This window comes from Pygocentrus nattereri, chromosome 29 (genome assembly GCF_015220715.1).
Source record: "Pygocentrus nattereri isolate fPygNat1 chromosome 29, fPygNat1.pri, whole genome shotgun sequence".
NCBI classification, from domain to species: Eukaryota; Metazoa; Chordata; class Actinopteri; order Characiformes; family Serrasalmidae; genus Pygocentrus; species Pygocentrus nattereri.
Window position 1 is genome coordinate 2,081,531 of NC_051239.1, and position 128,257 is coordinate 2,209,787.

General features: G+C 43.2%; 4 protein-coding genes and 1 pseudogene across 4 annotated transcripts in view; all 5 read left to right on the plus strand.

Moving 5' to 3' along the window:
* The first annotated feature begins 10,282 nt into the window (after positions 1–10,282).
* Positions 10,283–40,384, plus strand: LOC108416167 (glutathione hydrolase 5 proenzyme-like). The gene is made up of 12 exons (XM_037536186.1): positions 10,283–10,590; positions 12,007–12,134; positions 14,188–14,283; positions 15,415–15,595; positions 16,777–16,937; positions 17,105–17,251; positions 18,422–18,555; positions 21,415–21,599; positions 24,286–24,377; positions 26,575–26,687; positions 35,892–36,002; positions 36,705–40,384. Exons 1-12 carry the CDS (start codon positions 10,415–10,417, stop codon positions 36,852–36,854), a joined length of 1,674 nt encoding a protein of 557 aa, XP_037392083.1. The 5' UTR covers positions 10,283–10,414; the 3' UTR covers positions 36,855–40,384.
* Positions 40,385–44,115: 3,731 nt separating this feature from the next.
* LOC108415142 lies at positions 44,116–64,574 on the plus strand (annotated as a pseudogene).
* A 6,009-nt stretch (positions 64,575–70,583) lies between these two features.
* Positions 70,584–89,185, plus strand: LOC108415141 (glutathione hydrolase 5 proenzyme-like). The gene is made up of 12 exons (XM_037535991.1): positions 70,584–70,753; positions 71,108–71,235; positions 72,430–72,536; positions 77,275–77,444; positions 78,661–78,821; positions 83,128–83,274; positions 83,990–84,099; positions 85,365–85,549; positions 87,732–87,823; positions 87,907–88,019; positions 88,613–88,720; positions 88,856–89,185. The coding sequence occupies exons 1-12, from the start codon at positions 70,584–70,586 to the stop codon at positions 88,994–88,996; spliced, it is 1,632 nt and encodes a 543-aa protein (XP_037391888.1). The 3' UTR covers positions 88,997–89,185.
* Positions 89,186–98,874: 9,689 nt separating this feature from the next.
* Positions 98,875–121,584, plus strand: LOC108414651 (glutathione hydrolase 5 proenzyme-like). Its single transcript, XM_037536115.1, has 12 exons — positions 98,875–99,025; positions 99,323–99,450; positions 99,689–99,775; positions 112,128–112,308; positions 113,263–113,423; positions 115,764–115,910; positions 116,024–116,154; positions 117,870–118,054; positions 119,332–119,423; positions 120,822–120,934; positions 121,133–121,243; positions 121,340–121,584. Exons 1-12 carry the CDS (start codon positions 98,886–98,888, stop codon positions 121,484–121,486), a joined length of 1,623 nt encoding a protein of 540 aa, XP_037392012.1. The 5' UTR covers positions 98,875–98,885; the 3' UTR covers positions 121,487–121,584.
* Positions 121,585–124,439: 2,855 nt separating this feature from the next.
* Positions 124,440–128,257, plus strand: part of LOC108414652 (glutathione hydrolase 5 proenzyme-like) — a 27,907-nt gene continuing 24,089 nt past the window's right edge. The window contains exons 1-4 of the mRNA XM_037535992.1: positions 124,440–124,519; positions 127,073–127,267; positions 127,419–127,555; positions 127,672–127,758. Of these exons, the coding sequence (XP_037391889.1) occupies positions 124,440–124,519; positions 127,073–127,267; positions 127,419–127,555; positions 127,672–127,758 (499 nt within the window). The remainder of the gene's footprint in view (positions 124,520–127,072; positions 127,268–127,418; positions 127,556–127,671; positions 127,759–128,257) is intronic.

Consider the following 128,257-nt stretch of genomic DNA (forward strand, 5'->3'; position numbering starts at 1 on the left):
CCAGAACGGAGAAACTTCAGTACAGATACACCAAAAATACTAAAGTACAGAAACTAATTACATTTACTCAGTTACTCAGATACTCAGATACTCAGTTACTCAGATACTCAGTTACTCAGTTACTCAGATACTCAGATACTCAGATACTCAGATACTCAGTTACTCAGTTACTCAGTTACTCAGATACTCAGTTACTCAGTTACTCAGTTACTGTCCACCACTGTTAGTGAATTGGTGAATAAGTAGATCATCAGCAGCTCAAACAAAAGTGAGACAATTCTGAGAGATAAAATCTACCACATTCGTAGTGAAACCGCTCAGAAGTGGCTCTGTAAGCCGTTTAGCTCGGCTCTTTCATCTGCAGGCCTCGTTCTCCTGGAAGAGTGACGTGGATGGCCATGTTATTAATGCTTATAACACGTTTTCAGTACTTATCAACATGGAATAATCTCCTTTGAAATGATGTGGTGCCAGTAAACGTTCACCATGGCCTGCTTTGCTCTGCCCACTGCTCACGACAGCCAAGTGTTACTTGACTGGACCGTGTGGCAAAAAGGGGAATTCCACCTAAATTGAAAAATTTCTACATAACTTAGCACTTGAGAGTCATTCAGAGTGGTTTGGTGTGAAATGGTTCATTATAGAGACCCCAACCAGCTTCAGTAAGGGCTTTCAGAAGGCCTCGGGGGGTCTCCACATCGCCACCTTAAGGACAGTTCCATTAGTGTATTAGCTGAGATGAAGGGTGTTGGATGAGTCCTTGGAGGCGTGAGGGACCGGGTGAGGGAGTATCGACGTCAGCAGCAGAACTGACCCAGAAATCACTGAAGCTTTCCCCTTTCAGACCTGAAAATACTGGGGGACACAGCTTTTACAGCTGCGAACTACTTTGACCCCTTAAAATCCAGGCTTATTGCACACTAAGGCTTATTGTACTACAGGGACTTCAATGCAAACTAGCTGAGCTATTGTTAGGTCGTAATATCTTCATTTACATGTAATAATATCTGTCTTTACAGGGCAGTTTTCATAGCGGTGGCAGTTGAAAGTGTTTTACAGACGGTCAATAATGTTTTACAGTCATAGGCTGTTATAGAAGTGTGTAATAAAGCATTAGCAGGCTGTGGCTTTTTAAAGGGGTTACAATGCTTAACATTTCAGCACCATAACATTTGACTTGCTGGGCTTTAAGCTATAAACGGCTCCATCTACGTCTACTATACACGACTGCCGAGGCGCCTCCATCACCTCCCCTCTGCCAGTCAAGGTGACCAGATTTCTGAAACAGAACCTTGTGGAACACCATAAATTACTTTAGCACGAACAGATGATTCACCCTTTACATTAACAAACTGATATCGATCGGTGAGGTAGGACCTGAACCAGGAAAGAGCTGTTCCTGTTACCCCTACAAGGTTTTCTAGTCTATCTAGTAGGATAGCGTGGTCTATTGTGTCGAATGCTGCACTAAGATCAAGGAGGACTAGCAGAGACACATTTCCTTGGTCCGTGAATAATAGAAGATCATTTATAATTTTTACTAATGCTGTTTCTGTACTATGATGTGGCCTAAAACCAGACTGAAATTTTTCGTGTAGATTATTCCTGTGCAAATAAGGGCTTAATTGTTTTGCTACCAGGATCTTAGATATGAAGGGGAGATTTGAGATGGGTCTATAATTTGATAGTTCACAGGGATCAAGGTTAGTTTTCTTAATCAGCGTCTAATTACTGCAAGTTTAAAAGTTTTTGGGATATATCCGAGGCTAAGAGAGGAGTTTATTACTGACAGAATAGGCTTAGTTATCTCTGGTAAGATTTCCTTGAGTAGACCTGTAGGGATCGGGTCCAGAATACAGGTCGATGGTTTTGCAGAAGAGACTATTTTGATTAGTTCATTTTCTTGGAGTAATGTAAACGATTCCAGCCTATCTGGACTCTAATATTCTCAGGGTCTAGACTGGAATTATAAGCCACCAGGTTTGTGGAGTTTAACTGTGTGTTCAGAATTGTCTGTCTAATTTTTTCAATTTTATCACTAAAGAAATTCAGAAAATCATTGCTGCTATAGGCTGATGGCATCTGGGGTTCAGTGACTGTTTTGTTCTCTGTCAGTTTAGAAATTGTGCTAAATAGTAATCTGGGATTGTTCTTATTGTTTTCTATGAGAGAGGAGAGATAGGCTGAACGTGCTGCAGTAAGAGCTCTTCTATAGTCTATAAGGCTCTCCTTCCAGGCGGACTGGAACACTTCTAATTTAGTCAGACGCCATTTTCGCTCTAGTTGTCTGGCCGTCTGTTTTAGAGTTCGAGTGTGATCATTAGACCACGGGGCGAGTTTTTTCTGCCGTACTATTTTGCTTTTTAATGGAGCTACACTGTCTAACGTAGATCGAAGAGTATCCTCTAAGAATTTGGTCATAGTATCTAACTCAGTAGGATCGGATGGACAGCTGACTGAAGTTGATAACTGCGGGAGGTTTCTGATAAAGCTGCCAGCTGTGGAGGAGGTTATAGTCCTCTTAACCTGATAGCATGGTGATGAGCGCATATTACCACTAAACTGGATTTTGTATGAGATTAAGTAATGGTCTGAGACGGCTGTGCTCTGGGGGAGAATGGCTAAGTTATCTATGTCCACACCAAAGGTCAGTATTAAGTCTAGAGTGTGGTTGAGGTGGTGTGTGGGCCCTTTTATAATTTGGGTGAATCCCATGGAGTCTATGATAGATATGAATGCCTTACTTAGTGTGTCGTGAGGGTTGTCGATGTGGATATTAAAATCTCAGACAATTAATATTTTATTTGAAAACGTTATTAGGCTTGATACGTTATTAGGCTTGACTAAACACTGCAGTGTTTTTCTGATTCCTGATCTGGAATAAAGCCCTCTGTTTACTGCTCTAATAAACCCGATTCACCCATCAGCTCATTGCCAGGCCCTGCATGAGCTTATAATGAAGGTGCTGGAGCAGAAAAATATTAAAACATGCAGAACAGGGGGCTCGCAGATGGAGAGACGAGCAGAGCCTAAAACCATCCTCCAGCATAAAGAACTGATACTGCAGTGAAATACTGACTGCAGCAGAGGGAAAAGTAAACAAGCAACAAACCACGCAGAGTAAACACTCCTGGAGTGCCGAGTTCCCCAATAAGACCACAGAACTTCTCAGTACATCCAGCATCTATCAGCACAGGAACTACGAGGCTGAAATTGGCCTCTTATTTCAGTTTTCCGTTCCACCTTAAACAGAGCAGCAGTTTAGCCCCACCCATTCAGCTACAGCAGTTTAGCCCCACCCATTCAGCTACAGCAACTTAACTCCACCCATTCAGCTACAGCGGTTTAGCCCCACCCATTCAGCTACAGCGGTTTAGCCCCACCCATTCAGCTACAGCAGTTTAGCTCCACCCATTCAACCTACAGCCGTTTCTGTGAGGAGCTTTTAGAGGTGGACATCTGGTTCCTATCACCACCACTGTGAGCAGTTCTGAGTCGGTAAGAACAGAACGTTTCACACCAAACAGCTCTGAATGCCTGTTTTTACATATTAACTACTTAAGATCATGTTCACATTAAGACCGTTCTAACTAATGTTAGCTGAGTGACATTAAACAAAAAAGAAAGAATGAAGAGCTATAATGCAAACGAGTAAAAGTAGATGACTTAGTCACTGGTACACCGTCTCAAAGGTAAAACTGCAGTTATTTAACACACACAAACCCATCTACACTGTTCTTAAGCACACAGGACTGAGTAAATGTGTGTATTGTATGTGTGTGTGTGTGTGTGTGTGTGTGTGTGTGTGGGCTGAAACATTAAACCAAGCAAGCAAGCAAGCAAAATTTATTTATATAGCGCTTTTTACAACAGGTGTTGTCACAAAGCAGCTTTACAGAACAATCAGCATTACAGAGAGAAGAGAAAAGAAGAAAGAAAATCCGGGTCCGAGCCCCCATGAGCGTCGCCAGCGGCAACGGTGGCAAGGAAAAACTCCCTAAGGAAGAAACCTTGAAAGGAACCAAGACTCAGAAGGGGAACCCATCCTCCTCTGGTCGACACCGGACAGCAAACATTATTAGTATGAAGTTTTATAGTAAAGTGGGAAAAGAAAGATCTGAGGGTGAGGACTGCACAGCGCTGTACAGCAAGAAGCTCAGTGGTGGTCAAACCGGTCCAGAAGGCTGGAGAGCAGCGGCACCAATCAAGGCAGTAGAGGCAGCAGCATCAGACGCACAGGATGGGCAGCTGATCAGCTCGGCAGAGAAAGGAGAAGAAAAAACAGAGTTAGTACTGTAAAGAGTGGCTGACCACAGATTACAGTAAAACAGAGCAGCAGAGACTCCAGCAGGTCTAGACCTGACAGGGAAGACTAGTCACCAAATGCTTGACTGTACAAATAAGTTTTTAGCCTAGACTTAAAGACTGAGGCTGAGTCTGAGTCCCGAACATTGGTAGGAAGATTATTCCAGAGCTGGGGGGCTTTGTATGAGAAGCTCTCCCCCCTGATGTAGCTTTATTTATTCTAGGTACCAGTAGTGAGCAGCACCTTGTGATCTAAGTAGGCGTGATGGTTCATAGTAGGAGAGAAGGTCACTCAGGTACTGAGGGGCGAGTCCGTTTAGAGCTTTATAAGTCAGTAATAGAATTTTATAATCAATGCGAAATTTAACTGGTAACCAGTGCAGGGCTGATAAAACTGGACTAATATGGTCAAACTTCCTAGTTCTTGTGAGACTCTGGCTGCAGCGTTCTGGACCAGCTGAAGCTTGTTAAGGCTTTTGCTGGGACGTCCAGACAGCAGGGCATTACAATAATCTAGCCTTGAAGTGATAAATGCATGAACTAGCTTTTCTGCATCCTGTAGAGATAATGAATTTCTTAATTTAGAGATATTGCGGAGATGCAGGAAGGCTGTTCTAGTGATATTAGATATATGTGTGTCGAAGGAGAGATCAGCGTCTATCACGACACCAAGATTTTTAACAGATGAGCTTGATGAAACTGAGAGATTGTTAAGGTTTAGTGTTGAGTTAGACAGTCTGTGTCTGGCTAATTTTGGACCAAGAAGCAGGACCTCTGTTTTATCTGAGTTAAGTAACAGAAAATTATTTGACATCCAATCTTTTATGTCTTTTATTCAGTCCTCAATCTTGCCAAGTTTAATTTTATCATCCGGTTTACTTGATATGTATAACTGGGTGTCATCTGCATAACAGTGGAAATTTGTGCCGTGTTTACTGATAATGGTGCCTAGTGGTAGCATATATATTGTAAATAATATAGGTCCTAAAACAGAACCTTGTGGAACACCATAAATTACTTTTGCACGAACAGATGATTCACCCTTTACATTAATGAACTGATAGCGATCAGTGAGGTAGGACCTGAACCAGGAAAGAGCTGTTCCTGTTACCCCTACAAGGTTTTCTAGTCTATCTAGTAGGATAGCGTGGTCTATTGTGTCGAATGCTGCACTAAGGTCAAGGAGGACTAACAACGACACATTTCCTTGGTCCGTGAATAATAGAAGATCGTTTATAATTTTTACTAATGCTGTTTCTGTACTATGATGTGGCCTAAAACCAGACTGAAATTTTTCATGTAGATTATTCCTGTGCAAATAAGGGCTTAATTGTTTTGCTACCAGGATCTTAGATATGAAGGGGAGATTTGAGATGGGTCTATAATTTGATAGTTCACAGGGATCAAGGTTAGTTTTCTTAATCAGCGTCTAATTACTGCAAGTTTAAAAGTTTTTGGGATATATCCGAGGCTAAGAGAGGAGTTTATTATTGACAGAATAGGCTTAGTTATTTCTGGTAAGATTTCCTTGAGTAGACCTGTAGGGATCGGGTCCAGAATACAGGTCGATGGTTTTGCAACCATCCCCTGATGTTATTCTGTGTTGATAGGGCTGCGTGCCTGAAGGCCCTGCAGACACTCAGGCTCTGAGTCTGTGGTCAGCGCTGTGTGTATGAGAGCAAACAACATGTAAAACAGCTCAAACTCCTCAGCTCTGTTTCCTCATTGCACATTTCCTCTGAGGTTAGCCTGTGCAGCAGTGTTTAGCCTGTGCAGCAGTGTTTAGCCTGTGCAGCAGTGTTTACCTGTGCAGCAGTGTTAATCCTGTGCAGCAGTGTTTCGCCTGTGCAGCAGTGTTAAGCCTGTACAGCAGTGTTTAGCCTGTGCAGCAGTGTTTACCTGTGCAGCAGTGTTAATCCTGTGCAGCAGTGTTTACCTGTGCAGCAGTGTTAAGCCTGTACAGCAGTGTTTAGCCTGTGCAGCAGTGTTAAGCCTGTGCAGCAGTGTTTAGCCTGTGCAGCAGTGTTTAGGCAGGCCAGCAGTGTTTAGGCTGTGCAGCAGTGTTTAGGCTGTCCAGCAGTGTTTAGGCTGTCCAGCAGTGTTTAGCATGCACAGTAGTGTTTAGGCTGTACAGCAGTGTTTAGGCTGTGCAGCAGTGTTTATCCTGTACAGCAGTGTTTAGGCTGTGCAGCAGTGTTTATCCTGTACAGCAGTGTTTAGGCTGTGCAGCAGTGTTTATCCTGTACAGCAGTGTTTAGGCTGTACAGCAGTGTTTATCCTGCACAGCAGTGTATAGGCTGTACAGCAGTGTTTAGGCTGTACAGCAGTGTTTATCCTGTACAGCAGTGTTTAGGCTGTGCAGCAGTGTTTATCCTGTACAGCAGTGTTTAGGCTGTACAGCAGTGTTTATCCTGCACAGCAGTGTATAGGCTGTACAGCAGTGTTTATCCTGCACAGCAGTGTTTAGGCTGTGCAGCAGTGTATAGGCTGTACAGCAGTGTTTAGCCTGTGCAGCAGTGTTTAGGCTGTGCAGCAGTGTTTAGGCTGTACAGCAGTGTTTAGGCTGTACAGCAGTGTTTATCCTGCACAGCAGTGTTTAGGCTGCGCAGCAGTGTTTAGCCTGTGCAGCAGTGTTTATGCTGTACAGCAGTGTTTAGCCTGTGCAGCAGTGTTTAGGCTGTGCAGCAGTGTTTAGCCTGTGCAGCAGTGTTTAGCCTGTACAGCAGTGTCTATCCTGTACAGCAGTGTTTAGCCTGTGCAGCAGTGTTTAGGCTGTACAGCAGTGTTTATCCTGCACAGCAATGTTTAGGCTGTGCAGCAGTGTTTATCCTGTACAGCAGTGTTTAGCCTGTGCAGCAGTGTTTAGGCTGTGCAGCAGTGTTTATCCTGTCTGGCATTGTTTAGCCTGCACAGTAGTGTTTAGGCTGTCCAGCAGTGTTTAGGCTGTCCAACAGTGTTTAGGCTGTGCAGCAGTGTTTAGGCTGTGCAGCAGTGTTTATCCTGTCTGGCATTGTTTAGCCTGCACAGCAGTGTTTAGGCTGTCCAGCAGTGTTTAGGCTGTGCAGCAGTGTTTAGGCTGTCCAGCAGTGTTTATTCTGTACAGCAGCGTTCAGCCTGTGCAGCAGTGTTTAGGCTGTGCAGCAGTGTTTAAGCTGTGCAGCAGTGTTTATCCTGTCTGGCATTGTTTAGCCTCACAGTAGTGTTTAGGCTGTACAGCAGTGTTTATTCTGTACAGCAGCGTTCAGCCTATGCAGCAGTGTTTAGGCTGTCCAGCAGTGTTTAGGCTGTGCAGCAGTGTTTAGGCTGTCCAGCAGTGTTTAGGCTGTGCAGCAGTGTTTAGGCTGTCCAGCAGTGTTTATCCTTTACAGCAGTGTTTATCCTGCACAGCAGTGTTTATCCTGTACAGTAGTGTTGAGGCTGTACAGCAGTGTTTAGGCTGTACAGCAGTGTTTATCCTGTACAGCAGTGTTTAGGCTGTGCAGCAGTGTTTATCCTGTACAGCAGTGTTTATCCTGTACTGCAGTATTTAGGCTGTACAGCAGTGTTTATCCTGTACAGCAGTGTTTATCCTGCACAGCAGTGTTTAGGCTGTACAGCAGTGTTTAGGCTGTCCAGCAGTGTTTATCCTGTACTGCAGTGTTTAGGCTGTACAGCAGTGTTTAGGCTGCACAGCAGTGTTTAGGCTGTCCAGCAGTGTTTATCCTGTACAGCAGTGTTTAGGCTGCACAGCAGTGTGTAAGCTGTACAGTAGTGTTTAGCCTGTGCAGCAGTGTTTATCCTGTGCAGCAGTGTTTAGGCTGTACAGCAGTGTTTAGGCTGTACAGCAGTGTTTATCCTGTACAGCAGTGTTTAGGCTGTCCAGCAGTGTTTAGGCTGCACAGCAGTGTTTAGGCTGTCCAGCAGTGTTTATCCTGTACAGCAGTGTTTAGGCTGCACAGCAGTGTGTAAGCTGTACAGTAGTGTTTAGCCTGTGCAGCAGTGTTTATCCTGTACAGCAGTGTTTAGGCTGCACAGCAGTGTGTAAGCTGTACAGCAGTGTTTATCCTGTACAGCAGTGTTTAGGCTGCACAGCAGTGTGTAAGCTGTACAGTAGTGTTTAGCCTGTGCAGCAGTGTTTAGGCTGTCCAGCAGTGTTTATCCTGTACAGCAGTGTTTAGGCTGCACAGCAGTGTGTAAGCTGTACAGTAGTGTTTAGCCTGTGCAGCAGTGTTTATCCTGTGCAGCAGTGTTTAGGCTGTACAGCAGTGTTTAGGCTGTACAGCAGTGTTTATCCTGTACAGCAGTGTTTAGGCTGTGCAGCAGTGTTTAGGCTGTGCAGCAGTGTTTATCCTGTGCAGCAGTGTTTATCCTGTGCAGCAGTGTTTAGGCTGTGCAGCAGTGTTTATCCTGTGCAGCAGTGGCGCAAAAAGGGGGTATGCAGCGTATGCGGCGCATATGGGCGCTGCACTAGAGCGGCGCCAAAACGATGCCGGAAAATTATTTCTAGTCTGCATTTTCTGTAAGAGCTGTTTGTTCAAGTCTGATAACACACATCAAAAAACAGCACAGCACTAATCAGGCGCCCATCCACTTCTCAAAGTGGTTGAAAGACAGCAGGTTGGTCAGTTTATACGCTTTATTCGCCTACGTCACCTTTGTTTACCAAAACGAGACTGTAGGGTACGAAAGTAGCGCTGGACCACTGGGCTCTAGCAAAGCTGCCTCACTGCTGCGTTCCCAAACGCACTTATTCAGAAATAAAGGAATCTAATAACCAAACCTTCCATAGTTTCCCCAAAGATCCCGAACTTCACCGGGAATAGATTCACACCATCAGAAGAGGTCGCCTGTTCAGTTTAAGATGTATGTTACTGTGCTAGCTAAGGCTAGCCATGTTAATATTACCCAGCCAGCCAGATGAATGATAGCAGTGAGGCAGCGAGCTAACACTAAAGCTAAACTTGGTTCTCCAGCTACGACCTGATTAACCCTGAACTGGTTATTTTCTCGGTTTAACTTCAAAACGAGTGACATTAGTCGAGCCACAGCTCTTTATAGTACCCTGTTTAGCTAGCTAACCTAGCCAGTCAACATGCTAGCTAATATGCTAACCGTGGCAGCCTGGTCTAAAGCTCAGCTCGCTGGTGGCACTAAATCAGCTTAAACTCAGCCTGTAACTGTTTTAGTTGAGTTTTCCTTTACATTTTTATTTATTTTGTCCTTTTATTTATTTAATTTTCTGTTTTACCTTTTTATCTATTTTATTCCATACTTTTCGCCTTGTACCTTTTTATTTCATTTATTTCTTCCTTTTATTCTGTTTTCTTTTTTACTGTTTATTTTATTTCCATAATTTACTTTTTTATATAAACTTGGTGTTTTAACCCTCTTTCTTTGTGCTTATATTTTATTATTCTAATTATTAATTAGATTAATTTTTTCAGTCACTTTAAGTTAAGGGGCGGGGTTTGTGGGGGGGCGCCGATAATATGTTTGCATCCACCTCAGAAAGTATGTAGTTGCACCCCTGCTGTGCAGCAGTGTTTATCCTGTACAGTAGTGTTTAACCTGTCCAGCAGTGTATAGCCACACACACACACACACACACACACACACACACACACACACACACACACACACACAATTCACTTGCGTTTATGTTAATTTATTCTAACAGCCCAAATTCAATAAAATAAGAAAAGTAGAAAGAAAAAAGAAAGGACAAAGGATAGAAGGACAGAAAGAAAACGGAAAGGAAGAAAGACATTGAAAAGACAGAAGAACAGAATGGAGGATGAAAAAGAAATGAAGAGGAAGAAGAAAGGAGAAAAAGTACACATAATAAAATATAAAGAAAGAAAGAAAGGAAGAAACAAAGGAGGGATTAAAAAGTATAAATAAATAAATAAATAAATACACAAAATCACATATTTATGGAAACATATTCATTATTTTCATGTTTCATCCAAAATATTCACGTTTACCGTCACCGGTCCGTTATTACTGTGGGCGTGGCCTTGCGCATCAACAGGCGTGACCTGAGTCCACAAGTGGGCGTGGCTTGTTTGCCGGATCCGCCGCTGTGTCTTCTCCCTCTGGAGTTCCAGGCCAGCGCGCGAGAGCTGCAGTCATGGCCCGGCGGAGGGAGCGGGTGTGCGCGTGCATGAGCCTCCTCATCCTCATCGTCGTCTTCATCATCATCATCGTCGCGTGCTCGTCGCGGCTCGTGGGCCAGGACTGCGAGGGGGGCTCGTTTAAGAAAGCTGCGGTGGCCGCGGACTCTGAGACGTGCTCGCAGGTCGGACGGTGAGTGAAAGAAAAGTCTCGGGAAGTTTGTTGTTCGAGGTCTGACGTGCGACCGGACTTCATCTCAAAGCGCCGAGCAGACCAGCGGCGTTCCGGCGTGTTCGCTTAACTCTGCTCGGCAAGTTGGAGCGCGGTGTTTAGTCGAACTCCCCGTTCCACCTTAAATGGTGCAGCAGTTACGCTCAGCCGCCCGAGACGCCAGAGTGAAACTGCAGCACCATTTAAGGTGGAACGGGGAGTTCGGCCGCGTGCTGTGTTCCTGAGCACTGTTCATCGTGACACGGCGAGAAAACCTGAAAGTGCAAGTAACCCGCAGCAGAGTGTTATCTAAAGTCTGTCTTTGTTGCTTTTACTGCAGGAACATCTCGTGATAACGTGATGCTAAAGCACAGTGACGTTTATCAGTCATCTGTTCCTGAAACTGGGTGTAAATAAATGCCCCAAAACCTACACACACCTGCGCACATTGACCAGTGAGCTCCACATTCGCCTTAAAAACGTCAACAAATGCCCATTTAGGCCCTGAAGCTGATGTTCTAACGGCCTTCCTGCGTTCATCACAGCCCACTTTGGGTTGTTGTTGTTGATGGAGCCACTATGTAGGTCTGTTATAATCCAGGCAGGCCAGGCCAGGTAACAGGTCAGGCACAGGAGATGATGAAGAGGTGAAACAGCAGGCCGCAGTTAAATCAACTCAAGTGTCTGCGTTGTAATTGGCTTGACACCAATCTCCAATCTCCCAGCACCACCTCGCCCCGGAGAGCGAAGCGCAGTTGGAGCGGGATATCAGCCCATCTCGGAGAGGAACGCCAGCCTGCTGCTATTTTGTCACTTCCAGAGAAGCAGGGAGATCAATGGACCAGCTAATGAGATCAGCCTGTGGTTGATATAGGCGCTTCCCAGTTATTTACGGAGCGTCCAGCTAATAGGTGTTAGTGGACATGCAATGAGGGCCCGTATCCTTCGGTTTTCACCTACTTTTTGCAGTTTTTGTCCAAACCCAGCCTGGATTCGCTTAAGATGACCATTCTCAATCCTTTACCTCTGAATTTGTGTTACCGTGCCTTTAAAATGTAAATAGGCTCAGTTCTGATTGGTTTGGTGCCTCGTTCAGAAAGCAGTGCTTATAAGCTGAGGGCTAATGGGCGAGACTGATAGTTGGACATATGCAAATGTGCTGGTTTCTGTGACATGACGGAAGCAGAGAATTCTGAGCAGGAAGCTTAGTGACCGTATATGGAGAGTGTGGTGCTTTTGGAGCTTTTCCCGTGTTTACATACAGCGCCAAGCTCTTACATTCAAAAAAATCCGCTTTCCCGTCAGACAGGCTCTTTACAGTGTTTACAGTGTTTACTGCTGTGTAAGTTTCATGGCTTCCCTCATCACAGCCTGCTTCTTCTGTCTTGTGCTCCTCAGAGACGTCCTGCAGGAGGGCGGCACGGCGGTAGATGGCGCAGTTGCGGCCCTCATATGCACGTCAGTAATAAACCCACAGAGCATGGGCATCGGTGGAGGAGTCATATTCACCGTGATGGAGACGAACGGTGGGTTTCTCAGTATTTCAGGGTCATGATGTTATTTTACAAGAAATATTCAGTAAATGTTATTTAAAGAAAGAATGAAAGAAAGGAAGGAAGAAAGAACGGAAGAAAGAATTTTGACTCACCTTTTGGTGGAGTGGTCCGCAGAGCCCTAACATGAAAAGCAAGCAGTAAAAAAGCTTGTTTAAAATGATTTGTTTTTGTGATGTCACAAAACCCAACTCACTGGGTCACTCCTGACTCAAGATTTTCAACAGAAAGTCTGAATTTGATTGTGAATAAAATATAAAAGTTACATGCGGTCAAATTTCAAATGGGCTGAGCGATTCAGGGAAAACATGCCATTCGATTTTTTTTGGACTAATATTGCAGCTGCATTTTAAAATTTGCGATTATTTTCTAGAAATTAAGTTTCAGACCTTTTTTTTTTTACTAAGAAGACCAGAATATCCACTTTTTTTTGGCTTGAATAGTGAATGTAGTGCACCAGACTGCCAGCAAGTTACGGTTGTGATGTCACAACACACAGAGGTTTGGTTGCCTCTGATTGGTCCAGCTTATCTGTTAGCTGGACCAATCAGAGGCAGTCTCATAGCTTGGTCCAGTCAATCTGTCTGTCTGTCTGTCTGTCTGTCTGTCTGTCTGTCTGTCTATATCAGTCTATCTATTTTTCCATCCATCCATCCATTTGACTTGAGGTCAAGTCATGGTTGTGATGTCACAACACACAGAGGTTTGGTTGCCTCTGATTGGTCCAGCTTATCTACACACAGTTCACAGGCTCTGTGTTATTACGTAATTTACCTGACTTAAAACCAGTGCTTTGGTACTGTGGCTATAACTAATAGAAAAACAATGAATATGAAATAACTAATATAGAAAAACCGCAGTGCTTGCGATTTGGATAAAAACCGATTCGTCTTTCAGTCCTATTTCAGACCATGGTTTGGTGCCATCTTCTCTCAGCCCCCTGAGGAAAGTGATCCAGAGCTGATCATCCCACATCAGTACCTGACCACACACAATCAAATCCTCACAGCAATGTTCCAGCATCTATAAGCCTTCCCAGAACAGTAGAGGCTGTTAGCGGTGTAAAGGGGTCAAACTCACCATAAACACCCTTCATTTCAGAAGAAGCACTGGAGCCCACAGATGTTTGTGTAGATGTGTAGCTGTCTCTCTCTCAGACTCACCTGTCTCCCTGACTTTATCACATCTTTATCAGTCTATCTATCTGTCCATCTATCTGTCTATCTGTCCATCTGTCTGTCTATAGCTGTCTCTCTCAGACTCACCTGTCTCCCTGACTTTATCACATCTTTATCTGTCTATCTGTCTGTCTATAGCCATCCCTCTCTCTGACTCACCTGTCTCCCTGACTTTATCACATCTTTATCTGTCTGTCTATCTGTCCATCTGTCTGTCTGTAGCCGTCTCTCTCTCAGACTCACCTGTCTCCCTGACTTTATCACATCTTTATCAGTCTATCTATCTGTCCATCTGTCTGTCTATAGCTGTCTCTCTCTCAGACTCACCTGTCTCCCTGACTTTATCACATCTTTATCTGTCTATCTATCTGTCCATCTGTCTGTCTATAGCCGTCTCTCTCTCAGACTCACCTGTCTCCCTGACTTTATCACATCTTTATCTGTCTATCTATCTGTCCATCTGTCTGTCTATAGCCGTCTCTCTCTCAGACTCACCTGTCTCCCTGACTTTATCACATCTTTATCAGTCTGTCTATCTGTCCATCTGTCTGTCTATAGCTGTCTCTCTCAGACTCACCTGTCTCCCTGACTTTATCACATCTTTATCTGTCTATCTGTCTGTCTATAGCCATCCCTCTCTCTGACTCACCTGTCTCCCTGACTTTATCACATCTTTATCTGTCTGTCTATCTGTCCATCTGTCTGTCTGTAGCCGTCTCTCTCTCAGACTCACCTGTCTCCCTGACTTTATCACATCTTTATCAGTCTATCTATCTGTCCATCTGTCTGTCTATAGCCGTCTCTCTCTCAGACTCACCTGTCTCCCTGACTTTATCACATCTTTCCAGGTAAAGTGAAGATCATCAATGCCAGAGAGACGGCTCCCAAGCTGGTCAAAGCGAACCTGCTCTCCGAGTGCTCCACTAACGTCCAGCAGGTCTCAGGTAGGGCAAGTCGCCACCGTGGGAAATGGGCCACACTACCCCGACTACATCAGAGGAATCTGGTCCCCACCGCTGATAGTGAGACGACCGTGACCCGTTACCTTGTTACTGACCTTGTTCCTGAGCTACAGGGCAGTGGTTGAGATCTTCCCTCTGAAATGAGCCCCTCTAATAAAAGAGCATCACTTCATTAACAGCTACTAGCGCCGCTCTGTGGGCGACACTGCCCGTCTGCAGGGACAGCAGAGGAGGGGAAACACCATTTAAGGTGGAACGGGAAAGTTATCTAGCCAAGACAGATAGATAAACAGACAGAAAGATATAGACAGACTTTCTTCATAACAAGCATAAAAATTGTTAGTCTGTCTGTCTGTCTCTGTCCATCTGTCTGTCTGTCTCTGTCCATCTATCTGTCTGTATGTCTATTTTTCTGTCTGTCTCTGTCCATCTGTCTTATCTGTCCATCTATCTGTATGTCTATTTCTCTGTCTGTCTGTCTGTCCATCTGTCTGTCTATCTGTCCATCTGTCTATCTATCTGTCCATCTATCTATCTTTCTGTCTATCTGTCCATCTTTCCATCTATCCATCTATCTGTCTGTCTGTCTGTCCATCTTTCCATCTAACTGTCCATCTGTCTGTCTGTCACTGTCTGTCTATCTGTCTGTCACTATGTCTATCTGTCTATCTATATCTGTCTGTCTATCCATCCACATCAACAGGGACAACCAAGTTGATAAAGGAAGGGCTTGTTTGGGACTTGTCCTCTCTAGAGACTGTCATACACACAGATCCCAGTACACATTCTTTCCCACATACTTTCAGTCTCCGCTGGTTTAGAGAGCACTGGAACGTTCCCTCAGTGCTCTGTCTGTGTTTCTGTCTAGTTCAGGTGGCGCTGGGAGCGTCAGACCCTGACGACTGGGCTGAGAAACACAAGCGACACGATAGCTCTGCTGCATTTACAGCACTGATAACAGGAGCACGACTTAAAGGGCCACTTACACTAAACCACAGACTTCTTTATTCATCAGAACAGAATTGAATCTGCCGTCTATGTTTAGTGTTTACCTGTTAATCCTGATCACATAATTACAGTAATGACAGACATGCTTTCTCTCTCTCTCTGTAGGTAGTCAGTGGATCGGCGTTCCCGGTGAAATCCGTGGTTATGAGCGTGTTCACAGGCTGTACGGTCGTCTGCCCTGGTCCCGTCTGTTCCAGCCCACCATCCGTCTGGCCAGAGAGGGGTTCAAAATGCCAAACATGCTCTCGCGCGTCATCTCGTACTTCAGCCAGACCCCTCTACTGAAGTAGGTGCCGATTTAAAATAACAGTGTTTATAATGTTAAACACTGAAACTAAACCTGATAGAAAATAAACTAAAGCTGTTACTTTTCGGAAAATAAAAACAAAACAAACCCTCAAAACCAACTGAAACTAAAGCTGAAAACTATAAATCACCCTGCATATGACGTTGGGATGGCAGTGAATTTATGAACACCTTGAATGTATGAACATCTTTTATTTTTGGGGTCAGTTAGATCGCAGCGATTTAAACCTCCAGGAAATATGAAAGTTCTGCTGGGAATCTCCTCACCCAGAAAAGGATGGCATGCCCACTCCAGGTGAGGGGAGAGGAGCTGCCCCAGGTGGAGGAGTTTAAGTATCTTGGGGTCTTGTTGACAAGTGATGGGAAGAGGGATGGTGGGATCGGCCGCAGTAGTAGTGAAGAGGAGCTGAGCCATAAGGCAAAGCTCTCTCTGTTTACTGGTTGGTCAACATCCCCACCCTCACCTGTGGTCATGAGCTGTGGGTGATGACCGAAAGAACGAGGTCATGGGTACATGCGGCGGAAGTGAGGGCGGGCTACACTCTCCTGACAGGGTGACGAGCTCGGTCATCCGGGAGGAGCTCGGAGTAGAGCCACTTGTCCACCCTGAGAGGAGCCAGTTGAAGTGGTTTGGGTGTCTGATCAGGACATCCCCTGAACACCACCTGGTGGGGGTTTAACAGGCATGGCCTGCTGGGACGAGACTCCGGGGTTGTCCTAGGACCTGTTGGAGGGATTACATCTCGGGGTCCCTGGGAATAAGCTGGAGGAAGTTGTGGGGAACAGGGTTGTCTGGGATTCTCTGTTACTATGACCCTACCTGACCCTCCACCCCCCATGTGGTGCGGTTCTGTTGGGGTGCTAAAGCAGAGGGAAGTTTTGTTTAAGATTATACAGTTGCAAGTTCGTGTTAATGTTCACCCAGTTCGCCATTAAATTAGGAAAAGTCGCTAAACATGAAGGAAAATGAGAGCTGAGTCGTGAAAACTGAATGGGGTCAGTTTGACCCCAAAGATGATAAAAGGGTTAAAAATGTTGTTTATTTTTCCTGTAGAGAAAACTGGCGTAAAGGTTTATCTGGGTACGTCACCAAAAGCAAACTCATGGACAGTCTCAGTCGGTCTGTTACACAGAATAAGTGCAGCTGTGTCTCTTCCTCAGGCAGCTGTTCGTGGACGCAGAGGGGAAGATGCTGAAGGAAGGAGACATTGTGAAGTTTGAGAAATTAGCAGACACCCTGGAGAAGATAGCAGAGCGTGGAGCCAATGAGTTCTACACAGGAGAAACAGCCAGAGACCTGATCAGTGACATAGAGGAAGCAGGTAATAAAGCATGATGCATCTCTGCATGACTTGTTTGCATACAGCCTACATGTGTCAATACAAAAGGGGACCTTTTGTGTTGAGTTTGCTGTGCCATCACAGTTTTGCTGTGTGTAATGTGGCGTATGGAAGTGTGTCTTACTTAATGAGTATGTTGTGTGTTTAAGGTGGAACTGTCACCATGGAGGACTTGAGATCGTTTGAAGTGTTTGAGTCTGAAGCCTGGAAGGTGCCTCTGGGCAATTACATTATGTACTTCCCCCCTCCACCTGCAGGAGGTGCAGCACTCAGCTTTATACTCAACGTCATGCAAGGTGAAGCAAATTTGTTGTTACAGTTTAAGGCTAACTCAGTCAACTTCAGCTCAGCCATTCATAAAATAGTTTTGCAACTTGGTCATTAGCAAGCCGCAACTTCTCAACTTGGCCATTTACAACTTTACAACTCTGCCTTTCCCAAGTCGCTAATTCAAACTTCAAGCTTGGTCTTTCCCAAGTCGCAACTTCAAGCTTGGCCTTTCCCGAGTCGCGACTTCAAGCTTGGCCTTTCCCGAGTCGCGACTTCAAGCTTGGCCTTTCCCGAGTCGCGACTTCAAGCTTGGCCTTTCCCGAGTCGCGACTTCAAGCTTGGCCTTTCCCGAGTCGCGACTTCAAGCTTGGCCTTTCCCGAGTCGCGACTTCAAGCTTGGCCTTTCCCGAGTCGCGACTTCAAGCTTGGCCTTTCCCGAGTCGCGACTTCAAGCTTGGCCTTTCCCGAGTCGCGACTTCAAGCTTGGCCTTTCCCGAGTCGCAACTTCAAGCTTGGCCTTTCCCGAGTCGCGACTTCAAGCTTGGCCTTTCCCGAGTCGCGACTTCAAGCTTGGCCTTTCCCGAGTCGCGACTTCAAGCTTCAAGCTCATTCACAACTCTTAACTTGGTTATTCACTAGTTGCAACTTTGCAGCTCATTTATTTACAACTCTCAACTTTGCAACAAAATCAGTGACAAGACACAACTGAACTCCACAAGTCATTCACAGCTTGCAACTTCACAGCCCGGTCATTTGCACCTTTACAACTTTACAACTCTGTCATTTGCGGGTTGGAACTTTGCAGCTCAGTCATTCATAACGTGCAACTTCACAACTCGATCATTCACAACTCGACCACTCACAATAGCAACTTCATAACTCAGTTATTCACAGGTTGCAACTTTGCATCTGCGTCATTCGCAACATGCAGCTTCACAGTTTGGTCATTCACAACTCTTAACTTTGCAATATGGTCATCCATAAGTTGCAACTTCTAAACTCTGTCAAACACAACCTGACTATTAGTGTTAATGCTGGTATTTTTGCAGATGTTTCCTGAGTGTTTCAGTTGCTTTTGCAATGTTCAGTCACGGATATAGAGTTAGTACTGATTTCTCTCTTATCTTCAGTGTGACACTCTTTGTCTTTTCATCCTGAAGCATCTCTGTAGTTCTGATGTTCTGTGTGCTCTCCAGGCTACATCCTAAAGCCAGCGTCTGTGCAGAAGAAAGAAGATCGTGAGCTGACCTACCAGCGCTACGTGGAGGCCTGTAAGTTCGCTAACGGGCTGAAGAGGTTCATGAGAGACCCCAGGTTCGGCTCTGACGCGGTAGGTCCTGCTGGACGAGCTGCCTGACCTGATTTGTTTACGGGAAAAACAACATGCTAATGCGTTTATATTTAAAACATGGAAAGGAGTCATGAAATTTATTTGACCTTGAGCCAAACTCACAACCTGGCAGCCCACAAAGAGACACTTCACATCATTTAACAAACTCACTCCATCGTTCAGAGTGGATCAGTTAAATTAGTGTAGCTTACTCATGAAGATCCACAAAAATAGGGCTTTGAATGTATTATTATTAATATTATTAATATTATTATTATTATTGTTGTTATTGTTGTTGTTGTTGTTGTTGTTGTTGTTAGATTTTAAATGTATAAATTCTTTGCGCATTAATGAAAAATATCATGTTATCAAGATTACAGCCAAAGATGAAAAGCAGTGCAGTTCTATCATTGTGTTTACACCAATCAGGCGTAACGTTCTGACCACCTCCTTGTTTCTACGCTCACTGTCCACTTTATCAGCTCCACTGACCGTATAGCTGCTCTCTGTAGTTCTACAGTTACAGACTGTAGTCCATCTGTTTCTCTGATACTCTGTTACCCTGTTCTTCAGTGGTCAGGACCCCCATGGACCCTCACAGAGCAGGTACTGTTTGGGTGGTGGATCACTCTCAACACTGCAGCAACACTGACATAGTGGTGTTGTGTTAGTGTGTGTTGTGCTGGTCTGAGTGGATCAGACACAGCAGTGCTGCTGGAATTTTTAAGTATATATATACCAAATCTAATCTTTCTATATTCAGCTCAGAAATCCAGTTCAAACCCTTCCTGAATCTGTAGAGCCGCCCAGAACGGAGAAACTTCAGTACAGATACACAAAAAAATACTTAAGTACAGAAACCAATTACATTTACTCAGATACTCAGTTACTGTCCACCACTGGTCAAGGCTAATATACAAAGGCATTCAAACTGCTGCACTTCAACAGAACCAGCTTAAAACCTCACATCACGCGTGTGAGAATAGACTTGTTACAGAACTGCATCACATTTCTTGAAGATATCGGCCCCAAACTGATTCCCACTAACACTAATGGTGGTGTGTTATGGCCGGTAATGATGTCATTATGGTGCAGCCTGATGCTCTCAAACCATCTGCCTGTGGTTTCTGGGCGAGTCAGAACCAGCATTAATGCTCTGAGTGAAGCACCTGGCATGAATGTGTGATGAAGACGGCTCTTCAGCTCCATCCTCTCCTCCAGCAGGGTCAGGCCCAGTGGAGAGAAAGTGGTAAAAAGAGCTGCTAATCATATGAATTATTTTAGACTCCCTGAAATAAACAGAGCAACTGTGGAAAGTGCAGATTCTAAGCTTTCCACCATATTAGTGTTTGTTAGTAGAAGAAAAGGTATTTCGTTATGATTCCAGTTGGAGGAGAAATGGTGGCTGTGTGAAGAAAGAAAAAGCCCTTTTAAATTTTTTTTCACATTTTGCCATTTTTTTTTTTTAGATTTTTAGATTTTTTGATGAAGCAGTTACACGACTGGCCAAGGCAATAATGACAAGTCAATACTTATGAAATTTTTCACACAATTAAAAATGATATAATAACCATACCTTGATGTTATGTAACAGTGGTGTAACCGTAGAAACGAGGAAAGTGTGTAAAGATGAAGAGATGTGCGGAGCAACCACCACGGAAACGACTAGATCATAACTCGGAATTTCTGAATCGTGATTTAATGTCAACAAACCACAATAAACGAAACGAAGCGGTTCTTTCTCAGGGGTGCTCAAACTTTTACAACAATTTTACAGAAATATTAACAGAGCTAGCTCACACTCATAACACAACACTCTAATAATTCATATTTGCTGTATTTAAAATCACATTTGGTTGAGTGTGTTTTGTACGGAGCCCCACAGGTGACGACCCGTATAAATAACAATAACGCGTGGCCATGACTTAGTAAAGCATGGGAACGAGATCCTAATGTGTGGCCACGACTTCGTAAAGTGTGGGAACGAGATCCTAATGTGTGGCCACAACTTAGTAAGCCATGGGAACGAGATCACGGCGTACTAAGTCGTGGCCACACATTAGGATCTCGTTCCCACACCATACTAACTTGTGGCCACGCATTAGGATCTTGTTCCCACGCATTAATAAGTCGTGGCCACACATTATTTTTATTTATACAAGAAGCCATCATCAGGGCTCCGTAGTTCTGTGAAGATTTTTTTGCAGTAAAAAATATTACTGCAGTACCACCACAGCCCACTGGGGGGGGTTCAGCTCACAGGGTTAGAACCGCTGCTGTACAGGTTTAAATCACACGTGTTGGTCGAGGAGCTGAATGATTGTTTCCAGGGTGTCGTATAAAAGCACTGAAAGGTTTGACTGATGTGTCTCAGGCTTGGTCCTGATTTGACTACAGCACTAGATTCTGAGTCATGCTGGTTTATGGTTGTAACCACTATGTGCTTTAAAAACAAGCGTCTTTTACGTTTCAGGCTCTTTCGTGAAGTTTAATGATGGTTTTTGTTTTGTTTGCACATTTTTGTTGCATCAGTTATATTTAATTATTACATTCTTTTAGAAATGGGTTCAGGTAGTGTTCTTTAACAGAGCATCTGTCACAGTTGGATGAAAGCCTAGTGGCTAATAAACACTGAAAACAATGTATCTTACTAATTAATTCGCAATTAAATGAGCTGAATAAACGTCCTTTATCACAGTGGTTTGCACAGTTACTCAGTGATGTGTTTGTTGGATCGAGCCCCTTTACTCAGTGTCATATTACAAAAAGCGCTTGAGGGTTTTGTCATTAAACTGCATTATTATCATTATTATTATTATTAATATTATTATTATCGTTATTATTATGTGTGTTGAACAGGAGGCGTTCAATATGACTCAGAAAGAGTTTGCTGACCACATTAGAAAGAAGATCACAGACGACAGAACCCACGACGCTCAGTACTACAACGTCACCCCAGGAGTGGACACTCCGGGCACCACGCATGTGTCCGTGCTGGACGAGCACGGCATGGCTGTGTCCGTCACCAGCACCATCAACCACATGTGAGCAGATCTCCTCTCGTGAGCTAGACGAGGGCCTGGCTTTGGTTTTAGACGTTGGGGAGAATGTTAGACAGGTGTCTAAAAAGGGGTGTAGCGTAACCATGGAAATGTAGCGTAGCTATGAAAAGGGGTGTAGCGTAACCATGGAAATGTAGCGTAGCTATGAAAAGGGGGGTAGCGTGACCATGGAAATGTAGCGTAGCTATGAAAAGGGGGGTAGCGTAACCATGGAAATGTAGCGTAGCTATGAAAAGGGGGGTAGCGTGACCATGGAAATGTAGCGTAGCTATGAAAAGGGGTGTAGCGTAACCATGGAAATGTAGCGTAGCTATGTAAAGGGGGGTAGCGTGACCATGGAAATGTAGCGTGGCTATGAAAAGGGGGGTAGCGTAACCATGGAAATGTAGCGTAGCTATGAATAGGGGGGTAGCGTGACCATGGAAATGTAGCGTAGCTATGTAAAGGGGGGTAGCGTGACCATGGAAATGTAGCGTAGCTATGAAAAGGGGGGTAGCGTGACCATGGAAATGTAGCGTAGCTATGAAAAGGGGGGTAGCGTGACCATGGAAATGTAGCGTAGCTATGAAAAGGGGGGTAGCGTGACCATGGAAATGTAGCGCAGCTATGTAAAGGGGTGTAGCGTAACCATGGAAATGTAGCTATGTAAAGGGGAGTAGCGTGACCATGGAAATGTAGCGCAGCTATGTAAAGGGGTGTAGCGTAACCATGGAAATGTAGCTATGTAAAGGGGAGTAGCGTGACCATGGAAATGTAGCGCAGCTATGTAAAGGGGTGTAGCGTAACCATGGAAATGTAGCGTAGCTATGTAAAGGGGTGTAGCGTAACCATGGAAATGTAGCGTAGCTATGAAAAGGGGGGTAGCGTAACCATGGAAATGTAGCGTAGCTATGAATAGGGGGGTAGCGTGACCATGGAAATGTAGCGTAGCTATGAATAGGGGGGTAGCGTGACCATGGAAATGTAGCGTAGCTATGAAAAGGGGTGAAGCGTAACCATGGAAATGTAGCGCAGCTATGTAAAGGGGTGTAGCGTAACCATGGAAATGTAGCGCAGCTATGTAAAGGGGTGTAGCGTAACCATGGAAATGTAGCTATGTAAAGGGGAGTAGCGTGACCATGGAAATGTAGCGCAGCTATGTAAAGGGGTGTAGCGTAACCATGGAAATGTAGCGTAGCTATGTAAAGGGGTGTAGCGTAACCATGGAAATGTAGCGTAGCTATGAAAAGGGGGGTAGCGTAACCATGGAAATGTAGCGTAGCTATGAAAAGTGGGGTAGCGTGACCATGGAAATGTAGCGTAGCTATGAAAAGGGGTGTAGCGTAACCATGGAAATGTAGCGTAGCTATGAAAAGGGGTGTAGCGTAACCATGGAAATGTAGCGCAGCTATGTAAAGGGGTGTAGCGTAACCATGGAAATGTAGCTATGTAAAGGGGAGTAGCGTGACCATGGAAATGTAGCGCAGCTATGTAAAGGGGTGTAGCGTGACCATGGAAATGTAGCGCAGCTATGTAAAGGGGTGTAGCGTGACCATGGAAATGTAGCGTAGCTATGAAAAGGGGTGTAGCGTAACCATGGAAATGTAGCGTAGCTATGAAAAGGGGGGTAGCGTGACCATGGAAATGTAGCATAGCTATGTAAAGGGGTGTAGCGTAGCTATGAAAAGGGGTGTAGCGTAACCATGGAAATGTAGCGTAGCTATGAAAAGGGGTGTAGCGTAACCATGGAAATGTAGCGCAGCTATGTAAAGGGGTGTAGCGGAACCATGGAAATGTAGCTATGTAAAGGGGAGTAGCGTGACCATGGATATGTAGCGCAGCTATGTAAAGGGGTGTAGCGTGACCATGGAAATGTAGCGTAGCTATGTAAAGGGGTGTAGCGTAACCATGGAAATGTAGCGTAGCTATGTAAAGGGGTGTAGCGTAACCATGGAAATGTAGCGCAGCTATGTAAAGGGGTGTAGCGTAACCATGGAAATGTAGCGCAGCTATGTAAAGGGGTGTAGCGTAACCATGGAAATGTAGCGTAGATATGTAAAGGGGTGTAGCGTAACCATGGAAATGTAGCGTAGCTATGTAAAGGGGTGTAGCGTAACCATGGAAATGTAGCGCAGCTATGTAAAGGGGTGTAGCGTAACCATGGAAATGTAGCGTAGCTATGTAAAGGGGTGTAGCGTAACCATGGAAATGTAGCGTAGCTATGTAAAGGGGTGTAGCGTAACCATGGAAATGTAGCGTAGCTATGAAAAGGGGTGTAGCGTAACCATGGAAATGTAGCGCAGCTATGTAAAGGGGTGTAGCGTAACCATGGAAATGTAGCGCAGCTATGTAAAGGGGTGTAGCGTAACCATGGAAATGTAGCGCAGCTATGTAAAGGGGTGTAGCGTAACCATGGAAATGTAGCGCAGCTATGTAAAGGGGTGTAGCGTAACCATGGAAATGTAACATTTAAAAATGTAAACGTGGAAATGGGTGCAGACCACAGTCCAGGCATCAGGGGTGTAGCTGTACTTCAGGTGGTCTTTCTGGATGAGCTGGACAGCGTGAGGAGATTTATCAGTAGCTGACTGTGAAAGTGGAGGGAGACAGAAACGGGACTTTAGATGGAGGTGAATCAGTTTCGTTCTTCTGCATGAGAGATCAGTGCTTTTACTCCCTCTCCTCGCAGATTCGGGTCCAAAGTTTACTCCCCCAGAACAGGCATCATCCTCAACAACGAGCTCTCAGACTTCTGTGGGAAAACCAACCACATTCACCCAGGTGAGCAGACCTACCTGTGTCCACAGACCTCTTTAGCAGCGTTCACCGGAAGCGCTGAAGGAATGGGCGCTGTCTTCAGAAACGTGTCTGTTTCTGGTTCGGCTGCGTTGGCTTTGTCGCATCACCGCTGAGGAGGTTATTAAATGAACCTGTTTTATGCTACGTAGGTAAAAATATTTGAGCACAAACTCACTGTGTAGTTATTTTTGCGCCCCTTGTGTGTCTGCTGTCCGTCCGTTAGACGCGTAACAGCATTTTAAACATCTTCAATCTGAGAGGAAGGAAAGAATTAAACAGCTGTTCATTGTTAGGAGTGATTTAAAGGGCCCTTACGGAAAAAACAATATTACTGAACAACGTTGTTTTAAAGGAGTTTGAAATAAAACGTAAAATGTTTTTACAAAATCAGTCCATGTTTGGAAACTAAGCTGCAAAAACAGCCCATTTTGAAGTCGCTGTATCTGTGATGTCATAACCACAACCAGCTAATTTGCATAGATCCATCTACTGTATTAAGTCTAGAGCACTTTAGTGACTGAAGTTAAAGAGCGTTTCTCTTTGAATGCTTTTTGAATAAGCCACAATACAGGGCAGCCAATCAGAACTGAGCTCTTTTACATATATCAGTCTTAAAGGAACAGTAACAAGCAGCAAACAAGGGAGCAAGTGGGCATGTGAGACTGAATTGGGACCATTTTTGGTACATAAACACAAACGAATGTTAGAATTTTAGGGGGCAAATAAAAGTAGAAGAATGTAGGATATGGGCTCTTTAAAGGGTTATTTTTAGGCTTTACTGTAAATGAATGACACTTGTGTATAAGCAGTGAAACCCCACTCCAGTTTTTTGTACTAAATCCTATAATATTTGAAGGTTCTGACTGCAGAGCTGCAAATTTACACCCGCAGCTTCAGGCCAGTGGAGCTCACGCGCAGTAGGACCGTGCGGCTGTGCGTGTGAACAGAGTCCTTCTAGGAAAGTCGATCCTTCACATTTCAGCCAGACGGTCTCCTCATTCATAGCCTCTCTGATGTAAACAGCGACTGTCTGCGCTGGTTGTGTGTGTCGTCATGTACATTACCATTCAGGAAGGGAGACAGACGCCAGTATACAAATCGACCATTAATAACCATTTAATCCATTAACAGAACACAATACAAAACCATCAGAAACCAAAAGAAACGCTTAATGGTTTCTTAGGGTTTTTTTCTCAGCAGGGAAACGTTCAAAGACTAAACTGCTCCAACACACCTGATTACACACACACACACACACACACACACACTTTCTAAGCCGCTTCTCCCTCAGGGTCGCCGGGGGGTGCTGGATCCTGATTACTCTGGTCTGCTAATTGCCAGGTTAAGTGTGTGTGTTTGAGCAGGGAGACCTCCAGTCTGTCCAGCTGTGCACCCCTGGCCTAAGCTTCACATTATACTCAGTGTAAGCCTGCTTAAGGTAAAGTTTTGTTCCTGTACAAGTTAAGTTCACATTTCCAGGCTGAAGTGGCACAAATCTGATCTGTTACCCTGACGTGACTCAGAGCTGGTGTTTTCAGGGCTGTGTGGACACAAATCTGATCTTTTCAAATCCGATCTGAGCCACTTTTATATGTGGTCCTAGATCGGATACGTATCCGATTCATGGCCATGCGACCTTAATGTTACACTCAGATCGGAATTTATGGGCTTTTTTCCCACTGCGTCTGCGCCATCATTCAGCGTTACCATGGCAACAGACGTTAAAGCCTGTAAACGGTGGAAAAGCAGCTTGTCTCGCCTTTTCCTCCTCCGTCTGGCTCTAATAACGAAGCTGAGAGCTGATCAGAGTTAATGATCTTCTCAGCGAAGCTCGTTCTGCTCGTTAGTTTGTGCTGATGATGCAGTGATTTCAGTCACGTGACGTCACTGAGTAGGAGGAGCTCATGAGGGTCAGTTCAGGAGCCGGTTCATCACATTAATGACAGATTTGAGTCACTTACTTAAATGAGTGTGAACCATCATTTATGATAAGCTGGAATGGAAAGGGCGGCTCTGCAGATTAAGGAACTGATTTCTGAGCTGGATCATCATAAAGATACAGACACGGATATAGAGACAGAGAATCTGGTGGTCTGGTGAGTTTGTGGAGCCCGGAGAGATTAACCAAACCAAAGTGTCCACTAAAGAGCTCTGTAACGCTGGTTGTATGTGTGTTTAGGTGAGCAGCCTCCATCCTCCATGGCTCCGGTCATTCTTCATTCCAAAACTGAGGAAAATACCATTATTATCGGAGGTTCGGGGGGGAGCATGATCACCACCGCGATGGCCATGGTGAGTTTGGACCAGAACTGGGGGCTGTTTAAAGGGTTAACTTTAATTTCAGTAACACAGTGAAGCTCAGTGATCAAACCATATGGAGCTGGATTAGATTAGTGATCAGTGACACAATCTGTGATTTTAATCCAGTATGAATCTGCAGTGAGTAGTTTTACAGTCTGACTGTAATAATTGTGGAGTGATTTTAATCCAGTATGAATCTGCAGTGTGTGTAGTTTTACAGTCTGACTGTAATAATTGTGGAGCGATTTTAATCCAGTATGAATCTGCAGTGTGTAGTTTTACAGTCTGACTGTAATAATTGTGGAGTGATTTTAATCCAGTATGAATCTGCAGTGTGTAGTTTTACAGTCTGACTGTAATAATTGTGGAGTGATTTTAATCCGGTATGAATCTGCAGTGTGTAGTTTTACAGTCTGACTGTAATAATATGGAGTGATTTTAATCCAGTATGAATCTGCAGTGTGTAGTTTTACAGTCTGACTGTAATAATTGTGGAGTGATTTTAATCCAGTATGAATCTGCAGTGTGTGTAGTTTTACAGTCTGACTGTAATAATTGTGGAGAGATTTTAATCCAGTATGAATCTGCAGCGTGTGCAGTTTTACAGTCTGACTAATAATTGTGGAGTGATTTTAATCCAGTATGAATCTGGAGCGTGTGTAGTTTTACAGTCTGACTGTAATAATTGTGGAGTGATTTTAATCCAGTATGAATCTGCAGTGTGTGTAGTTTTACAGTCTGACTGTAATAATTGTGGAGTGATTTTAATCCAGTATGAATCTGCAGTGTGTGTAGTTTTACAGTCTGACTGTAATCATTGTGGAGTGATTATAATCCAGTATGAATCTGCAGTGTGTAGTTTTACAGTCTGAGTGTAATAATTGTGGAGTGATTTTAATCCAGTATGAATCTGCAGTGTGTGTAGTTTTACAGTCTGACTGTAATAATTGTGGAGTGATTTTAATCCAGTATGAATCTGCAGTGTGTGTAGTTTTACAGTCTGACTGTAATAATTGTGGAGAGATTTTAATCCAGTATGAATCTGCAGCGTGTGTAGTTTTACAGTCTGACTGTAATAATTGTGGAGTGATTTTAATCCAGTATGAATCTGGAGCGTGTAGTTTTACAGTCTGACTGTAATCATTGTGGAGTGATTATAATCCAGTATGAATCTGCAGTGTGTAGTTTTACGGTCTGACTGTAATAATTGTGGAGTGATTTTAATCCAGTATGAATCTGCAGTGTGTGTAGTTTTACGGTCTGACTGTAATAATTGTGGAGTGATTTTAATCCAGTATGAATCTGCAGTGTGTAGTTTTACAGTCTGACTGTAATAATTGTGGAGTGATTTTAATCCAGTATGAATCTGCAGTGAGTAGTTTTACAGTCTGACTGTAATAATTGTGGAGTGATTTTAATCCAGTATGAATCTGCAGTGTGTAGTTTTACAGTCTGACTGTAATAATTGTGGAGTGATTTTAATCCAGTATGAATCTGCAGTGTGTAGTTTTACAGTCTGATTGTAATAATTGTGGAGTGATTTTAATCCAGTATGAATCTGCAGTGTGTAGTTTTACAGTCTGACTGTAATAATTGTGGAGTGATTTTAATCCAATATGAATCTGCAGTGTGTAGTTTTACAGTCTGACTGTAATAATTGTGGAGTGATTTTAATCCAGTATGAATCTGCAGTGTGTGTAGTTTTACAGTCTGACTGTAATAATTGTGGAGTGATTTTAATCCAGTATGAATCTGCAGTGTGTGTAGTTTTACAGTCTGACTGTAATAATTGTGGAGTGATTTTAATCCAGTATGAATCTGCAGTGTGTAGTTTTACGGTCTGACTGTAATAATTGTGGAGTGATTTTAATCCAGTATGAATCTGCAGTGTGTGTAGTTTTACAGTCTGACTGTAATAATTGTGGAGTGATTTTAATCCAGTATGAATCTGCAGTGTGTAGTTTTACAGTCTGACTGTAATAATTGTGGAGTGATTTTAATCCAGTATGAATCTGCAGTGTGTAGTTTTACAGTCTGACTGTAATAATTGTGGAGTGATTTTAATCCAGTATGAATCTGCAGTGTGTAGTTTTACAGTCTGACTGTAATAATTGTGGAGTGATTTTAATCCAGTATGAATCTGCAGTGTGTAGTTTTACAGTCTGACTGTAATAATTGTGGAGTGATTTTAATCCAGTATGAATCTGCAGTGTGTAGTTTTACAGTCTGACTGTAATAATTGTGGAGTGATTTTAATCCAGTATGAATCTGCAGTGTGTGTAGTTTTACAGTCTGACTGTAATAATTGTGGAGCGATTTTAATCCAGTATGAATCTGCAGTGTGTAGTTTTACAGTCTGACTGTAATAATTGTGGAGTGATTTTAATCCAGTATGAATCTGCAGTGTGTAGTTTTACAGTCTGACTGTAATAATTGTGGAGTGATTTTAATCCGGTATGAATCTGCAGTGTGTAGTTTTACAGTCTGACTGTAATAATATGGAGTGATTTTAATCCAGTATGAATCTGCAGTGTGTAGTTTTACAGTCTGACTGTAATAATTGTGGAGTGATTTTAATCCAGTATGAATCTGCAGTGTGTGTAGTTTTACAGTCTGACTGTAATAATTGTGGAGAGATTTTAATCCAGTATGAATCTGCAGTGTGTGTAGTTTTACAGTCTGACTGTAATCATTGTGGAGTGATTATAATCCAGTATGAATCTGCAGTGTGTAGTTTTACAGTCTGAGTGTAATAATTGTGGAGTGATTTTAATCCAGTATGAATCTGCAGTGTGTGTAGTTTTACAGTCTGACTGTAATAATTGTGGAGTGATTTTAATCCAGTATGAATCTGCAGTGTGTGTAGTTTTACAGTCTGACTGTAATAATTGTGGAGAGATTTTAATCCAGTATGAATCTGCAGCGTGTGTAGTTTTACAGTCTGACTGTAATAATTGTGGAGTGATTTTAATCCAGTATGAATCTGGAGCGTGTAGTTTTACAGTCTGACTGTAATCATTGTGGAGTGATTATAATCCAGTATGAATCTGCAGTGTGTAGTTTTACAGTCTGACTGTAATAATTGTGGAGCGATTTTAATCCAGTATGAATCTGCAGTGTGTAGTTTTACAGTCTGATTGTAATAATTGTGGAGTGATTTTAATCCAGTATGAATCTGCAGTGTGTAGTTTTACGGTCTGACTGTAATAATTGTGGAGTGATTTTAATCCAGTATGAATCTGCAGTGTGTGTAGTTTTACGGTCTGACTGTAATAATTGTGGAGTGATTTTAATCCAGTATGAATCTGCAGTGTGTAGTTTTACAGTCTGACTGTAATAATTGTGGAGTGATTTTAATCCAGTATGAATCTGCAGTGAGTAGTTTTACAGTCTGACTGTAATAATTGTGGAGTGATTTTAATCCAGTATGAATCTGCAGTGTGTAGTTTTACAGTCTGACTGTAATAATTGTGGAGTGATTTTAATCCAGTATGAATCTGCAGTGTGTAGTTTTACAGTCTGATTGTAATAATTGTGGAGTGATTTTAATCCAGTATGAATCTGCAGTGTGTAGTTTTACAGTCTGACTGTAATAATTGTGGAGTGATTTTAATCCAGTATGAATCTGCAGTGTGTGTAGTTTTACAGTCTGACTGTAATAATTGTGGAGTGATTTTAATCCAGTATGAATCTGCAGTGTGTGTAGTTTTACAGTCTGACTGTAATAATTGTGGAGTGATTTTAATCCAGTATGAATCTGCAGTGTGTAGTTTTACGGTCTGACTGTAATAATTGTGGAGTGATTTTAATCCAGTATGAATCTGCAGTGTGTGTAGTTTTACAGTCTGACTGTAATAATTGTGGAGTGATTTTAATCCAGTATGAATCTGCAGTGTGTAGTTTTACAGTCTGACTGTAATAATTGTGGAGTGATTTTAATCCAGTATGAATCTGCAGTGTGTAGTTTTACAGTCTGACTGTAATAATTGTGGAGTGATTTTAATCCAGTATGAATCTGCAGTGTGTAGTTTTACAGTCTGACTGTAATAATTGTGGAGTGATTTTAATCCAGTATGAATCTGCAGTGTGTGTAGTTTTACAGTCTAACTGTAATAATTGTGGAGAGATTTTAATCCAGTATGAATCTGCAGCGTGTGTAGTTTTACGGTCTGACTGTAATCATTGTGGAGTGATTATAATCCAGTATGAATCTGCAGTGTGTAGTTTTACGGTCTGACTGTAATCATTGTGGAGTGATTTTAATCCAGTATGAATCTGCAGTGTGTGTAGTTTTACGGTCTGACTGTAATAATTGTGGAGCGATTTTAATCCAGTATGAATCTGCAGTGTGTGTAGTTTTACGGTCTGACTGTAATAATTGTGGAGCGATTTTAATCCAGTATGAATCTGCAGTGTGTAGTTTTACGGTCTGACTGTAATAATTGTGGAGCGATTTTAATCCAGTATGAATCTGCAGTGTGTAGTTTTACGGTCTGACTGTAATAATTGTGGAGCGATTTTAATCCAGTATGAATCTGCAGTGTGTGTAGTTTTACGGTCTGACTGTAATAATTGTGGAGCGATTTTAATCCAGTATGAATCTGCAGTGTGTAGTTTTACGGTCTGACTGTAATAATTGTGGAGCGATTTTAATCCAGTATGAATCTGCAGTGTGTAGTTTTACGGTCTGACTGTAATAATTGTGGAGCGATTTTAATCCAGTATGAATCTGCAGTGTGTAGTTTTACAGTCTGACTGTAATAATTGTGGAGCGATTTTAATCCAGTATGAATCTGCAGTGTGTAGTTTTACAGTCTGACTGTAATAATTGTGGAGCGATTTTAATCCAGTATGAATCTGCAGTGTGTAGTTTTACAGTCTGACTGTAATAATTGTGGAGCGATTTTAATCCAGTATGAATCTGCAGTGTGTGTAGTTTTACAGTCTGACTGTAATAATTGTGGAGCGATTTTAATCCAGTATGAATCTGCAGTGTGTGTAGTTTTACAGTCTGACTGTAATAATTGTGGAGCGATTTTAATCCAGTATGAATCTGCAGTGTGTGTAGTTTTACAGTCTGACTGTAATAATTGTGGAGCGATTTTAATCCAGTATGAATCTGCAGTGTGTGTAGTTTTACAGTCTGACTGTAATAATTGTGGAGCGATTTTAATCCAGTATGAATCTGCAGTGTGTGTAGTTTTACAGTCTGACTGTAATAATTGTGGAGCGATTTTAATCCAGTATGAATCTGCAGTGTGTGTAGTTTTACAGTCTGACTGTAATAATTGTGGAGCGATTTTAATCCAGTATGAATCTGCAGTGTGTGTAGTTTTACAGTCTGACTGTAATAATTGTGGAGCGATTTTAATCCAGTATGAATCTGCAGTGTGTGTAGTTTTACAGTCTGACTGTAATAATTGTGGAGCGATTTTAATCCAGTATGAATCTGCAGTGTGTGTAGTTTTACAGTCTGACTGTAATAATTGTGGAGCGATTTTAATCCAGTATGAATCTGCAGTGTGTGTAGTTTTACAGTCTGACTGTAATAATTGTGGAGCGATTTTAATCCAGTATGAATCTGCAGTGTGTGTAGTTTTACAGTCTGACTGTAATAATTGTGGAGCGATTTTAATCCAGTATGAATCTGCAGTGTGTGTAGTTTTACAGTCTGACTGTAATAATTGTGGAGCGATTTTAATCCAGTATGAATCTGCAGTGTGTGTAGTTTTACAGTCTGACTGTAATAATTGTGGAGCGATTTTAATCCAGTATGAATCTGCAGTGTGTGTAGTTTTACAGTCTGACTGTAATAATTGTGGAGCGATTTTAATCCAGTATGAATCTGCAGTGTGTGTAGTTTTACAGTCTGACTGTAATAATTGTGGAGCGATTTTAATCCAGTATGAATCTGCAGTGTGTGTAGTTTTACAGTCTGACTGTAATAATTGTGGAGCGATTTTAATCCAGTATGAATCTGCAGTGTGTGTAGTTTTACAGTCTGACTGTAATAATTGTGGAGCGATTTTAATCCAGTATGAATCTGCAGTGTGTGTAGTTTTACAGTCTGACTGTAATAATTGTGGAGCGATTTTAATCCAGTATGAATCTGCAGTGTGTGTAGTTTTACAGTCTGACTGTAATAATTGTGGAGCGATTTTAATCCAGTATGAATCTGCAGTGTGTGTAGTTTTACAGTCTGACTGTAATAATTGTGGAGCGATTTTAATCCAGTATGAATCTGCAGTGTGTGTAGTTTTACAGTCTGACTGTAATAATTGTGGAGCGATTTTAATCCAGTATGAATCTGCAGTGTGTGTAGTTTTACAGTCTGACTGTAATAATTGTGGAGCGATTTTAATCCAGTATGAATCTGCAGTGTGTGTAGTTTTACAGTCTGACTGTAATAATTGTGGAGCGATTTTAATCCAGTATGAATCTGCAGTGTGTGTAGTTTTACAGTCTGACTGTAATAATTGTGGAGCGATTTTAATCCAGTATGAATCTGCAGTGTGTGTAGTTTTACAGTCTGACTGTAATAATTGTGGAGCGATTTTAATCCAGTATGAATCTGCAGTGTGTGTGTAGTTTTACAGTCTGACGGTAATAATTGCGGAGCGATTTTAATCCAGTATGAATCTGCAGTGTGTAGTTTTACAGTCTGACGGTAATAATTGCGGAGCGATTTTAATCCAGTATGAATCTGCAGTGTGTGTAGTTTTACAGTCTGACGGTAATAATTGCGGAGCGATTTTAATCCAGTATGAATCTGCAGTGTGTAGTTTTACAGTCTGACGGTAATAATTGCGGAGCGATTTTAATCCAGTATGAATCTGCAGTGTGTGTAGTTTTACAGTCTGACGGTAATAATTGCGGAGCGATTTTAATCCAGTATGAATCTGCAGTGTGTGTAGTTTTACAGTCTGACGGTAATAATTGCGGAGCGATTTTAATCCAGTATGAATCTGCAGTGTGTGTAGTTTTACAGTCTGACGGTAATAATTGCGGAGCGATTTTAATCCAGTATGAATCTGCAGTGTGTAGTTTTACAGTCTGACTGTAATAATTGCGGAGCGATTTTAATCCAGTATGAATCTGCAGTGTGTAGTTTTACAGTCTGACTGTAATAATTGCGGAGCGATTTTAATCCAGTATGAATCTGCAGTGTGTAGTTTTACAGTCTGACTGTAATAATTGCGGAGCGATTTTAATCCAGTATGAATCTGCAGTGTGTAGTTTTACAGTCTGACTGTAATAATTGCGGAGCGATTTTAATCCAGTATGAATCTGCAGTGTGTGTAGTTTTACAGTCTGACTGTAATAATTGCGGAGCGATTTTAATCCAGTATGAATCTGCAGTGTGTGTAGTTTTACAGTCTGACTGTAATAATTGCGGAGCGATTTTAATCCAGTATGAATCTGCAGTGTGTGTAGTTTTACAGTCTGACTGTAATAATTGTGGAGCGATTTTAATCCAGTATGAATCTGCAGTGTGTGTAGTTTTACAGTCTGACTGTAATAATTGTGGAGCGATTTTAATCCAGTATGAATCTGCAGTGTGTAGTTTTACAGTCTGACTGTAATAATTGTGGAGCGATTTTAATCCAGTATGAATCTGCAGTGTGTGTAGTTTTACAGTCTGACTGTAATAATTGTGGAGCGATTTTAATCCAGTATGAATCTGCAGTGTGTGTAGTTTTACAGTCTGACTGTAATAATTGTGGAGCGATTTTAATCCAGTATGAATATGCAGTGTGTAGTTTTACAGTCTGACTGTAATAATTGTGGAGAGATTTTAATCCAGTATGAATCTGCAGTGTGTAGTTTTACAGTCTGACTGTAATAATTGTGGAGTGATTTTAATCCAGTGTGAATGTGTAGTGTGTAGTTTTACAGTCTGACTGTAATAATTGTGGAGTGATTTTAATCCAGTGTGAATCTGCAGTGTGTGTAGTTTTACAGTCTGACTGTAATAATTGTGGAGTGATTTTAATCCAGTGTGAATCTGCAGTGTGTGTAGTTTTACAGTCTGACTGTAATAATTGTGGAGTGATTTTAATCCAGTATGAATCTGCAGTGTGTGTAGTTTTACAGTCTGACTGTAATAATTGTGGAGAGATTTTAATCCAGTATGAATCTGCAGTGTGTGTAGTTTTACAGTCTGACTGTAATAATTGTGGAGTGATTTTAATCCAGTATGAATCTGCAGTGTGTAGTTTTACAGTCTGACTGTAATAATTGTGGAGTGATTTTAATCCAGTATGAATCTGCAGTGTGTGTAGTTTTACAGTCTGACTGTAATAATTGTGGAGTGATTTTAATCCAGTATGAATCTGCAGTGTGTGTAGTTTTACAGTCTGACTGTAATAATTGTGGAGTGATTTTAATCCAGTATGAATCTGCAGTGTGTGTAGTTTTACAGTCTGACTGTAATAATTGTGGAGTGATTTTAATCCAGTATGAATCTGCAGTGTGTGTAGTTTTACAGTCTGACTGTAATAATTGTGGAGTGATTTTAATCCAGTATGAATCTGCAGTGTGTGTAGTTTTACAGTCTGACTGTAATAATTGTGGAGTGATTTTAATCCAGTATGAATCTGCAGTGTGTGTAGTTTTACAGTCTGACTGTAATAATTGTGGAGTGATTTTAATCCAGTATGAATCTGCAGTGTGTGTAGTTTTACAGTCTGACTGTAATAATTGTGGAGTGATTTTAATCCAGTATGAATCTGCAGTGTGTAGTTTTACAGTCTGACGGTAATAATTGTGGAGAGATTTTAATCCAGTATGAATCTGCAGTGTGTAGTTTTACAGTCTGACTGTAATAATTGTGGAGAGATTTTAATCCAGTATGAATCTGCAGTGTGTGTAGTTTTACAGTCTGACTGTAATAATTGTCGAGTGATTTTAATCCAGTATGAATCTGCAGTGTGTGTAGTTTTACAGTCTGACTGTAATAATTGTGGAGTGATTTTAATCCAGTATGAATCTATAGTGTGGTGACATCATGTGAAATTCCAGGTTGTGAGATTAAAAATTATAATTAAAAATATATGCTTTATCTAGAACTGATCAGTCAATAAAAATCTGCACATTATGTAACAGAGGCGCCTCTGGGAAAACTAATCTAGTGAGAATTGTGCTTTTTCTTCAGTCTCAGTTTCTTTTCTCTTTCCTCTTCTTTATCCTGTTTAGACGCTCATGAACTACCTGTGGTTTGGAAAGAATCTGGACGATTCCATCTCTGCACCTGTCGTGTATGTGGACGGTAAAAACGCGCTCAAGTTTGAGCCCCACTTCGACAAGGTACTAAAGTCGTGATGATACATATCTGATTACTGGTCATGATCTGATGAAGACCTTGTCTGACAAATTGCCAAGCAGTCTGATTCAGTTAGAACCATAGTTATACATGCAGAGACGCCACGTTGTCTGTTGTTCTCTATCTGAGGCGAAACGTCTCAGGAGAGGTCAAGATCCACTTGTGAACAGAACACGTGTATTGAGAAACGATGAGTCTCAGGATTAAATCGACCGACCACTATAATGGGATGCTGGTGGCTGCACCGTTTAAGGTGGAACGGGAAAATTCAAACAAGAAGCTGGCTGCTGCACCATTTTAAGGTGGAACAGGGAAGTTTGAACAAGAAGCTGGCTGCTGCACCATTTAATGTGGAACAGGGTAGTTTGAACAAGAAGCTGGCCGTTGCACTATTTAAGGTGGAACTGGGAAACTTGAACAAGTGCCTGGCTGAACCCAGCGCAGCACCTATGTATGTATATCTATGGTTAGAACAGATATGCAAGTAAATAATTAGCAAAGATCATAGTTGAGAGGATCCTAAAGCTCCCAGAGAAGCTGGAGGGCGCGTTCAGTGCAAAGGGTGGGCGTACAGGTCATTAAAGAAAGTGTGTGGTCTTGTTCAGAAAGGGATATGCAAACTGTGGCATGCAGTGCAGTGGTTTACTGAAGTGCTGATTATCCTCTGTGTATTCTCTCCCTTTCAGGATGTCATCGAGGCTCTAAGAGGACTCGGACACACAGTTGAAGATGCGAAGCTTTTCTTTAACGTGGTCAACGGAATATCAAAGCAAGAAGGAGAGTGTATCGACGCCGTGTCAGACGCTCGGAAGATGGGCAAACCTGCAGGATACTGACCTTTTCTTAAGATCTGACTCGTTTAGACCACAACACTCTCACTCCTCTCACTCCACACAGAACACAAGAACAGATGTTAGGCTGCTGTTACAAATTACGGCAGCAGTCGAAGAAGGGACTGAGAACAGGGTTCTCTTTCAAGCACTCGTTTCGGTATCTCACTATGGGGACACGCCCCTCTGCGTTGTCCTCAGAAGCCATATTTCATTACGTGCCGTGGAGGCAGGGTCCCCTCCTGCCTTATCATCTATGGCACGGCATCAAAAAATCAATCTACAACCTCTTCTCGCTCTCAGAGGCAAGCTACCCTCTCTGACATGGTGAACTCAGCAAACAGGTGAGTCGAACTGTTCCCAGAGTGTGCTAACTACTCCGTCACCTGTTTGGTCCTCACCTCAACCACTCGGAGAAGTATCGGGCTAGCCTGTGTCCAAACAGTAGCCTCCGCCATCTAGCCACAACACTACCCACTCTGTGCTTCAACGGAAACATGTCGGCAGTGGACCCTTCCCTCACCATGGAGAAGTGCGATGCTCCAGCCAAGACATAAGTCTGTGGGAATAAGATCTTGAGCATGGACACCCGCTCAGCTTGCGCCGTGTGCCTAGGGCTGCAACATGCCCAGGCTGCATTAGCATCCCTGGGTTTGAGTGAAGAATGTGCTCACTTTTCTCTTAGGACCCTGGGGTGCAGGTAGGCATGCCAAGCTGGCCTGACGGGAAAAGATCCCATGGGGGAAAACCATTCGCCCACCACTAGACTCAACAGCAGGGTCTCAGGAGCCCAACATTCCTGAAGGAGCTACCTGAGGCGATCAGCTTGATACGATTTATCCATTAGTTGACTAAGTGGACACCTGCGTGGCCACAGGTCGCTCCGACTCAGAGGAAGAGTTAGTCGCTCCACATTCCCGAAGAGGAGGACGACGACAAGTCCTTCATTCCCTCTGTACAGGCTTCGAAGGCCGTAGCATCAGAGAGCGAGTGCAGCACAGCTGATGGGTCGCCACACCCCACCGCCAGCATGGACCTGCACATCCTCTGCAAGAAACTCGGCATCCCTTGGCTGGACGTCTTCATAGAGACCACCATGTCTCGATATGAGGGGGAGCGTCTGCTAAAGGCGAAGTGCTCCGAAAGACAACTGCTGGCTGTTTGAGTGGCCACCTTCAGCAGTCAGGCTTCGGGATGAGCCTGTCTGGCAATACAGGAGTCTCAATATAACGTAGTAGATACCAAAACGAGTGCTTGAAAGAGAACTTTAGGTTACAAATATAACCCTGGTTCTCTGGTAGCATGAGTGAGGTATCTCACCAGACCACCCTCCTTGCCAGGAGCGAGGAAGAGGTGTGCTTATATAAGGCAGGAGGGGCTCACACGTCTCAGAAATATGGCTTCTGAGGACAATGCAGAGGGGCTTGTGCCCTAAGTGAGATACCGCACTATCAGAGAACCAGGGTTACGTTTTGTAATTTAAAGCTTGCTTCACATTGCACATTTTTTGGGGTTAAAACTGTCAGGAGACCCCCTCTTTGCCAACACCCCCCAAACACATACCACTATACACATTCAGATGAATACAGAAGGATAACTGAATATCACATCTACTCACTTCCAGGGCCTGCTGTCCTCAGCGAGCACTTCAACACGAAACCACAAATCTTTAGCCGGTCAGTCAAGACCCTCCCTCAGTAACATGTTCACTCAGTAGAAATTCTGCACACTGAAAAAGATGGTTCTTCAAAGAAAATGGTTCTGTATAGAAATATGAGCAGTCAAAGAACTCATTGCATGATTACAGTTATTTCAGACAGATGGAGAATGTGTTTTATGTGGTTCTATAAAGGACCTTTTTGAACAGGGTTCTATATAGCACCAAAAATTCTTCTGCTGTTGTTACGATGTCAAGACTTTTTGGTGCTGTTTACAACCCTATACAACCCATTCTCCATCAGTCTGATGAACCTTAATGATGCAACAAACACTTTAACCATACAAAGGGTCCTCTGCTCAGATGGAGCGAAGTCACACTGTGAGGAAAGCAGCTAGTCTGGAGATTTTCCAACTGGAAAGATATCATTTTTATCGTGGCCAGTTCCGCCTCTGCAGCGCCCCCTCTGGTTCAATTCTGCTATAGTTACGGATGACATGTCTTTGTACCAAAGTACCATGACACGTCACAGTGTGCAAATCAGCCAACCAATGTTAGCGCCCCCTGATGACGCCATACTCACGCTGCACTCGTAAACATGACAGCACAGGAGCCGAGAGTGAGCAGAGAACCACCCTCATGCGCTGAGCTAAACACCCCCAGCACCTCCTCACAGGGCTGTGATGCGCCAGCTGTCTGTACCAACTGTAAATAGCCAGTTAATCTGAGTTTAGTTTGGAATAAAGACGTTGGACAGATTAAGTGAGGATTCTTGAGTCTTAATAAAGCTGCTAGTGTTGCATCCGATTCAGGTTTCCCTTCACAACTCGGACCCTCGGGCGCGACTCACTGAAAACAAATCAATGGCAAGCAAAACTGGTTCGACACGGTTCAGGAAAGGTTAACGTCAAATTCCAGACTGCATCAGCCTTCCATCCGTACAGCCTTTCTCTTACTTTTTCCTGCTTTCCGTAGTTCCAGTGTTGCTCGTCTGATTTCTGTTCAGCGCCCGAGGGTTTGATTTATGAAGGGGAACGTGAATTTGAGTGGGAACTAAATCGGATGTAACACTGTTAAGTATCATGAACAGCTTGCAGAGCGTAAGGATTTAAGGCCACTGCAACAAACCCTGGCTGAGCAGTGATGCAGTCTGGGACCTTGATGTCAGACTGAAGGAAGTGGAGACAGACTTTAAAGAAATCCACTTTATTCTTTCAGAATCCATCTAAGAAATCAGGAATATCGAATGTGAACTTGCTGATCAGATCATTAGATTCTGTTTGATTCTGTTTCTCGCCATATTTTCTGATCGCTGACGTACACTGGCTCTAAAAACACAGCAGCCCAGCCCGCCCGGTTCCCTCCCAGCCCCACCTCCAAACCCGTGCATCACTGCAGTGCCCCTCCCAGCGTGGCCCGCCCACTTTTGAGCATTTTTCAAAGTTGAGCCAGGGATGTAGTTACATTTTAATACTTCGACTACGCGCTGCTGATTACTGTCGAATCTCCGGAGCCCAGAAAATGGTATTCAGGACAGCTGCAAGAAATCAGTCACTGACAACTGACAATCATAATTTCATACAATTGTTAAAATGATCTTCTCTGTGTTTCACGAGGAATATGTAGCACCACTCTCACAAGTCCTGTAGAACCACCTCGGGACTGCGTGCCGACCCCCAGCTGAAGAACCCCTCTAAGTTCTAGATGTGTGAATGTACTGTAGCCCAACATCATCGACTCATGTGTTTTATATCTGCTGTATGTTCCCCTCAGATGAAACCTCAGAGCTTTGGTCATATATTTAAACTTGTTTACTCTTTTTAATACTAAGCAATGTTGCAGCTGTATTTTTGTATTAAATGTTACTTTGGAGAAATTACTTGAATTACTCTACTTTATGTTCAGCACACATTAAAGGGGAATTTTTACTTTTTTCTGCATAATTAAACAGTTGAGACGTAAACAGAGTCGTTCTGAGCGGTTTGGTGTGAAGATAAACTCACCGAGTCAGAGCTGCTCACAGTGGTGGTGATGGGAACCAGACGTCCCTCTAAAAGCTCCTACAGAAAGTTCCTACATGAAACGGCTCTGAATTCACTGCCTGATGACTGAGACGCTGTTTTATGATTGTTCTGATTCGATTTTCACCTTAAAATCCATTCATGGTGGAGGGATAGGCCTACATGCAGAGTGTTGTCAGGCAAAATAGTCCCCTGAGAAAACTTAGGCCTGTTTTATTTTCAGATATTTTTTGCTCTATTTTTCCATCATTGTCATTCCATATGAGCTCAGAAGACTCGTGTAGGTTCTCTGGTGGTTCTGGATGGTGAATAAAGTGTCTATATCTGTGTTGTCGTCATGGCGACGCCTGGTTCCCATCACCACCAGTGTAAAGACGTCTGAACCGTTTCACACCAAACTGCTCTGAACCTCTGATTACACCTCAGTTACTGAACTACAAAGGAATTGTGAAAAACAGTGAAATTCTCCTTTAACAGTGAATGTAACGATTGTCTTCTGGTCAGTTTCATATAGAAGTGTGTTTTCACCTGTCCTTCACGTTTCTGTTCAGGGTTCTGATGCTGTTCTGATGCGCGTTTGAAGATGTTTAATGCTCATTTCATAGCGTCCTGGACTGTATTGTTTGTAAAAATAGGTGTTCGTTGATGTGTAAGTAGGATGTGTTGCAATCCTAGCATGATATGAATGTACATGGCAGTAGTGATGTACAGTGCTGTATCTAATGTACTTTTGAATGTGTATTTAACATCTGCTATAAAATATATAAACGTTATAAAACATGAAGTGTGCACAAATAATGGTAAATTGTGATTATAGCCTTGATATCAATATCACTTTACAATATAAACAACATAAGTGAACTGGAAAAGATTGTGCAGCGTCAGCAGCTCCCAGCTCGTGGTGGCGGTGTTGCCAAAAAGTGTTATTTTACTTTGGCTGCTAATGTGTTCCAGGTGGTTGCTAGGTGGCTACTATGGTGATCATGTTGTACTTCAGTGTTGCTAGGTGGTTGCTATGGTGTTGTAAGTTGGTTACTATATTACCTCTGGTGGTTGCAGTGACATTCCTTTTTATTTCTTTGGGGTTGCTAGGTGGGAGCAGTGGTGTTCCAGGTGGCTGCTGGTTTTATTATGGTATCCTAAATGGTTGCTAGATGATTGCCATGCCTTTTTAGTTGTTTGGGAGTTGCTAGGAGGTTGCAGCGGTGTTGATTGCCATGTTGTTGTTGCATGGTTGCTGTAGTATCCCAGGTGGTTGCTGTAGTATCCCACCTGGTCTCCAGGATTTTGCTATGGTATCACACATGAACCTTTAGGATGTTGGTCAAGATCACTGTTTCCCTTTTTCATATACGTGTTAAAACTGCTTATCAATGAATTTAAATTATTTATGGCCTAATTAACCAATAAAAACAACTCCTTTTTTCAGCTATTCATAACCCGTTTATAATGATCTTATTGTAAAGTGGTACCATATCAGTCAGATCCAAAAGTTTGAGCACCCTTGCTCAATTTACATGTTCTGTGAGGAAACGTCCACAGAGAACACACTTAAATATGGCAATTTTAGCACAGTTAACACAATAAACATATTGGAATGAAATATAACATGTGGCATAACTTTTGCACAGGCCTCATTCTAAGTTTGAAGTTTCCTCAATATGTTAAATTCAGTAAATAAATAGTAACTGCGTTCAAATGTGCTGCAGTGTGTCTCTGTAGAGGAGGAGTTCGTATTCGAGGGTTGATTTTTACTTGACTCTATGACACCCACTTATACAGCCCCCATCTATAATTCAATAAGCCATCCTTCCATCCACTTTTCCATTTCTTATGTTTATCATTGATGTATCAAAGCTGTGTAGTTTAGCGCTGGAGCTGCTATCGGTCGCAGCACCACTGTTTATTCAATATTAAATGGGTACACAAATCTGTGTTTGTCCTACTGTACAATTAACTGCAAACTATCAAATAAAACTCTTCTTATATAAACATCTACAGTCTCTGTCACGAGTGGCTCCGCCCAGTCCTGTCCATGTGCTCTAGTTCCAGATGATAGAAAGGCAGCAGGAACTCAAATCACCAACCAGAATCTCTGAGGAACGTTTCCAACACCTTGGTGTTGTTCGTCTGACACGAAGAATTAAGACAGTTCTGAAGGCAAAAGGGGGTCCAGCCTTTTACTGGCATTTACTGGTACCTAATAAAGTGGCCGGTGAGGGTATATGATACTGCTTCATCTGGAACCAGTCTGTCCATTCTCCTCTGACCTCTCACATCAACAAGGCGTTTTCGTCCACACAACTGACCGCTCACTGGATATTTCCTCTTTTTCGGACCGTTCTCTGTGAACCCTAGAGATGGTTGAGCGTGAAAATCCCAGCAGATCAGCAGTTTCTGAAATACTCAGACCAGCCCGTCTGGCACCAACAACCACGCCACGTTCAAAGCCCCTTAAATCCCCTTTCTTCCCCGTTCTGATGCTCGGTCTGCACTTCAGCAGGTCGTCTTGACCACCTCGACAGGCCTAAATGCAGTGAGCTGCAGCCGTGTGATTGGCTGATTAGCTATATGTGTCAACAAGCAACTGAACTGTACCTAATAAAGTGGCTGGTGTGTGTGTGTATATATATATATATGTGTGTGACCATATTTATTTGACACTCTTCCATCTTACAGGTCAGGGTGGCTTTTTTAGGCCTTGGGTGGTGCTGGGCTAAAGCCCTGCTAGAAGGATGCTCAGATGATCCTGTATGAGGGGCAGAGCACATGGCTGTCGGTGTTCTAACAGTGTTCGGCACATTTTCAGTGGGCTGAAATAAACATGGTGTGAGAGGCCTGTTAGAGTTGTGCTGTGTCGTAGCTGCTCCCGCTTTGGGCTGGATTGTTTATAAACAGCAGGCAGCAAGGGAAGCTCATTTTATGTTGACATTTATAGTGGAGATGTACAGGTTGCATGTAGTGAAATATTAGTCTTGCTCAAACACAAAATGATGTAGCACAAACCAAAATGCATTAGGTTGTGGCACACCTGGACAGTCTATTTCACGACCAGTATGGGCCCATATTTATTCAGCAATGTCATTATTCAATTCAGTTCAATTCAACTTTATTGTCATTATACAATACAGGGTACTGCAGTGTAACGAAACACTATGCGGCGACTTTTCCAGTGCAGTAATAAAAGATGCCTAGTAAACAGGGCAGAGACAAAAGACAGTAAAAAAGACCAAGTGTGCGTGGTCAGCGGGTACAGGTGTCGAACGGAGACAAGATGTGCGTAGGCAAGTGTATTGGCTGTATAGACAGTTGGTGCATGTCATTATGTGCTGTTACCTGCGTCCCCTTGTTCATTCATTTATATGAATAAAGTATTACGTTGATTTATTTGACGGGTTGATTTATTTTTGGCAGTAAATGTGTTGATGCATGTTTTATGGACTTGGACGCAGTGACTGAATCAAGTCAATTCAAAGCAGTGTGGGCACCCAGTCTGCCCACTGAGGTGACAGTGAGAGGAGGAAGGAGGTGGAGTCTGTGTTACTGCCTCCACACCCACATTTCACTGCATGACTTTGTTAGTGTAAGATCTGGTTCACTAACACCTGGACGTTCGTCTTCCTGCAGTAATGGCCGGAGGAAAGAGACGCGTCTGCATCTTCGTCGCCGTGGTGTTAATATGCATCATAATCACAGTTATTATATTTGCGAAACGCAGATATCAGAAGTCGTGTCCTGATGGAAGTTTCAGTAAAGCTGCAGTTGCTGCTGACTCAGAAACATGCTCAGAAGTTGGACGGTGAGTGTTTGTAGGACGCAGCTCACTGGATCTCATCTGTAATCTACTGAAGAAACATGTTTTTTGTCATAGTCCTAACGGTGCAGAGTTTCCTATCTCGTAAGTCGTCTGTGTTTTTGGCGGTGCAGTCAGTTTAGCTGTTTTGCTTTCTGTTCCTCAGAGACATCCTATTGTCTGGTGGTTCGGCAGCAGATGCTGCGGTAGCTGCTCTGCTGTGCACGTCCGTGGTAAACCCTCAGAGCATGGGCATTGGCGGAGGAGGCATATTCACCATAATGGACAAAAATGGTAAGCAGGGCTGAGACATGCAGTACTGTGGAAAAGTCAGAGACCACCCTTTTGTTTCTAGTCAAAACAGCTATTAAGTACAAGTACAAAGCTTTGAAAGTTTGTGTGTGTAAACACTTGTAACGCCGGAGAGCGAGGAGGTGGATGCATATGCGGAGATAAGCGATGTTTATTAAGGGCAGATCCAGGGACATAGAGCCAACACGGATTGATCGGGGGACAGATATGACAGACAAACCAGAATCAAACAGAACAAACAACAATACATAGACTAGTACAAAGACCAGACACCAGACATGGGAAAACAGGCGGGAACAGAGGTGGAAACAATCAGGGGTGGAGTCATGAAACGAGGGGGCTGGACAAAAAAAACAAAACAAAGAACACGTGGACTAAAACAAGACACAACACGAACACATGGACAGGACTGGGAGGGGCCAATCGTGACAACACTGTGTGTGTTTGATCAGAAAATGTTCACTTTCATTTTTCAGGTACAGTGAAATTCATAAATGCCAGAGAAACCGTTCCAGAGGTCTTCAAAGGAGATCTCTCTAACTGCTCATTTGATACCACAGGTACAGCACTGACCGAACAGCAGAGTCCAAAGACTGATTTCACTTGTAATGAGTTGATGTGGGAATTATGGACCCACAGAGAAATCCAGTATTTTAAATGTACATTTTTGTGGATGCTGATGCTGAGATACACGCATAAAATGTAGAAACTTGGACAAAAGCTACCTGGAATCACATTACCTAGAAAATCATTCATTAACATTCATTTCTGTTACAAATACAGTGCCATGAACATAACCACTACAGATACCATAGCAACCACCAAACTGTACCCTAGCAACTAGCAACCACCTGGAACACCAGAGCAAACACTTAGCAACCCCCTTGCAACTGTGAAACTATTGTAACCATGTAATAACACAAGAAAATCCCCTTCAACATCCATGCAACCACCAGAGACACCATAGCAACACCCTAACATGCACCTGCAACCGCTTAGCAACCACATAAGATACTATTGCAATAAACTAACAATGCCTTCATAACCACCTAGGACAACATAGCAACCACCTGGCCTTCCATAGAGTCCATAGAAAAAAGAATAACCAATGAACTTAGATTTATTTGGACGACAGTAAATTAATGAGCATGTGTATTAATGGGGATATCTATTTATATATATATATACATTTTTTTCCCTGTAACATGAATGCTCTGACCAGTCACAGCAGCTCCTAGAAGCCTGGAACTTTTTTATAAAGACAAAAGTATCAGCATCTTGAAAGGGCAACAAAGTTCTCCACACTACTTTCACTTTTCCAGAAATGCAAAGAGGCCTATCCAGAGTCACCATCTGCTTGATCCTCAAGGAGAGGTCTTATTTGTACTCGAAGACATTTGACTCGCTTTTCTTGTGCTTCGCTGCTTCGCCAAGAGCATTTACATTTACAGCATTTGGCTGACGCTCTTATCCAGAGCGACTTACAATTTGATCAATTTACACAAGTAGGCGAAGGCGGTGTTAGGAATCTTGCCCAAGGACTCTTATTGGTATAGTGTAGGGTGTTTGCCCAGGTGGGGGATTGAACCCCAGTCTACAGCGTAGAAGGCAGAGGTGTTACCCACTACACTAACCAACCACTACAGCCCCTAAGAGCAAATCCCAGCTGCGAGTGAAAGCACTCAAAGTTTTAACAGAGCCAGTTTAAGGGGGTTCTGGTCACTTTCTATTCCTCCCTTTATATCAAAAGCAAGACAGCTAAGTGCTAAAGGGCACCCGTGAGTCCTCAATGAAAAGGAGAGAATGTAGCTAAACGGTTTTAAGGGACGTTCCCTTAACTTTGGGAAGTAGAAGGATGTTCCTATTAAAACTGAGTGCTGACTGGTTGGTGGGCTCGGCAGCTCATTGGCTGAGTAAAGAGGTTTGAACTGATGTCATGAATGTGCATTATATTATAATTCAAGATTAAAAGTGTTCAAAAATATAACAGCAGCGATGACATATTGTATATCATCCTGATCAGAAAATAAGCAGTTTTCTGTATTAAAACATCTCAGCACTTTCAAACTGCCATGTTGCTTAGAAGCTCCATAGCACCCCATGTATTTTGGACTGTCTCGGGAGTGGACTCCGGCGCCAGATAAACCCAGAAGACATCATTCCATCGCCACACATTCTCTGGGTTTAACTAAAATGGGGTGGTCAAAGTCTTTGGTCTCCTTTTGCTTTTAAAAAGTGGAAATTATCCTGCACAATGTCACAATCCGCCCGTTTCCTGATGAGGACGTCTTTTAGATAGACGTTTGGTAGATTTCACTGATAGTTATGTCTCCAACTAGCCGCAGCCATCGTTAAAGGAAGTCTCTCAACGGCACATCTTTTGAGACCCCAAGGAAGATGCAAATTTACTCCTGATATTAAAAGGTGGAGGAAGATCACCACAAAGAGTGTCCTGGGCGAGGGGTCTCACTATATTATATTAGTATAATATAGTAACTTCCGTTTTTATACCATCTTATTGTGTTTTTAATGTTGTTTACTGAAGGTTCACTTACTGCTGCAGTTTACGGTCTGATCAGGTTTTTTAGGCTATCAAAAGGTCCTTCCTGTACATTTATGTGGGGAACTATCAATCCTATGGAGAGGAAATGGTGCCAAATAATGTGCAACCACTACATGTGCAACCACCTGATGATCCATGAAAAACACCACATGATTTGCATTTATTTGCATTTAAAAAAGCAGAGTTTGTGTCAGAATAGTGAAATTCTGTCTTGTGGTACTTCAGACGTAACACTGAAGTGCAATCATAGCAGCGAGAAAGGTGAAATGCAAGCAGTTACACTGTGGCTTAATGCATGTTCTCTCTCTCTCTCTCTCTCTCTCCCTCTCTCTCTCTCTCTCTCTCTCTCTCTCTCTCTCTCTCTCTCTCTCTCTCTCTCTCTCCCTCCCTCTCTCTCTCTCTCTCTCTCTCTCCCTCTCTCTCTCTCTCTGTCTCTCTCTCGCTCTCTCTCTCTCTCTCTCTCTCTCCCTCTCTCTCTCTCTCTCCCTCTGTCTCTCTCCCTCTGTCTGTCTCTCCCTCTCTCTCTCTCTCTCCCTCTCTCTCTCTCTCTGTCTCTCTCTCTCTCTCTCTCTCTCTGTCTCTCTCTCTCTCTCTCTCTCTCTCTCTCTCTCCCTCTCTCTCTCTCTCTCTGTCTCTCTCTCTCTCTCTCCCTCTCTCTCTCTCTCTCTCTGTCTCTCTCTCTCTCTCTCTCTCTCTCTCTCTCCCTCTCTCTCTCTCTCTCTCTCTCTCTCTCTCTCTCTGTCTCTCTCTCTCTCCCTCCCTCTCTCTGTCTCTGTCTCTCTCTCTCCTTTTGTTCTCTCACTTCCGTTGTCTGCTCCACCCTCGCACTCTCCCTCCTGCTCCTTTCTCTCTCTCTCTCTCTCTCTGTCTCTCTCTCTCTCTCCCTCTCTCTGTCTCTCTGTCTCTCTCTCTCTGTCTCTCTCTCTCTCTGTCTCTCTCTGTCTCTCCCTCTCTTTCTCCCTCTCTCTCTGTTCTCTCTCTCTCTCGCTCTGTCTCTGTCTCTCTCCCTCTCTCTCTTCTCTCTCTCTCTCTCTCCTTTTGTTCTCTCACTTCCGTTGTCTGCTCCACCCTCGCACTCTCCCTCCTGCTCCTTTCTCTCTGTTCTCTCTCTCTGTCGCTCTCTCTCTCTGTCTCTCTCTCTGTCTCTCTGTCTCTCTCTGTCTCTCTCTCTCTCTCTCTCTCTCTCCCTCTCTCTGTCTCTGTCTCTCTCTCTCTCTCTCTCTCTCTCTCTCTCTCTCTCTCTCTCTCTCTCTCTCTCTCTCTCTCTCTCTCTCTCTCTAGGTAGTCAGTGGATCGGCGTTCCCGGTGAGATCCGTGGTTATGAGCGTGTTCACAAGCTGTATGGTCGTCTGCCCTGGTCCCATCTGTTCCAGCCCACCATCCGCCTGGCCAGGGAGGGGGTCAAAATCTCAAAAAAACTTGCATATTATCTCTCCAATTTCAAAATGCCCATTGCATGGTACTTCACACAGACCAAGACATACAAAACCATTTTTACACCACTTGAACACTTTAGCTTCTCTTCTCACATCAAAATACATTACAGTTTTTACATTAAACTAGTGCGCTCTGTAGTCATTTCCTTAGCAAAGCCGGCGTGTCCTCTTGCCTGCGTGTGCTCATAGTGGTAGCAAAACAATTAAGCCCTTATTTGCACAGGAATAATCTACACGAAAAATTTCAGTCTGGTTTTAGGCCACATCATAGTACAGAAACAGCATTAGTAAAAATTATAAACGATCTTCTATTATTCACGGACCAAGGAAATGTGTCGTTGTTAGTCCTCCTTGACCTTAGTGCAGCATTCGACACAATAGACCATGCTATCCTACTAGATAGACTAGAAAACCTTGTAGGGGTAACAGGAACAGCTCTTTCCTGGTTCAGGTCCTACCTCACCGATCGATGTCAGTTTGTTAATGTAAAGGGTGAATCATCTGTTCGTGCTAAAGTAATTTATGGTGTTCCACAAGGTTCAGTTTTAGGACCTATATTATTTACAATATATATGCTACCACTAGGCACCATTATCAGTAAACACGGCATAAATTTCCACTGCTACGCCGATGACACCCAGTTATATATATCAAGCAAACCGGATGATAAAATTAAACTTGGCAAGATTGAGGACTGAATAAAAGACATAAAAGACTGGATGTCAAATAATTTTCTGTTACTTAACTCAGATAAAACAGAGGTCCTGCTTCTTGGTCCAAAATTAGCCAGACACAGACTGTCTAACTCAACACTAAAACTTAACAATCTCTCAGTTTCATCAAGCTCATCTGTTAAAAATCTTGGTGTCATGATAGACGCTGATCTCTCTTTCGACACACATATATCTAATATCACTAGAACAGCTTTCCTGCATCTCCGCAATATTTCTAAATTAAGAAATGCATTATCTCTACAGGATGCAGAAAAGCTAGTTCATGCATTTATCACTTCAAGGCTAGATTATTGTAATGCCCTGCTGTCTGGACGTCCCAGCAAAAGCCTTAACAAGCTTCAGCTTGTCCAGAACGCTGCAGCCAGAGTCTCACAAGAACTAGGAAGTTTGACCATATTAGTCCAGTTTTATCAGCCCTGCACTGGTTACCAGTTAAATTTCGCATTGATTATAAAATTCTATTACTGACTTATAAAGCTCTAAACGGGCTCGCCCCCCAGTACCTGAGTGACCTCCTCTCCCACTATGAACCATCACGCCTACTTAGATCACAAGGTGCTGCTCACTACTGGTACCTAGAACTAATAAAGCTACATCAGGGGGGAGAGCTTCTCATACAAAGCCCCCCAGCTCTGGAATAATCTTCCTGTTAATATTCGGGACTCAGACTCAGCCTCAGTCTTTAAGTCTAGGCTAAAAACTTATTTGTACAGTCAAGCATTTGGTGACTAGTCTTCCCTGTCAGGTCTAGACCTGCTGGAGTCTCTGCTGCTCTGTATTACTGTAATCTGTGGTCAGCCACTCTTTACAGAACTGACTCTGTGGTCAGCCACTCTTTACAGAACTGACTCTGTGTTCTTCTTTCCTTTCTCTGCCGAGCTGATCAGCTGCCCATCCTGTGCGCCTGATGCTGTTGCCTCTACTGCCTTGGTTGGTGCCGCTGCTCACCAGCCTTCTGGACCGGTTTGACCACCACTGAGCTTCTTGCTGTACAGCGCTGTGCAGTCCTCACCCTCAGATCTCTCTCTTTCTTTTCCCACTTTACTATAAAACTTCATACTAATAATGTTTGCTATCCGGTGTCAACCAGAGGAGGATGGGTTCCCTTTCTGAGTCTTGGTTCCTCTCAAGGTTTCTTCATCTTTTAGGGAGTTTTTCCTTGCCACCGTTGCCGGCGACGCTCATGGGGGCTCGGACCCGGAATTTCTTTCTTCTTTTCTCTTCTCTCTGTAATACTGATTGTTCTGTAAAGCTGCTTTGTGACAACACCTGTTGTAAAAAGTGCTATATAAATAAATTTTGCTTGCTTGCTTGCTTGCTTTTCTGTGTCAGTAAAAAAAAATAAAAATCAGTAAAAACCACAAATGCTCAGTGGAAAGCATTTGGTAGCAGCCTATAGAAAATGCTCAGTTTTCTTACCTTTAGCACCCATTTGAACTATGTAGCACACAACTGTTGACGCAGCACTCAGCTCTGATCAGTTGCTGACTGTATGCATGGATTAAGACTGTAGACAAGTAGTCAGTTTCAGGAATGGGTAACGGTCAAGACTGAAGAGGTTCTGTTCATTCAACAGACCAGCTGGTGACTGACCTGTCCTGGACAATGGCTCTTTTTCCAATTGTGTGATGTGCCCAGTGCACGAGTCACAGTAGAGATATCGGAGAGCCTGTGAAGGCAAGTGTGATGAGCCGTCTGTTGTCCACGCAGCACTCGACCTCACCGTCAAGTGTCCTCATGCTGGCCCTGTTATTGGGCCTTCCCACAACGGCTCCACCATCCAGTCTTACCGCCGGTAAGACTGCTTGCCTGGAAGGTTCTTGAAGCACCATTTATCCCCAGACCATAGCGGTGCTATCCCACTTCTGGCACCAATGTCACGAAAAGTAAGACACAAGGGGTAGCCAAGATCTGCTGTGAAAAATGCTGTTTATTCTACACACTAACTGAAAGGCATATACAGAGCACCAAGCTCACAGGGAAGGTCACCTCTAGGTGCAACGCCCCCCCCGACACACACACACACACACACACACACACACACACACACACACACACACTTCCGCTTATACACATATCAAGAGCCTTTGCATGTGGCCATCTGCATAGCCACACTTCCAGAGTCTCCATAACTCTGGGCAAACAAGGCAGAATGTTTAAAGTTAGTAACACTTCCTTCACTGCATTTGCTCAATAGCGCAACAGCTACACATGGCTTAATCCATATGGCATCAGCGGGTATCAAGATGTTGGTATTAATATTTATGAGGTTGTGGATGAGTAAATGAGCATGAGTTTGGGCCGATACCTGATACTAGTATCAGTATTGATGCATCCCTAATTCAAACATGAATTCTACCCGAGATGTTATAGCCATGTGTTATAGCATGTTTGCATTGTGTAAAGTCTATTTATACATTATCAGGCACAGTTACTGGTATTTTGAAGATTTTATACAATTCAGTGCAGTAGGGTTGGACCTTCTGTCATGGACAAGCTGTGACTGATGAAATGGTTTATAACTCCTTTGTCTGAATTACACTGAAACTTTCAGTTCAGTATGAAGACAAGACCTTCTGTTTGAGACCCTTGTCGTGACTCGACACTTGTTTGACCAATGCATTCTAGCATAATCGCTGGCATTTCTCCATCTCGGTTTTTGGCCTTGAGAAGTTCACAAGAAGTTCACTCGCTCCCTATAAAGTGTCTGTCTTCTCTCTTATGCCCTACTGAGGAAGCTTGTTTTAAGGGCACTTGCTCCAATGTGCTAGGCATTTATTTATGATCTATCCTGCATAGTACATGGCATTTTCATTTTGAGAATCTTTCATTTACATCATTCCCCCCTTTCGCGACAAATAGTCGCGAACCATACATCTTCGGTGTTTCTATATGCTTATAGTAGCTATCAAGTGATTATTGGATAAATGTTTCTGTTTCTAAATACTGTTTACTACTGCTTACATCATTCCTCCCAAATACATCTACCTTCCCAAGTCTGCTGAAAAAGGGAACAAGATCAATATATTGTATGATATTACAGGAAGCTAGTAGGAATATGTGAGTACACAATCCAAATAGGATGGCAATAATAAATTTGGAATAGCTGGTGATGGACATCCTGTCCTGGGTGACTTAAAGAGTCAGGAGGGTGGCCGGCACAGCATGTGCTTTAGCCAAACACTCGTCCCACGCTAGTCCTCACAAGGATAGCGTACACAGAACTCACTCCCCACTCTCAGGGGCAGGAATGCAACCCGATTGTCAATACTGCTATGAGACATTGCCAAATGTTCAACTGGAATGTCGGTTGGAACACAGGAATGTGTAAGAGTAGGTTTTTCTAAAACTGTGTGCTTGTCCTTGAGCCAATTTGAGGATACATCCCTTTTACCTCAAGCTAAAGGAATGTCCATGGGCAGAAGCACAACCTTGCCAGAAAGTGTGATTGGAGCACAACATCCCGTCCATGTAGGACCATCTGCACAAACCCAAAACATGTCTGCTATTGGAACTGTTCCTGCAGTGAGATCTATGTCTAACATTTGTTTGTCATTTAATTCCCACCCTGTGGAATTTATCTTATGTGTACATCTATTGGCAATCCCTACATGTGTGTAATCATAATGGTGACAGAAACAGTATGGATAATGCAAACCATCATCTTGAACCATCGGGGGAGGGGGAGTAATAGGCTTGTATAACAGGGAGCAATTATGGGAGCGCTTGGAATTAAAATGAACCTCCATGCTCCACAGTAGACAATGCAATGGACATGAAACAGTTGTGTTAACGCAATCAGTTAGTCCTCCCAATGGAATGACGGATGGAACTCCTTTCTTTGCATAACATGCTATGCAATCTGTGGCAATGCTTGTTTGAGCAGTGAATTGTAAGTATTGATACAACATGTTTTGAGTGGCATACACAGTAACTACCTCGCTTTTGGCCTCATGATCAATATTGGGTGTCGACGTGTTAGTCGTACCCAAGTCATAGAGTTCTCGAGCTTGCCATTTGTGAATGACAGCCCTACGTGAATGATTAAGGTGAATTTTCTCATAACACATGAGTGAGTCGCAGTATGTTCTAACTGTAAGTATCATTGGGCCGTTGCACTGTGAGTTTTTAGGGAGTCCAGTGGAGTGGAACTTTCCTAGTTCCTACTTTTCCTAGTTTCGGAGCTTCCAAAATGATGTATGTGATGTATGAGTACTAGAGCCATGTGAGTCTGTCCTGCAGGTGCTACTAATTTGGTTCTTGTGTGCAATTGGAAAATCCTGGATAGGCCACAGATGTTTTAGACGGATGAAAGCTTTTAGCGTCATTCCTGGTCAATGTCCATTCGTGACGCACCATATACTGACCCTCTGTAAGTGGTAAGCGTACCGACTCACCCCAACGTTGGCTATTTATTGGGCAGTCTCGCTCACAGTCTATGCCATCAGTCAGATTCCAAGTTTGACAAACTAAGGAATAATCTAAAGTCGTGATCGTCTTTTGTACGCTAAGAGTTTTGGGTTGGAGACTCGGTCTGTGTTGCATTCGGATGTGTCTTTTGTCGTGGGCGTGTCGGAGCAGTTTATTATCTCTTTTGGATTGTAAGTGTGTGAGACGGTTGCAGACCTGGCATTTTAATTTTGAGAATCTTTAATTTACACCACCCTTTGACACAACCTGTCAATCCACTGACTGATTATGCACAGTACAGTGTCAGCAGATGGTACAGGGCAGATATTCAGTGCTAATAAAGGCTGAATAGTTTCAAAGAGAAACCTGTATTTTGTATCATATTTTTGTTGTTGTTGTTGTTGTTGTTGTTTAGAGAGTTTTAGGTCGACCGAATCCTCACTGTCAATTTCTTAGTAAAACAGAAGTGTCCTTTTACATGTGTCAGCCTCTTCTCATTACTTTTCCTCATTTTTCTCCTACTGATTTCAAATCAGTATACACACATACACAACAACACAAAATGTCTGTAAAGCAGATGCAAAATTTAGCAACAGCTTATAGAAAGGACTCTCTTAGTCATGCTGTATGTACCTTCAGCACCCATGTGAACTACACAGTGCACTGTTATTAACTCAGTTGCCATCAGTTGCTGACTGTGCACTCTTACAGGTGTTGGGTTGAAAACAACCAAGTTTGCGTAGTATTCAACCACGTGACTGCGTCACTACTAGACAGAACACACACTGGGTTAATCTAACCTGGCCAGGTGGGTTAACTATTAACAACCCATACTTTTGTTCATATTGACTAGAATGCTGGGTTACCTTATTGCTTATCATGATGCTTCCGCACAGTAATCCCTGTAGAACCAGTGTTCTATCAACATATTATTCTAATAAGTTCTAATAACTCAAAATTTCAAGGTAGCCGGGACACACAGCTTTTTAAAGTTAAATCCCCATATTTTTACAATGCAGCATGAAATGCATGCTGGTCTGTGTTGTTTTTTCAGCAGGGAAGTCCAGGATGATAAAAGTGGAGACTGGACTTGAGTACTATGGCCCTAGACTCCAGTCAACACACATCTGACCCTGATTTCCCCTCTGTGTGTCTTAGTCAGCTGTTCAGAGATGCAGAGGGGAAGATGCTGAAGGAAGGAGACACTGTGAAGTTTGAGAAATTAGCAGACACCCTGGAGAAGATAGCAGACCGTGGAGCCAATGAGTTCTACACAGGAGAAACAGAGAACACATCTCCACTGCTCTAGAGTCCAGTGGCGGCGCTTTACACCACTGCATTCCACGCTCTGCATTGCACTTGGTGATGTAAGGCTTGGATGCAGCTGCTCGGCCATGGAAACCCATTCCATGAAGCTCTCTACGCTGTTCTTGAGCTGATCTGAAGGCCACATGAAGTTTGGAGGTCTGTAGTGATGGACTCTGCAGAAAGTTGGTGACCTCTGTGCACTATGCCCCTCAGCATCCTGAGCTCCTGAGAGCGACCCATTCTTTCACTAATGTCTGTAGAAGCAGTCTGCAGGCCTAGGGGCTCGGCTTTATACACCTGTGGCCAAGGAAGTGACTGGAACACCTGAATTCAGTGATTTGGCTGGGTGACTGAATACTTTTGGAAATATAGTGTAGGTTATAGAAGTGTGTCATAAAACTTTGGGCCCACTGTGAGACTCTGGCCTGTTAAGTGGCTAAAACATGTTATATATAAAGGGCAGTCAGCAGTACATTATCAGATGAATGGTGTTTTTTGTGTTTAAGGTGGAAGTCTCACTCTGGAGGATCTGAGATCAGCTCAGGTGTCTGAGGTGGAGCCCTGGAAAGTGTCTCTGGGCGATTACACCATGTACATCCCCCCTCCACCTTCAGGGGCCCCACTGGTCAGCTTCATCCTCAACGTTATGGAAGGTCAGTAAAATGATCAAAGCTAGGATTTAGTCAGTTATTTTACATTTCCAATACACATTTTGAAGCAACACATTGACCATTGTCCAAAAAAACATGTATGACTTTTATATTTCTTCATTATTTCAGCTTGCCAGCTGCCCTTTATATAGTGTGAAGATTTCATGATGAGCAGACACAAATGCTCCAAAAATACTTGGAATAAAACCTTAACTTTATTAACTTTAAGATTAAAAGTCAAGAATGCTTTTGCTTTCTTTTGTTAACACAAATATTTTGAGGATTTTCTTTGGACAATGACAATATGCTGCCATCTAGGTGGTGTTTCAGCAAGACAACCCAGAGCCACAGAGTGCAGGCACTAGACTGACCTGCCTGCAGTCCAGAACTGTCTCTCATTGAAAATGTGCAGTGCATTATGAAGTGCAATATACAACAAAAGAGACCTCGGACCTGCTGAGCAGCTGAAGTGTTACATCAAGCAAGAATAAAAAAAGCTATTACATCTGATGGTCTCAGTTCACAAATGAACACTGTTAAAATAAAAGGTGATATAGCGCAGTGATAAACACGCCCCCGTCCCGACTTTTTTGGAACATGTATTAGGCATCAAATTTAGAGTAAGCATATAAACAAAAACAACAGAGTTAATTGATTAATTAATTAATTCAAATTTATTAAACTGAATACAGATCAAAAACAAATGACTGACATCTAGATTTTATTTACTGTCCCAGATTTTTTGGAAGTGGGTTTGTAGAACACACTGATTGGAAAGCACATACACACTCACATAAAATAGCGCACAAAAATGTTCGCTATGCCTTCCAGGGTATAACCTAAACCCAGCATCTCTGCAGAAGAAAGAAGAGCGTGTGCTGACCTATCATCGCTGCGTGGAGGCCTTTAAGTTTGCTAAAGGACGGAAGAAGTTCATGACAGACCCCAGATTCAACACTGAAAAGGTACGTCCTGCTGGTCTGTTTTCAAGCAAAACAATATGTTGATTAGGGCTGCAACTGTCAAATATTCTATTGAATATCCTCTCAAATATTCTACTTATCTAAAAGAATGAGAAAAGATGTGTGAAGGAATCATCAAAGCGAGAGATCGACCATATTTTAGGTTCTATATGAACAAGATTTTTAAGTCGCTCAAAAACAGATTTATTCTTGAGTACGCGCTAAACTAAAGCTCACTCAGTGCCTATCTTTGCAACGCCACTGGGCAGTTATTTCCCAGCCAGCAAAAAAAAAACAAAACAAAATTCATATTTTAACCAGTGGCCTTCTCTTTATTTATTACATCTCTGGCTAGTCATTAAGGACTGACCCATCATGCCAGAAGCCCTTCATGCACTTGGGGGGCAGTGGTTGGGTGTCCTGGGTGGTCTTGTCTCACGACCTGGTCGTGTAGTGAACATCTGTTTGTGTTTAACAGGAGGCGTCTGCCACAGTTCAGAAGGAGTTTGCTGAACAAATCAGAAAGAAGATCACAGACAACAGCACCTACGATGGTCAGTACTACAGTATCGGCTCAGATGAAGAGACACATGGCACCACACATCTGTCCATTCTCGATGAGGATGGAATGGCTGTGTCTGTCACCAGCTCCATCAACTACATGTGAGTAAAATCATCAAGATTAAGCGACCCTTATTAGTCCCACAACAGGGAAGTTTCACCTCCGCATTTAACCCATCTGTGCAGTGAAACTCCACATACACACTAGTGAGCACACACACACTAGGGGGCAGTGAGCACACTTGCCCGGAGTGGTGGGCAGCCCTATCCACGGCGCCTGGGGAGCAGCTGGGGGTTAGGTGTCTTGGTCAAGGACACCTGCTGTCGGCTCTGGGGATCTTCCGGTCACAAGGCTGGTTCCCTGACCTCCAGCCCACGACTGTTAGTTCAGACTGCTGTCATACAACATAGACAGCAATGTGCAGTCATGATGACATGAAAGTCACGGAAAAATCACATTGATAAGAAAAGCAAGACAGGGTAGGTAGTAAAGTGCAACCTTTAGCTAAGAGACCTGAAACAATGTTCAGTTTTACCTCGTGTAATGCTTTCTCCACACATCCAAGTCACATCTATACGGTTAATTGGAGTTTTCAGCCATGGTAACTTATGTTATATCCATGCGCCAACAACAGGTTTGCGCCCCAGCACCCCCTACTTTGAGCTCGGCCTTCACAAGATGTTGGTTGGTTTTTGAAATTTCACACTTTCATTTCACACATTTTGCTCCCACCATAATAAGTCTACGCCCCCCACCCCACAATATTTAGCACAAAATGTCCCATAAACGTCTCCAGACGTTCTTGTCACGAGATGACCCTGCTAAAAATGGTATTTTGTGAAGTGAAATGATCTGAAATCTAGTCAATTTATCTAAAATGACCCATTTTTAAATGGTTGTGACCTGTCCAGGGTGTTTCCTACCTTCCGTCCAATGACAGCTGGGATAGGCTCCAGCTCCCCCTGCAGCCATAAACAGTTTAGATGATGTGTCTGTGTGAGATGGTTGTGCCCTTTAGATACGATTATCTAACTTATTTCTAGACATTTTTATTTGTTTAAAGTGCAACCCCCGTTCCAAAAGTTGGGACACTGTGTAAGACTCATAGTTTATTCACAATAGAACAGAGAACACATATCAGATGATGAAAGTGAGGCATTTTACCATTTCATGAAAAACATTAGAACTTGATGACAGCAACGCATCTCAGAAAAGTTGGGACAGGGCCATGTCCACCATCATGTGGTTTATTGTCTTGCTGAAATAAACAAGGCCTTCCCTGAAAGAGACGCTGTCTGGATGGAAGCTTATGTTGCTCTAAAGTCTCTCTATACTGGGCAGCATTGATGGAGCCTTTCTAGATGTGTGAGCTGCCCACGCCATAAACACTAATACAGCCACAGACCATCAGAGATGCAGGCTTTTGAACCAGGTGCTGATAACAAGCTCTCTCCTCTTGAGTCCGCAGGACACTGTGTCCGTGGTTTCCAAAAAGGATTTCAAATTTTGGTTCATCTGACCACAGAACTGTTTTCCGTTTTGCCTCAGTCCGTCTTAAATGAGGTTTGACCCAAAGAAGGTGGCAGCATTTCTGGATCCTGTTTATATCTGTCTTCTGCTTTGCATGATGCAGCTTTAACTTGTGTTTGTGGGTTGTAGAGTGAACTGTGTTCACAGACAGTGATTTCTGGAAGTGATCCTGAGCTCATGCAGTGATTTCCACTACAGAATCAGGCCTGTTTTTAATGCAGTGCCGCCTGAGAGCCTGAAGATCACGAGCATCCAATACTGACCGTCGGCCTGGTCCACTGCGTACAGGTATTGCACAAAGATTCTCTGGATCTTTTGATGATATTATGTACTGTAGATGACATGATGTCCAAAGTCTTCCCTTTTTTTTTACATTGAACATTTTTCCTGAAATTGTTCCACAATATTTTGATGCAGTTTTTCGCAGATTGGTGCCTCTGCCCATCTAAAATGCTTTTTATACCTAGTAATGTGAGTTAGATGCAAATTGCTCCTCCAGCTGTTTTTCTTTTGCTAGTACCACTTTTCCAGCCTTTTGTTGCCCCGTCCAACTTTTTTGGAGATGCGTTGCTCCCATCAAGTTCTAAGTGAGTTACTGTTTTTCATAAAATGGCAAAATGTCTCACTTTCAACATCTGATATGTTCTATTGTGTATAAAGTATGGGCCTTTGAGATCACTGCATTCTATTTTATTTACATTTATTCACATTTTACACAGTGTCCCAACTTCTGTGGAATTGGGGTTGTAAATTTATTAAGTGAAGCTATCTCACTGTTTCTTACAACAAGCTAAATTAAAAACAATTTTACTTAACACAATTACTTAAAACCTGTAAAGAAAGTCTAGAAATATTCATACATTAAGATTACAACAATCTCTACAGGAGAAATGTTAGATTTATTTATTATATTAGAAAGTTTCACTTATCAAGGTAACATTTTTACAGTGCATTTCTGCATTCCTCTTGAGTCCTTTACATTTAACCCATTTTGGCAGATACTGTTAACCAGAGCGACTTACAATTTGATCATTTTAGAGGGGTAGGCAAAGGTAGTATTAGGAGTCTTGCCCAGGGACTCTTATTGGTGTACCATAGGGTGCTTGCCTGAGTCTGCAGAGTGGAGGGCAGGGGCGTTACCGACTGCAATAAAAATATAACAATATATTACTGTACAGTATAGAGTTGGCCGCTGTATGCTGTAATAATAATAGTAGTTTGCTGTAAATAATTTGGTTCACATAAAACAAAGTAAGTGTAAAAAGTTGGGTGCACACTAAACAACCGAAATGTGCTCCATCAAAAATTTGCGGGTCTCAGTCCGCTTCCAGGTGAACCCTGGTTCATTCATTCTTGGTTTTAAAGGGGCGCCCTGCTGTCTGCACACTTCCCTCAAATCTACACATTTATTTGGAGTTTTTCAGCCATGTTAACTTATGTTGTAGACATGCGGCGATGACAGGACCGGAGCAGGGTTGGGATAGCTACTGAAAAATTAGTAGGTAGCTACTTTCCCAGAAAAAGTAGTGGCTGTCAGAATGTTTGTGAATCTGTAATCAAGTTTAAATGTAACCAGCAATCAAACTCACGCACCCAAAGGCGTGATGTCCAACTACAATTAAGACTAAAGGCAAAGTCAATCATTCCAGGTTTGTCCTAACAAGAATAACTGAATACAAACCAAACAATTTAGTGCAAATTATTGTCAACTGTTGACATAAAAACCTGCTTCAATTTAAATATTTCAGCAAGATTCAGACAGACACGGCATTCAGAGTCTTTATTACACTTCAGCAACACTTTAGCCTCAGAATCCCCATCAGTGACTCTGGCTCTGTTTGGGATGAATCAGGCCTGAATAATCTCCCCACAGCTGCAGAGCTGCTGCGGCTCCACAGCAGAACTAGAGTTCTAGGTAAAATCACACAATAATCCTCCTTTACTGTGAAATCGCTATAAAACACAGTTCTAACACAGTTGAACAGTAAATGCTCTTAAACTCTGGAGTTAATGTAGACCTGCTGATTCACCCTTTAACCCTGAAGACTGACGCACAGACTGCTGGTCACCATAGCAACACACATAACGAAGCGGCAAAGAGAGAGATTTAAGACGAACATCGATCATTTGGAGATGAACGAGCTTCTTTACATTTATAATCACTCAGCAGGTTTAATCTGCAACAACTCAATAAACCGAAGTCGAAGCTTCCTGTTCTCCTGCTTGTCGTTCAAACTGTCCCGTTCCACCTTAAATGGTGCAACAGGACAATCTGGTGCCTCAGACACCAGTTAAGGTGGAACGGGACAGTTCGAATGAGAAGCTGGAGGACGGAAAGCGACTTCAGCCTCGTAAAACAGTTGAAAGTTGAGACGTTTTACAAGAAACCCGCTGAGAAGTTTCCTGAGATGTGAGAAAAGCGGTTACGGCTGAGCTGAAGGTCAAAGCAGAGCAGAGTCAGTCTGGGTTTTCATTTGTTTAGTATTTAGCCTGGACGAGTGGTTTCATTATTGCTGAAAGGACAAAACGGCCCTTCTTAACCTTTGGGTTGCGACCCCTGAGCCAAGCCTGCTAGTTAGGGGTGGTCAGCGTGTGCCCGTCTGCTCGAGCGCTCCATGGCTCAGTCAGGACTGCACAGTCGCCACCGGCCCAGTTAACGACCCCTGTGGTTCAGATTTTGAGCAGATTGACTGGAGCCTGTAGTGAAACTTCAGTCGCTATAGCTACACAAAAATCTGTAGGCACTACAGCTACTAGCTACTAAAAAATGTAGTTAACTTCAAAAAGTAGCGCGCTATTCAGATACTCCCCATCCCTGGACCTGAGGAAATGCCTGGTGCCACCCCTGCGTAGATAGTTTGGTACCAGGCCACAACAGTGAGGAGTGGAAAAGGAGCATTGGCTGCAACCCTCACAGATGAGGTGGCACCAGCCGCAGCAGTTGACCCACACTGCGCAGACCCAGAAGCCCTATGGTTTAGCGTGTTCATTTCAAATGTAACATTGCTGTGTATCTACATTAATAACGCATCTAAACTGATGAATATCTGACCTGTACATTTGCTGCAGCGCGGCCAGGACCAGACGGAAGTGGAAACAGTCTTTTAAACGTTCTGTTTGTTACTCATGGTCTGAAAAGATATTTAGAAACGCTGGAGTGTATAAAACATTTTGCATTCTTTTCGTTGAATGTTAAAGGCATTTTTTGCAACAAAACCATTTTAAGTCACAAAATCATATAACCCCACATCTCAATGCCCCTAAACATACAAACCCTCACACACCCAAAAACCCTGAGAGGTCTGGCCCTGCAGAACTACATGTACAGAAGCTTATGTTACTTGTCAGCCTCGTAGCTCCTGAGCTAAAACTAAAGAAGCAAACTTAAAAACACATCAATTATTTTTAGGGGAAAATTGTGGACTGTTGTAATTTTTTTTGGCCAAACTGTTCCTTTATTATGTAGCATACGGTGGTGGACAGTTACTGAGTACCTTGGGGGTCTCGACTTTAACTCCAGGACGTGGTTTATGTACTTCGTCCTGCACTGGTAGGATATGAGAGAGTATTTAGCGATTCTCTCATGCGCTACAGAGGCATGTTCAGTGTTACTAACAGTAATTCCCTCTGAGCTAGGTTTGGGTGTGGAGATTTATCAAAAAAAACAGGCATCATCCTCAACAGTCAGCTGACGGACTTCTGCAAGATAGCAAAGCCGGTACAGGCAGGTGAGTCTGCAGGGAATTTAAGAGAATTCCCATTCCCATGAGAGAAATTTATATATATATATATATAATTTTCTGCAAACTCAAGGTTCCTTAACTGTTACTTACATAAAGGAGTTCTCTGCATCCTTTGTGTGTTTGTGTTCATGTAGGTGAACGTCCTCCCTCCTCCATGGCTCCGATGATCCTTCGCTCCATAGTTACAAACCACACTGTGGTCATCGGAGGAGCAGGGGGCAGCTGGATGACCACTGCGATGACCATGGTGAGTTTGGGCACAGAAAGGGTTTAAAAGCCATTTTTTTGTACATTGTCTACCTGAAGTGCACTTCTGTTCGCCTCAGATTTTACTGCTTTCTTTTCTTTATCCCTTAGAAACAGCCTGTTTTTGTTCCGGGGTCTACTGACATGTGTAAAAGTGTTTACATAGTCATTGTTCTATGGTGGGGTAGTCATGATTGGGTTAGTGTAGTGGGTAACATCTCGGTCTTCTACACTGTAGTCTGGGGTTCAATCCCCACCTGGGTAACCACCCTACACTATACCAATAAGGGTCCTTGGGCAAGACTCCTAACACAGCCTTGGCCTTCCTGTGTAAAATGATCAAACTGTAAGTCGCTCTGGATAAGAGCATCAGCCAAATGCTGTAAATGTAAATGTATGGACTACAGCCTTTTGATCTGATCTTTTTTCTCATTCCGCTCCTTCAACTTGTTCAGGCACTCATGAATTACCTGTGGTTTGAGAAGAGTCTGAGCACGTCCATTGCTGCACCTGTTGTGCATGTGGACTCCGAAAATGCGCTGCAGTTTGAGGAGAAATTCGATGCGGTATGAAAAAAAAACACAGTGCCAGGATTTTAGGGACATTTAGTTTAATTGCCAGTCCTTGCACTGAAAAGCAAAATGCTTATATAGTTTATTAAAAAAAAACATTTAGAAACTCTGTTTACCATGTTACTGTATTTCCTCTCTTTCAGGATGTCATCAAGGGTCTTAAAGGACTCGGGCACACAGTTAAAGAAGCAAAGGCTTTCTATAACGTGGTCAACGCTGTATCAAAGCGAGGAGAGTGCCTCGAGGCCGTTTCAGACGCTCGGAAGATGGGCAAACCTGCTGGATACTGATCTCTTCAATTCATTTTTCTTGTATTTTATTCCAACCTGTCTTTATCCCCTACGCTTAAACTGCTTTACTGTTCCTGATACATGATAATACATTATTAGCAGACAGACTACTTAAGTGCTGAAATTTGGTCACAATGTCTGTAATACTGGAGTTATTCAGTCAGTTTCATAAAAGTATTGCCAGCCTTCAGTTCATACGCTCTATGGCAGTTTGGAAATATGTAGTGAAGGGAATTTTTTCACGTAACACACTTGAGCACTCGGCAGCCTTGCTCTGTAAGTTTGTGTGGCTGAGGTGTTGCTGCTGATAAATGCTTCCATTTATAATGGATAATCCAATATAGTGGCACTTACCGTTGACAAGGGCAGATCTAGCAGGACAGAAATCTCACAAACTGGCTTGTGGCAGAGGGGCCGTCCTATGACAGAGCCATGTTTAAAGTCACTGAGCTCTTCAATGTGACCTACTGGCAGTGCTTGTCTATCGAGACTGAAGGCTATGTGCTTATATTTATACAAATGTTAGCAATGAGTGTGGCTGAAATCCCCGAAGTCAATCATTCGGGGGGGTGTCCACATACTTTTGGCCACACCGTGTAACTAGTCTAACGACACAGGCTCCGTTACTAATAATATCGCCTTTGACAGGTATTTGTTTTGAGTGGTGGCTTGGCTTCTCAGACACGGATTGTGCTGTGTTTGGGTGTTTATTGGAAGGTTGTACATATGGTCAACTAGTAAATACCTCCCTCCATCTCCCTCCATGTAGGTGCTCGTCCAGATCATCTAGATGTCACCTAGAGTTTAAGTTTTCCTCTTGTAAATGATGGCCTGTCCTTTGTAAGGTGTAACTGTTGTAGCATTGAGGGAAAAAAGATGTCCCTATAATAGGACAATGTGTTATTTTTCAATAAATACAGCAGTGGATTGCACAAGCTTTGAAGTTTAATGTCCATTTTGTGAGGTACACCTCATTTATACCTCAGATACCTCATTTTCTCCACAATAGTTCAGACTGTGCTGTTAGCATTCTCGTTCCTTTTGTGTTCATTGTTTTATTGGAGGAAATACACACCAACCCGTAACCGCAGGAGCTCGTGAATGCTCATATGCTGACTGTGGAATAGTGAGTGAAATAATTCATTACCTAAAGAGTGTAGCTCATTAATCAGGCGTGTGATTTTTAATCTAATCAGGTCAAGTCTAGGAAACCATTCAAGCTGAAGACTTAACGTAATGGAAGTGATTAACGTTAATGGAAGTGAAGTACGAAGTGCCTCCACCACTCCAAGGACGTCTTTGGACCCATGACCGTAGTTACACACAGTGTTTGTATACATACAGTCGTTTCTTTAAAGAGAGTTACTTTTTCTGTTAAATACGGTTTTATATATCCATATGGTCGCTGTAATCAGCTCACTATGTGCTGTTTAGAGTCAGTGACACTGACAGAGCTTTTAAATGATGTTTACTAAATAAAGTGCTGAAAGGACTGTTTGGTTTGGACAGCTGGTCCAGATGTGTTTGGGTTTTAGAGAGGAACTCCTGGGTAAGTACTGAGTAGTGACATTCATTTTTCCAACAGAAAATTCATGAATTTATCTGATTACTCAAACATTTATCTGATTACTCAAACCCTTTCATGCCCCCTAAACCATCATGAACACTGGCTTTAGAACTGTGCACTGATAACAAGCTGAGGGGTCTTCAGCCCGGAGGACCAGGGGTGCAACTACATACTTTCTGAGTTGGATGCAAACATATTATCGGCGCCCCCCCCCCTCCCCCCAAAACCCCGCCCCTTAACTTAAAGTGACTGAAAAAAATTAAAATTAAAATCAAATATTTAAGCAGGCAAGCTAAAATAAGGAACTTTATAAACAGAATACAAATTAAATTGTAAGAGCAAAAAACAAGCAATGAGGATTTAATTAAGAAGAAATAAAATAATTCAGAATAAACTGATAAGTGGACAGGCTAAAATGTAACGCAATAAAATAGAGATTAATAATTAGAATAATAAAATATAAGCACAAAGAAAGAGGGTTAAAACACCAAGTTTATATAAAAAAGTAAATTATGGAAATAAAATAAACAGTAAAACAGAAGACAGAATAAATAAAAGGAAGAAATAAATGAAATAAAAAGGTAAAAGGCGAAAAGTATGGAATAAAATAGATAAAAAGGTAAAACAGAAAATTAAATAAATAAAAGGACAAAATAAATAAAAATGTAAAGGAAAACTCAACTAAAACAGTTACAGGCTGAGTTTAAGCTGATTTAGTGCCACCAGCGAGCTGAGCTTTAGACCAGGCTGCCACGGTTAGCATATTAGCTAGCATGTTGACTGGCTAGGTTAGCTAGCTAAACAGGCTACTATAAAGAGCTGTGGCTCGACTAATGTCACTCGTTTTGAAGTTAAACCGAGAAAATAACCAGTTCAGGGTTAATCAGGTCGTAGCTGGAGAACCGAGTTTAGCTTTAGCGTTAGCTCGCTGCCTCACTGCTATCATTCATCTGGCTGGCTGGGTAATATTAACATGGCTAGCCTTAGCTAGCACAGTAACATACATCTTAAACTGAACAGGCGACCTCTTCTGATGGTGTGAATCTATTCCCGGTGAAGTTCGGGATCTTTGGGGAAACTATGGAAGGTTTATCCTCTATTAGATTCCTTTATTTCTGAATAAGTGCGTTTGGGAACGCAGCAGTGAGGCAGCTTTGCTAGAACCCAGTGGTCCAGCGCTACTTTCGGACCCTACAGTCTCGTTTTGGTAAACAAAGGTGACGTAGGTGAATAAAGCGTATAAACTGACCAACCTGCTGTCTTTCAACCACTTTGAGAAGCTTTTCTTCATCCCTACAACATCTTTTTCTCTCTCCCTCTTCCATTCCCTATGGGCCGCGTTCTCAAGCGCCTGTGTTTGGGAGCAGATGACAGGAGGGCAGGGGACGGAGTGGATGGGCGCCTGATTAGTGCTGTGCTGTTTTTTGATGTGTGTTATCAGACTTGAACAAACAGCTCTTACAGAAAATGCAGACTAGAAATAATTTTACGGCATCGTTTTGGCGCCCCTCTAGTGCAGCGCCCATATGCGCCGCGTACGCTGCATACCCCCTTTTTGCGCCACTGCGGAGGACACAGTGTCCATGATTTCCATAAAGAATTTCAAATGTTGATTCGTCGGACCGCCGGACACTTTTCCGCTTCCCCTCAGTCGATTTTAAATGAGCTCAGGCCCAGAGAAGGTGGCAGCGTTTCTGGATCCTGTTTATATTTGGGTTCTTCTTTGTGTTTTAGAGTTTAACAGCGTTTGTGGATGCAGTGATGAACTGTGTTCACAGTCAGTGGTTTTCAGAAGTGTTTCTGAGCCCATGCAGTGATTTCACTACAGAATCATGTCTGTTTTTAATGCAGTGCTGCCTGAGGGCCCAAAGATCACGGCCAGCAGATACTGGTGTTCAGCCTCGTCCCTCACAGACAGAGATTTCTCCAGATTCTCTGAGTCTTTAATGATGTTCTGCACCGTAGACGATGAAAAGCAGAAGCTCTTTGCTGTTTTATGTTGAGGAAAGTTCTTCTTGAGTTGTTGCTCTATTTGATGGTCCAGTCTTTCACAGTGGTGACCCCTCCTCCTCTTTACTTCTGAAAGACTCCGCCTCTCTGAGCTGCTCTTTATACCCAGTCATGTTACTGACCTGCTGTCAAACAACCACCAGGTGTTTTACCAGCTTTTTTGGAAAATGTTGTTGACATCAAATTCAAAGGGTAAATATATTTCAAAAAACAAAACTTTCTCAGTTTCAGCATTTGAGATGTGGTCTTTGTACTATTTTCATTTATATATAGGATTTAAATGATTTGCTCACCTTTGCATATACACACACACACACACACACACACTGATTACAACCTTTCTATGTTTATATGGAACATTGATGGAAAACAGTGGAAAATCTGGAATAATGAGTTTTCTTTGGGGACTATTTTGACGCACAGCGCCCTGCATGTCTCCCTCCACCATGAATGGAGTTGAAGTTCTCTAAACTCTCATAAAGCAGCGTCTCAGTCATCAGGCAGTGAATTCAGAACCAGTTCATGTAGGAACTTTCTGTAGGAGCTTTTAGAGGGACGTCTGGTTCCTATCACCACCACTGTGAGCAGCTCTGACTCGGAAGGTTTATCTAGAACGGGGGGTTTCACACCAAACCGTTCCGAATGACTTTGCTTACATCTTTATTATGCAGACATTTTGACAAATTGGTGGCGTTTAGAACATTTAACCATTTTTTAATTTTAGCTTCTGTTCATGTGTGGAAGAACTTCACCTGCAAGAGTTTCCAAATCTCCAATGGAGATTCAGAGAAGGCAAAGATTTGTGGCTTTATTGGCCACAGCCGAGCCGGTTGGCCCTATATGCTTACTGCGCATGATGTATAGGGCCCTGCATGTCACGCAAGGGCCCCGCCTCCTCCTTGTGCAAAAGCTGCTTATTATTTGCAGCTTCATTAAGAGCTCATCATTGTAATGACAGTGATGTTCTAGACTCTCTGTCAGGGTTTAGTTACAGCTCTGACTGATGCAGAATGAAAAGCAATGGAGGGACATTGACTATTCATTAAATATTGTGTTTGAAATGTTGATTAGCTAGGCCTACTGGGCAATATGGATACACACTTAAATGATATCTAAATATTATCTAAATAATAACCGTTGCGTTTACAGTCGAACCAGAGTATAAACGTATAAAGGAAATCCGGGGGAGCCAGTGTGAATGGGACTAATGCCGCTGATTAAATTAACAATAGTACAATCTATTACTATTCAGGTGCTCAGCTGTGTGTCAGACGATATTAATTGAGTGATAAATATTGTTCTGTACAGATCTGCTTATTCTTAGAGCGACAGATGGAGCAGACTGGTTTAAAGAAGGGTGGACTGTAATGGGAGCACTGGGGCGTCTGGTGTGACTGTGTGCCAAATGCTTTCCATGACTCACAGGGTGGGTTTGAGGACCCCTTTGTAGAAAATTTCTTAGGGCCCAAGGGAGGTCAGGACCCACTCTGGAACAAAGACACCAAAACGTGTCTTTATAAATGGGCCCTGGCCCCCAATGACAGCCGAGAACCAGCAAGAACACGGGGACTGGACCATAAGCGAGGACGAAGCCCCGCTAAGACAGAGAATGGAGAGGGAAGGCCCGAACTCCGCTGCTCCTCTTCAGCAGCAAGGCTTGGGCACTGCCTTCCTGCCCTCTCTCTGGTACACTAACCATGAGAAATCCCATTGATTACTTAGAGGTAAGTGTTGGAGGCGAAGGCCCTGCATGCCTTTGAGGAAGAGAAACAACTCCTGGACCCAGAACACCATCACAGATTATCTATACGCCAGTCAGGGAACATTTTCAGACGAACCCACTAGAACAACACGAAAGAAATCGAGGGGAAGCCATTTAGAAGATTGTCTGGTCGGCCAAGTGCTTGTACATCCAGGCCTTGAGGCCACCACACGCTGGATGTGCTGCATCACATTGTGAAGCGTCCAAAAATTTTAACCCATTGTTTTTAATGAAGATGCATGAACTGGCGCTGACGTTTGGCGACAACATGCAGTAGCACTCTCCAACTCCCAGTGTTTGCTGGTCTTTGTTTGAGTTGTTGTTTGTTTGTAAGCCTATTTTGATGTGCTGTTTGTATGGTTGTATTTTGTCATGTCTGTCCCTCTTTCTATCTGTATTGGATCTTTGAACCTGGACGGTCATGTCCACGACCCTGGATTTGCCCTCAATAAAAGTCGCTTATCTCAGCGTATGTGTCCACCTCCTCGCTCCTTGTTACACCATGCAAACTGCTCTACTGTATTAACTATGGCGAAGGCTGGCTGATTTAAAAGGCAGGAATGTTTACCACAGAAGCTGTAAGAGCCCATCATTCATATTCCTGTTAAATATTTTGACAGTAAAAGGAGACCCGGGTCTACAGAAAAAAAGACCCATGGCTGTAGTCCAATATCCAGACCCTATACACACCCCTGGGCAGCTCTAGCTGCACCCAGCTACGATTGTGTCTTGCTTAAGTGCTCATTTGCATTGCAGTGGGTTTCCCACTTGGACAAGGATTCAAACCTTGTTCTGCCCATAGGACAATGGTGTTATCCATCATGCTGTAAATAAAACACAACAGTGTGTTTTATGGTTCTAACCTAAACTAACTAACCCCGGTTGGTTGGTTAGTGTAGTTGGTAACACCTCTGCCTTCTATGCTGTAGACTGGGGTTCAATCCCCCACCTGAGCCCCCTACACTACACCAGTAAGAGTCCTTGGGCAAGACTCCCAACACCACCTTCGCCTACTTGTGTAAAATGATCAAATTGTAAGTCGCTCTGGATAAGAACGTCAGCCAAATGCTGTAAATGTAAATGTAAAAAGTCATAAAGTGATAATGGTGCGTGCTTACACTGTTATGATGAATAGGTTCTGCCATGGTCACTAGAGTTCTCACCACTCTGTCTGGTTATAAGTGAGATGATGGCTTCATAAACACCAATGAGCTTCTTCACATGAGAAGATTGCGGCATGTATATGACTATTTGTATTACGCACTCAATGAGTGGGCGTATCTGCTAGTAGTAATAATAATAGACAGTAATAATTACTAATATGTACCTTTGGCAGTAAATGTTGAGTAGGTGTTGATGTAATATATGCTATTCAAGTGGAAAGGATGCAATGATTCAATCAAGTCAATGCAAAGCATCACTTCTTTTGCAGTGTGGTGGGTTTTGGCTGGGGAGGGGTCCAGTCTGCCAACCGATGTGACTGTGACAGGAGGAAGGGAAGGTGTTTGTGTCACTGCCTTCACTCGCGTCACTGCATGACTTGCCCACATTCACTGCATGACGTTCTTGGTGCAAGATTTGGTTTATTGACTCTGCTTCCTGTAGTAATGGCTGGAAGAAAGGTTTACTGCGGCATGTTCGTCATTATTTTGATAATAACTGCTACAATCATAGGTGTCTTTACTGGGAGAAAACAGAGGATGGAGTCGTGTCCTGCTGAAAGTTTCAGGAAAGCTGCGGTCGCTGCTGACTCTGCAGTGTGCTCGGACGTTGGACGGTGAGTGTTTTAAGCCAGATTATTGCTCTTTATGATTTTTTGCATGAAAGCAATTCACCATTATAGCTCATCTATAGTGCACTGAAAGAAACTGGTCACCAAGCAAATTTAGCAAGTGCAGTATTGCAGTAACAAATACTACACTGCATAACTAATACCTAATAATGGCTGGCTTACGGTCAGAATGCTCATTTAAAACAATAAACCACTTTTTACAGTGCATGAAAATGGTAAACATGTCTCTGATAGTCCAAATGTTGAGTTTTTGTTCCAGTGGTGAAGTTTCCTATCTCGTAAGTCGTCTGTGTTTTTGGTGGTGCAGTCAGTTTAGCTGTTTTGCTTTCTGTTTCTCAGAGACATCCTATTGTCTGGTGGTTCGGCAGCAGATGCTGCGGTAGCTGCTCTGCTGTGCACGTCAGTGGTAAACCCTCAGAGCATGGGCATTGGCGGAGGAGGCATATTCACCATAATGGACAAAAATGGTAAGCAGGGCTGAGACATGCAGTAAAAACCCCCAGAGACCACCCTTTTGTTTATTTATATACTTTATAGAAATCAAAACAATTGTTCAGCAATTAACTAGTCATTCTTTTTTCAGTTTCAAATAAAAAGCCGGCAACATCTCAAAAGTTTGGGGTCACTCGTCATAATAATAACTGTTATTCAGTCGTAACTCAGGCAGTGCGGATGGAAATGACATGAACTAAACACCAAAACTCAAAGCAACTCAGTTTACGGTGTTTCAGGATCAACACGAAGTTACGACGCGGTAGAAAAAGGGAGCGTTATTAAATAATAAGCTATAATTTCCTGTTGAATTAGTGAGATTCTGGTCATCGGTTTCCAGATGTGGGTCATTGTGGGGGTCAGTTGGTTGATCAGTTCATTCTCAGGGCTGTGCAGATTTATTAATGATCATAATTCACTCACGGCTCTGATCATCATCGAAACATCTTCATTCCTACAGCTTCATGCTCTCCGACTGACACTCGTAAGAACTGAGGTCAGTCGCAGAATCACTGTATACTCACATCTTCAGAGACACTGGTCTGGACATCAGTGACCCCACGCTTTTGAGGGGTAGTGTAAATTCAGTGTATCAGATGTTAGAAATTCAGCTTTCAGGAATCAGAAGTCAGGAGACCTTCAGCGTAGACTTGATTTTATTGACACACATGAAATGTGGGCACAGCTTAGTGGATCGCAGCCAGTCTATCACAGCCAGTCTGACTAGGGATATTTTAGGAGAACCTTATAAACACTGGAAGTTGTGGGAGGAGGATAAAGGTGCGGAAAAGGAGTTTTAGGGGGGGTAAGTGAGGGGGATGAGGGTGATAAGAAGGGGGGGTTAAGCAGGGGGATGATGATTACCCTATCAAAAGGACAGAGGTGCCGACTCCCTGCAAGGATGGCGAACATCAACACTCCTTGATGGTTGCCACCCTGGAGGGTTATTGTGTGACCTTATGGTCAGCAATCAAAGGGCCAAACCAACAATGCAGGGAGTTGACCACCTTAGATCAGCAGATAGGACGAACAATGGAGGGAGCTGACCATCCTCAGGTCAGAAGATAGAAGCTTAATTTCTCTCACAGACCAACATTAAGTTTAATACGTCTTAATCACCCTGTTTCATAATAAAAGTCTGATCAAATAATGTTCACTTTCGTTTGTAGGGACAGTGAAAGTAATCAACACCAGAGAAACTGTTCCAAAAGACTTCAGAGGAAATCTCGCAGCCTGCTCATACGACAGCACAGGTAGGCCACAGGCACAACAGCAGGTAAAACGTCTGGTCACTCACCTCTGATGCTGACATCCAATATTTACCTATGTGTGAATACTAATGTCGACACATAAACGTGTATCGAATGTAGAACTCAGGACTGGGGCAGTCGTGAAGGTCAGGGAACTGGCCTTGTGACCAGAAGGTCGCCGGTTTGATCCCCAGCGCCGACAGTCCATGACTGAGGTGTCCTTGAGCAAGACACCTAACCCCCAACTGCTCCCTGGGTGCTGTGGATAGGGCTGCCCACCGCTCCGGGCAAGTGTGCTCACTGCCCACTAGTGTGCGTGTATTCACTAGTGTGTATGTGGTGTTTCACTTCATGGATGGGTTGAATGCAGATGTGAAATTTCCCCGTTCTGGGACGAATGTATGACGAATGAATTCTGGAGCTCAGTAAGAACAAGAAAAACTTTTCTTGCTTTCACTGGAAGGAAACAGAACGAATAGATTCCCTTCACTGAAATGTTCTTTTAAGTCTTGTTACAGTAATTTTACCTAAATTAGTGTAGCCTTTTTTTTTTTTTTTTTACCTTTTATAGCTCTAGGAGTTAGAGAATTGTAAAATGCTTTGAAATGTTCATTATGTATACTTGTATCAATGTGTACTTGGTGTTTGTTTTCTTTTCTGAAAAGTTATTGAGTTTAATGAAAGTTTGCTTTAATGGAGTTCGTGGGGAAGAACAGTGGGGTGTCTGGTCGGTGAGCGAGAGAGAGACGCGGGAGCTGGGAGCAAGAATTTCGCGAGCATTTTCGTGTGAAAATTCTCTAAGTGAGGAGAATGAAAGAGCTGATGCAGTGCAGGTCGGGGTGACAAACTAAACTGAAGCGTGTCCTCCGCTAATTAGCGAAATAGCACCGTGTCGTTCGTCGGAGCAACTCGGCCAAGGGACGGAGAGACTGCTGGAACCGACGGACGCTGAACCAGTGCTGTGGACGGGACGGGCCGTGCCGACATCCTCCTGTTTGGAACCTAGGGTCTCGCTTGTAAATGTTTTTGGTTTTTCAGCCATTGGGAAGCTCCATGGCTGACCTGTGAGTGACCTCTTCCCGTTTGTTTTTTTTCTCTTTGAGCTCCAACGCGCGCCAACTGAGGGTAGCTCCCTCATAAACTGAACATTTGGGTTCTTTTTGTTCTTACTCCACACGGAACACCAAATAAGTGTACTGTAAATCACTGTTTAACCTGTGGTTACACCAAGCCCAATTTCCCTAATTATTTTCCTTGATTTTAGTTAATAGTATTAGAAGCATAATTACTAGTTCTATAATTAAATCAGAACCAAAAGACAGATTGTGTTGTCTGTGACTTGGGGGTTTTATGGTTTTAGTGTATATTTTCATGTGGGTATTCATTTTTGGAGGGTCGTAGTTGCAGGTTCAATATAAGCGTGCATGGGATATTCAAGTAGCTTTGATTAGCTGCAATTCTGAGCCTGTAGGCAAAAATCACCTTAGCAAACCAGCCAATTATATTTCAGTATTTGTAGGACCCACCTTGTACCTCCCATGCTACTTCAGGTCAAAACGTTAAGCACCTTTAGGCCCTTGTTGTTCAATCAAGTACCAGGTGGGGGCGCTACATTAGTTACATGATTAATTCTAAGATTATGATATTAAAATATTTATTTAATGTTACATATATTTAGTTTGGAAATGAAACAAATCTGTTGTTTATTTTCTCTCTGTTATAAATTACATTTACATTTACAGCATTCGGCTGACGCTCTTATCCAGAGCGACTTACAGTTTGATCATTTTACACAGGGAGGCGGAGGCAGTGTTAGGAGTCTTGCCCAAGGACTCTTATTGGTATAGTGTAGGGTGTTTACCCAGCAGACGTTTGTATTGTACATAACACAAGTTCAGGATGCGTCTGATCTGCTCCTGAAACCCATGCCAAAGGCTAATTGGTCAGTTGAAGTGCTGCGTGGTGCTGCGTTTCAGGAAAGCGTGTGTTCCACGTGTCACAAGGAAAAATAATGTCATGCACTGCATTTAAATTGGGCACAAATTCCCCTTCATAAAGATCAGAAACCTCATCAATAAAAAGCTCAATCTGTTATTTAATTTAACCCCTTCTCTACACCGAACCCTGCTGGGCTGACTGAACGACGTGCTGTGAGCTTCATTTCTGCACATACAAGCCTCACACTGACAGACACAGTGTGGAGAGACGACCAGCTACACTGGCTTAATGGACGTTTCCTGACCACTTCTGCCTTTCAGTCGCACCTTCTGTTGCTCTCCCTCTCTCGCCTTGTCTTCCCTCTCTCTCTCTCTCTCTCTCTCTCACTCTCTCTCTGTCTCTCTCTCTCTCTCTCTCTCTCTCTCTCTCTCTCTCTCTCTCTCACTCTCTCTCTGTCTCTCTCTCTCTCTCTCTCTCTCTCTCTCTCTCTCTCACTCTCTCTCTGTCTCTCTCTCTCTCTCTCTCTCTCTCTCACTCTCTCTCTGTCTCTCTCTCTCTCTCTCTCTCTCTCTCTCTGTTATTCTCTCTCTCTCTCTCTCTGTCTCTCTCTCTCTCTCTCTCTCTCTCTCACTCTCTCTCTGTCTCTCTCTCTCTCTCTCTCTCTCTCTCTCTCACTCTCTCTCTGTCTCTCTCTCTCTCTCTCTCTCTCTCGCTGTTTCTGTTTCTCTTCCCCACTCACTCTCTCACACTCTAGTGAGGTGTTAATGTGTGTCAGTGTGGTGTTGTTATCTGTTAGTGTGTGTTAGTGAGTGTTAGTGAATGTAAGTTTGTGTTAGTGTGTGTTAGTGAGTGTTAACAGGGTGTTAGTGGAGTGTTAGTGGAGTGTTAATGTGTGTTAGTGAGTGTTAATGTGTGTTAACGGGGTGTTAGTGTGTGTTAGTGGAGTGTTAGTGAATGTAAGTGTGTGTTAGTGTGTGTTAGTGTGTGTTAGTGAGTGTTAATGTGGTGTTAGTGTGTGTTAGTGGGAAGTTAGTGTTTGTTAGTGTGTGTTAGTGAGTGTTAGTGGGGTGTTAGTGTGTGTTAGTGAGTGTTAGTGGGGTGTTAGTGGGTAGTTAGTGTGTGTTAGTGTGTGTTAGTGAGTGTTAGTGGCGTGTTAGTGGGTAGTTAGTGTGTGTTAGTGGGTAGTTAGTGTGTGTTAGTGGGTAGTTAGTGTGTGTTAGTGAGTGTTAATGTGGTGTTAATGTGGTGTTAGTGGGGTGTTAGTGGGGTGTTAGTGTGTGTTTAGTGTGTAGTTAGTGTGTAGTTAGTGGGTAGTTAGTGGGTGTTAGTGGGTAGTTAGTGTGTAGTTAGTGGGTAGTTAGTGTGTAGTTAGTGGGTAGTTAGTGAGTGTTAGTAAGTGTTAGTGAGTAGTTAGTGTGTGTTAGTGGGTAGTTAGTGTGTGTTTAGTGGGTAGTTAGTGTGTAGTTAATGGGTAGTTAGTGAGTGTTAGTGGGTAGTTAGTGGGTAGTTAGTGGGTAGTTAGTGTGTAGTTAGTGGGTAGTTAGTGTGTAGTTAGTGGGTAGTTAGTGGGTAGTTAGTGAGTGTTAGTGGGTAGTTAGTGTGTAGTTAGTGGGTAGTTAGTGTGTAGTTAGTGGGTAGTTAGTGAGTGTTAGTGGGTAGTTAGTGTGTAGTTAGTGGGTAGTTAGTGTGTAGTTAGTGGGTAGTTAGTGGGTAGTTAGTGAGTGTTAGTGGGTAGTTAGTGTGTAGCTAGTGGGTAGTTAGTGAGTGTTAGTGTGTGTTAGTGTGTCTTAGTGTGTGTTAGTGAGTGTTAATGTGTGTTAGTGTGTGTTAGTGAGTGTTAATGTGTGTTAGTGTGTCTTAGTGTGTGTTAGTGAGTGTTAATGTGCTTCAGGACCAGCCGAGTGAGGGGGCTGTTGTCTGTACTCAGCTCTTGGTGCTGCAGGGCTGTATAGTGATATGAATGGGGGTCTCTTTCTTTTAAGTGTGTCCAAATTTGATCAGCTTTCTTTGTATTGCTATAATTAACGGAAATCGGCCTAATTCTGCCCTTCGTGCGTTGTTTGTGGCGTTTCTGTGCATTTTTAATATAATTTTACGCAGCTCTGCATGCCGGGTCTCAATTGGATGTTTGTCCCATCTGTGAAATCCCTGATTAGTAAGCAGGCCCCACACTTCACTGCCATGAAGGACAATTGGCTCAATTACTGATTCAAATATTTTTATCCAAATCCTGATTGGAATTCCCAAAGGAGTTTGTTGTTTTATGGCATAGAAAGCCTGCGAGCTTTGCCTCTCACTGCCAAGTTAAAATGTCCAGAACTGATGTTTAAACCTAAATAATTGAATATTGAACATTATTCCTACCTAACCTAAACGTGTGTTGTTTTCCCTGAGATCTGGATCCTTCCTGAAATATCATTATATTAGTCTTTTTCAGGTTTACTGCCAGGGCCCAGGTCTGGCAGTACTGCTCCAGCAGGTCCAGGTTCTGCTGTAGGCCCTGTTCTGAGGGGACAGCAGAACCAGGTCATCTGCACAGAGCAGGAATTTGATCTCTGAGTCGTGCAGAGTGAGACCGGGAGCTGTGGACTCGTCCAATATCTTCACCAATTCATTAATGTAGATATTAAATAGAGTTGGGCTTAAACAGCAGCCCTGTCTCACTCCACGCTCCTGGGAGATGGAATTTGTTTGTTTATTGCCAATTTTTGTGCCGCATTTATTTCCTGTGTGATTTAACTAGATCATATGTTTTACCCCCTACACCACTTTCTCTCTCTCTGTCTTTCTCTGTCTCTCTCTCTCTCTTGCTCTGCAGGTAGTCAGTGGATTGGTGTGCCTGGTCAGATCCGTGGTTATGAGCGTGTTCACAGACTGTACGGTCGTCTGCCCTGGTCAAGTCTGTTCCAGCCCACCATCCGCATGGCCAGAGAGGGGATCAAAATCTCCAAAATACTGGCGCGTTACCTCCCCATCGCCGAAAACCACAGGACACGGTATTTTACGCACACCAACATTCATCAAATCTGTATTTGGCCCCAGCTTACAGCTAACTCAAGCATTGCCTCAGGTGGCACTCTTGGCACTCTTCCGTACTCAGGATGTAATGAAACGCATGTAAGGACTCGAAGACTGGTGACAAATGGTGCTTACACAATCTGCTGGAGAGCACTACCCAACTTCAGACACCAGTGCAGCAGAGCACTGTAGTGTAAGAGACAAGGGAAGCCTTGATTCTGCTAGAAGAAATGTTCTGAATTGAGCACCGAGCAGAAAGGCACATACAAAGCACCGGCATGGGGGAGGTCACCATCTCCAGTAGCAGGACACAGCAGTTCTTCTGACCAATTGTTGCGAAGAAATCTGGATCTCTATCCAGATATCACGCTCACAATAAATGACAGCATCTTAGCTCCCTTATGTCAATCTGACTATAAGTCATTATACTACCCATCTGTGCTAAATTATAGTGAACATGTTAAACTGATTGGTTTAAGCAATAAGTGCACAAAACATGATATTACACTGAGCAGATGACACTGCCAAACCAACCGACCAACAAGAAAATTAGAAAGTGAAACTCCACTAATTTTGCCCATTATGGAGTTTCTTATCCAAACAGACTGGGTGGGCAGAGCCTGCTGCAGCGGGTCTTTCCATTGGCTGTAGGCCGAACTTGAGGTGCCTTTTACAGACACTTTGCTTGAGGTACACACTATGCAAGGTTTCTCTATAGAAACCTTGAGTGTAAGGAAGACTCTCCAGACCGATTGGAATCCATGTCACCCGTTTACTCAAACACACAAAAACCAGAATCAGAGACAAAAACAGTCCAAATGTTAAAACACCAGAAAAGTTCACAAAACAGCAACAGCACCAAAGGGAGGTCCAAAAGCAGAGTCCAAGAGCTCAGAAAAGGGTCAAGAAAGAAGGCTTCACAATGAGCAGCTGTACTGAAGATCCTTATATATAAAGGTAAATGAGCTGCAGGTGAGAAGGGTCAGGGTTTAACTAGGAAGACGTCAGTGTTCAGGTGAGGCTGACCACTGGTGACAAAGGTATTACACCTGACAATGAGATATGAGCTGGAACACTGTTCCGTCTCCACCTTTAATTCTGGAACGGGTTTCCAGTTTGTTCCGGACCATTTCCAGCCCTGATTACGCCCTCTACCAGCTGTAGGAGTCCATGTGGGTTTCTCTTCTTTCTCAGGCAGCTGTTCGTGGATGCAGAGGGGAACATGCTAAAGGAAGGAGACACAGTGAAGTATGAGAAACTTGCAGACACCCTGGAGAAGATTGCAGATCATGGAGCAGAGGAGTTCTACACAGGAGAAACAGCCAGAGACCTGATCAGTGACATACAGGAAGCAGGTAATAAAAGTATACTGATAAATCAATGTGATCGGTTATTAATCTCAGTTTTACTGAGCTCTGCTAAAGCCTGAGTAGACTGATAAATCAACGTGATCAGTTATTAATCTCAGTGTTACTGAGCTCTGCTAAAGCCTGAGTAGACTGATAAATCAATGTGATCGGTTATTAATCTCAGTGTTACTGAGCTCTGCTAAAGCCTGAGTAGACTGATAAATCAATGTGATCGGTTATTAATCTCAATGTTACTGAGCTCTGCTAAAGCCTGAGTAGACTGATAAATCAATGTGATCAGTTATTAATCTCAGCGTTACTGAGCTCTGCTAAAGCCTGAGTAAACTGATAAATCAATGCGATCAGTTATTAATCTCAGTGTTACTGAGCTCTGCTAAAGCCTGAGTAGACTGATAAATCAATGTGATCGGTTATTAATCTCAGTGTTACTGAGCTCTGCTAAAGCCTGAGTAGACTGATAAATCAATGTGATCAGTTATTAATCTCAGTGTTACTGAGCTCTGCTAAAGCCTGAGTAGTCTGATAAATCAATGTGATCGGTTATTAAACTCAGTGTTACTGAGCTCTGCTAAAGCCTGAGTAGACTGATAAATCAATGTGATCGGTTATTAATCTCAGCGTTACTGAGCTCTGCTAAAGCCTGAGTAGACTGATAAATCAATGTGATCAGTTATTAATCTCAGCGTTACTGAGCTCTGCTAAAGCCTGAGTAGACTGATAAATCAATGTGATCGGTTATTAATCTCAGCGTTACTGAGCTCTGCTAAAGCCTGAGTAGACTATTAAATCAATGTGATCGGTTATTAAACTCAGTGTTACTGAGCTCTGCTAAAGCCTGAGTAGACTGATAAATCAATGTGATCGGTTATTAATCTCAGTGTTACTGAGCTCTGCTAAAGCCTGAGTAGACTGATAAATCAATGTGATCGGTTATTAATCTCAGCGTTACTGAGCTCTGCTAAAGCCTGAGTAGACTGATAAATCAATGTGATCGGTTATTAAACTCAGTGTTACTGAGCTCTGCTAAAGCCTGAGTAGACTGATAAATCAATGTGATCGGTTATTAATCTCAGCGTTACTGAACTCTGCTAAAGCCTGAGTAGACTGATAAATCAATGTGATCAGTTATTAATCTCAGCGTTACTGAGCTCTGCTAAAGCCTGAGTAGACTGATAAATCAATGTGATCAGTTATTAATCTCAGCGTTATTGAGCTCTGCTAAAGCCTGAGTAGACTGATAAATCAATGTGATCGGTTATTAATCTCAGCGTTACTGAGCTCTGCTAAAGCCTGAGTAGACTGATAAATCAATGTGATCAGTTATTAATCTCAGCGTTACTGAGCTCTGCTAAAGCCTGAGTAGACTGATAAATCAATGTGATCAGTTATTAATCTCAGCGTTATTGAGCTCTGCTAAAGCCTGAGTAGACTGATAAATCAATGTGATCGGTTATTAATCTCAGCGTTATTGAGCTCTGCTAAAGCCTGAGTAGACTGATAAATCAATGTGATCGGTTATTAATCTCAGCGTTACTGAGCTCTGCTAAAGCCTGAGTAGACTGATAAATCAATGTGATCGGTTATTAATCTCAGCGTTATTGAGCTCTGCTAAAGCCTGAGTAGACTGATAAATCAATGTGATCAGTTATTAATCTCCGCATTACTGAGCTCTGCTAAAGCCTGAGTAGACTGATAAATCAATGTGATCGGTTATTAATCTCGGTGTTACTGAGCTCTGCTAAAGCCTGAGTAGACTGATAAATCAATGTGATCGGTTATTAATCTCGGTGTTACTGAGCTCTGCTAAAGCCTGAGTAGACTGATAAATCAATGTGATCAGTTATTAATCTCAGCGTTACTGAGCTCTGCTAAAGCCTGAGCAGACTGATAAATCAATGTGATCGGTTATTAATCTCAGGGTTACTGAGCTCTGCTAAAGTCTGAGTAGACTGATAAATCAATGTGATCGGTTATTAATCTCAGCATTATTGAGCTCTGCTAAAGTGTGAGTAGACTGATAAATCAATATGATCAGTTATTAATCTCAGTGTTACTGAGCTCTGCTAAAGCCTGAGTAGACTGATAAATCAATGTGATCGGTTATTAAACTCAGTGTTACTGAGCTCTGCTAAAGCCTGAGTAGACTGATAAATCAATGTGATCAGTTATTAATCTCAGTGTTACTGAGCTCTGCTAAAGCCTGATTAGACTGATAAATCAATGTGATCGGTTATTAATCTCAGTGTTACTGAGCTCTGCTAAAGCCTGAGTAGACTGATAAATCAATGTGATCGGTTATTAATCTCAGTGTTACTGAGCTCTGCTAAAGCCTGAGTAGACTGATAAATCAATGTGATCAGTTATTAATCTCAGTGTTACTGAGCTCTGCTAAAGCCTGAGTAGACTGATAAATCAATGTGATCGGTTATTAATCTCAGTGTTACTGAGCTCTGCTAAAGCCTGAGTAGACTGATAAATCAATGTGATCAGTTATTAATCTCAGTGTTACTGAGCTCTGCTAAAGCCTGATTAGACTGATAAATCAATGTGATCAGTTATTAATCTCAGCGTTACTGAGCTCTGCTAAAGCCTGAGTAGACTGATAAATCAATGTGATCAGTTATTAATCTCAGCGTTACTGAGCTCTGCTAAAGCCTGAGTAGACTGATAAATCAATGTGATCAGTTATTAATCTCAGTGTTACTGAGCTCTGCTAAAGCCTGAGTAGACTGATAAATCAATGTGATCAGTTATTAATCTCAGTGTTACTGAGCTCTGCTAAAACCTGAGTAGACTGATAAATCAATGTGATCGGTTATTAATCTCAGTGTTACTGAGCTCTGCTAAAGCCTGAGTAGACTGATAAATCAATGTGATCGGTTATTAATCTCAGCGTTACTGAGCTCTGCTAAAGCCTGAGTAGACTGATAAATCAATGTGATCGGTTATTAATCTCAGTGTTACTGAGCTCTGCTAAAGCCTGAGTAGACTGATAAATCAATGTGATCGGTTATTAATCTCAGCGATACTGAGCTCTGCTAAAGCCTGAGTAGACTGATAAATCAATGTGATCAGTTATTAATCTCAGTGTTACTGAGCTCTGCTAAAGCCTGAGTAGACTGATAAATCAATGTGATCAGTTATTAATCTCAGCGTTACTGAGCTCTGCTAAAGCCTGAGTAGACTGATAAATCAATGTGATCAGTTATTAATCTCAGTTTACTGAGCTCTGCTAAAGTCAGAGTAGACTGATAAATCAATGTGATCGGTTATTAATCTCAGTGTTACTGAGCTCTGCTAAAGCCTGAGTAGTCTGATAAATCAATGTGATCGGTTATTAATCTCAGCGTTACTGAGCTCTGCTAAAGTCTGAGTAGACTGATAAATCAATGTGATCGGTTATTAATCTCAGCGTTATTGAGCTCTGCTAAAGCCTGAGTAGACTGATAAATCAATGTGATCAGTTATTAATCTCAGTGTTACTGAGCTCTGCTAAAGCCTGAGTAGACTGATAAATCAATGTGATCGGTTATTAATCTCAGCGTTACTGAACTCTGCTAAAGCCTGAGTAGACTGATGAATCAATGTGATCAGTTATTAATCTCAGTGTTACTGAGCTCTGCTAAAGCCTGAGTAGACTGATAAATCAATGCGATCGGTTATTAATCTCAGCGTTACTGAGCTCTGCTAAAGCCTGAGTAGACTGATAAATCAATGCGATCGGTTATTAATCTCAGCGTTACTGAGCTCTGCTAAAGCCTGAGTAGACTGATAAATCAATGCGATCGGTTATTAATCTCAGTGTTACTGAGCTCTGCTAAAGCCTGAGTAGACTGATGAATCAATGTGATCAGTTATTAATCTCAGTGTTACTGAGCTCTGCTAAAGCCTGAGTAGACTGATAAATCAATGTGATCAGTTATTAATCTCAGTGTTACTGAGCTCTGCTAAAGCCTGAGTAGACTGATAAATCAATGTGATCGGTTATTAATCTCAGCGTTACTGAACTCTGCTAAAGCCTGAGTAGACTGATGAATCAATGTGATCAGTTATTAATCTCAGTGTTACTGAGCTCTGCTAAAGCCTGAGTAGACTGATAAATCAATGTGATCAGTTATTAATCTCAGTGTTACTGAGCTCTGCTAAAGCCTGAGTAGACTGATAAATCAATGTGATCGGTTATTAATCTCAGCGTTTGACTCTAATGGCCAGATATTAAATGTTGTCCTGTGTGCATTCCTGCCCCTCCTATTATGTGTGTGTACATTATCTGATGTGTGCTGTGTGTAAGGTGGTAGTATCACTCTGGAGGATTTGCGCTCGGTCGAGGTGACGGAGGTGGAGCCCTGGAACGTGTCTGTGGGCGAGTACACCATGTACTTCCCCCCTCCGCCTTCAGGGGGAGCATTGGTCAGCTTCATCCTCAATGTTATGGAAGGTGAGGCAAATTATTAATCAGTGACGTTTAGTTGACTGTATCTCATTAATATCTCATTAATATTCTACACTTTTTCTCACGTTTTATTTTCCTGCACTGAGGGAAAGAGTTTTATGCATTTCACTCACTGAGCACTTTATTAAGTATGCCTGCTTGTATCTGCGCTCAACTGACCCTACAGTTTCGCTCTGTAGTTCTACAGTTACAGACTGTAGTCCATCTGTTTCTCTGATACTCTGTTACCCTGTTCTTCAGTGGTCAGGACCCCCATGGACCCTCACAGAGCAGGTACTGTTTGGGTGGTGGGTCATTCTCAGCACTGCAGTGACACTGACGTGTGGTGGCGTGTTGCGCTGGTGTGAGTGGATCAGACACGGCAGTGCTGCTGGAGTTTTTAAGCACCTCAGTGTCGCTGCTGGACTGAGAAGCAAAAACATGCTTTGACCACTGATGAAGGACCAGAGGATGACCAACACAAACTGTGCAGCAGCAGATGAGCTGTCGTGTAAAACTACATGTGGACACTGAAAAACTTTCCAAAATAAAAAATGAACGAGGCTAAAACATTAGAACTTCACCGGTGTGTGGAATTTCGCCTGACTGCTGCTTCAGTGCAGTATTGTGTTGAGACATTTGTGGACTGTGATCTTGCACGCAGTGCTTTTTCTGAAATGGGACAAACGTAAGAACCCAAACTGAAAGTATGGACTAGAAGGAAAAGAAGGAAAAGAGCGTGTGCCGACCTACCATCGCTACATAGAGGCCTGCAAGTTTGCTGGAGGACTGAGGAAGTTCATGAGAGATCCCAGATTCAATGACATAACGGTGGGTTCTGCTAGAACTTTTGAGAGCAGAACAATTTGTTAGTGTGTTTGCCTGTGGTTGACTCAGGACCTTTGTCTGCACCTGTGTCTGTAGTGAAGTACTGACTACGCTATTCAGCTCTGTTATTGCTTTGAGCGGCAGAATAGACAAAACCATCCATTTACTGAACGGTCATCGTTGCATTTTTAGACAGTTACAATCCGAAAGCCTCTCTTAACAGACTAATCCACAAACACTACTCTTTATTTACTGTTTTATTTAAGCCGAAGTAAATGTAACAAAAAGGGCCAAACCGTTCTTTTAACTGATTAAAATCTGCAAGAGTCAATGTTGAGCAGAACCACAGAATCATCAGCCAAGTAGTTAGTCATCCTCAGCAACCACAACATCCAGAGAAAAGTGAGCAGATGGTACTGGCCTTGAGGGCTCCGGTCCAGGGGCATCATGCATAAAACATTGTTTGATTGAAAGTGTGCATCTGCACAAAAAGCAGCTTTGTGTCAGTCAAGCCTTGAGTTTCTGAGGTGCAGGTCTGAGTCGAGTCTCTAAGGTTCGAGTCTGAGTCAAATCTTAAGTATCTGAGACGTGAATTCAAGGCAAGTCACAAGTCTTTGAGGTCCGAGTCTGAGTTGAGCCTTGAGTCTCTGAGGAGTGAGTCTGAGACGGGTCTCGAGTCTCTGCAGTGCAAGTCTGAACCAAGCCTCAAGCCTCTGTGATGCAGCGTCAAGTCTCAAGTCTCTGAGATGAGAGTCCGAGTTGAGTCTCGAGTCAGAGGTCTGAGTGTGAGATGAGTCTTGAGTCTCTGAGAGATGAGTCTGAGTCGAGTCTCAAGTCTCTGAGGTACAAGTTCGAGTCGAGTCTCCGAGATACGCGTTTGAGTTGAGTTGAGCAAATCAGATCTTATGTCTCTGATGTCCAAGTCGAATTTCGAGCCTCTGAGATGAGAGTCTTGAGAGAGTGCTGAGTGTCTGAGGTATGAGCCAGAGATGATTCTCAAGTGTCTAAGGTGCAAATCTGAGTCGAGTCTTGAGGCTCTGAAGTCTCTGAATTGCTAGTCTCTGAAGTTCTAGTCAGAATTGAGATTCAAGTCTCTGGGGTTTGAGCCTGAGTTGAGTCTTGAGTCTCTGAATTGCGTGTTTGAGTCAAGTCTCTGCAAAGAGTTTTCACACAGTAAATACAATGTCGGAGGCAGTGGGCGGGAGCTCTGGGTGGTATTCCCTGTAGACGTAGTCCTTTTCATAATCATCTGTGTTTGTGTTAAACAGAACGCCTCCAAAATCATTCAGAAGGAGTTTGCCAGCTACATTAGAAAGAAGATCACAGATAACCGCACCCACGATCCTGAGTACTACAGTGTCACCTCAGACGTGGACACACTGGGCACAACCCATATATCCGTTCTTGATGAGGACGGAATGGCTGTGTCCGTCACCAGCTCCATCAACTTTATGTGAGCAAAATCCACTTTCCTTATGTTAAATTCATGTTGATCAATACTCTCTTACATGTTGTATAGTAACATAAAGTCCTGGTGCTAAAATCTGACCGTCTGGGCTGCATTTGAAGCCGTTGTATGACCACCTCACAACAGCCGAATTCAGTATCACTGCGCCACGGCATGAAAACGCTCTTGTGCTGTCAATGAATAATCGTTGACTCTTATGCTGCTCACATGGACCGAGTGTACTGATGAAGTAAGAACCTGTTTTTTGTTTAAACTGAGGGGCTGGCAACTTATGTTCTTAACTAGAACTGGGCCGGTCAGCTGGCTAACAGGCTAAAATATCATTCTCCTTTAATTTCACAGGCTTGAATTATAGCGCTCATGTTATGATTAACTGTAAAATGTCAGTATAAAAGTCTAAAAAATGTCACATGAATGTTTCACACACCTCAAATGTTTGTGTTTCGGTCAGAAGGCGCGTCAAACCCAGGCTGAATCCCAAACGGCTTCGTGCTCCCTAAACAGTGTTCTAGCTATGAAAGATTAGAAATGGGCATCGTGTATGAAATGTGGATGTGTCCGAGTCCCAAACGACTGTTTCTTAGCGGTGTTTTGCTTTGTTGGGCTGCAGGATCCAGTATTTAAACTCCTGCGTAGTGCACTATGTAGGGAGCAGGGAGCCGTTTGAGATTCACTCCAAGTGCGAGAAGAGGAGCGGCACTGAATTGGTGCTACATAAGACTTGTGCTGGTGATTTGGCACCAAAAAATACTTATAAAGTGAAGGTTTCTGCTTTAAACAGTGCTGCGTTATTTTTTAAAAGCAATACGCCACTTGAGGCCATGTGTTACAGTGCTTTTATTACAGGGAAAGGGGCTTTTTCTCTGCTTAACATGCACACATACATTAAAAAAAAAAAAAAAAAAAAAAAAAAAAAAAAAATATATATATATATATATATATATATATATATGTGTGTGTGTATATATGTATATATATATATATATATATATGTATATATGTATGTATGTATGTGTGTATATATATATATATATATATATATATATATATATATATATATATATATATATATATGTATGTATAATATATATATGTATGTATAATTTTTTTTAATATATATATTTCTTTCGGTGAGCCTACCTATGTAAGTTTTTCAGTCAGCAGTGGAACAACTAATTAAACTGGAATCAGCCAGAAATCAAAAGAATGCAATTCAGCAAACAAGACCACCTGTGAAACACTTTACAGACTGACTGGAACAAAACCACATTCAGCCTAGTAGCAAGCAAGCAAAATTTATTTATATAGCGCTTTTTACAACAGGTGTTGTCACAAAGCAGCTTTACAGAACAATCAGTATTACAGAGAGAAAAGAAAAGAAGAAAGAAAATCCGGGTCCAAGCCCCCATGAGCATCGCCAGCGGCGACGGTGGTAAGGAAAACTCCCTAAAAGAGGAAGAAACCTTGAGAGGAACCAAGACTCAGAAGGGGAACCCATCCTCCTCTGGTCGACACCGGATAGCAAACATTATTAGTATGAAGTTTTATAGTAAAGTGGGAAAAGAAAGTCTGAAAAAGCTGAGCTCAACCTGATATTCTGACAGTTTTATGGCTCTGGTCTCGTTGACGAGTGATGGGAAGAGGGATGGTGAGATTGGCCGCAGGCTGGGACAGGCGACAGCAGTAATTGTACTGGACTGAAGTGCTGAAGAGGAGCTGAGCCATAAGGAGAAGCTCTCTGTTTACCGGTTGGTCCACATCCCCACCCTCACCTGTGGTCATGAACTGTGGGTAATGACCCGAAAGAACGAGATCACGGATACAAGCGGCGGAAATGAGCCTCGTCACAGTGTGGCGGAGTCACCATGAGGAGCTCAGGGTAGAGCCGCTACTGCTCTACATTGAGAAGGGCCAGTTGAGGTGGTTCGGGCATCTGATCCGGATGCCCTTGGACGCCTTCCGGTGGGGGTGTACCAGGCACGGCCTTCAGGGACAAGACCCCAGGGTCGTTCTAGGCCTTTATGTCAAATAGCATGCCTGTGATGCATCGTGGTGTTGTCCGCAGTAACGGCCTTCCCCTTGTGTCATGTAGTATCAGTAAGATATGGTTTTATTGTGTATACCGCTGTATTGTTACATCCTTCTGTAACAATATCTCCCCTTTAAGATTCGGGTCTGGAGAATATTCACCCAAAACAGGCATCATCCTCAACAACATCCTGACAGACTTCTGCAAGGAAACAAACCAGGTTCAAGCTGGTGAGTCATCTTGTATGGAGACTTTCTAAATTCCATAGAAACACAAGATTAGTACCTGACATAAAAGAGCTCTGTGTGTGTAGGTGAACGTCCTCCCTCGTCCACAGCTACGATGATCCTTCACTCCAAAGTTACCAACCACACTGTGGTCATTGGAGGCTCAGGGGGCACGATGATCACCACCGGGATGACTATGGTGAGTTTTTGTCCATGGAGATCTTGACATATGTCACTTATAGCTAGAGAGGAATTTACAGCTGCTGCATCTTCAGTAGACTTAAGGGTCTTTATGCACCAAAAGCGACTTATTTGTGTGATTTATTCGCAGTATTGGGGAGTAGTGAACTACATGTAATTGAGCTAGTAGTACATTCACATTTGCATAGTGATTAAAGAAATTAAGTGGGCATTTTTTTGCAATAAAGTCAAGTGAGTGTTTGGTTAGTGTAGTGGGTAACACCTTTGCCTTCTAGACTGGACATCTGGACAAGCACCATAGACTATACCAATAAGAGTCCTTGGGCAAGACTCCTAACACCACCTTCGCCTACCTGTGTAAAAATGCTCAAATTGTAAGTCGCTCTGGATAAGAGCGTCAGCCAAATGCTGTAAATGTAACAACCAGCCCCAGAAATGGATTGAAGGGGCTGTAATACACGCTGAAGTTCAATCAGAATTTTTGCCTGCTATGAAGCGTAGTATTGTAAAGCAAGTGCACGTTGACTTTTGTAGTCGTTCTAGCCGTGTTGTGTTCTGAGGTCAATCTACCTCGCTCTACTGTTGTAACAGGCACTAATGAACTTCCTGTGGTTCGGGAAGAGTCTGAAGGATTCCATCAAAACGCCCGTCGTGACTCTGTTCAACAAAAAGCTCAATTTTGAGTGCAACTTCGACAAGGTACTGAAACTAAAACTGAGTCCTGAATCTTGGGCCATTCAGTTCATATGATAAAGAGCAAAATGCATATACAGTTTATAAAGATGTTTATAAACTCTGTTTACTGTGTTACTGTATTCTCTCTCTCTCCTTCAGGAGGTCATCGTGGCTCTAAGAGCACTCGGGCACAAAGTCCCGATCTTCCAAAATGCAGTCAATGCACTATCGAAGAAAAACGGAGAGTGCATCCAGGCTGTTTCAGACGAGCGGAAGATGGCCAAAGCTGCAGGATACTGACCTCTTCTTAATGGGCCCATATGTGAAATTCTTTTTTTATCTGAGGTTCAATTCAAAGTCCAATGTCAGATTCAGAAGCTTTTTGGAAGAATTCCATGAAAGAAGAAGCCACAAAATGCAACGCCTGACCTGGAACTCCAAATGGAATCGTGTGAAGTGGTCAGATTAGACGAAAATGTAACTTCTTGGTCATTTGGTCATGCACACAAAGGGGCAATTCTAATAAATATATATTTCTCCATAGTTTGTCATCTGCTTCTCTTCCCTTTAACTGCAGTGCTGCAGTAAACAAGCAAGCAAACTTTGCTTTGTGTTCTCTAAAGTTACAGTATGAGTGTCTGATAATGTGCATATCCTTGCAACAGACAACAAAGATGCACATGAACACAAAAAATGTGTTTCATTAATATTAATTATGCCTAACTAGTAAACTGCATTAGTGAAAGCTTACCGCATAAGATTTAGGCGTAACATCCTGACCGCCTCCTCGTTTCTGCGCTAACTGTCCACTTTATCAGCTCCACTTACTGTATAGCTGCACTCTGTAGTTGTACAGTTACAGACTGTAGTCCATCTGTTTCTCTGATACTCTGTTACCCTGTTCTTCAGTGGTCAGGACCCCCATGGACCCTCACAGAGCAGGTACTGTTTGGGTGGTGGATCATTCTTAGCACTGCAGTAACACTGACGTGGTGGTGGTGTGTTAGTGTGTGTTGCGCTGGTGCGAGCGGATCAGACACAGCAGTGCTGCTGGAGTTTTTAAACACCTCAGTGTCGCTGCTGGACTGAGAATAGTCCACCAACCAAAAACGTCCAGCCAACAGTGACCTGTGACCACTGATGAAGGACTAGAGGATGACCAACACAAACTGTGCAGCAGCAGATGAGCTGTCGTCTCTGACTTTACATCTACAAGGTGGACTGACAAGGTAGGAGTGTCTAATAGAGTGGACAGTGAGTGGAACAGTGTTACTGCAGTGCTGAGAATGATAAACCCATACTGGCCAGCACTTTCTAGCAGACACTTCTATCTTCTAGCTTCAAGACTGCCACCTTTGTGCCATTGCCAAAGCATTCGACTGCTTCAGGCCTAAATGACCTCCACCCTGTTGCACTCACCTCTATCATCTCTAAGTGCTTTGACAGACTAGTTGTTTCTCATTTGAAGTCCAGTCATTCTGCTACACTGGACTCACACCAATTTGCCTATTGCAACAACAGGTCAATGGAAGACACCATTTCTACAACACTTCACACTATACTGACCTGCCTAGACTGTCAGAATGCAATTCGTTGACTTCAGTCAAGCATTTAACACGGCGATCCCCTCCGAACTGATCTTAAAGCTTAGCCAGCTGTCCTGACTGACAGACCTCAGTCTGTTAAATTAGACAAACTCTTTTCCTCCCCCATCACCTTGAGCACTGGCATGCCACAAGGCTGTGTGCTGAGCCCTCTTCTGTTCTCCCTGTTCACCCATGACTGTGTTCCTGTTTATGGCTCTAACTACATAATCAAATTTGCGGATGATACCACGGTGACAGGTCTGATCAGAGGTGATGATGAGATGGCCTACAGGGACGAGGTGCAGCACCTGGCGGCGTGATGACAACAGCCTGGTGCTTAACACCCAGAAAACCAAGGAGATCATAGTGAACTTCAGGAGGGATAGAAGCCAGATACACCACCGTCTTCTCTGGGCCAATGTCCATTTTAAATGGACTGAGGTAAAACGGAAAACTGTTCTGTGGTCAGATGGATCAAAAATTTAATCTACAGACTCAAGAGCAGACGGACCATCCAGCTTGTCATCAGTGCCTGGTTCAAAAGCCTGCATCTCTGATGGTCTGGGGTTGCATTAGTGTCTATGTCATGGGCAGCTTACACATCTAGAGAGGCTCCATCAATGCTGCCCAGTATAGAGAGGCTTTAGAACAACATAAGCTTCCATCCAGACAGCGTCTCTTTCAGGGAAGGCCTTGCAAGACAATAAACAATTGATATTTCAGCAAGACAATAAACCACATACTGCATCAGCACAACAGCATGGCTTTGCAGAAGAAGAGTCCAGGTGATGAACTGACCTGCAGTCCAGACCCTTCACCAATAGAAACATCATGAAGTCCAACAAAGAAGACCCAAAGAAGACCCAGGACTGAACAGCTAGAATCCTACATCAGACCACAGTCCTCCCCCAAAACTCCAGCAATTGGTCTCCTCACTTCCCATATGTTTACAGACTGTTGGTAAAAAAAGAGGTGATGCTACACGATGGTGGACACGGCCCTGTCTCAACTTTTCTGAGATCCGCTGCTGTCATCAAATTCTAATGTTTTTCATGAAATGGTAAAATATTTCACTTTCATCATCTGATGTGTTCTATTGTGAATAAAATATGGGTCTATGAGGTTTGCAAATCATTGTGTTCTGTTCTTATTTACATTTCATGCAGCAGTAAATAAGAACTAACTGTGTTTATCTAGAACAAAGAGCCAGAAGGACTCAGAGGAAACCGTGTTTATCTAGAACAAAGAGCCAGACAGACTTGGAGGACACCGTGTTTATCTAGAACAAAGAGCCAGACAGACTTGGAGGACACCGTGTTTATCTAGAACAAAGAGCCAGACAGACTTGGAGGACACCGTGTTTATCTAGAACAAAGAGCCAGACAGACTTGGAGGACACCGTGTTTATCTAGAACAAAGAGCCAGACAGACTTGGAGGAAACCGTGTTTATCTAGAATAAAGAGCCAGACGGACTCGGAGGAAACCGTGTTTATCTAGAATAAAGAGCCAGACGGACTCGGAGGAAACCGTGTTTATCTAGAATAAAGAGCCAGACGGACTCTGAGGAAACCGCGTTTATCTAGAATAAAGAGCCGGACGGACTCGGAGGAAACCGTGTTTATCTAGAATAAAGAGCCAGACGGACTCGGAGGAAACCGTGTTTATCTAGAATAAAGAGCCAGACGGACTCGGAGGAAACCGTGTTTATCTAGAATAAAGAGCCAGACGGACTCGGAGGAAACCGTGTTTATCTAGAATAAAGAGCCGGACGGACTCGGAGGAAACCGCGTTTATCTAGAATAAAGAGCCGGACGGACTCGGAGGAAACCGCGTTTATCTAGAATAAAGAGCTGGACGGACTCGAAGGAAACCGCATTTATCTAGAATAAAGAGCCGGACGGACTCGGAGGAAACCGTGTTTATCTAGAATAAAGAGCCGGACGGACTCGGAGGAAACCGCGTTTATCTAGAATAAAGAGCCGGACGGACTCGGAGGAAACCGTGTTTATCTAGAATAAAGAGCCAGACGGACTCGGAGGAAACCGTGTTTATCTAGAATAAAGAGCCAGACGGACTCGGAGGAAACCGTGTTTATCTAGAATAAAGAGCCAGACGGACTCGGAGGAAACCGTGTTTATCTAGAATAAAGAGCCGGACGGACTCGGAGGAAACCGCGTTTATCTAGAATAAAGAGCCGGATGGACTCGGAGGAAACCGCGTTTATCTAGAATAAAGAGCCGGACGGACTCGAAGGAAACCGCATTTATCTAGAATAAAGAGCCAGACGGACTCAGAGGAAACCGCATTTACCTAGAATAAAGAGCCAGACGGACTCAGAGGAAACCACATTTATCTAGAATAAAGAGCCGGACGGACTCGAAGGAAACCGTGTTTATCTAGAATAAAGAGCCAGACGGACTCGAAGGAAACCGCATTTATCTAGAATAAAGAGCCAGACGGACTCGGAGGAAACCACATTTATCTAGAATAAAGAGCCGGACGGACTCGAAGGAAACCGTGTTTATCTAGAATAAAGAGCCAGACGGACTTGGAGCAAACCGTGTTTATCTAGAATAAAGAGCCAGGCGGACTCAGAGGAAACCGTGTTTATCTAGAATAAAGAGCCGGACGGACTCGAAGGAAACCGTGTTTATCTAGAATAAAGAGCCAGACGGACTCGAAGGAAACCGTGTTTATCTAGAATAAAGAGCCAGACGGACTCGGAGGAAACCACATTTATCTAGAATAAAGAGCCGGACGGACTCGAAGGAAACTGTGTTTATCTAGAATAAAGAGCCAGGCGGACTCGGAGGAAACCGCATTTATGTAGAATAAAGAGCCGGACGGACTCGAAGGAAACTGTTTATCTAGAATAAAGAGCCAGGCGGACTCGGAGGAAACCGTCTGTCTGTGTTGTTGAAGGAGAATCTTAGGCAGGGTGGTCTACACAGCTATCAGGGGCTTCATCTCCCCCCATTCAAAGAGGGCATGAAGTTTCACAGACAGTGAGGAAGAAGATCAAAATGATCCACAGAGAGACGGGAGTGAGTGGAGCTCCGGCACTAGGACAGCAACCGAGACCCTATCAGCCCCCCCTACAGTTATCCCACTTTATCCTCTGAATATTATGACTTTATTCTTGAAATAAGAAATAATGCATGTATTATTCTTCCCTGTTTTGTGTACAGCTCTTTTAACTAATCCACAATACGATCTAAAATTCATATTTAGTTTTGGAAATGTTTTTAGGCTGTTTCCATGTATAAAATCTCCAAAACTACAATTACATGCCAACAAGCTATTTGGAAGTCTTTACTGCCATCAAACTATAAACATATCATTGATGAACTGTCAAATAAGACAAAAACTGACCTGCTTACATGCAAATGGATGGGTGGTACAAAAAAGTGGGCACAGCAGATTAAGGTTCTGCATGCCTTTAAGGAAAGAACTGTTCAAAGATAAAAACAACACATCATCATCAAGCATGGTTAAAAAATTATCTGTAGCCAACAGGTTCTGCAAGAACTGTTGCACCATTGACACAGAACACCACGCCTGACCAACCTGATTATCCACCCACCAGTCAGACAACATTTTTTCAACTTGGCTCTAGTACACTGGATGGTCTCCCAGCTTGCTGGCTCATAGTCCACCATTCAATGTTCTGGCCCAGAAGTCAGAACCATAATTGAAGGCAGGCTGTCTTACTATCAGAAGTCTAGAACTGACCCTTATGGTGCAGTCCTATAATTCTGATGCCTGTGCAGTCTTTCCAGACTGGAGGAAAGTGAAGACAAGCCATTAAGAAGTTTGCATTTTCAGCTAAATGCAAGTACATCCAAACCTTATTTACCACCGTTCTTGACAATGAGCATGACAGTGGAGTGAAGTGTCTCATCTCAGGTGGTATTGACTAATTTATATTTAGATTTATGTATTTATCAAATACTCATGTTCAGAGTTACTTACAATGGAAGGAGAAAGTAACATCAGGACCTAATCACTATGTTGCACTACAAGTATTCAAGTGTAGATGTCTGTAATTGGAGACTTAAGTCTCTCAAGCTAGAGTATCTGATTTTATTTATATATATATATATATGAAAAATATCTAAAAATGAACTTTAATAATAATTAATAATTGCATTATCAGCAGGAGTACTCTATCAGAGCATGGTCACCATCACATCACCATCACATCACCATGTTTTGAATTCAGGCCATGCCTTCAACGTGGTGGTGGTAGTATGAGGGAACACTGATTGAGAAAGGGGGAGAACGCTGAGAACCTGGGCTGGGGTTTAGCTGTAATAGAACTGATGTAGGACTGAGGAGCATGGAGGAGGTGGAGGGGAGTGAACACTTTATAGGATGAGGATGTGACTTTATAGGGTGTTAGATTAGAAGAAGGAGGGATTTCAGCCATACGCTTATAACAAAACTACATGAGCTCCTTGGGTCAGAGGTCAATAATCGACTTTGTTGTCGTTTCATCTGACTTGGGACCATATATTCTGGACACTCGGGTAAAGGGAGGTGCTGAGCTGTCAACTGATCACCATCTGGTGGTGAGTTGGATCAGAAGGCAAGGAAAACTGATGGTCAGACCCGGTAGGCCCAAGCGAATAGTGAGGTTGTGCAGGGAACAACTGCTGGAGGCCCCTGTTCAGAATGATTTCAACTCCCACCTCTGAGAGAGTTTTTCTCATGTCCCGGGTGAGGTAGGGGACATGGAGTCTGAATGGACCCTGTTCAAAGCCTCCGTTGTAGAAGCTGCTGGGCGTAGCTGTGGCCAAAAGCTTGTGAGTGCCTGTTGAGGCGGTAACCCAAGAACCCCCTGGTGGACACCACTGGTGAGGGAGGCCATCAAGCTGAAGAAAGAGGCCTTTAGGGACTGGATGGCCCAAAGGACTCCTGACTCAGCAGAGAAGTACCGACAGGCTGCAGCGGTGGCAGAAGCAAAATTCAGGGTGTGGGAGGAATTTAGCGAGGTCATGGAAAAAGACTTTTGGTCGGCTTCAAGGAGGTTCGGGACAACTGTCTGGCAACTCAGGAGTGGTCAGGGTGGCTGTGCCCAAGCTGTATTCGGCAAGGGTGGAGAAACTCTGACTTCAAATGAGGATATTGTCGATTGGTGGAAGGAGCACTTTGAAGAACTCCTTAATCCAGGAGACATGCCTCCCTCACAGGAGTCAGGGCTGGAGGCCTCAGGCGTGTCAAGCTCCATTTGCCTGGTGGAGGTCATAGTTGGCAAGCTCTTCAGTGGCAAGGCACCGGGGGTGGATGAGATTCGTCCGGAGATGCTTAAGGCTCTGGAAATTGTGGGACTATCGTGGCTGATGCGCCTATGCAATATTGCCTAGACCTCGGGAACAGTACCCTTGGACTGGCAGACTGGGGTGGTGGTCCCCTTTTTTAAAAAAGGGGACCAGAGAGTGTGTGCAACTATCGGGGTATCACACTACTCAGCCTCCCTGGGAAAGTCTATGCCAAGGTGCTGGAAAGGAGACTCTGACCGGTAGTTGAACCTCAGACTGAGGAGGAACAATGCATATTCCTTCCCGGCCGTGGGACAATGGACCAGCTTTTGACCCTCTCACGGATTGCTGAGGAGGCATGGGAGTTTGCCAACCCAGTCTACATCTGTTTTGTGGATTTGGAGAAGACTTAAGACCGGGTTCCCCGAGATATCTTGTGGGAGGTCCTCCAGGAGTATGGGGTACCAGGGCTACTACTACTCAGCATTAAGTCGGACCCTTTCAGTGTTAGTGTTGGACTCCACTCCTGTTTGTGATATTCATGGACAGGGTGTCAAGGTGTAGCCAAGGTCAGGAGGGCATTATGTCTGGAGGCTGGAGGGTGGTGTCTCTGCTATTTGCAGATGATGTTGTTTTTTTGGCTGAATCACATGGATGCCTCCAGTGGTCACTGGAGTGGTTTGCAGCTGAGTGTGAAGCGGTTGGTATGCGGATCAGCACCACCAAATCTGAGTCCATGGTGGAGGAGTATAAGTATCTCGGGGTCTTGATCACAAGTGATGGGCAGAGGGATCATGAGATCGGCCGCAGGCTGGAACAGGCGGCAGCAGTAATGCGGTCACTGTACTGGACTGTAGTGGTGAAGAGGAGCTGAGCCATAAGGCAAAGCTCTTTGTTTACTGGTCAGTCTACATCCTGACCCTCACCTGTGGTCATGAGCTGTGGGTAATGACCAAAAGAATGAGATCATGAAAACAAGTGGCGGAAATGAGCTTTCTTTGCAGGGTGGTGGGCTACACTCTATTTGATAGGGTGAGGAGCTCGGCGAGTAGAGCCGCTACTTCTCCGCATTGAGAGGAGCCAGCTGAGGTGGTTCGGGCATCTGATTCAGATGCCCCTGGACGCCTCCCAGTGAGGGTGTACCAGGCATGGCCTACTGGGATAAGGAGGAAGTTGCAGGGGACAGGGTCATCTGGGATTCTCTGCTCTCCCAAATGCTACCACAACCCTATCTGGATGAAGCAGTTAACAATGATGATAACGATGATGATGATGATGACTCTGAGCAAAATGACTAAAGAAGTGACCCTTTTTTATAAGTAGCTGACATGTAGGAAGGAGTTCAGCTCAGATGGGAATCAGTTTGGATTGGTCTATTGATAAACAGCTGTGAGGTGTTGCTGTGCTGTGAGTGTTACTGATGTAACTGTGACACAATGTCTTAAGATATTCCAAAATTATAAAACATTTGTGTATAGGGCAAGTGCTGTGTCTAAGGTATTAGGCAGCAACTTGATAGGAATAAACCTAAAACGTCTGGAAAAGCGATCTACTATTTGAGTAGGGACCAGTGGCGTTCCGGCACTGGGAGAGGCATAAGCTTGCCAGCCGACAATGTTTTAGGTGATTTGCTTTGGAGCATGAGAACACAAATAGATGCATGTCCTGTTTTATTGCCTCCCTCCAATAACAGTTGGATATGAGTTGCTGGGTACAAAACTCACTAGGATGACAGGAGCTAAGAGAGGAGTGAAGCTGAGTGATTAAACTATCATGGAATTGGTCTGGCAGGTATCAGGGATGTTTGTGTTCTAGGATTTGAGAAATCTCTTCATCTGTCTCCCAACCTGAATTTAGGGAGGAAGCATTGGCTCAAGTTCAGACCGACTCTCTGATTTGTGACAGTGCATCTGCTTTGGAATTATGTGAACCAGGGTGATAAGATATGATAGACCATGGGAAAAACAGTCACTAACACGCTTCTCTGGGATTCAGGCATTTAGCAGAGCGGAGATATTCTAGATTTTTGTGATCTGTCAGAACGAGGAAAGGGTGAGCAAATCCCTCCAATCAATGGTGCCATTAAACTAAGGCTAGTTTGACACCTAGTAGTTTGTGAACTCCAATGCCCTAGTTATGTTCTGCACAGGTCAGTTTATGTGAATATAAGGAGGCAGGTTACAACTTCTTAGGACTTTTGGACCTTTGGATCAGACCTTTTGGAGGTGAAGCTCACACTTCTCTCCTTTCACAAACAGATGATTCTCTAACAGGCAGTGTAGGACAGTGTAGGAAGGCAGTCTGCCAGTCATCTCTTCTTGATAAAATGACAAAGTACATCTTCTCGTATCTGTACTGTTTGTCCACTTTATCAGCTCCACTGACCGTATAGCTGCACTCTGTAGTTCTACAGTTACAGACTGTAGTCCATCTGTTTCTCTGATACTCTGTTACCCTGTTCTTCAGTGGTCAGGACCCCCATGGACCCTCACAGAGCAGGCACTATTTGGGTGGTGGGTCATTCTCAGCACTGCAGTGACACTGACATATTGGATATTTGGATATTTTTGGTTAATGGACTAATGTATGTGGAGCAGATAAAATGGACAGGTGCACCTAATGAAGTGGTTTGTCAGTATATGTATTTTAGCATTAATGGTGCTTTCACAGACATGTCCAGATCACCTACTAATACCCCCCATACCATGACAGATTAGCATATTTGTACATGTGAAATGAATTTGATAAGATTAAACTTTAAATCTGGTCTTTGTACTGTTGAATAATTTGCTAATTTACTAATTAATGCTTTCAGTTTGCTTTTGTGTTTCACATACTGTCCCAACATTTTTGGAATTGAGGTTTGTTTTTTAGATTTGTTTGTTATAGGTACACTCTTAAAAAAGATGGTTCTTTGTGAGTTTTTTAATAAAGACAAACGCTTAAATGGTTCTTTCTGTGGCAAAACTGTTCTATAGACTGATGGGAAATATTGTATATAGTTCTGTACAGGACCTTTTCAAAAAAACATTTTAAAAAAATTTAGATCCATTGTCTTTACCAAAGAACCCTTGAAGAACCCTTTTTAAAATCTTGATCAAAGCCCTGGACCACAATTTAAAAAATCTATGCACATAATTCTGTGCTTTCAAAGATAACGATAAGAAGAAGAAGATCAGTACAAGGCCAATCCAATCTGAAGGACTGCCCATTGGACAGGACCAATCCAACCTGTCCAGCTCTGAGAAGAGGAAGAAGGAGGTATTTATTGTGGGTGGCTATATAACTGAAAGTGTTGCTGGTTTAGTTGTAGGTTTAAGGCTTGACTCCCAGATCCAAACATGGCCAAATGGAAAAAAATCAGCATTTTCCTCATCTTGAGTCTGTTGATATGTATTTGTATTGTTGTGAGTCTTGTTGTTCGCCGCCCATACAGAACTGTGGTTGCTGCTGATTCAAAAATCTGCTCAGAAGTCGGACGGTGAGTGTTGCTGAACCTATAAATTCACAAAATGTTGCTCTGTTTTTATTAATCTTATTTGCAATTATATCTGCTTGCCATCTGCAATATTGTGAAAGCAACAATCAGCTCAGTGGCAAATTCAATACAACTTCAATAAAATGGAATGTAATATTTTAAAACTCATCTGGTCAAAAATTGAAAGATTTATTTTTTTCAAATTACTACACCGATAATGGGATGATCACCGTCCACTTTATTTAGGTTTTGTACTTTTAATGGAGAAGATCAGTTAGAGTGTGTTACTTTCGGTTTCAGAGACATCCTGAAGGAAGGCGGCTCGGCGGCCGATGCTGCAATAGCTGCCCTGTTATGCACATCGGTGGTAAACCCACACAGCACCGGCATCGGAGGAGGATCTATTTTCACTATCATGTCGCAAAACGGTGAGGAGGACTGAGAAATCTTCAGATTTATTCACCTGACAGCAAAACGCTCAGGAGCAGTCAGAAGAACGCCAGACAGCTGTGAGCTGTGTCATTTTTAAATGTGTGATTTTCAACACGTGATTAGTATGTTTTATACACATGATGTGTTTTCAAAAGACATCCATAAATCTAATGTGCAGGAGTCCTTCCACCAGTGGAAGTTTGATCAGATAATATCTGTTTTATCCATTTTTAGGTACGGTGAAAGTCATCAACTCCAGAGAGACGGTTCCAAAGACCATCAAAGAAGACCTTTTATCAGATTGCCCGTGCAGTCAAACAGGTAAAACAGAGAATCTGTTACCACTGCCTGTCACTGGATTTACTGGAAAAACATACTTACTGCTTTGTAAGACCTACCATGTTGTCTTTGGTGTCATCTAAAAAAGTTAAGGCATGCACACAAATGCTTTCTTATTATTTGTAAATGCTCAGATAGAGTTCATTTAGAAAGTGGTCAGATTCCTGTCATATTTCCGTTTTTTTTTTATATTTACACAGCTTTTATCAGGGGAGGAAAAGGTACTGAAAATCCTTAAGTATGAGTACTGGTACTGTAGTGATAATTTACCTGAGAACAAGTAGAAATATTAATATAGGAAATTACTCAAGTGGCAGTAAAAAATGTGTTCATTGTAAAACTAATTGATTAATCAAGTGTTTTTTTGCTGCAGTCACAGTTTGAAAATGTTTCTGAGTTGACGTGGAGACATCATTGAAAATATTTCTACAAACAAAACTAATGCCAAATATGAGAATAATAAGCTTTACATTAAACTATATGCAGTTCATGGTCAGAAGATTAGATCATGGCGTGGGTGACGTGCTCATCTGTGAAGGCCCCATTAAAGCTGAATGATACAAACATGTTTTATCAACATCTGCTGCCGTCCAGACGACATCTTTTTCAGGGAAGACAATGTAAATCCACATTCTGCATGTATTACAGCAGCAGTGCTCTGTATTATCTGGGAGCTAAACTGACCTCTCTGCAGTCCAGATCTGCCTTTAAAAATATGGTTTACATGATTTGCATATCACTGCATATATTCCTATATAATCTTAATAATTACCTCATACAGAATCAGACATTTATTTTTACTTAACAGTTAAACAGCTAAGCAGCCTCAAACACAGCTAAAGACACACTAACGCAGAGAGAGAGAAATTGAGAGTGTCAATGCAAGTTTCTTCTCCTCACCTACAGAGGTCACTATCTCCTGAATTCTAGAGTAGTTTTGCCATCTGACCTTCAGTAGTGGCCATTTAGTATATAACCACATGGTCTAGACCTTGTTCTTGGTTGCAGTCAAGCTGAGCAGCTCTAAGCGTTCCGTGTCTGGATATGCTTTCCTGGTTCTGGTCTTTTGCTTTGTATTCTGGTTTCTAAGTTTTGACCCTGCCAACACGAGACTGAGAGTTTGCCATATTAAAACTGTACCTGACTCCAAGCTTTTGTTGTGAGTCTCTACCTGACAGAGAGAGAGACAAAGGCATAGAGACTGATGGAGTCCCTGAATCTGTAAGCTGAGATTGAGGAGTAAATTTGTTAATGTGTTTTAGCTCTCTGGGGTCCATCTATGCCTCAAATGATCTGTCTCTATATCTGTGTCTATCTTTGTGATGATCCAGCTCAGAAATCCAGTTCAAACCCTTCCTGAATCCGTAGAGCAGCCCTTTCCATCCTATCTCATCATGAGATCTTACGAGACTCACATCCGGAGTTATGAGCCTGTGAAGAGGGGCTGAGATACACGTCATCTGCTTCTCACCGTGTGGAGCTGCTGGATTCGTGTGTCCGTCTACATTCTGTGTGAAACTGACCGACGGACACTCAGGAGATCACTAAGGACTGACTGTCACGCTGGAAACCCTTCATTCTTCATTCAGTCCACATCGGAGACTCGTGTGAAACGGCGTCAGAGAGTTTCCAGCTGCTGAAGCTGCTGCAGCGGGTTTGGAAAGCAGTGATGAAGATAACGGAGCGTTTAGATATGAAACATGTGAGAATCACGTTCTATGAAGAACCTTTAAAGGAGAGTTTAAGGAGAGGGGAACAAATCGAGAAAATGCCCCTAAACTCCAGAAGATTATGAAAGTGACGAGCCAGCAACTGTATTTTTTTTTTTTTTTTTACCATCAGCCATGAGATGCCAGTACTCTTACGAATCACTCTGCCACAGACCTCGACTCTTCTCTCTCTCTTTCTTCTTGGGCCTCTGCCATCCTTCAATGCAGTCCAGTCAACATCCAACTGAAATCCATTTTCAGTGTATCTGCCGTTCTGGCCCAGGTGACTTCCCTGGCTACTGACGCTCTCTCTGCCCGGACTCAGCACTTTCAGCATGGTAGCAGTGGTCTCAAGTCTGGGCGGCTTGCATGACTCACATGCCTCTACTCCTGCTCCTACAAACATCATGCCCACTGCAGAGCCAGTGTGTCTGGTGTTACCTTTTGCCTGTTACCGCCTCCCGACCGTAGTCGCGAAGCCAGGGGAGCTACCTCACCGCAGCTCCGTGGGCCAGAGCGGGCTGTAGTTTTACTTTCCACCCGTTCTGGGGTAATACCCAACTTTTGGCTTGCTCCAGCGGGAAAGATGAGTAGAAACTGAGTGCGATGCAGTACCGGCATTTATTGTGGCTGACTTGGGCATAAAAACAAAACAGAACTAACAACTGGTGGCCGTGCTAAAATAAAGTAAACGAGGCAGAGAGAGAAAAAGAGCGTGGCGCTCCCGCCACAGCAGCTAGACGACTACTTCACTCACTCCACCTCCCAGAATACAATGCGTTCCCCAGCATTAACCCCTTACTTGCCCAACACTACCCCCACTCTGGATGGTGATTAACCCTAACACCAATCCAGCACATATCTCTGGTACAGATACTGAGTCAATAAACCAGTTACCCCTAAAGTTCTTGTTTCTCAAGTAGTACACTTGTTACAGTCCACTAACTCCACTTGACGGAGCAAACAGTCCATAGACAATGGATTTGGTGTCCATGAGGTGGTGGGTAGCACAGCATTAGAGTTTTGGTCCTGAGTAGCGAGAAGGAGAAGGAGAGGAGCCAGCAAGTTCATTACTTAACAGTCCAGACAGAGCGTAAACGCTCTTTCTCTTGGAAAGTCTCTGAATGTTCCCTGAAAAGAAGATATTAGTGATTTTAACCTAACACAGTTCTTCCTTACTTTACTTCCGACAACTTAAACTTACAATACATATGGCTCTTATCCCGTTTATTACTCAAAAAGTGCATACATTGCTTACTAGTTCTTTTACAAAATAAACATACATAAACTCTTACAAAAATAAACACGGCCACCCAACATTGGTTTACACAACCATGCCACAAATAAACATTTCATCTCTCTTTTTTTTTTTTCCACAGTATAACAAAACAGTTTTTTTTTTTGTTTTTTTTTCTTTTTTCGAACAGTTCCACTCCCTTTTTCTTTCCTTAGGGGGATACCCAGTCCCCGTATTTCTTTGGTGGTACAATGTTTCTTTTGGGTCTTTTGGGTGTTTGACCCTGAGCAGAATTAGACACAGTCACGGTTGGTTCCTGTTGTGCGGTGCTACCCCCACTGAACTGAATGTCATTTGAACCCTCAGGACTTGGAGGGGCGAACAGAGGGCTGGTTGAAACATTGCTGGTGTCCCCAGCACTTTGTTGATCCATGAACAGGTTGGACAGATCGAGATCAGATGGCACAGTGTCATCAAGGTTAGGTGGTAGTACTTCCACTGGCTGCCATGCTTCAGCATGTTTGAGCGCCCAGGAATTGTCCAATGGAGTGCGAGGGTAGTACGGCTTGAGCTTTTCATGATGAACCACTTTTACTTTAGCTTTTGGGCTCTTCTGAATCCGGTAAACTAAATCATCCAGCTGACCTAAGACGAAGTAGGGTCCCTCATAGGATGGAAGGAACTTCCGAACTTTGTTCCTTACACGCTTGGTTCCTTTTACTAGATGCCATACGGTGTCGCCCACTCTGTAGCGGTTCCTTGAGACATTCTTGTCATACTGTTTCTTGGCTCGCTCAACAGATTGATCCAATATCTCTCTGGCGATCCTGTGAGCAAGTTCCAGTCTGTCGCGAAGTTGTATTACATACTCTGGAGGTGTCTTGGCATTGTGGTGGTCAGGTGGCAGTCCAGCCACAAGGTCAATTGGCTCTGTCAGCTCCCTGCCAAAGAGCATCATGTTTGGGGTAAGTCCAGTTGAACTATGCTTGGTGGCTCTGTAGGCCATGACAGCAAAGGGGATCATCAGGTCCCAGTCCCAATGACACCGTCCTGCAGTAGTGGCTAGATTTTCTGTAGTGTGGCGTTAAATCTTTCCACCTGTCCATCTGATTGTGGTCTGAAAGGAGTGGTACGAGTTTTCTCAACTCCCAAGAGTTCACACATCTTTCGGAAAACTTCCGACTCGAAATTAGACCCTTGGTCGCTATGAAGAGTCTGGGGTGCTCCATAATGACACACCCACTCAGATGTTAGAACCTCGGCCACAGTGACAGCTTGGTCGTTGGGCAATGCATAAGCTTCCACACACTTGGTGAAATAATCTTGTGCCACCAATATGTAACGATTATGACGATCAGTCTCATTCATGGGTCCCATAAGGTCAATAGCGATCTGTTCCATTGGAGCTCCCACGCGCACAGTACCCATTGGAGCTTGGGGTTTCTTGGGAGGGCGAGCCTTTGAAGCGCAGCTGGCACAGGTGCGGCACCATAGATGGATGTCTTCCCTCATTTGGTACCAGTAGTACCGTGTCTGTACTCGTGCCAGCGTCCGTTCCACACCAAAATGACCACCCACTGGCCCATCATGCATCTGCTGTTGGACGTCTTGGCGGAACACTCGGGGGAGAATTATCTGTGGATGAAACTCAGTCTCGTTGTTAGTATAGAAACGTCGTAAAAGGATACCATCTCGCATGTAAAGACACTTCCACTGGCTCCAATAAGCTTTAGTCGCAGGTCCTAACGGGGACACATCTACCCAGGTGGGCCGCTCGCTTCCCTCATCCAGCCAACTCCACACAGGTCCTATATCCGGATCCGCTTTCTGGGCCGCGCGTAGGTCTTCCAGACTCCAGCCTTTGAACAAAGTGGTTGCTTGGTCTTGGTCCACTTGGTAGACAGTTTCCACCATCCTTACCCCGGGTCGGAGTTGTTTCTCTACCCCCACTATACTGAGCCCCAGGGGAGTAGTTGTGCCATTGTTCTGAGTGATAAGGGGTTCAGGATCACACTGCACGGCTCTGTGGTGAACTTTCGGGGTTACATCGGCAGGGTCTGTCATGTTGCAGGGACATGTCTGGCGACAGGGACGACGAGACATAACATCTGCATTTTGGTGGTGGCGTCCAGGTCGATGCACCACTTGAAAGTCATATTCGGCGAGTTTCTCAAGCCATCTTGCTAACTGACCCTCAGGTTCCTTGATGTTAACCAGCCAGCGCAGACTACTGTGGTCCGAGTGCACGATGAAAGGCCTCCCTAGAAGGTACTGGCGGAAATGTCTGGTGAACTCTACGACTGCGAGTAGTTCTCTTCGGGTGGTGCAGTAATTTTGTTCGGTGGGTGACAGTCGCCGGCTCCCATATGCTAGCACACGTTCGGCACCATCCTGCACTTGGGATAAAACTGCGCCGATTCCAAAATTGCTGGCATCGGTATCTAGGATAAGGTCGCCATGGTCACGTGGGTAGCCCAGGACAGGTGTAGTAGTCAGTGAGCTCTTTAGTTGTTCAAATGAGGCTTGGCATTCGGGCGTCCACTGAAAACTAACGTTCTTTTTGGTCAGTTCATGAAGAGGCTTGGCAATAGTAGCAAAATCTTGTACAAATCGGCGATAGTATGCCGCTAGGCCGACAAATTGGCGAACTTCAGACACAGAAGTGGGCTGTGGCCATTGCTGAACCTTCTGGACTTTCTCCGGGTCTGTGGCGATACCTTGCGCGGAGACAATGTAGCCCAGATACGAGACTTGATGGCGGAACAGGCAGCACTTAGCTGGTTTTAGTTTCAGATTGGCTTGGCGGAATCGGTTGAGCACTTGAGAGAGACGTTGGAGCATTTCAGGCACATCTTTTCCCAGAAGGATGATATCATCGAGGTAGACTAGGCACGTTTCCTACTGCAATCCGGACAGTACACGGTCCATAAGGCGCTGGAAGGTTGCCGGCGCGTTGCACAAACCGAACGGCATCACATTCCAAGTAAATAGTCCTTTCCTGCTGCAGAAAGCGACAGCTTTACGTGCCCTGGGTGTGAGTGCAACTTGCCAGTAACCGGAGGCTAAGTCGAGAGTAATGAACCATTTGGCAGTGGAGAGTGTCTCCAGCGTATCCTGGATACGTGGTAGAGGGTAGGCATCCTTTACAGTACGTGCATTGAGTGCTCTGTAGTCCACACATAAACGATAAGTTTGGTCTTTCTTCCGCACAAGTACTATGGGCGATGCCCAGCTGCTATTGCTTGGTGAAGCCAATCCACTTTCAAGACTCTGTTGTATCTGAGTGTCTGATTCAATTTGTTTTTCAAACGCCATACGTCGCGGTTGCTGTTTCACAGGTGGGCCGGGCAAGATTTGGATGTCATGCTGGACAAGACTCGTGCGACCCAGGTCGGCGGGTCCAGTAGAGAACACATCAGCATAAGTACTGAGTAGCTGGGCCAAATCACGCCAGTCGTTAGCACCTAGTACTGAAGCACTGGCTCTATACAGAGGCTGCAGGTGTAGGGGAATAACTGGAAAATTGGGACAAGTTTGAAATGGCTCGGCAGGTGGAACACTTGGAGGGAGCTGGACAACATCAGCGGCCTGGAGAAAACCAGCGATAGCACCTTTGTTGACTTTTACTGGAGTTGTTCCAGGGTTGAATAGGCGGATTGGAACATGTTCGTTTGGCTTGGCGTCCACCACCACTCTTGCCACCAGGAGGCCGTGTTTTTCGACGAAGCCCCTGGTGGGGTTGAGCATAACTTCACCTTGGATATGTTCGCGGAAGTGTGCATACCCCGGGAGGATGTATTCACAGCCTGAGTCGAGGACAGTTGTACATGCCACCCGAACAACATGTACTCTGGGTTTGCTTTGGGGGTTGAAGTAAGGCACCTGTTCTCCGAATAGCACAATCTTTTTGCTGCCAAAGTCCAAGTGAGCTTTAGCTTGCTCCAGAAAAGGGTGACCTAGAATAGCATCAGCTTTCTTTGTGAGGTCTGCCACGATGAAGTTGACACTTACTGTGCGTGTGCCAATCTGGGCTGGTAGGCCAACTTCTCCACAGACATCCACGCTCTCTGAACCAATGCCCTGTAACGACTCTACAGTGGAGAGCTGCAAGGACGGCTTTACATCGTCATTGATCGCATTATAGTATCGCAAAGGTAGCACATTTCTTCTAGCTCCAGTATCTAACAACGCACATACTTCCATGTTGTACAATAGCATGTGAATACACATCTCAAATCCCGTGCATTTAATGTGAACGACAGAAGGTGTATCCTGGCTCTTAGCCGCTTTTAGAGTTGTGTGTGGATGAGCAGGCATTTTTGGTGAAGGACAGCTACGTTTCATATGCCCAATGCCCTGACAGTTGTGACACTTAATGTTGTTCCAATTTATGTTTCTGTTTTCATTGAACTTTAATTTGTGTGGTTTGAAACGTGAGTTCTGGGGCCTAGTGACATGTTTCACAAAGTATGTCCTCTGGTTCTCATCCTCAACTTCACTATCCTCTGCACCTTCACGCACAGTAGCAGTTCTGACTTTACGTTCTGCTGTCTGCACACTTGTCTGCATCAGTCGAGTAACACTGGCAGCTGCACGTTTGGTTGTTTAATACCTGCGAGCCAGCTCATACGCCCGTGATAGGGTGCGTGGATGGTCCTCCAATAGCCTCTCTACAACTCCAGCCTCGCCCAACGCGTTAGTGAACACTTCCACACCGATTCGCTCCTGCTCTGCTTCAGACCAATCTGCATACACAATAGCAACCTTCTCATATATGTCATCTCTTAGTATATGCAGGGGTTCACCTGGTTTGCGTACTCTCTGTCTCAACTCAATTCCTATAGCTGCAGCATGCTCAGAGGAAGACCCGTATGCAGCTTCAATTTCCTCCACTATGCGGGTATAACTCCAGCGTGCGGATCTTGGATTTTTATGGACGACCGCCCCTGCAGCTCCTGTCAAACAGAAGCTCAACTGTACAGCCATTGTCTTTTCTGACCAATGATTAGCCTTAGCACAGCTCTCAAAGCGGTGTAGAAACTCTTTCCATGACCCTGTACCATCAAACTGGCCTGGTTGCAAAGTAGGAATTCTTTCTCTCTGAGCTGTGCTTTCACTCTCACTATCAGATGATATGTCATAATGTACATGCCTGGGCTGTCTAACAGCAGAACTGGATCTTGAACGATTGAAGGTATGCCCACTTTTAAGGTAAACTCCAGTACACTTGACATCACACTGGACGCATCTGCACTGTCCCGGTGATTGAGCATTTAGATTTCTCACTGGTGGCATTTCTGGAGTAAACGGTGAAACAACTGGTCTTTTGTGCGGCACTGGATGGTAATTTGCAGTTATAGGAGTGCTCTCTCTGTAACAGCTAGGTTGCACATCACTAAAGGGGTTAATATGTGGCACGTGTGACATCTCCGCTACAGGTTGATAACATTTCCCATCTTGAGTGTTTTTGGAACAGCACTGGGTGCAATAGCCCGTACAGTGTTCATTTTGATTTAGTTGTGACTCAATTCCACTGTCACAGCACGGGGTAATCTCACCACACAACTTAAATGGATTAGTTTCTCTCTTTACTTGGTGTGAGTGCGAGCTTGACTGTGCTGTAGCACACGTGTTTACTTTCACTGAATTATGGCCATGGACACTGTTGCCATTTTCATCATTAAACTGATTCATCCAGTTCTCAAATGAGATATGTGGCCGTCTACTCTCATTCCTAGTTACTGGTGATATGAACGGGTTAGAGCAGGCTGTTACGCTCTCGCCCTCGTGTTCTGCTCTGCCTCTGGTAGCCGCCATTACCTCTCTCTCTATCTGCACACACTGAACTCGTAGTTAGCCAGTTAGCCACTTAGCCGCTAAGCCTGCTACTGTATCAACAGTCCGCTTCACTTTCGCTGTTTACACTTACTTCAGCAGTTCGGTACAATTTCAGCTTCATGGACTCACCCACGCCGGTGGAGTAAAATCCCGGACGAGCCCCCAGTGTTACCTTTTGCCTGTTACCGCCTCCCGACCGTAGTCGCGAAGCCAGGGGAGCTACCTCACCGCAGCTCCGTGGGCCAGAGCGGGCTGTAGTTTTACTTTCCACCCGTTCTGGGGTAATACCCACCTTTTGGCTTGCTCCAGCGGGAAAGATGAGTAGAAACTGAGTGCGATGCAGTACCGGCATTTATTGTGGCTGACTTGGGCATAAAAACAAAACAGAACTAAAAACTGGTGGCCGTGCTAAAATAAAGTAAACGAGGCAGAGAGAGAAAAAGAGCGTGGCGCTCCCGCCACAGCAGCTAGACGACTACTTCACTCACTCCACCTCCCAGAATACAATGCGTTCCCCAGCATTAACCCCTTACTTGCCCAACACTGGAGAGACGAATAGCTTTGCCTGGACTGAATAGAAGAGCACTCCAAAATTGGATTTAGCTTCCTGAGTTGTGGCAACTATATCCAGCTCTGTAAACTGGCTAAATACATCACAGAAGGCACTACCATAATTTGTGTGTGTTAACCAAGGACTGTTTGCCCCTTTTTCATTCTGTTGATGAATGAACTCTTGCATGCAGGGTGAGTGAGGAGGAGTTAATGAGAGGACACTAATTATTTATAGCAGATATTGTAGTGCTTGTGCCCTAACACACTGCCATAGAATAGAGCACTGGCAACAACAGACTGGTAGAAAAGCCACAGCAGAGATACCTCTCTCTGGTGGTACATACAGGTCGGACTTTAGGTAGTTGGGGTCCTTTATGTAACATAGACTATTGGTGCGTTCCAATCGGGAGGCAGCTGTCTAAGTAGGCAGTGATTTAAGGCAGCATTTGCGCTCCCGAGACGAAGGCTGTCCCGTTCAGAAAGGCAGCAAAAGGCAGGCCCCATCACTGTCCCTGTCTTATCCTTGTTAGTGTCCCTGTCCCAGTCCTTTTCTCACGGCCTAACCTTGTCTGTGCCCTGATCCCCATCTCCACCCATGTACAGGCCCTTGTCTCTTCCCTGATCCTGTCCCGGGTTTGTGTTCCAGGCCCGTCCTCTGTCCAGGCTCCCACTGCAACATTTCCCTCCACCTCTGCAGTTATTCTTGCACACAGACTGTGCATTGGGGAGGGGCTCTGTGGCCATTCCCCTGGTCAGTTCGGCCCCTTTCTTTCTCTGAGCTGGTTTCATCTTCTTTGTTCTTACCTAGCTCTGCAGATAAGATGCAGGTTTTAAGATGGTGGCTCCTACTGTTTTAGCTAAACTTTGATCTTTTTCTACATGTTATAAATAGGAATGTCATACAATGCAAGAAAATGTAATGATGTAAAGACATTGTAAGATCCCCTTGGCTGACAGTATGTGACTTGAGCAAGACACCTAACCCCCAAACTCCCGGGGTGCTGTGGATAGGGCTGCTCCGGGCAAGTGTGCTCACTGCCCCCTAGTGTGCGTGTTCACTAGTGTGCATGTATGTGGGTGTTTCACTGCACGGATGGGTTAAATGCGGAGGTCTGTGTGCAAAACACCGTTGGCAAATGGTGAATTGAAAATGTAGAAAGACTGCCTTCTGCTGCCCAAAACAACAAGAATGTTAGTGAGTTTTTCGCTGCTTGTTTAGTGAAATTCATCCTCCTACTTTCTAAAATGAAAGGGAAGCTCTGGTTCAGTGATTAGAAACTTATTTAACTTCTCGTTTTTAGTCGTTGAGCTCCATTCACTCCCTTTCAGTGAGGACTCCCTCGCAGACGCCCTCTGCTGTTTAGCAGTGCTGTTTTTTGATATAAGGGGGGAAATAAGAAGCGGCCCGGCTCCTCATAGACCGGCTCACGACTACAAACTCTCAGAGATCCACCTTTCAGTGTTCGTCTTCTCCGGACTTCTGATTTGCACTCACACCTGTTTCATTTCCCCTTGTCATTTCGTTCAGTATATAAGCCCAGGCTTTCACCACCCATGTGTGTACTGAGCGCTTCTCTTGTGCATCTGGTTGCTGACCTGTGTATGACCCCTTTTCTGTTTCGACTTTCCGCTTTGGATTTACGACTGTGAATTTGGACGACCCCTTTGTTATTAAAAATCTTAATTCAAGCCTCTGCTGTGGGCGTCTGGGTCCATCCGTCACCGTTACACACAGGCAAAATAAATCTATTATTAAGTAGATCAGTTGGTGCTCTATACGGTAGAGCAAAATGTCTGTGAAGTCCATTAAATAATTTTAAAGGGTTTTTTTTTTTTTGCAATTTTATTACCACAATACATCCAAAAATGTGTTTCTCATTACAGACATTTTGCATTTTTTCACTTTTTTCCATCAGCAAAAATGAGTTTGTATTACTTTTAATTAATTAAGGTAATTGTTTTCCTTGTCAACAGGAAGGATGTGAACCAAAACAACAAAAAGTTGTGTCACAAATAAAAAAAAAAAAAAACACATGACGGCCGTCAGTGTGTTTTGGTATAAAATTGCACAATAATATATTTACTGAAAATGTTTTTTAATATAATTAGCTTTGTCCAGCAACACTACCTTCAAACATGATCGTGTTTCAGCATTGAAAAATTCAGTCACTTATATTGAAAAATGTTATTAAAAATCAATTTGATATGAATTGAATGAGGTTTGTAACCAGGCGTTGTTGTTGTTTGTACGCTGAAGGAATTCCTTGTCGTGAAATGTGTTGTGTTATACGTTCTGTATCTGTGTGAATGCGCTGAAGTTGTATTTTAGGCTGCCTATTTTGTGTTGACCCCTACATGGTCATGCTTGTCACACCTGTTACTTGGCTCTAATCTTGGCATCAGACCAGCTATAAAACTGTGTCAGTCCAATGTCTTATCGGCTGGCTGGGTGTCTGGTACCTAATGAATTAACTTCACCTCTCCAGACAACAGGCTGGTTCCATTGGTACCGTGAGGGTTTGGATTCTTCAACATCCAACAAAAGAAACCATTAAAACACTAAAACGACTAAACCAAAGCTGAGTCCCAGTATTTGTCATTTTACGCTTACTAGCAGGATAATAAACACAAAGCGTACAAGCCAGGTGCACAGATAGACTTTGCACTGGATTTCATGAGATCGATCGTGATGCCTCTACTGATGCAGTACTGATGGTCAGTGACCTGCAATGTGGAAATCCCACCAATAAAACGCCAATAATCTATGTATGAAAGTGTCACGTTCAAAAATGTGGTTATTTGAAACAACAGCCAAACATCACGTCAGCCCTCCACTGAGCTTTCAGTATGAAAATAAACAAAGACTCTGAAGCTCTTAAGGTTATAACTCACGCATGCTGGTACCTGAGATTTAAGCTCCAGTGATGAAGCCTCACAACATATGTGTGCTCACCACACTGTGATTCAAAGAGTGCTCTCTCTCTTTATCTCGGTGTAGGAGGCATTAACTGGATGGGCGTTCCCGGTGAGATCCGTGGTTATGAGCGTGTGCACAGGCTGTACGGTCGTCTGCCCTGGTCCCGACTGTTCCAGCCCACCATCCGGCTGGCCAGAGAGGGGGTCAAAATGTCCAAAATAGTTGTACGCTACCTAGATGGCATCAAAAATCGCGGTGCACGGTATTTCACAACATTCAATGATGCACGTACATACAAACAGGACACAGAGGAACTCACTTAACCATAAAGCCACCAATACACCAGACAGGCGTGACGTTCTGACCACCTCCTCGTTTCTACGCTCACTGTCCACTTTATCAGCTCCACTGACCGTATAGCTGCACTCTGTAGTTCTACAGTTACAGACTGTAGTCCATCTGTTTCTCTGATACTCTGTTACCCTGTTCTTCAGTGGTCAGGACCCCCATGGACCCTCACAGAGCAGGTACTATTTGGGTGGTGGGCCATTCTCAGCACTGCAGTAACACTGATGTGGTGGTGGTGTGTTAGTGTGTGTTGTGCTGGTGCGAGTGGATCAGACACAGCAGCGCTGCTGTTTTTAAACACTGTGTCCACTCACTGTCCACTCTATTAAACACTTCTACCTTGTGGGTCCACCTTGTAGATGTAAAGTCAGAGACGACAGCTCATCTGCTGCTGCACAGTTTGTGCTGGTCATCCTCTAGTCCTTCATCAGTGGTCACAGGACGCTGCCCACAGGACGCTGCCCACAGGACGCCGCCCACAGGACACCGCCCACAGGATGCTGTTGGCTGGATATTTTTAGTTGGTGGACTATTCTCAGTCCAGCAGCGACACTGAGGTGTTTAAAAACTCCAGCAGCACTGCTGTGTCTGATCCACTCAGACCAGCGCAACACACCACCAGTGCAATGCTGAGAATGACCCACCACCCAAATAGTACCTGCTCTGTGAGGGTCCATGGGGGTCCTGACCACTGAAGAACAGGGTAACAGAGTATCAGAGAAACAGATGGACTACAGTCTGTAACTGTAGAACTACAGAGTGCAGCTATACAGTAAGTGGAGCTGATGAAGTGGACAGTGAGTGTAGAAACGAGGAGGTGGTCAGAACGTTGTGTCTGTTTCTCTCCCTCTTTGTGTCTTTTTCTCAGTCAGCTGTTCGAGGACGAACAGGGAAGGATGCTGAAGGAAGGGGACACTATGAAATTTGAGAAACTTGCCGATACTCTGGAGGAGATAGCAGAGAACGGAGCAGATGAATTCTATACAGGAGAAACAGCCAAAAAGCTTCTCTGCGACATGCAGCAAGCAGGTGATGAAGCGCCGGGTTTAGATCCGTTTTTCTGCCTGACTTTGTAAATGGTGCCCCACACATATCGGGCTAGTTTTGAACGTCTGTGTTCTGCGTCGTTTATTTACAGGGTTATTCGGCTTAGGACTCTTATTCTGAAGGGAGGGACCTGCCTGCGTTATGCATAGTCCAGGAAGAACTGGGTCAGTTGGCGCCGAGGGCTGACGGAGAGCAGACATTAGTTGAGAGACGTCAATTAGGCCTTTAGCCAAAATGCTCTTCACGTACGGCGCAGCTGTGGCCAACTACAGCTGATGAATAAAGCACAAGGACTGGTGCATAAGCTGGGTCTCCTTTAACAGCGCTGAATCATGGTGCTTTATTAATCCGCTGTCGTCGGCCGCAGCCACGCCTTACAGAAGCAAAGCTTTTCTCTGCCCAGCAGCTCGGTCTCTGACCCAGCCTTGCCATCTCCAATAAGAGCTCTTAGCTAAATAAACCAGTGAACAAATGCTGAAGAGCGCACAACCTCCACTAAAAGTCTTGAACACACTGCACTATTATTTGTTTCTACTGTTTTTACCATGTCTTCTTTTGGGCCATTGGGTGCTGTGTTCTTCACGACTAAGGCTAATTAAAAAGCATGATGATGACCCCCTGATAGAGTTCTAGTTTAGAGACATCTTAACACAAAATTAACCATACTGACCACCATAATGACCCACCGCCCACACACAGCAGCAAACACCTCTGTTATCATCTAACACGTCCCCGATGTCAGTCGTCATCAAACGTCTTCCTTTATAATAAAAAAGCCATAACAATAAAAATACATAGAACTAAACAATAAACTGTCTAATTATTAACTATAATTAGTCGTGGGCTGGAGGTCAGGGAACTGGCCCTGTGACCAGAAGGTCGCCGGTTCGATCCCCAGAGCCGACAGTCCATGACTGAGGTGTCCTTGAGCAAGACACCTAACCCCCAACTGCTCCCCGGGTGCTGTGGATAGGGCTGCCCACCGCTCCGGGCAAGTGTGCTCACTGCCCCCTAGTGTGTGTGTTCACTAGTGTGTATGTGGTGTTTCACTGCACGGACGGGTTAAATGTGGAGGTGAAATTTCCCCGTTTGTGGGATCAAAAAAGTATCACTTAACTTAATAAATTCCGAAACACTGTAGTTTATGAAGCCATTTAGTAATAATACTATACTGCTGTTCTCTATCTGAGGCGATGAGTCTGAGGATTAAATCAGCCACAACTTCCCTTTTACCAAATTGGTTTTGTTATCCTCCTCAGACACCAATTAATCCGGGCTGCACTGCTGCTCTCGGCAGCTTTTATTACTTTAATAACTGATGGTGGTAATTAGCCTTCCAGACCAGCAGGAAAGTAAGACATAAGATAAACTTCTTGTTTGAGTTTTCCCGTTCCACCTTAAATGGGGCAGAAGTCACTTTATGGTGTCTGAAGCTGCACCATTTAAGGTGGAACAGTTACGGATTAAGGAATGCTATAACTTACCAAGCTACAAAGCTTTAACTATTATTGTAAATGAATAATAGAGTTAAGACCCCCTGAATAGACTATTAAATGAAATCAGCTTTATATAAAACCACAGGAAAAACGATCACATCAGCAGGTTCTCTGGGCCTCATTAACCACACGACCTTATCTACATAAACATCACACAGACACGAGCGTGGATCACTGCGTTCCCTCCGCTATATAATCCTATCCCACTTTCTGAGAGCGATATTCCTGAAACAGTGGAATTTTGGACTTTTTCTTTCTTAAACTGCCGCTCTGTAATGGTACTGAATGCAGTCCAGCAGCGATGTTGACCTCCCCCAAATGTTGGCACCGTTGATGTGCCTGGCTGGACCTGACGTGGCATCTAGGGATGTATATCTATGGGTGCAGCACTTGTGTCAGGCTCCAGTCCTCGCAGGCCGAAACACTGCAGACTTCAGCTCACTGTCTTCTCATTAAACACCTGATTCAGCTCATCAGCTGATTAGCAAAGCCTTCATGAACGTTTGAACGTTGTTCTCTGCAGCACTTTGGCCTGGAAGGTCTCCAGTTTTACAGCATCACTGAACATCATCAGCACGTATTCAGCCTGGCTCATCACTACGTCAGGCTTTGCGCACAATTGAGAAGATAACTGTTCACATTCACTGCAGGTTCAAAAGTCCCAGCTCGCTGCAATTTAAGCCATTCAAGCAATTCAAGTTTAAGCAGTTATACAGCTGTAGTACAGATCAAACCCTAGTACCTGTTTGGGTTCTCAAGCTCTCAGGCTAAACCTGACAGCTCCACAAACTGTGTATATCTGTGTGTTATATGTGGGGTGTTTAAGGTGGAAGTATCACTCTTGAGGACCTGCGCTCGGTCGAGGTGTCTGAGGTGGAGCCCTGGAAAGTGTCCCTGGGCGATTACACCATGTACTTCCCCCCTCCACCTTCAGGGGCCGCAGTGGTCAGCTTCATCCTCAATGTTATGGAAGGTGAGGGAAATGTGTTACCAACTGATCCTGTTTTCAGTTATCAGGACTGATGATTGATGTCAAGTAGGCCGTTCTGTTTTTTTCAGTATTTTGATGTTCTGTGTGTTCTCCAGGCTACAACCTAAATCCAGCCTCTCTAGAAGGAAAAGAGCGTGTGCTGACCTACCATCGCTTCGTAGAGGCCTGTAAATTTGCTAATGCACAGAGGAAGTTAATGAAAGACCCCAGATTCAACAATGTGACGGTAGGTCCATTTGGATGAGATGCCTGATTTGTATGGTGGTGGAGGGGGGGGGGGGGGGGGCTCTGGTTTTACTAGTCTTTATTGCTCCCCAGGAGAAGAAAAAAATGCACTCAAATTGTCGGTTAGTCATGTTTTAAAGGGCCATAGGCATAAAATCAATCAGAAAATATCAAGGTAAGTGGTGTTGGTTGGCATTCTTCAATATTCACCGGTCAGGCCCGACAATCTGACCACCTCCTCGTTTCTCTGCTCACTGTCCACTTTATCAGCTCCACTTACTGTATAGCTGCACTCTGTAGTTCTACAGTTACAGACTGTAGTCCGTCAGGTCATTTCTACACCCCAGCACTGACACTATAACGAAACAAAAGATAAAAGAAACACGTACTAGCTTCTATGAATAATGCAACGTCATTCTATAGAAATGTCAATTTTTCTGTCCCTAGCATTTGCAGATATATTACACTTGAAAAACATGTTAGGGTTACAATTTATTTATATTTTAAAATATTATTATATTTTATTTTATTGGTTGCACCTTCTTGAGCCTCAATTTATAAATATTGTTTTTTAAATCAGTGCTATAGAATTCCAATCACCCCAGAACCAGAGCTCGTCCCCACAGCCATGTGTGAAGGCTGAGGAAATATTTTGAGATAAAAACACGTTTTTCTGCAATTTTAACCACAATAAACTCTACATGACTGCGGAAATATATGATTTAAATTATGTAAAGAAACAAAAGCCAAATAAATATTATAAAATATATAATAAAAGTCCCCAGGAGTCGAGTCACTGGTGTTACTGCGTCTCTTATTTTGAAATAAGTCACACTGATGACGTCACTCGACCTCCTTTGACCTGTTTTCTGAGGATCTATGGAGAAAAGCTCATGGTGAGTCCACTGTGTCTCTCAGTTCTCAGAGATCTTCTCATTCAGCTCATGATCTCATATGAAGCTTCTAGCTGACGTCACTGGTGTGACCGACTTTATTCTGAGGTCACTGTGAAAAAATAGAAACACAAATGGATTAAATTCCATATTTTAGTGGACGTTCCCTGATGGACAACGTGTGGTTTGATGTTCTGTAAAATGCATTGATCATTAAAAACGTCTCTGGTGTTTCCTTTATTATGAGGAACACCAGAGACGGTCAGTAACACCAGTGACTCCTATGGAGCGACAGAACAGTGGACGTTTCTGTAGAATCACCCAATAGGCTGCTTCCTAGGAAACGCAGAATACAGTGTAAAAGATTTTGTTTTCCTTAATAATATTCCAAATGTTTGAAAAATACCATCATTATATATATATATATATATATATATATATATATATATATATATATATGACATAATTTGAACATATCTGTTACCCTTTACATTGTTTGTAAATTTCATGATGAAAGGACCAAAAGAAATGAGCCCATATTGATTGGAAAGATGTCTGGTTCCATTGATTACATTAAAAGTGAAGTATGTATCTTCCTTCTCCTGTAAAGTTACCGTTTTGAAGATTGAGCAGTGAAATATAAGCTCTTCCTTTTGGATGTATGATAACAGGATATATTAATAAGCATATTAAGATTGTTTTGTTTCACTGGGATGAAAGAAATGACCCAAAAGCTGTTACTTTTTTGATGTCCTGTTGTTTAAACCCGTCCTCAGTGCTGGACACCATCACCAGCTTGTGTGCCTCTGTGTATGTTGAACAGAAGGCCTACGCTATAACTAGAAAGGAGTTTGCTGACCGCATTAGGAAGAAGATCACAGATGACCAAACCCACGATGCCCAGTACTACAGCGTCACTCCTGAAGTGGACACACAGGGCACCTCTCATGTGTCTGTGCTGGACGAGGATGGCATGGCTGTGGCCGTCACCAGCACCATCAACTACATGTAGGCACATCCACTCTCACTTTAGCCATAATGCTCAGCAATGTGCAATCCAGGCAACAAAGGAATTAAAATACAAACCTGCTTCCAAAAAATTTGGGACGCTGTGCAAAATGTAAATAACAATGTGCTGATGTGGCAATAATTTAAACCCTATATTTCATTGAAAATAGTACAAAAACAACTTAAATGTTGAAACTGAGAAAGTTTATTGTTTTATGAAAAATATTTGCCCATTTTGAATTTGATGCCAACAACACTTTCCAAAAAAGTTGGGACTTGGCCTGTTTACCGAGTCCATCACCTCGTCTTTAACAGCTCTGTCAGTGTTTGGGAACTGAGGAGACGCTGCTGTAGCTCTGACAGTGAGATGTTTTCTGTTCTTGTTTGATTCAGGATTTCAGCTGATCGTCAGTTTCAGGGACTCATTTGTCTAATTTTTCATTTCATAATGCGCCGAATGTTTTCAGTGGTGACTGGTTTTCAGTGGTCTGGACTGCAGGCAGGTCAGTTTAGCACTCGGACTCTTTGACTACAGATGATTCAGCATTAATGGTGCCTTCACAGATGTGCAAGCCACCCCTGCCATGTGCACTAGTACACTTGCATACAATCATGGATGATGGCTTTTTAAACTATCTACTGATAAGTTCTTAGTCCATCATAAATGAGCTTGTGCCCAGAGAAGGTGGAAGCATTTCTGGATCCGGTTTATATAAGGTTTCGTTGTTGAATGGTCGTATTTGGCAGTTGCGGATGCAGTGATGAACTGTGTTCACAGACAGTGGTTTTCAGAAGTGTTTCTGAGCCCATGCAGTGATTTCCACTACAGAATCATGTCTTCAGGCCCTCAGGTGGCACTTAAAGTAGATCCCAAAGATCACAGCCAGCAGATACCGTTTTCAGTCTTGTCCCTTGCAGAGATTTCTCAGGATTTTCTGAATTGGTGAACCCCTCCTCATCTTTACTTCTGCAAGACTCCGCCTCTCTGAGTTGCTCGTTTATACCCAATTATGTTACTCACCTGCTGCCAGCTAACCTTACTAGCATTACACAACTTTTCCAGTCTTTTGTTGACCCTTTCCCAACTTTTTGGAACACGTTTAAACGTGCTCAAATTCAAAATGGGCATACACTTTCAAAAAACACACACACAAAAAAAATCTCAGTTTCAGGAGTAGAGTTTCAATAAATTTCCCATCATAGCAGTTTGTTTTTATTTTTACATACATAAGGACAAGGCACTGATGATTATTAACCATTATTACCTTTTGTCTTAGGTTTGGATCTGGAGAGTTTTCACCCCAGACAGGTGTCATCTTTAACAATCAACTTGCAGATTTTTGTTACAGAGCAGACAAGATCCAAACTGGTGAGTTGCTTGTCTACAGGTATTTTATAGGCAATTAAATCACAAAAAAACTGAAATACTAATCGTCGGTACTAAAACTCAGAGGAAAATGATAAGCTTGGTTCTTTAGCTTCACACACCAAACCTGCAGTAGAAACCTGGGTGTGATCTTAGACTCTGAGTAGGCAAAGTTCAGCCTTTTCTCTCTCAGAGCGACACAGAGAAACATGCATTTGTTACAGCAGAGTTGATCACTGTAATGGTCTTCTTACTGAACTTCCTAAGAAAACAATACGTCCCTTACAACTGGGACAAAATACATCAGGAGCCTAACAAAAACACCACAGAGAGATCAGATCAGTCACTTTAAAAGAGCTGCACTGGCTGCCTGAATCATTCAGGATAGATTTTAAGTTTTTAATCTCCGTCATTTTCTTATGATTCTACAGTAATACTTCATTTCTTGTATTACTGTTTAACTTTATTTACACAATAACAGTAGTACTTCTAAGTATGAACTAAAACAATGATATGTTTAAAAAATGAAATTGATAGAAAAGAAAGTATTCAGACATCACAAAAGTACTGTACAACATTAGTACTTGCAGAGCTGTTGTCAACAAGAAGTGATGAGCATTTTGCGACATTGTGGCTCAGTTTTGACGTGTTCCTCCACAAACCGTCTTCAGTTCCTACCGACTTATTTCAACCTGCAGTCCCACAGTAAAAAAATATTTTGAAGAATGAAGGATGTGCAGCATCTGTGATTTCCAAAAGGAATTTCAAAATTTTGATAGGTCAGACCACAGAACTTTTCCACTTCCCCTCAGTCCATTTTAAATGAGCTCAGGCCCAGAGAAGGTGGCAGCGTTTCTGGATCCTGTTTATATTTGGGTTCTTCTTTGTGTTTTAGAGTTTAACAGCGTTTGTGGATGCAGTGATGAACTGTGTTCACAGTCAGTGGTTTTCAGAAGTGTTTCTGAGCCCATGCAGTGATTTCCACTACAGAATCATGTCTGTTTTTAATGCAGTGCTGCCTGAGGGCCCAAAGATCATGGCAAAAAGCAATAAAATTTCTCAGCTTCAACTTTGATGTTGTCTTTGCCTCATTTTCAATTTAATTAAGAGTTTAGATGTTTGACATTCTGGTTTTATTTATTGTTATGCAAAGAATCTTTTTTGAAAACAGGGTTGTATATGGGTTACAGTGTGGGTTGAAGTTTTAAACTTCAAAATAATATTATCCATCCATCCATCCATCCATTCTCTAAGCCGCTTCTCCGTCAGGGTCGCGGGGGGTGCTGGAGCCTATCCCAGCAGTCTTAAAATAATATTAAAGGATTGCTTATTGATTTCGGTAGCAGTCACAACAAGGTGGGTTCAGCACATCTCTATTAAACATTGTCTTTTTGTGTGTAGGTGAACGTCCTCCCTCCTCCATGGCTCCCATGATCCTTCGCTCCACAAAAACAGATGACTTGATTATTATTGGAGGGTCAGGGGGCACCATGATCACCACCGGGGTGTCCATGGTGAGTTTGGGTCCAGAAATGGGCTCGCTGCAGTTATCTGCTGAGCAGTGCTTTGAATTCTTATTCATATCTTATTCGTAAAGTTTAGAGAACTGAATGCTGCGGTGTTTTTCTGACCAGTGATGATCAGATCACTTCAGATGTCATTTTTCTAGCTTTGTTTTGAAGCCGTTATTCTGATATCGCAAACCTATTCAGGCTCTCGCGAACTACCTGTGGCTCGGAAACAGTCTGGAACACTCCATCGCTAAGCCTGTTGTGTTTGTGGACGGCAAGAATAGGCTCAGCTTTGAGACCGACTTTGACAAGGTAAGAAAGCTGTACCACCTGGACCTCGGGACACTTCGCTTATAGACAGGTCTTGCATGCGAATGTCGATGACTGTGTTTATTCTCTCTCTTGCAGGACGTCATAAAGGCCCTCAAAGACCTTAAAGACACAGTTAAATACCAAAAGTATTTCTATAATGTGGTCAACGCTATATCAAAGCAAAGAGGCACCATCTACGCTTATTCAGATGTTCGGAAGGGTGGCGAGGCTGTCGGCTACTGATCTGTTCCTCCTTTACCACAGAAGATCACAGTAATTCAATTTTGGCATTTTTGCAAGTGTTTTGTGTGGAAGTAAATCATGTGTTTGGAACAATAAAAGTTTTGGGGATCATTCTTTCTTTCAAGTTCTGATCAAAAAAGCATGAGTAGAAGATTTGTATAACTTCTTCTTTGTGAGTCTGAGATGAAGGGTTTTCCATTGGATTTGATCTTTGATTTTATTCAAGTGAATTTCCTAAATATTGATATCGGGTCTAAAATGAGACTTTCTTTGCAATGTAATGATTTGAGTCGCACGACTTGGACTTGAGGCACATTTCCTGACGTAGGCACATACTATGGATTTAGTCGGTCATTGATTTAGAAATGAAATAAACTTGAATGTTGATTAACTGCACTGTCAAATATACTGGTCCTTTAACTGGATGAACCACTCTATTAGGAATATTTCAGCAATTGTATTTCCTTCAACAGAAGCTGAAGTAACGAACCTAATAAATGATCCGTGTACATCAATCAGGCGTAACATCATGACCACCTCCTCGTTTCTACGCTCACTGTCCACTTTATCAGCTCCACTTACTGTATAGCTGCACTCTGTAGTTCTACAGTTACAGACTGTAGTCCATCTGTTTCTCTGATACTCTGTTACCCTGTTCTTCAGTGGGCAGGACCCCCATGGACCCCACAGAGCAGGTACTATCACTCTCAGCACTGCAGTAACACATGTGGTGGTGGTGGTGTGTTAGTGTGTGTTGTGCTGGTCTGAGTGGATCAGACACAGCAGTGCTGCTGGAGTTTTTAAACACCTCAGTGTCGCTGCTGGACTGAGAACAGTCCACCAACCAAAAATATCCAGCCAACAGCGTCCTGTGGGCAGTGTCCTGTGGGCAGTGTCCTGTGGGCAGCGTCCTGTGACCACTGATGAAGGACTAGAGGATGACCAACACAAACTGTGCAGCAGCAGATGAGCTGTCGTCTCTGACTTTACATCTACAAGGTGGACCGACAAGGTAGGAGAGTCTAATAGAGTGGACAGTGAGTGGACACATCTGAGGGTGAGAACTCACAAACTGTCTGTGAGACTCTCCCAGCGAGCAACAGTGGTCATTCTGTCTCTGTCCTGAGCAAAAGTGGCCATTCCATCTTTGTCCTGAGCCACAATAGCCATTCTGTCTCTGTCCTGAGCCAAAATGGCCATTCCATCACTGTCCTGAGCAAAAGTGGCCATTCCATCTCTGTCCCAAGCCGCAGTAGCCATTCCATCTCTGTCCTGAGCAAATGTGGCCATTCCGTCTCTGTCCTGAGCAAAAGTGGCCATTCCATCTCTGTCCCAAGCCGCAGTAGCCATTCCATCTCTGTCCTGAGCAAAAGTGACCATTCCGTCTCTGTCCTGAGCAAAAGTGACCATTCCGTCTCTGTCCCGAGCCAAAGTGACCATTCCGTCTTTGTCCCGAGCAAAAGTGACCATTCCGTCTTTGTCCCGAGCAACAGTGGCCATTCTGTCTTTGTCCTGAGCCACAATAGCCATTCCGTCTCTGTCCTGAACCAAAGTGGTCATTCTGTCTCTGTCCTGAGCCAAAGTGGCCATTCCGTCTCTGTCCCGAGCCAAAGTGACCATTCCGTCTTTGTCCCGAGCAAAAGTGACCATTCCGTCTTTGTCCCGAGCAAAAGTGACCATTTCGTCTTTGTCCCGAGCCAAAGTGGCCATTCCGTCTTTGTCCCGAGCAAAAGTGACCATTTCGTCTTTGTCCCGAGCAAAAGTGACCATTTCGTCTTTGTCCCGAGCAAAAGTGACCATTTCGTCTTTGTCCTGAGCCAAAGTGGCCATTCCGTCTCTGTCCTGAGCAAAAGTGGCCATTCCGTCTCTGTCCTGAGCAAAAGTGACCATTCCGTCTCTGTCCTGAGCCAAAATGACCATTCTGTCTTTGTCCCAAGCAAAAGTGGCCATTCCATCTTTGTCCCGAGCAACAGTGGCTATTCCGTCTCTGTCCTGAGCAAAAGTGACCATTCCGTCTCTGTCCTGAGCAAAAGTGGCCATTCTGTCTCTGTCCTGAGCCAAAATGACCATTCCGTCTCTGTCCTGAGTAAAAGTGGCCATTCCATCTTTGTCCCGAGCAACAGTGGCTATTCCGTCTCTGTCCTGAGCCAAAGCGTCCATTCCGTCTCTGTCCTGAGCCAAAGTGGCCATTCCATCTCTGTTCTGAGTAAAAGTGGCCATTCCATCTCTGTCCCGAGCTAGAGTAGCCATTCTGTCTCATTCCTGAGCCACAGTGGCCATTCCGTCTCCGTCCCAAGCCACAGTGGCCATTCCATTTGTTTTGGAGCCATCACCTCAGACAGTACACTGAAACTGGACACGGGAATCTTACTGGTTCCTTTTTTTTGGTTATTTGTTAACGTAAATTGCTTTTGTACAGACAAATTCACGTCGCTGCTGTCAGAAGAAAACCTTGTATCTCCATAATGGTAACTTTACAGGAAAAGCAAAAGACCTACTTAACTTTTAATGTGGAACCAGACGTCTTTTCAAGTCATTTTAGGTCATTTCTTATGGTCCATTCATCATAAGAGCAACTGGCATGTTCACATTATGTCAAAACTAAAAAGAGACAAAAACGGAGATACAAGGTTTCATCCGGCAGAAGCGATTTGTCTTCTTAACACAGACCAATAAAAATTTTCCACTGCATTTTTAATTCTATATATAGAACATTCTTTTTTATTGTAACAAATAGCATGTACCAGCACAGGAACTGGACATACACCATTCAAACGAATGCTTTAAAGGGCAGGATAAAGAGCATATAGTCATAGAAGAAAGAAGGAAGCGTATGGCTATGACCACACGTAATAGAGATCACTCAATAAGAGTACAGTAACCCATCCTGCTGTTTTTAATGGGGACCAGCTGAGGTCAGTCGTGTTTGTGTAAAATATCCCATAGAACAGCAATGAGAACAACAGAGCAAGAGAACGACGACGAAGTGAAGAAAGCCTCAGCTAAACGTGTTAAAATGCTGATCATTATGAAGTAAATAAATAAATAAAAATGATTTAAAAACAAATTAATGTAATTGTAGTATTGTATGAAAACATTATTGTAGTGGGAATAATAAGCGAACCTGCTTCGTACTTAATTATTTATTACAGTGTGCTGCGAAAATAATTTCTTTTATAATTTCTTTTTCTATTAAATAATTTTAATAATAAATATTTCCCATTTTGAGATTTATTATAAGATTATCTGTCCTTTTCTAGACATTCTTTACTCGTTTTAGGTAATTTTATTAAGTAAAATTCTCTCACTGTACCGGCAGATAATGTTACTGGTTTCAATATCGTTTCTTACAACCAGCATATCTCCCAGCATAGTGAGATCATTTTAATTATAATAAAAAATACTTAGGTAATGCTTAACTTGACATCATTATTACTATTTTTATTAATTTTGTGTATTTTTTGTTTAGTTTTTTTCTTCTTTTCTGGTTTTTGTTTATCTGTCTGTTTTTGCTTCTATATCCTCCCTCTGCCTCTCTCAAACGTTTCCATCTGGGAGCTCCGCTTCACTCCGGCTCCAGCTGAGGAATCTTTCGGTCTGTAATTAATGTAAATAAAATGTAAATAAAAACAAAATGAAATAATGTGCAGATCATTAATTAATTGAAAATAGTACAAAGACCACATACCAAATATAAAAATTTCATTGTTCTCTGAAAAACTATTTGCCCATTTTAAATTTGATGCCAAGAATATGTTCCAAAAAAGCTGGGCCAGGGTCAAGAAAAGGCTGGTAAAGTTGTGTAATGCTAAAAAAACACCTGGTGGTTGATTGGCAGCAGGTCAGTAACATGACTGGGTATAAAGAGCATCTCAGAGAGGCGGAGTCTTTCAGAAGTAAAGAGGAGGAGGGGTCACCACTCTGTGAAAGACTGCACCATCAAATAGAGCAACAACTCAAGAAGAACGTTCCTCAACATAAAACAGCAAAGTGCTTCTGCTTTTCATCGTCTACGTTGCAGAACATAATTAAAGACTCAGAGAATCTGGAGAAATCTCTGTCTGTGAGGGACGAGGCTGAACACCAGTATCTGCTGGCCGTGATCTTTGGGCCCTCAGGCAGCACTGCATTAAAAACAGACATGATTCTGTAGTGGAAATCACTGCATGGGCTCAGAAACACTTCTGAAAACCACTGACTGTGAACACAGTTCATCACTGCATCCACAAATGCTGTTAAACTCTAAAACACAAAGAAGAACCCAAATATAAACAGGATCCAGAAACGCTGCCACCTTCTCTGGGCCTGAGCTCATTTAAAATGGACTGAGGGGAAGTGGAAAAGTGTCCGGCGGTCCGACGAATCAACATTTGAAATTCTCTGTGGAAATCATGGACACTGTGTCCTCCGGGCTGAAGCCCACTCAGCTTGCTATCAGTGCTCAGTTCTAAAGCCAGTATTCATGATGGTTTAGGGGGCATTAGTGCTCATGGCGTGGGTGACGTGCTCATCTGTGAAGGCTCCATTAAAGCTGAATGATATAAACATGTTTTATCAACATCTGCTGCCGTCCAGACGACGTCTTTTTCAGGGAAGGCCTTGATTATTTCAGCAAGACGATGTCAAACCACATTCTGACTGTATTACAGCAGCACTGCTCCGTATTAAAAGAGTCCAGGTGTTAAACTGACCTGCCTGCAGTCCAGACCGGTCACCACTGAGAACACTTGGCATATTAAAAACTGGAAACTGACGAGCAGCTGGAATCCTGCATCAAAGAAGAACAGAAAACACTTCACTGTCAGAACTGCAGCAGCGTCTCCTCAGTTCCCAAACACTGAGCGCTGTTAAAGAAGAGGTGATGAAACAGCGGTAACCAGGCCTTTTTTGGAACATGTTGTTTGCACCAAATTCAAAACAGGCAAATATTTTTTCAAAAAACAATAAAATTTCTCAGTTTCAACATTTGATTTTTTTTTCTGCAATGAAATGCAGGCTTTAAATGATCCGCACATCATTGCATTTTGCACCGCATTACAACTTTTTTGCAAATGGGATGGTAAAAATGTTTCGAAATAGATTAAATAATCTCATAATAAGCATTTTTTGCTGTCTAGCACCTTCTCCATCAGTCTGAAGAACTTGTTAGTCATGAGAAGGGTTCTTTCAGGGTTTATGGTTATTTACAAGTATTTACTTTAATAAGATTCCTTATCTGTCCAAAGACAGGCTGTTTTTTCTGTGTATTTACCCTTGTATCTTAATTATTTGTGCTTTATTGATAAGTCACGTTCTTGTTCTGCTATCTGGTGTTGGCCAGAGGACCAGACGGGTTACACCCTGAATCCAGGCTCCTCTCCTGGTTTCTTCCTCTCACTCTTACTGAGAATTCTCCACAGCTGTTCTTGGTGACGCTCTCTGGGGTTTAGACCCGGATTATCTGCAAACTGGCTTTGTGACAACGCCTGTTTAATGCATTAGGAAGACGTCTTGGCTTGACTGAACTTGTACAAGACCAACCCATCGAGAGAAATGTTTATTGTGTGTATGCATATATTACCCTCTGCATCTCTGCTTCATTTGTAGGTGTGAGGCTTGGCTTTCAGACCCAGACATGGCCAATCAGAAGAAACTCTGCTGTTACTGCACTTTGAGTCTGTTGCTGTTTATTTTACTTATTATAATCATCAGTATTACCGTCAAACATTCAAACAGAGCTGTGATCAGTCCGCTCAGAGCTGTGGTTGCTGCTGATTCCAAGCTGTGCTCAGAGGTCGGACGGTGAGTCTTGCTCTTTGTGCTGTTTTTATTTCTTAATATCACTTTAAGTGTGTCTTACTGTTGGTTTCTCAGAGACATCCTGAAGGAAGGCGGCTCGGCGGCCGATGCTGCAATAGCTGCCCTGTTATGCACATCGGTGGTAAACCCACAGAGCACCGGCATCGGAGGAGGATCTATTTTCACTATCATGTCGCAAAACGGTGAGGAGGACTGAGAAATATTCACACTTGATCAGCAAAGTGATCAGGAGCAGTCAGAAGAACACTAGTCAGTTTAAAAAACAGGCTGGTATGTTTTAGTGAGGATATCATAATCCATGTCCATGTTGATGCAACTTGGCACCTGCAGGAATCTTTCCATCGGTGAAAGTCTGGCCAGGTAATGTTATTTTTATTTATTTTTAGGCACGGTGAAGATCATCAACTCCAGAGAGACGGTCCCAAAGACTTTCAGACCGAACCTTTCATCAGATTGTACATGCAGTCAAACAGGTAAAACACTGTCCATCACTGGACGTACTGCAGAAAACATACCTACTACTGTTAAACTCCTACTATGCTGTTTTTAGTGTTGTCTAAAACAGTTGGACACAAATGCAATCTTACTATTGTTAAGTGTTCATGTAGAGCACATAATATGTGTTTGTGTGTGTGTGTGCATATATATGTATATATATATATATATATATATATAGCGCTGCTGTCAGAAGAAAACCTTGTATCTCTGTTTTTGTTGCTTTTCAGTTTTTAAAATAATTTGAAAACATCTGTTTCCCACTACATTGCGGGTACATTTTATGATGAACAGCCCAAAATGAGTTTGAAAAACCTCTGGTTCCATTGATTTACATTAAAAGTAATGCATGTTTTCTCCTCCTGTAAAGTTACCATTTTGGACATACATAGTTTTGTTCAGACAGCAGCAATATATATATATATATGTGTGTGTGTGTGTGTGTGTCTGTACAATATGCCACACATACACTGAAAT

Excerpts from the sequence above, each read along its gene's own strand:
- LOC108416167 (XM_037536186.1), top strand. The coding sequence starts at position 10,415 with ATGGCCCGGCGGAGGGAGCGGGTGTGCGCGTGCATGAGCCTCCTCATC. Across the intron at positions 10,591-12,006 it reads ACGTGCTCGCAGGTCGGACG|AGACGTCCTGCAGGAGGGCG; the intron begins GTGAGTGAAAGA and ends TGTGCTCCTCAG. Across the intron at positions 21,600-24,285 it reads ACCAGCACCATCAACCACAT|ATTCGGGTCCAAAGTTTACT; the intron begins GTGAGCAGATCT and ends CTCTCCTCGCAG.
- LOC108415141 (XM_037535991.1), top strand. The coding sequence starts at position 70,584 with ATGGCTGGAAGAAAGGTTTACTGCGGCATGTTCGTCATTATTTTGATA. Across the intron at positions 77,445-78,660 it reads GCCGAAAACCACAGGACACG|GCAGCTGTTCGTGGATGCAG; the intron begins GTATTTTACGCA and ends CTTCTTTCTCAG. Across the intron at positions 88,721-88,855 it reads TTGAGTGCAACTTCGACAAG|GAGGTCATCGTGGCTCTAAG; the intron begins GTACTGAAACTA and ends TCTCTCCTTCAG.
- LOC108414651 (XM_037536115.1), top strand. The coding sequence starts at position 98,886 with ATGGCCAAATGGAAAAAAATCAGCATTTTCCTCATCTTGAGTCTGTTG. Across the intron at positions 99,776-112,127 it reads TTGCCCGTGCAGTCAAACAG|GAGGCATTAACTGGATGGGC; the intron begins GTAAAACAGAGA and ends ATCTCGGTGTAG. Across the intron at positions 121,244-121,339 it reads TTGAGACCGACTTTGACAAG|GACGTCATAAAGGCCCTCAA; the intron begins GTAAGAAAGCTG and ends TCTCTCTTGCAG.